Consider the following 144179-nt stretch of genomic DNA (forward strand, 5'->3'; position numbering starts at 1 on the left):
CGCCTTAGGCACGAAGCCTCGGTGTTGGCATATCGCCTTAGGCACGAAGGCTCGGTGTTGGCATATCGCCTTAGGCACGAAGCCTCAATGTTGGCATATCGCCTTAGGCGTGAAGCCTCGTTGAGTAGTAGAAGAAGCCAAGTATTCCCAATTTTTTTCAATTCATCCTTGAACTCGTAATGCCATCTACTCCCATGTTGGTGGTGCCAAACTCATTGTTGTTTCTAGCGATAGTACTTCTTTAAGTATAGTGAGTTCAGTGCGGTCTACCTTTTTGCCCCTGGAGTCTTCACGGTAGGTCCCCGGGCGTATTTGCTTGGAGACTATGTAGAGTCCTTGGTTGGGTGACGACTTCCCGCTTCCGTGGTCGTGATGCACTTGCCCTCCGTAGTATTAAATCTCCCTGGTGGAATAGCCTTTCCTTGACCCTGGCATTATAGTACCTGGCGAAGCGTTCTGTGGTAGGCGCGTTCCTTAGTAGTGCTCTTTCGCGGACCTCATCTATAAAGTCTAGGTTAGCCGATCCGTCGACATAGGTGCGTTCATTAAAGTGCGAACCCTATGGGACATAGCGCAGACTCTCTACCGGCGCCAATGCTTGATGCCATATGCTAGGCGGAATGGGCTCTCTCTCGTGGGCGTCCGTACTATAGTTCGGTATGCCCACGGGACGCTTGGTAGCTCTTCTACCCACTTGCCTTTGGCTCCTTCTAGCCTTTTCTTGACTCCTTCCGATGGCGTTACGTTGGTGACCTCCACGACCATTGGCACGTGGGTATGCTACCGACACGGGCCGATAGTCGATGTTGTAGCTGTGACGAGAATGCTTGGAATTTAGGGTTGTTGAATTGTTTTCCATTGTCCTCGAGACGAGGATCCGTGGCACCCGAACTCGTAGATGACGCTCCGGACGAACTTCTCCATCTCTGTCTTTGTTATCTTGGCCAAGGGTTTAGCTTCAACCCACTTGGTGAAGTAGTCGATCGCGACGACCAAGTACTTTCTGTTTCCCGGTGCTGCGGTGAAGTTGTAAGATGTCTAGTCCCCACATGGCAAAAGGTATGGGGTTGAGGATTGATGTCGGCTTGGTGGCGGGTAGATGGGTCCGGGGCGAACAACGACATTGCTCGCACTTCTTGGCATATTGGATGGCCTCCTCTTGCATTCGTGGCCGTATAGTCCCTGGCGGAGGATTTTGTAGGCTAGGGCTCGTCCCCCATGTGGCTTCCACATATCCCCTCGTGGACTTCGGCTGGGCGTACTCGCCCCCTTGGGTCCTAGGCACCAGGAGTAGTGGTCTTGTTGCCCCGCTTGTACAGATGCCCGTCTAGGACGATGTACTTTACAGCTCTCATCCCGATCTTCCTTGTTTCGGCCTTGTCTTCTGGTAAGACATCGCTCGAGGTAGTTGAATAGAGGGTCCATCCAGCTAGGTCCCTCCGTGATCTCGTTAACTCGCTTTTCCTTATACGTTGGCTCATGCGGGATCTCCACTAAGACTGCGCTTAGCCAAATTTCAGAGTTCCTCATTGGCTAGCCTGGATAGGGCATCGGCGGCGGCGTTCTCCTCCTGGGAACTCGAACCATCTCAAACTTCTCGAAACCCTCGATCAATGCTTGAGCGCGTGCTAGGTATGATGCCATCCTCTCATCTTTTGCCTCATACTCCCCATTCACCCGATTCACCACGAGCCGGGAGTCGCTCCGGGTGGATAGGTGTGTGACTTGGATGGCTTTGGCCACCCGGAGTCCAAATTAGTAATGCCTCGTACTTTGCTTCATTATTGGATGCTTGGAAGGTGAACCGGAGAGCATATTGGATACGAAATCCCTCGAATTGGTTAATATGAGCCAGCGCCGCTTCCTCGCCGCATTGCTCGACCCGCCCACGAACATGTCCCACGATCCGCGATCCTTCTCTTCTTGGGCTCCCCTGTTTGTGACTCGATCTCGATCGGGTACACTCTGCAATGAAATCTACAAGAGCCCGGCCTTTGATGGCTGTCCTTGGTTGGAACACGATGTCATGCTCACTTAACTCCACCGCCCATGCTATCAATCGTCCAGGAGACGTCCGGCTTGTGCAATATCTTCTTCAAGGGTAGGTCTGTGAGGATTGTGATGGTATGGGCTTGGAAGTATGGTCGTAGCTTCCTGGCTGCCATTACCAATGCATAGGCTACCTTCTCGATCCTAGTGTACCTGGTCTCGCATCGATCGGGACATGGGCGACGTAGTAGATCGGCCTCTGGACTTTGTCTTCTTCCTTTAGCAGATCTTGCAGCGACCGCGACAGGGGTGGCGGCGAGGTAGAGCCGCAACTCTTCGTTAGGTTCGGTCGCCCAAGCAGGTGGGCTCTCTAGGTACTCCTTCAATTCTCCGAACGCCTTTTGGCACTCTTCCGTCCATGTGAAGTCCTTAGGGCTTCGGAGGTTCTTCAATGTTTTGAAGAATGGTAAGCACTTATCACCGATCGTGACACGAACCTGGAAAGGGCGGCAACCCTTCCATTCAACCCTCTGCACTTCCACGACCGTTCGAGGAGGTGCCATCTCTTGGATGGCCATGATCTTGGATGGGTTGGCTTCTATTCCACGGGACCGAGACCATGAACCCCAGGAATTTTCCCGACGTTACACCGAAGGCGCACTTTGCGGGGTTTAGCTTCATCCGGTTCCTCCTCGATCTTGTGAATGCTTCCTCTAGGTCGGTCGGTGTTGGTTGGTGTGGATGCTTTTCACGAGCATGTCATCCACATATACTTCCATGTTGCGCCCGATCTGCCCCTCGAACATCTTATTGACCATTCTCGATAGGTGGGCTGCATTCTTTAACCCGAACGGCATGACGTTGTAGCGTAGTTCTCTTTGTCCGTCCAGGAATGCGGTGTAAGACTCATCATCCTCATACATGAGGATCGGTTGTATCCGGAGTAGGCGTCCATGAAACTCAGCATCTCATGGCGGCGGTGGCGTCGATCGATGGGTCGATCCGGGCGTGGGTATTCATCTTTTGGGCATGCCTTGTTTAGGTCGGTGTAGTCGACACACATCCTCCACTTCCCACTTGGCTTTGGTACCATGACCACGTTGGCGAGCCAGTTGGGAACTTCTCCTTTCGATGAACCCCGATCGGCTTAACTTCTCGACCTCCTCCTTGATTGCCGCTTTCGGTCGAGGGTGAAGTTACGCCGCTTCTATTGAACGGGCTTCTGGTTGGGTCGACATGTAGTCGGTGTTCCGCTATGGAACGTGGTATTCTGGCATGTCGGAGGTCGACCATGCGAAAACATCTATGTTCGCTTGGAGGAGGTGTCCAAGCTCTTCTTTCTGTTCCTTGCTTAGCAATGAGCCGACTGAAACGACCTTGGAAGGGTCATCCTGGCCGAGTGGCCATGGGATGAGGTCTTCCACCGCCTTCCCCTTCTCTCTGTCCGTTCATCTCTCCGGTCACCGATCATGCTCTCTAGGCGAGTGCCATTCCACGGGTGTTGCCATTATTCTTTTTCATGAAGGTGGCGTAGCACTCCCTTGCTTTCTTCGATCTCCTCGGACTTCGCCTACCCCTACCCCGTTCTCGTGGGGAACTTCATCTTCAGGTGAAGTGGTGATATGACTCCTCTAAGGGTTGTTAGTGATGGTCGCCCTAAGAGGCCGTTGAAGGACACCACGGACTTGACTACCATGAAATTTACCATGATGGTTACTTGTTGAGGGTGTACCCGAAGGTGACGGGTAGCTCTATGGTACCTCGATGGAGGCGGTGGCACCGAGAATCCATGGAGATAAGTGGGCTCTCGGTTTTAGCCGGTCGTCCCCGAACCCGAACGTCGATAGGCGTCCAAGGAGAGTACGTCAACAGACGCCCCGTGTCTATCGTCCACTGTGTGCAGTGTCGATTGGCTACCTCCACTGCACTACCAAGGCATCTTCATGCGGGAAGTTTAGTCCTTCCAGGTCTTCATCCGAGAAGGAGATCACCGCCTCGGTCTTGGCTATCTTCTTGGGCTTCTCCGCCACTCCCACGAACCTGGCATGAGCTTTAGCTTTTCGGTGGACTCTTGCCCTGGTCCTCCAAGTATGGTGAGGATAGGAGGTCCCTTGGTGCCACTAGGTTCTCGTGGCATCTCTCCGCTCTTCGGCGGTCTCTCTCTCGACTGTTCTTCTTTCTTCTCGTCTCGGCTCCACTCTGTCTCCGTCGCGACCTCTATCTCCTTGGCTCGAGCGGTTGTCACGTCTCCCCTTCACATACTTGTTCAAGCTTCCTGCTTTTACCAGCTTGTTCTATCTCTCTCTTCAATTGATAGCACTCCTCCGTGTCGTGCCCATTCTCTTTGTGGAAGAGACAATATTTGTTAGGGTTTCGCTTCTCGGCGCCGCTAGCATGGGTCGTGGCCAATGGAGTAGGTCACGGTCCCGGATCTCGCATGAGTATCCGGGACCTGGTGGTGTTGATGGAGTGTGAACTCGGGGGTGCTTGCCCTCTTGCTTCTCTCTCGCGGCGGTCTGTCCTCCTAGATGGGCGGTCGCTCTTCTCTTGTCGGCGCTCTGTCCTCGACCTCTTACCCTCGTTGCGGTCATCGAGTGCGACCTCTTGTTATCCTGTGGCTTGGCCTCGATTATTTTTGTTCTAGCTTGTAGTACCTCGGCCATATTTGCAAACTCATTGCACCGCTCGGGAGCTCTTTCATAGTCCTGGTCTCATGACGTGCAGTCCTTGATCAAGTCCAGGTCCCTAATACCTCCCGCTAGGGCTGCATGTCGTGTCGGGTCATCCAAGTCTCGAACCTCTAGGGACTCCTTGGTGAACTCGTAACGTATTCCCGAGAGATTCCCAGGGTTCTCGTACCACGTTTAGTAGATTGACGGTGGTCTTCTTCGCTTGACGCTGCTTTGGAAACCGGTGACGAACTGTTCACATAGCTCGCAAACGAGCATATAGATCTCGGTCGTAGCCTGGAGAACCATGATGTAGCTGCTCCCTTAAGGGACGCAGGGAATGCCCGACAGGATACCACGTCCGACCCCATACAGCGTCATCATGCCATTAAAGTAGTTGATGTGGTCATTAGGTCGTGGTACCACTGTAAAGTTCAAAGGTGGGTAGTCGAAACTGGAAGGTAGTGTGGTGACATGATCTCTGCCGAGAATGGGTGTTGTCCAGGTATGGAATGTGTCTCGCCTTTGTCTCGCTTCTTCAACCCTTCCGACTTCTCATCCGGTCGCGAGTCTTTGATCGAGCTCCTCGTCCGTGTCGCCCCCACGCCTAGCCGGACGTTCGCTGCGACCCCGTTCACGCTCTCTCCTGGATGTCCCCTCCCGCCTTGAGTGTTGGCGGGATGGTGAATGGTCATGCCGTGATGAACCCCTGCCGTGAAGGTGAGGGCTTTCTTCTCTGAGGTCCGGCCGTGGTGACGTGACCTTCTTCCGGTCGTCCCGTCAAACACGGATCTCCGGACCGATCTCTGCGGGCTAGACACCTCGCCTTGGGTGTTGGCGTCCTCCCACGTTCCGACCGTGGCGAGAGGTCTCTTGTTCTCCCGGGGATCTGGAAGGCTCCCCATGCGGAGTGGGGTTGCCGTCGCGCAAGTCTCTCTCGATCTCGCCCCTAGGAGATGATCTCCTAGGGTTTGGCTCTTGTTGAGGTATGGACTCCACCCTTCTTGCTGGTGAAGTCCTCCGACGGTGAGATGTCGCACGCTGCGTCAGGTATTCTCGAAAGAGTCATTGTTCATCGAGGATCTGTCGTTGCGGTCGTTGATCCGACCCACGATGGCTGGAGCATTGGGATCGGTGTCACCTCCACCACCACATCGTTGGCCTCGTCATTGTTGGGCTCGCGATCACGAATCGGTCATTAAGGGGGATCTCCTCCTCTAGAGGGACATGGTCCTGGTCGTTGGCTCTGCGGCGAGAGCACTCGGGGGTGGTGATCCATTCCTTGCTCCGTTGTTGGTGGTGGTAATCTTCCTTCGTGCCATTGAATGAGTATGGAAGCGAGCTAGTAGCGGTAATGGCTAGCGTCGTTCCCACAGCACGGCGCCAATCAGTGCGTCAAGAAATCGTCGAGCGGTCTGCGAGTGCCGTCACCGTAAGTGGACCAAAGGGGTCAATCGAGAGAACCGGTGTGGTCCCGGCCTAGGGCTCTCCGATGCCAAAGTTAGATCTCTGGCGCAAACAGATGAATAGTGATTATTCAAGAATGAGTTTAGATGTCCCCGATGGGGTTGCATACCTTGCCTTTTATAATAGCATATGGAGGTGTATGGCGGTGTGGAGAGTCCCGTTTGATGGCGATTGTGCCGTTGAGTGGATAGAGGCCCTGGGTACGGGCTCTATCCCGATTGGCCATCTTCCCGTGGGAGGGAGTGTCCTGGTGGCATCGAGGATCCTTGGTGGATAGATACCCGCGTGTGGTGATAACGTCCTTGGTGCTTGAATCGTCCTGGATGACGTGACCTCTAAGCGGCGGTCTAGAGTCCTGGTAGTGACATGAGTCTTAGCGATACGATCGGATCGTAGATGGGTGGCCCCCACCTCACGTGCCCACGATATTGTGCTCGGGTGCAAGCCGCGCTGGGTGAGGTGCGCTGGATGTGTGGCTGCGCCTAGGTGAGGCCGCGCCCAAGTGGTGGCCGCGCTCGGTGAGGAGGCCGCGGCTGGGTGAGGCCGCTCCTCGGTGAGGAGGGCGCTCGGGTGAGGAGGCGCGCTCGGGTGAGGCCGCGCTGGGTGAGGCCGTGCACGGGTGAGGCGCGCTCGGGTGAGGAGGCCTCGCCTGGGTGAGGCCGCGCTGGGTGAGAGGCCGCGCTTGGGTGAGGCCGCGCCCGGGAGAGGAGGCCGCGCCTGGGTGAGGAGGCCGTGGGTGAGGCCGCGCCCTGGAGAGGAGAGGAGGCCGCGCCTGGGTGAGGAGGCCGCGCCTGGGTGAGGAGGTCGCGCCCTGATGCGGGGCCGCGCCCGAGTGGTGGCCCCCCGAGTGGTGCTGGGACCCCGGTTCGTTCCCCTTAGCTATGGAGCGGGTCGTCTGTGACACGTGGCGGTCGTTGATTGGCCCGGTGAATATTGGATGTATCAGGGTCAGATTTTATACTTTATCATTAGCATGGTAAGAGAAGGTATCTTAGGCTTCTAATCTCTTAATATCATTTCCATTTGAAGAAGCTATATATAGTAGAAGAGTAACACCTGCATTGAAGTTCAACTTCTTTCCCTCGATGAAATTCTTTATTAGGCTTATTATATAGAGATTCCCTCCCTTGTCAATTCAAAATCCAGCACAATAAAAACAAAGTTTAGAAACAACAAAAGGCAAGCAGTAAACCAACATGATAGGAAGCCGAAAAGCAAAGCACCTCTCAAAATCCAAAGTTTTCTAGGTACCCAAAAGAAAAAAAAAAAAAAAAAAAACACTTTTCTACTGAGATTAGGGGGAAAAAATTGAACTTCTTAATTATCTAATAAAACTGAAATTATTAAACAGACAAACTTCCTTACATTTTCATCCAATTTTCCTCCAAAGGCTAAATAATTAAATGGAAAAAATTTAAGAATCACAAAAACTAGGAAAAAAGGAGCACCAACTAGATATTTTCAAACATTATTAAAAAACAACAACATCAGCAATGAACTAAGATTACTAGGGACAAGCGAAGAAATGAAAAAATGTCGGCTATCAGGACTAGGTTGTGTTTCGTGGAGATTTCCATCGGTTGGAATATGGGTTAGCTTGGAAAGTTTTTTGTCATAATTTAGCCATAAGGAAATCACATTGTTGGCCTAAAGTTTGTGACTCTAATATTAAGGTTGTGTTTGGAATGTATTATTGGAATAGATTGTGGATGTAAAATGTATTATGAAGTGAAAAAATAGAGAAGGGTTAGGTTTCATATGCATCCTAGATCTACAATCTATTCCGATAATATATATCATGAACGTGGCAACACAAACGATCTGAATTAATATCACGAACAAAAAATAAAAAGGTCGATGATCACTAAAAATCTGAACAGGGTTTGATGGTTACCTAGAACACACAAGTGGAGTATTCCTCCAAAAGAATGCAGCACAAGATCCCGATCTCCAATGAATGCTCCACCTCTAATGGCCAAAAGCCAAGCTTGGAGAAGAAGAAGACTCTCTCTTTAATCTCTTCAATTTCACTTTGTTAATTGTGATGTGCAATTAGGGCTTAGGGAATAGTTTCTCTTAAATAGAAAAGCTAAGTTATGGAAATCACAATCTAACACGATCACATCAAGTGGTGTGATCCTAAATGGTGGCCTATAAGTTATCCTTAACTGCACTAAAGGACGACACTACATAAGGAGTAACCTGAAAATGTCAATGGTAAAAAGTTTTAGGGAAAAGAAGGCTGCTTGATCGCACCGCCTATGACCAAACACATGGGTGGTGAAATGACCATCCTGCCCTCCATATTGGATGCTTGGACATGCGCTCCCATTGATCTCCTCACTAGCACAGGGGCCATGCAACCAAGTAGCATTCTCTCTCTCGAAGTTTTATTACACTTTATTCGCCGCACATACAACACTCGTTAATCCATTGTAAATTAAACTAGGAGTGTAAAGATTAGTGATTAAACCGAAACATTTGAAACAATTTTCAATAATAATATTACTATAATAAGGTCGAGGCCCCAAATTTCGACCAGTCACAATCCAATGACTCTGTTCCTTGAGTATTCTCTTTTAGCGAGATGTGGAAACCTTATCGAGCATCACCCTCATTCACGTTTATACCTTATACGTCGAACATTCGATTGATGTGTTGTCAGTCCTGTCGGTAGACATCAATCACTAGAGCATAACAAAAACATAAAATACAGATGCAACAATAAGTGCCTCTTAGGTATGAGAAAAAGAAACTACCAGTAACTCTCATTGCAAAAAAAAAACTGGCACTGAACCATTTGGGAATTTCTATGGATTAATGTTCAACAAATTTAAGTGTTCACATTTATATTTTCGAGCCAATTCCTATCAGGAAAAACACAGAACATCCATTTTTGTCCATAATTGTGAACAATAACAACAATTGCGCATTATTGAAATAATTACAACAAGCACATAATAAATTGTAATAATTAATTTAATCACATTAAATTGGTTCTGATAGACACAATTCAGATGTTAATAAATTCCAACACATCAAATACAACCTAAAGATGAACTTCCACTGGAAACATGACACTGGTGAAATTTTGAATAGAATTCCGCATAGGTGGATCATAAGGGAGATCCATTGACAGTTTTTCAGGAAAATGTTTTTAATAAGAAAAAAATAATAAAATCATCATAAAATAAAATGATTATAGTAATAAGTGGATCGATATCATTTTTTAATGATGAAAAGATGAAATAAAGATTTCATTACCTTGATATGATGCATGCCAAGTGTTATTAAACAGCCACCACACATTATTAGCATGACATTTGTTGAGAGTGGGATCATTTGAATCCAGACACATGGGGGGCAGAAATGATCGATGCGCCCCCATGAATGACAGAGATTCCACCCCCAATGTGCCTAGGCGTGAGCTGTCATTGTTTGTTGTGCGTGGCGTGGCCCCTGTGTTCCACACAAAGAACACTCTAATCCCTCCATTTGTAGCCCCCAATATATAGATAATAAGAAAGTGTTGAAAACTTAAATGACTCTTTTGGGAAAATAATATTGTCTGATCGTGTGGTTCGCAATTTGGCATGGATCCTGCATCTAGACACAAAACTGTACAAAAGTATCACACTATCCCTACGAAAAGGCAAAAATCCAGCCCAAAATGATGCTTATATATGCACTCCCATTGGCCAGTGTCTGTGTAGGCTCTAGGGGCCCAGGCAGCAAGGTAATGCAGTAATCCCATTTAAGTACCCAAGCATGGCTATCTTCCGGTGGTAAATCCAAGCAAATGTAGAGCAAGAGCAGTCAAGGAAAATGGCAGACATTTTTTCTCTGTGATTTTATCAAAGAATCTCCGCCAAACTCGCTCTCTAATCACGCTAATTAATAGTCGTGAGCTTTCGGGTTCCAGCCTCCAGCAAGTCAACTCACAATCTGAATCAGGTTAAAGACTTAAAGTGTCTCCGGGTAAAGCGAAGTTACCAATTTGGGTATCATCTCAATAGATTCTGAACCTAATCCAACTAAGCGGACATGGATGAGGAATCATCCTTAAATCTTTTCGATTACTTCCAAATTACTACTATTTTCACCTAACAACTCTCTCTCTGTCTCTCTGTAACTAATGAAGAGAAAGGAGGAGAGAAGACACACACACCGCCTCCACCATCACACAATTATGGGTTCCTCTCTTCTCATCCTCTTCTTCTCTCTGGTTCTTCTTCACCTACCTTTTGCTTGCAATGCAAATCTCCATAAAACAAATCGTTTCAGATCAGAGCTCCTTTCTCAGTCCTATCCGAAAGTTGCCCCCGTCACTCGTTTCTTCGAAGTAACAAAACCCATTGAACCACCCAAAACAAAACCCTGTTCTTACCTCATCCTTCAACATGATTTCGGCTACACATATGCTAAGCCGCCTGTTCTCGCTGAATACAAGCCCCCATCGGATTGCCCATCTCAGGATTTCTCCAAAATCGTCTTCGAATGGAAAGCAACCTGTGAAGGGAGACAATTCGATCGCATTTTTGGTGTTTGGTTGGGCGGTGTTGAGATCTTCCGCAGTTGCACTGCAGAGCCTAGACCCACCGGGATCGTCTGGACTGTCAAGAAGGACATTACGAGGTACTCTTCATTGCTTAAGAATCCTCAAACAGTTGCTGTTTATCTGGGTAACCTTGTTGATAAAACCTACACTGGAATCTACCATGTCAATGTAACATTCCATTTCTATCCTGCGGAAGTACCCCAAAATCCCAATAAGCGAAATTCTGCGAATTCCGTTTCTGGGTTTAATTCTCCTGCCGATTTGGTGCTACCCATCTCGCGAGATCTTCCTCTGAATGATGGATTGTGGTTTTTGATTGAGAATTCGACGGATGTCCAGAAGAAGAAGTTCATGATTCCTCGAAATGCCTATCGAGCTGTTTTGGAGGTGTATGTTTCGTTCCATTCGAATGATGAATTTTGGTATACTAATCCTCCCAATGACTATATTGAAGCAAACAATCTAACAAATGTGGCTGGAAATGGCCCTTTTAGGGAGGTTGTAGTTACTCTCAATGAAGGGGTTGTTGGTGCTGTCTGGCCTTTCACAGTGATCTATACTGGAGGAATCAATCCTCTCCTTTGGAGGCCCATCACTGGGATAGGCTCTTTCAACCTCCCTTCATATGACATTGAAATTACGCCATTCCTCGGTAAGATTTTGGATGGGGATCACCACAACTTTGGGTTTAGTGTAACAAATGCTCTCGATGTATGGTTTATAGATGCAAATTTGCATCTCTGGTTGGATAGTAAGAGCGAGAGAACTGAGGGCAATCTCATTAAACACAAAAGCCCTCGTCCTCTAGTCTCTCTGGTTTCACAATTTAATGGTCTCAATGGATCTTTTCTTATCAGTGCGAGTAGGTCTATTCTGACATCAGGATGGGTGAAATCCTCCCATGGGAAGATCACAACTTATTCGATTCAAGATTTTAGTTTCAGGAACTCAATGGAGATGAAAGAGAATTTCAATGTGCAGATTGTGAATCAAACAATTGAAGCCAACAGCAGTGTTTATGCGAAGCTCCCTTCTTCTTTAATGTATTCTATGGAATCAATGCAGAGGTTTAATATTTATTTGTATTCAGGCAACGTGGAACAAGGGAATGACAGTTATGCTTCAGTTGCAAACCTCTCATTGGGATTTAATGAAGATAGATTTTCTGGTACCAGATTTAATTTCTCTACCAGTTCGCTCAGAAACTTGCAGACCGGACAGAGTAATATGATTGTGAAGGGAAACTTGGTAGTTAGTGGTTTAGGAACTACTCAGCAAGCATATGCATTTGATAGTAATGAAGATTGCTACCTCAGGAATGTGAGCAGTAAAAACTACACTGTTCTTTATGATGAAAAAAGAGACATTTGCGACAGAAAATCTTCGCCTGGCTTAAGCTTTAAGTTGAGTAGATGGTGGCCTTTTTCTGCTAGGAGGGAATTTCTAACATCTAAATCACATGGTCAAAGGGGGCTGTTAGGTTCAGCTGATGTTCTGCTTGCTCAATAAGTTATGAATTTCTGACTCCATATCTTAAAGGGGTTTTGGGCAGTGACTGCATAATAATAAGTATCTAAGAGTGATAATCAGGAATAATTACTTTCCTTGGATATATGTAGTTTAGTCTCATGTATTTGCTTTAAACTCGCTTGTTTAGTTTTTAATGGCAGTGATGATTATTTGTTTCTTTTAGTCCATCATTGTACCCCAAGTTTTTGAAATTTCTGCTAAACATTACTATGGTACATTGTTCTCTATATTTGCCATGTTCTAATATACTGGACCTAAAACTTCAGTTTACAATGTCGGCTGCTGTTTAACTCAAAAAAGAGATTCAGCTTGAACTTTCCTAATTCTGAAGCTATATATCAACTGAAGGTGTTTTAATTCACAGAACTTAAGGAACAAATTCAGTTATATTCTTCAATATGCTAATGGTCATGGTTCAAGTAAGTGGTATCGGGCAATGGAATTAACCTCCATGGATTCCTATGCCCATTCAGCTTGAATCTGCCGGATTCAGCCTGAACCTAGAAATCAAGTACAAATCGGCTGGAATCGGAATTGGAGGGGCTGAAATCAGTGATCCGATTCGAATTCTGATTCTGATTCCTCAATTGATTGTGATTCCTCAAACCATGCTTTCACTTCAGTATGGCTAACAGCACAACAATTGTGCTGGAAATCACCAGAACTAGCAGAAATGATTAGATTGTAAAATTTGCAAGATTATGATGAGAAATGTGATCCTCCAGGGTAATGAAATAATGGATTATTATTGCTGAAATGATGATAAAATAGAAAATGGATTATAACTATAGGAATAAAAATGGATATGACAAAATGTTTGAGGTGTGTGGGGGTGGTTGTGAGCCACCAAAGTTGCAAAAGAGCACATAGAGCTGCAGAGTGCAGGGCTTTCTACAGAGCCAAGGTGCATCTTTTATAACCTTCAGTTTCCCCCCCCCCCCCTAACCTGCATAAATCACAACAATTTTACAAGCTAAGAAGAAACTATAGGTCCATCACAGCCCAGGCTAGGCTTGAGCTTACCTAGACCGGCCTTCAAATTCTAGGGACCCTTTTGATTGGCCACATGTTTGTATCAAATAAAGAAACAAAGATCCCCTGCTGACATATCAAATTTCAATCCAAACAAAAGTTTGTCAGTGGCAAAATATAGTTTTGAAAATTCAGGATGGACATAGATGGAGATGCATGCTAATACACAGGAAGGTATTTGATTGAATTAACTGAAATTTGATATGTGTCTAATCCAAATCATATACTCCCACTCCAATAGTTACAATTGTCGCATCACCTTCTATATGGCACAATGACACAATGAGGATGAACCACTTTAATAGGTTTATCAGAGTATGCCATGAGAAAAGAGTTTTTACCTTTTTGTATCAGTAGTTGAATCAAAAAAACTTTTACAAAGTTATCCTGTCCCAAGCTTTTTGGGGAAATTTTCACGAGCTATCCTGACCCGTGATGCATCTATAGTTTCAGGGCGAGCATAGCCCATCATTGTTTTAATATATGGTATCAGCACCGGTATTGGTCAATGTTGATATCAATATCGATACCGATATATATATTGGTGGTATCGGTCTGTATCGGCAGATGGCATAGCCCAAGAAATAAAAATTTAAACCTGAAGATCGCCTCAAGGGTTCTTGGACATTGGGAGCCTCATAAACTAGGTGAGTAGAAGAATAGAACATAATTTTCTAATAAGAATTAGATTGCAGTAACCTTTTGTCTTCTATTTTGAAATCTCCGGATTAGAAAGTCAATGGCTTTAAATAACCTCCGCTACTCATTTGAAATGCATCTCTCTCACCGAAGAAATTTCTTATGGAACTAATTTTCTATTTCTTCTTTTTTTTTTTGGTAAAAATTTTCTGTTTCTTCTTGACAACTGAAAAATTGTTTTCTTCGTTCTCGTTTTTTGATAGGAAAATCAGGCATGCGAACAAAAATAATTATCATTCCTTACTTGATTGGCCACTCAAGAGGGCTCATCCACTGGAGTATGGGCTCAAAAATCACTTTCTTTTGGTCTTTGAACCAATTAAAGACCGATTAAGGACTAGAATTGACCAGACCGATTAATAACACGTGCCGGATTTCATTTATAGGACCGATTACTTAATCAGTCGGTTCAGATGTTGGCCTGAAGAGGCTGAGACCAATTAGGATCCAGACTGATTACAACCCTAACATGGGGTCTATGGGGCAATCAATGAGAATTCCTTGGCCCAGCCTGGGCCTTTAGTTCTCAGGCTGATTCCGCCGAACAAACTGAGGGCTACTTGAGGCCTTATTCTTTCCGGGGACAAAGTTTACTTGATAAAAAAACATTTCAGAACAGTGCTAATGCAACTGTTTGATCTGTTAAAACTCTTTCCATCTATGGTTTAGTCTAATATTTAATGATATATTTGAGGAACTAATATAATAGCTTTATAGATGCCATTGCAATAGCATTGCTGCATATTTCACACATTCATGGGAATGGATTGAGCATTCAATGTGCCTTGCTAGCAGTTCCCCTCTTGAGTTCATATGTCCTATCTATTTTGTTCTTTTGAAATTCAGTAAAATACAGTATTAAATGGAAAATGAATATCGGTTTGCTTTATTTTGTAATATGTTGTCTTCAGTAGATAAGCTTAATGTTTTGTTGAAGTAACAGAAGTTTAATTTTTATAACAAATACAGAAATGCTCCAAATAGGTAGGTAAAGCAGATTCTCAGACCAAAGGAGGGAATCGAAGGGCTCAAAAAAAAATGCAAATACAAATAATGGTGACAATGACATTCAAACCTCAAACTGAACCAAGAAACTAATATCATCTTCAACATATAGTGGCAAAACCAATTCATCTTCTACTGGAGAAGTCAGTATGATTTTCCATTCTCCCCACTTTGATCCATGATACACTATCCTATTCACTGCAATGCTGCAAATCTATTCCTCTTCCACTGGAGAGGTCGATATGGTTTTTCTGTCTGTTCCAGTTTGGTCCATGGGAACTTGTGCTTTGCAATCTTTCGTTTCTTCGCAGCTACTCCCAGGTAATCTCCATAGTTCTACAGATGGAAAGAAAAAACAGATTATTGACTCAAACATACCAAGGTTTTGCAGTAAAATGGAACCCAAATGAGTACTTTCTTTTATCCTTTGTAACTAGTCAGAATGACTAGCTACACTACTGAAACTCATTGGTTCCAAGTTCCTATCAGTTGTATAATACCAAAAGTTGGAATTTCAATCATAAATAGAAAAGTTGCGGATGTATGATCACGAAAGGGGTCCTTTTCAGACCTATTGAATCAAAAGCTGCAGTAACACAGTCTGGCTTGAAGATGCTAAGCCTCAAATTTTTGTCCACAGAGTTCATGACCTGTTCATATATCCTAGACTACATGTCAGGTTAAAGTTCATAGCCATGAATTTTCCCACAGACCCCTTTTATGGTCCTGTCTCATAGAACTGGAATTCTGGAACTGACCAAGTGTTTTACACCCCCCCCCCTCCCCCCACAAAAAAAAAAAAGAAGAAGTCCACCAGAATTTGTCTTAGTTAACTGAAGTTCTAAAATCGAGTATTTCTGATAGAATTTCAAACCTGGAGGCAGAGTCCATCATCGACGTCACAAATGGGATAGTCTTCAGGGCAGCAATAGTCAGTTCCAGTACAGCATACGGCATTCTCGTACTCACAGCAACCATAGATGAGGCAGTAACCATAAAACTCATAAATGCAGCAGCAAGTCTCTGTGGCTGGACAATAGGAGTAGTCTCCACACTCACTTGGTGAAGGACCAGGAGAAGGAGGTGTTGGTGAAGGTGGTGGTGGTGGTGGAGGTGGTGGTGGGGATGGTGGCGGTGGCGGTGGTGGAACAGCCGGAGATGGGAAAGGAGATGGTGAAGGTGTAACAGATTCTTTGGTTGGATAAGAAGCCATGGCATTGATTGCACAAACCCCATACTCCAAATCAGTGTTCCTCCTTATGTATATATACCCATCTATTCCCCAACTAGTTCCCCATGAATTCTTCACTATCCAGTACTCCTCATCGCCTTCTGAGGCATAACCCACAATCAAGACTGCGTGGTCAATATCATCTGGATTGCTCGAGCAGTCCCCATCATAGATCCCCTAATCAAATAAAACATTTGCTATGTGTTGGACGTTTTTAGTTCCTAAATCAAATCAAATCAAAATCTATGGTTTGCACTTAAATCCAAATATCCTAAAACTTACCCCTGTGTATAGTTGAAAATCCCAGGCTGAGCCATCAATCCCCACACTCACAGGTTGCTGAACAACAGCGCAAAGTACAGCACTTTCTTCTTCAGCTACATCTTCATATCCATCAATGCTCACTACTTTGATTTCCTCCTATTCAACAGAACATAATAAATCAGGAAGGGAAGAGAAAACCTTAACAGCATACTTGATTCTGTGATCTCTGGCTGGGGAGTAATCTATCAAGTAGATCAGGAATGTTTTCACAATGTTAGACCCACCTTTGTTCAGAAAGTAGAACCAGAACCCAAACCAGATCTACTTAAGTAAAATTTGAAGGAATGAAATTGGCAGAATAGGCTTTTTATAGGAAGTGGCATCTCCAATTGAGGAACTAAATGTAGGCAATGAGCAGTATTAGTTAGTGGCAAAAATATGCTAGGAAAGCAGACCTTAGTGGCGTTGCAGGTTCCATCGGTTCCTGTATAAGGATAGCTCGTCTCTGTATCAATTCCACCATTACTAATAACCCACTCAAAAGCATAGTCCATGTAACCTCCTTCGCACCCCTCATTGGTTGTATCACAATCTATAAGTTCCTGTTCTGAAAGGCTGATGAGTTCAGAGGTAGCTATGGCATTTATACCTTCCATGGCTCCAGTTGAAGAGAATGACCAACAACTCCCTACAAGAATGAATTAATTGGCATTTTGGTTAACAGCAGAGTTACCATACAACTGCAACTAACTATTATGTTTGAAATTGAAATATAAACAGGTTAAATTGAAGTGAAACATTGAACTGAGAGCACTTACCACAATCTCCTTGGTCCTTCACAGCAGTCACCACTCCTTTCTTCCTCCAATCTAAAGACGAAGGCGCTTCACATGACATCAACTTCCCCTTCCTACTCCCCCATTTGGTACCACTCTTCTTATCCATCGGCTTCTTCACCTTAGACAAATACACTTCCTTGAACTCCTCGTTACTTAAATCTGCAAACTTGTTTAATCCCAGAACATGCCCGGACCCAGATTTTCTCTTCTTCGAGTTCTTCTCCATTACATATTTCAGATTCTTCTTGAAGCTCTCGAATCTCCTCTGTAGCTCCTCTGTATGCTTATAAACCTTTCCATGCTTCTCCCTCCATTGCCTGAACACATCGGCAACTCGTTCTTCCGATAACAATAACTCCTCCGAGTCATAACCCACTATGGAAAACTCCCTTGAAAGACAGAGACACAAGCCGGAAATGGATGCCCAGAGACATAATAGAAGGGCTAGTTTGGTTTTCCGGCAACCCATTTTTCTGAACTAGTCTGTGACTCCTTGTCTACTACTACTATACTAATTCAATCTATATAATGCGTAGAGTTAAGAGCCATATCTAAACCCAAACGATGGTCACCAACCATTCAGCCCAAGCAAGGAGACAAAGTCAAAAGAGTTTTTTCTAAATTACAGAATCTTCCTTCTGTTTTTTTGTTAGACTAATGTGACATTTCGATTCCCCTTCTGGAACTATGGAGTGAGGGGTATTATTGTCATTTGGTGATGAAATTTGAAATTTTGTTAAGAGAAAAAGGATGGTTTTGTAATATTAACCTTTTCACTCCAATGGTACCAGAAGGTCCAAAACCTTTATGGTTGTTGCTCGCTACCCTTCGCATTACAAAACGTTTGACTTGTGAGCAAATATCTAACGGTCAAACACAAGAAGCTCATAGTCAAGTGAGTGAAGGAAAAGGTTTGGACGTATGGTTAGTTGGTCGGTAAGGTCAATGAAATAAGAGAAGGTAGGATATGTGATGGACAGCTCTACATCTCTTTTGTTTTGAAAACTTGAATTGTAAAATCTGGATATAAGCTACCTAATCCATCCAACTAATCTCATAAGCAATGCCTAATTTGATGGGTCATTGATTTGATTGATGACTTGGATTTAGCCTCTTTTTTTTAAAAAATAAAAATTTTTGGATAATTAATAAGGGCCCCTTAAACCCGGATTCGGCTTCTCTCCTGCGAACACCCCATCCGGTGAGTGCCCAGTGAGGGATTCATCGACAGGGTTGCTTTGCATGCGTCAGAATGTGTGTCTGGGCTCATCTTGATGCACATCTCGGCATGCACAAAGCAGCTCTGCCGTTGAATGCCTCGCTGGGTACTCATTGGGCAGAGTGCTTGCAAGAGTTCGCTCCCCTAAAATATATGTAATTTTGAGTATCCGACCATCAAATTAAATAGTTGGAGATCAGTAATCATCTTTACTTCATTGATTTTGGAGTAAGAGATTAAGATTGGTCGGCTCAACCAATCATAAAATTATAACACGTGATAATAAATTATGTTTTGAATGCAACTTTGTAATTTATGAAATTCCAAATTAATGGATTTTATCATATTTGATATGTTTGGTTACTTCTAATGAAGAAATAATCACTTTCAAGTACACCCCTGCACAACCCCACCACCTTTGCGAAACTGAGTTCAATTACTCTGCAAGTACATGTTTGGGTTTGTGGAAATCTTCATTTCCAGAGGATCTCCTCAATATTGTATCTTCTCTTTTGCCCTCCGGGCCCTAATATATCGTCCTGCTTGCGGGGTTTTTCATGCCAAAAAATAAAAACCATTTACAAGGTGGGGAAAAAAAGTACTTATAAATTTTTCATGTGCTTATATAGTTATTAAAATCATTTCTAAGTAGTCACAAATCTAGAAGGGATTAAGTAGGTATTTGCAGTAAATCTCCAAGTGAGGGATTGTAAGGCTCTAGAAATTCCATCGATGAAGCAAAAGTAGTTGTAGATTGTGGTCCGAAGGTCTCTTAATTGCCTTTTAATAGCAGTAAAGAGTATATGAAAAAGGAAAAAAATTTGGCTGCTTCACCCATAGCAGGAATGTTCCTGCCACAAGGCTAGCACCCAAGGAAATGGAATAATTCATTTTCCCTTGGGTTCATAAATACCCTCCTAGGTTCTAGTATTTTTTAAAATACCCCTTAAGATCCCATATTTTTGGCTGCCAGCATTGTAGTAGGAACTTTCTTGCTATTAGTGTAGCATTAAAATTTCGTCCATGAAAAAGTGGGACATTGAGGCTTAAATTTTTCCTTTTTATCTATCCCCTCTTTATGAGCGATGGCTGTTTCAATATAACCTGTTTAAGGTCGAAGATATTTCTGATGCAACATGGGCTAGCTAATGGGCTCATCCATATTACCAATATCTTTAAGAGGAAAACAACGCTAGCTGGTTGCGTTGCCCACGTGGCTTCTGGTCTAAAATCTTAACCATAGAAATATCAATTTGGATCTTCTATTGCCTAGCTGCCTAGTAGGACCGTGTTGCCTAGACACGGTGAGGCGTGCAATGACCTCCTCACCCCTGCCCAAATGACTTGTCCGAGTGGGGGTAAGACGGTCATTGCACACCTCACCATGTCTAGGCAACACGATCCTGCGGGGCAGCTCAGCAGTAGAGGATCTGGATCCTAGAAGTATGCGAAAGTACCGCATACCCTCGTGTTGGTCAACGTGCACGTACAGGCTCTAGAGGCCCAGAAAGCAATCCCTATCCCTATCTTTTTTTTTTTAAGGTAGAACACAAATAGTCAAAAATTGCTTCGATTTGCAGTATTTGATCAGGTAGGTAGACATACTTGCCAAGATGAGTCTTTTGTTTCAAGCTTTGTTAGAAACATGGAATCCACAAAATTAAGATGTGAGCAGAGAAGGAACATTATTTTGATAATTAAGATAAGAGAAAGAGTAGTGCAATACACATTATGCCGCAAACTAAAAATTGGATGATGATGTGGCCCATGATATCAGCATGCATGCACTCTGAAACTATATGCCATGCGGCATGAGGCATGCAGCATGCATTAAGCTTAGCTGCGCAACAGGAGTAGTACTAGTACCTACCTACCTACCTACTAGTGTTGTTGGGACACACAAGCCATCTTCTCAGTGATACCAGCCAAGGATCTGAGGTTTAACCTTATGATGGTATCAGCAAACAAACACGTATCTTCTTTACTACTCCCCATTGGAACATCAACCACGTAAGATTCAATCACCAAAGTCTTCCCAATCTCATCATCTACTTGATGAACAGTGATTGTTGAACGGTAATTGATGAGGCGATGATCTCCACCAACCATGCTAAACACCATAACATGCGAATCATCATCCAATTCATCGAGTCTTTCCCTACTTATCTCAGCTGGAAGACCCGAAACCAGTTGGACTTCTCTCACGCTACCGATACCACCATTTCCATCCAAGATCGAACAGCTCCTGATGAATCGTTTGTAGATTTGTGGGTTATCGAAGCGTCGGATAAGAGACCAGACCAGTGAGATGGGTGCATTGATGGTTTGGACTAGACATGAGCCACACTGATTTGGAGAGAGTTGAGGGCGATGGTAGCGATTCATCATCATGAACTCGAACTGGAATTGGAACTGGAACTGCTGGAGCTGGGGTTTCAGTGTGTTGTTGTTCAACTGTTCACAACTCCCAAGTGTGTGTGACTGACTGCGCGTAGTTGTCAGTTCTTCTGGGAGCTTAAATAAGATAAAAATCTTGATGACTTACGTAGCACTTGGGATATTAATTGCTGAGAGTGTGTTGGGATATCTGAATGCAAGTTGGTTCTGTGGGTTTAGATTTAAGAGATACCCCAATACAAGGCGGCTTGAATCGTCGGGACTCGGGAGCGAGAGAGGAAAGTGTTGGGAGTCGGGATTTGTTGTCGCTTACCGTAGTTTAGAGGTTTAGATTTGTATTCCAAAGGTTGAAGGACCGAAAAAGGAAAGAAAGAAGCACCTGAATGTCACGTGAAAGCAGAGGTTTTTTTTACGTTTTTCTCCTCGGATTACGTAAGTGCCCACTGATTCCAACATATTGGATATGATCGTATGGGAGAAAAGCAGTGGGCCAACCCATTCATGAACATGATGAATTAATGTATTTTTTTATAACAATCGAGTGAGGGTTTACTTACTACTCCGATTACGTACTTGCTACGGATTCCAACACAATGGATAGGATCGTATGGAAAAAGCAGTGGGCCAACGTACCCACGGCTTTGGTTGCATTGATGAATGTGTATATATCTATCCATGGACTATATGTGGTCGTAAAATCTGTCCATCGGTGCCTGGGGCTTTGTCCACCTCAGGGTATGCGACCGCTTATTCATATTAGGTTCCTCTCCCCTACCTATAATAACCACCCCCCGCATCTCATACCATCCATGGGGTGTAGGGATCATACCCTATGGAAGGTGTGAGATGGGTTGGGGTGGTTACCCACAAGGGAGGGGATTGGGACTCTGTGCAGAGGATCTCAATTTGGTCGGTCCATGCATGGTTTAAGGAATCAGAATAATTGAATCAACGATCGGAATAGTCAAATTTGAATCGAAATTAATTGGTGGTTTCTGATACCGATTTGTATCAATTTAAAACAACTCATTTTGGATCAGATGGTCCGGGTAATGGGAATTAAATCAGTAGAATCATCCAATTTGAATTGAAATCAGTGGTTTCTGATTCCAATTATATCAATTTAAAACACTTCATTCTGGGTTAGATGTTCAAATTGTTTGATCTGAGTTTCCAATTAACTTTGGTTCTTTTTTTTTTTTTGGGGGGGGGGGGGGGTTGGAGCGGGTTTGTTTCTGTGTCTAGGTGTAGGAGTCATGCGACTAGGTAACATGATCATATCACCCTGGATGGGATTTCTGCCTTTTCATGAGGGTAGGACAGTTCTATGTCTAAATGTAGGAATCATGCGACTAGGTAAAATTCCTTTTCCATAATAATAATAATAATAACTTTAAGGGTAGTTAAATCACTTCCTGAATAATTCTCTGAAGTCATACCAAAGAGAGGCTTTCCTCCATTGAATTGAAATGAAATAAATGGTAGGTCGTGATTTGCTATGAGATCTCTCTAGAAGAAATTTTACAGAGGAGCAAGCCTCGTTGGTGATCTTGGAAAGGACCTTGGACTCGAGGAAATGAGCAAAAGTTTCATCTTACCCTTTCCCTAACCATAGAAACCTAGAGCATGGATAGGCTGGATCAGGATCCCGTATGAGAACCATTCCCGTAGGGCATCTGCCTCATAGATGGAATCCAAGAGAGTGAGTGGATTCCATATGTGCAGCAGATGCCATCCGAGAACCTGAACCATTCTCGAACATGAAAGCACGAACTTAGGAGGAGGAAGTGTTGTTGCAGTCTTTTGGGAATTTGACAGTTAAGGCGTGTGCCATTGAGGGTTGGTTAGGTGAGGTGGTCACCATGACCAATGACCACTGTTGACAAGATTAGGATTCACACAGTCCCAGTCCCAGCCGATATTCCACTTGACCTCAGGAAACTTCTATCTTCACTCCAAACTAAGGTTGAAACTCTTGTGATGATGACAAGCTCCGACATGCCAAGATCAAACAAGCATGAGCTGTTGAGAGCCCTTTGAGCTCGATCTATTGTTGCTCAATACCAAGCATGTTTGGCCATCTTCTTCAATGTATATCGGCTCTGCAGTTGCTGAAGAAGGAGTTGCATGAATTGAAGCAAATGATATATATGGATTGAGAAGTTATGGGAACTAGCTAGGGTAGAAGGAGAATTGCAGTGATCTCAACCAATTCGCTTCCGAATTGGGATCAAAATCGTCTCTCTTAGGTTGGATTTTGATTTCTGAGGGTGATATTTCAATTTTATGAGAATGTTTGGTATGATTTGTGAACCCAATTTATGAAAATAGAAATCCAATTAGTTCAGGATTTCGATTTCATCGATTTCTCTCAGCAAACCAACCCCCACCGTGGTCCTCCCCTTCTTCTTCTTCTTCTTCTTGTTGCATACAGACTATTTGTCCTTACAGAGTGGGCAATCAATCAACATAGGAGAACTTCAAGGAATTCATGTGGTAGCTTGCTTGCTTGCTTCAAAAACCCAACATACCTACTTGCGATAGATGAGGAAACAATTAGCCAGCCTGGCAGAGTCAATGGAGGAGGAGGAGCCCCTGCAGGCCACTAAAGCTACAGCTGTCACCTATTGTTGGGCTCCATCTGGTCTGGGGCCATGTCTGCAAGCAAACGCGGCAGATGGCAGTGGCATCGATTGGAAACCAGTGTTTCAAAAATCTTTCTTGATCATCGGGACTCGCAAGAGATATTAAGGTAGGAATGGGGTTTTAATGTTTTATATTTCCCTTTATTATATATATATATTAAAGGGAATATCATATTTCCTAAAACAAAGATGGATATTACAAAACTACCCATCCTCTCACCTATCTTGTTAAGATATTTTTGCCCCTAACGTGTTTCTTTAATTCTTTATCCCCTCTTTCTCAGCTTGGTGATAGGTGTCAGTTTCCCAGTTAATTGATCTCGTCATTGTCTAACATTGGACCATGGAAGTGTGGTTCAATGATTTTCTCTTTTGTGGTGCAGAAAATGGGATACAACAACCCAAACCCAAACCCAAACCCAAACCCAGATTGATCAACATCTTATCTATCTCAACAAACGACAGCCATTGGATCTCTTTCGGTGGTGCTTCCATGGTTAAAACGTTGGGATTTGGATGTAGTTTGAATGAGGGTAATTAATGTTACACGTGTATGAGAGCCGACCAACTTGCAGAATTTTCGGCCAAACTGTATAATGCATTAATGAAAGAAAGATGAGAAGTTCTTCCTGAAGAGACTTGCAGAATTGATCTATGAACTGTTTGGACAACTTCAGTCCAATACCCTCATCAAAAAAAAAAAAAAATTCAGTTCAATACTTCAAACACCCACACTTCAAGAAATTGGAGAGGATAATTTTCTATGATGGTTTCAAACGGCTGCGAGACAAACCTATAAAGATTTTTTTTTTTTGAACAATTTCTATCACTCCCTTACATTTTATTCTATATTTACTTTTATTTTTTTTTGTTGGCACGAAAAACCCCGAAAGAGGGGCGATATATTAGGGTCCGGAGGACAAAAGGAAAGATACAATATTGAGGAGATCCTTTGAAAATGAAGATTTCCACAAACCCAAATAAGGGTAGCACAACGCCCACTTAGAGATATTGTGGGCACAAACATTGTCATCTCTACCTACAAAAGAGAAAGAGATAGACTCAAAGCGTGAAGAAAGAAGTCTTAAATCCATCATAATGGTGGAGGCTTCAACAGGAGGGGCGAGCAAGGGGTCCAGTAGACACTTCACAAGGGCTTGACAGTCGAAGTGGAGGATAACTCAACGAAGCCCATCATTCGCAGCCGCCTGCAACCCTAGACGGATTGCCCTAGCTTCCCCAATAATAACTGAGCTGGGGAAGTCGTGCTCAGTAGACACCATGTATAGGCGCCCAAGATCAGTGGTGATAACTGCCCCCATACCCATTGCCCTAGGCCTGCTGGATAGGGAGGCATCAGTAAAGATGTGAAAAGCCCCTACTAATGGTCCAGGAGAGGGATGGGGGGTGGAGGGGGTGGCAGAGGAGCCAAGGGGAGCAAGGGCCGAGAGCGATTCAACCACACACTTGTCAACATAAGTCACCCAAGATCGAAAGGCAGGCACAACCTTCTGAAATACCATGGCATTTCGGTGCTTCCATATCTCCCAAAGGATGATTGCATGAGTAGAGAAGCAATCCCTTTGTTCCTTTTTCGATAAGCCAGGACGACGTCCCCAATGGATAACCCAATCTGAAATAGACCAACTAGGATGAGTCGATGGTCGAAGAGATACACAAGATGCAAACCACGCATGAAGGGCATGGGGGCAATGCAAGAGAGTGTGTACAACAGATTCAGATACCTCCCCACAGCCCGGGCAAAGGTCAGAAGCAACAATGTTCCTGTGCTGGAGGTTAGCCAAGACCCCAGTAGCATTCACACACGCTTTCCAAACAAAAGATTGGATTTTGGGGGGGGGGATGCTAGATGACCAGATAATCTTCCAAACAAGCTTTGGAATCGCAACAATCCTGGATCCAGAGGAGGAGGATGGTGGAGAGAGAGAGGTTCCCAAACGATAAGCAGACTTCACTAAGAAGAGTCCCTTGGTGTGAGGGTCCCAACAAATCCTATCCTGACAGTCTTCAAGGCTAATAGGGATCTTCAGTATCGCTTCCACTTCAAGAGGAGAAAACATGGACCTAAGCTTGATAAGATCCCAGGTTTTATTAGGAGCAATCAGCTCAGCAACCCAAATATAAGGACAGAGCGGTGGCTGGGTGGATAAAATCCTAGACCCTGGGAGGGAGGGGATCCAGGGGTCTCTCCATATACTAGTACTCCTTCCATTTCCCACAATCCAGACCAAACCCCGAACTAGAAGATCTCAACCTTTTAGGATGCTTTGCCATGCCCAGGAAGGACGGAACCAAGCTGGGCTTGGAGGAAATCTCCATCTTGGAAGTAAATGCTTCTCAAAAGCCTAGCCCATAAAGAGTCTTGGTTCTGAATCAATTGCCAGCCCAACATTGCCAAAAAAGCCAAATTCTGAGTACGAAGGTCACGAATCCCAAGCCCACCCTCCAACTTTGGCAAACGGAGACAATCCCAGGCCACCCAGTGGATTTTTCTCTCATCCTTCTTCTGCCCCCACAAGAATCTACATCCCTCTTTGTTGATCTCATCTAGAATCCCATCCGACAATTTAAAGTGAGACATATAATAGGTTGGGGTAGCTGTAGCAACGGCTTTCAAGAGGACCTCCCTCCCGGCAGGGGATAGCATTTTACTCTTCCAACCTGCAATCTTGCTAAGGGTCCTATCTTCGAAGTCTATATTTATTTAACGGTGGCATGGAAAATCATTTGGAATGCAAAAATTCCTCTACAGGTAAAAGTTTTTCTTTGAAAGGCCTGTTTAAATGTTATTTGAGTTATGGTGAACCTCAAGCTAAGAAAATCATTGCTTCGAATGTGTGCCCTAGTTGTGGGCTAGCCCTTGAGATGGTGGAGCATTCCCTCTATGAGTGTCCCCTGGTTTTACAGGCTTGATATGTTTCATGTGTCTCTCTAATTATATCCACTATTCACTAGATAAGTGGGCCCCCACTGTGAAATGACCATACTCATGTTTTTGCTGGGCTAGACACTCCAGCTCCCGTCATGGTTGAAGGAGAGCCAAATTGCCATTCACCCCCTTTGAATTCGAAATGAGGTCACGAAGATTGAAGTGACACATACAACTATTGTTGGGAAATATGAAAGCAAAGAAGTGCTAGAGTGTTCTGTGTTTCTTTTCCCATTTGAAAGGTGGTTATTTTTTGTTGACAATAATGTGAGAGAAACACTAGGCCTGATATCTGGGTCTGGCTCCACCGTTACCCCCAATCTGCCCCTTCTGCTCCTAGCATTCTGAGGCCCCCTTGGAGGCTTTTCTCAAATTTTTTTTTTTCTAATGCAACTTTTTTGGGTGAGACCAAGGACCATGGGAGCTTGGATATATAATTATTTTTGCCAATAGGAAGCTGTGTTTTAATTGCCATTGATCACCAGTTCCCCAATTCTGCCATTGTAAGGGAGGCCCTTGCTATTATGATGGCCCTTCAATCTTCCCTTTATGATGGTACGTAGAGTACTTACTACCACCCAATATCCATCTTCTTCAAATATGTTTTGAGGTTTGTCTTTTACTCATGTATATAGATGGGCTAAATGTTACTGCCCATTCTATTTCTAAGTGGGCTATGGGCTATCTTTAATTTCCATTGGACCTCTGCAGCTTGTACATCCCTTTTTGCCTTATAAGACTTAATAAATTTCCCACTTTAGAAAGGGCATTTGCACACACACAAAAAAAAAAAAATCTAAGTGGAATCAAATTGTCTAAAGAAGTTTAACATGAATTGCATCACGACAATTACTAACAATCAATATTCTTATGATCAATAAAACTTTATGGACAAAGTTTCCCTCCATCCATAGAGGAGGTTCACCCACCATTCTAGGGTTTTTGTATGTTCTAAAATACCATCTCGATACCTTTTCCCGCCTCACGGTGAATGGGACCGTGGGTGAAAGAAACTCGGTCCAAATTTTATTTTCCACTATGGTCAACAAGAAGGAACCTAATTATATTTATTGTAATGCACGTGGAATTTAGTCATTATTAGTTTTGGTTGGTTAGTTAGCTAAGTAGAGTTAGTTTATAAGAGTTGGATAGAATAGATACTCTTTCTTGTAATTAAATATACTTATTCATTAAAAAATTAAAGATGTGAAGGTGCATGCATTTTGTTTTACTTCCTAAGGTAGAAGTGTAGAACCCCTACCCTTAGGGTGGGTTTTCCCTTAAAAAGAAAAAACTTTGAGCGGTCCCTAAAATAAAGTATGATTAATTTAGATTTTTTTTTTTTTTTACATCCAATGGTTAAGGATTGGACACATCAACGTCCACATAGTCAAAATGAGGCCTGATAAGTGTGATATAGAGGATTTAAAAGCCTTGTTTTACATGCAATTAATAGTGAGTGGCAATAGCTACATAAGTCAGTCTTTTCATCACATATTCACATGAATCACATGTAATAAAGAAAGGAAGGACTTCGAGAAATTCAAAAGATTTTGAAAATGGCCATAGCTGTCTGCCGCGCCTTTATGGTAAATTCGTAATAAATGGGAATCAGGGATCGAATTATATATTAATTCTCTCTCCATTTCGCTCTTATTTTTAAGGGAAAAAGAATCTGTCAGGCTGCATCGCTGTCGCTATGATGTATATTAACGTTGTCAATTGGTAGGATTTTGATAAGATACACTACACATATACCCCATACTGATATTGTATTGAGTATCGATTCAATATAGGTATTTCAATTTGATACCGTATGATCTGGTATTATTTGGTACGGATACAATATAATATATTTTCATATTGATATTATATCAAATATCGATTTGATACATGCTGATACCATATCAAATTTATTCTATACGATTCTGTATAGATAATTCTATACGAAAATGGTATTGATATATGGTACATAGTACACATTGACACCCTTAGTTACAACTTACAATGATCTAGTTTATAGATATATTTCGGGCGAGAGATCACTGAATGGTCGCGTGGCCCCAACACAATGCAGGACCATTCAGAGAAGAGAAATTTTATTTCATAAGGAGTGGGATGATAAAAAATAATAATTAAAAAATTGAATGTGAGAGGAAGTGAAGAACTCTTTCCCTTTTAATATTTAATGTCAAAAAAATAGCTTCACCAATCCCCACGTGTCTACTCAAAATAGATCGATCAAGCATAAATAATGTAATATCTCTCTCTACGCGTATTTGATTTTTTTTTTTTTTTTTTGGGGAGTGTTTAAAGCTAACATGGAACGTGCTCTCCTCTTGATTTAGGAATATATAGTTACTAACTTTTCATGGGCCATGGTTCATGCTTTATACCCGTTTCAATACCATCTAGTAAATTAGGAGCTGAAAACCATGAAACCATCAAGTCTCACATATGACCAAATAAACCTAGCTATTGGATTTCTTCCACATTTGAAGCATTTTGCTTTCAAAAGCACCGACTATGGCCAGATCCATAGCAAGAGTGCCACCATCCTTTGATTCTCTTTTCACTCTTCACAGGACAGATGATTGATTTTGGGCATGTTAGGCTCAGCTTTTGCTTTTGGGGACCAGCTCAAAAGCAAAAACTAGGCTGCTGTGAGATCGAGTAAGCATGTTGAGTTAGATTCTCATGGTCTCATGGTCTCAATAGGTGACTCTTTTGCTATCCGATTAGATTTTTGGGTGTCTTCCTTTTCAGAGGAACTCATTCCCGTTGTAAAAACTTTTTGGTTATCCCCTTGAGGTTGAATAAAATTCCATCTCATGAACGAGTTTGAACTGAAAAAAAAAAATTTCTCACTCACATATTGCCGAGTAGAGATGTCATCTTCTAATTGAGGTAAGGGTTAAGAAGCCAAAGTCATATACTTCTTACCTTAAGAGAAACAAACAAAGAATCTTGTTGGGGGAGGGGGAGGGGGAGGGGGAGGGGGGACTACCCATGTGCATAGTTATTAAAGGAAGTAAAATTACCATTACAATTTGCCATATGGTGACTTGTGTGGGGCAAGAATTATAATTGAGAGTCTTAATTTCTATTGTCAAAAACAAATAATAAAAAAAAATAAAACAATTGGTGGTAAGTGGAACTAAATTTTTCTACATATTCAAATAGAATAGAAAAAATGGAAAAGGTTAGGCACACCGTCGTGTATTGTATACTAACACTCATTGTGTCTATCTTTTTCTACATATTCCTAAAGTTTTCCAATATATGACTATTTCTAACAGTTTATACTAGGGATAGGCACACTGCCTGTGTGTAGTAAACTAGTGGATGGCATCAATGGAGGTGTGGGATGGGTATCATCAAAAGGGGCAGGAGGTCATTTCAAGAGTGCAGCTCAGGTTCTCGAGAACCATTCTTGTACGGCCTGAGCCGCATAGATGAAATCCATGAGGGGTGGTGTGCTTGAAAACTGTAGGAACTCGATAACTTTATGCACCAGTTAGCCCATTCCACCAAATAGCTTAAGTTTTTGATTTATATAGTCCAACAGGGCAGAAGAGTCATTAGGTCCACTACATTAATACATCAGTGTTTGATAAACGAAAAGAAGGACCACACATGCCACATATAATTTCACCCAAAAGTAAGGCAATACATGAAGAGAGTGTTGGGAATATTCTAATGGAAAACTCTGAAAAGTGTTGGGATCGAATAGTTCATTGGAAAACTCTAGAAAAAACTGTGAGAAATTGGATAACTTTTGGAAGCGGGTTCTCTTGCATAAAGAGCGTATCAATGAGGAGAGACAAAACAATTTTGTACATAAGGGGCAATGAGACCATTTCATGCAAGGAAGAGAGATATAGAGATAGAGAGTGCTAGTGTACCCTCGAGGGTGGTTGATTCAAAAACATTTTCCCTAACTTCTTACACCAGTTGGGCCTTTCCACCTTAGGTGAAAGTTTTCCTTCAACCATACAGAAGGAAGAATTCTGTCACCATAGGTGAATTTAGCGGTGTCAATTCTAGGCCCACACTGGTTAGCCCGACCAAGAAAACTAAAATGACCTAGACTGTTTGTTAAATGTGTCGGGCTCAAGCCCGGACCAAATATAATTCGGTCTCTCCCTGTGCAAGGGTGCTAACCAACGAGTGGTTGACCTGTACCGTTTGCTTAAGAGCGCGATTAAGCCCGATTGTTGCTGACTTGCTATTCTTGCTGATAAATTTGATGAATTTTAGGTGTAAGAAGCAGACACATGTATCAACAATGTTAGAGATGGAATCAATCTAAACCTGTATCATCAACGAGGCCTTTTGCATTAGTCAAGTGATCAATTCGTACACCATTAAGCTCTATACCTAGACTATTATCTTGGTAATATAGGTCTTTGAAAATTAAACCCGTTTAAGGTCTGTTTATAACCCGTTTAAAGATAAATAGCTCAGTAACCCATTTAAGGCCCATTTAGCCTGATTACTGGTAGTCCTATTAAAGATTGATATTCGAATGACCTTCGATATATAAATGGGACCAAGCCTATCCTATGAGGGCCAATTCCTTAAAGAAAGTCAGTCACGGGATCCTAAAGAAGAGGTGGGGGGGAGACGATTTAGCCCAACCATAACGGACCCGGATCGACTAATTGACACCCTAAGTGAAGTAATTTCATGATTGAACTCTTAAGTTATCATTAAACTCCTATCTTATATTGACGAAGTCGAAACTATCATCTCTCGGATCCTCTTTGACCATGGGTGAAGGAAAATTCAATCTTCCCACCTAAAAACTTCAGTTTTTGGACGGGAAAGTTCAATAGAATCAACCGTAACCATTTAAACTGGATGGCAACATTGTGATATGGAGTTCCAATTTCCAAACTGAGATTGGAATCTCAAAGCTTATTGCCATACCTCGCATATATATGTATTATCAATGCCCTCACTCCTAGTTTCTCACTATAAATCATTGCCCCAAGAGCCTTCATGAGGGAGAAACGATACAGAATATTGTAGGATATTTTTTGTTTCCGACAATTGGAATATTTTTCTTTTGTTTTTTTTTGCCCTTTTCAGTACTCTTTCCATTAACTGATCTTAATTAAGTTCTTGAGTCTTGAGTCTTGACTGGCCATACTTAGCCTGCCCCGTAATAAATATGGATTACTAAAGCTGCTGATCCTATCCTATCTGCACCACCGGCAACCCTGGTGTGACATCGGAACCACAAAAGTCCTGACCTTTAGTAAATTCCAAACTGATACATGTCTATCATGTCTGTGGCTCCCCTCGCACCCAAACATCTTGACTTCAAATCCACTACAAAGTTTCAAAAATTTTGGACCATTATAGAACCAAGCAAAGCTGGCCTCTCTTTGGTGTTTCAACGGTTCAAGTTTGGTTCTAAGTTCTAACACCATCATTGAAGCCCTGAGGACTCAAAGGTGCTCTTGAGAGTCTGAGACCTGAGAGCGTACGTTTGTGTTCCGGTCCCCCGGAACGGAAGGATACACTGATATACAGAGAAAGAAAAAAAAAAAAAAAAAAAAACAAAGAAGTGAAGTTTCACGCGGGATGAGGTACTGTGGACATTAATGAGCCACCTGTTAATAGTTGGCTGTCAGAGACTGGACGAACGCCCCAATGGGACAGGGGTTTCAATCGAAAACGAGCGCGGACCACGTGACTTTACTGATAGAGTTCACCACCAATCTTTATCCTCTACAAACCGGTCCCTTTCCATTTCTTTTAAATTTTCAGACAAACAAAAATGGTGACCTTCTCTTTACAAACCCCACCTTCCCAATTTACATTTACTTTCCCATTTTAATTTGATTTTTTTTTCCTTTTTCTTTTTTCTAGGGTAATATAGTAATTCATTATTATTTTCGAGCAAATTCTTCATTATTTTATATTATTCTTTTTTGATAACCCATTAATTGATTTTCTCTTTCGATAACCCATTTATTGATTATTTTTATTTTGGTAATCTGTTAATTAATTGAATATTAATAAATATAGGGCAAGAGATCTCTCCTTGGTCGCATGATCTCTACATTAGTATTTGGGCCAATGGAAGAGCGTGCCTCGGTATCCACCCAAGATACAAGGGTGTCATTTCGTGATGCCTTATGAGAGGGCACAAGGTGCCGCACAACCAAGCACCTTTGTGTCTATCCCTCTTTTTATCGTATAAAATAATCTTGTTACCTTCAACTACATGATATCATTTTATCACACCTCATTGGTGTGGCGGTCATTTCGTGCCGCCTTGTGTCGGATCGTTCAGGTGCAGGGGCCACACATTGCACGCGACTAAGTAGCATTCTCTTTCGTATTATTTATATACCAAAAAAAGGGAGACTGTTCTTTGTGGTGCAGCACACGAGGCCACTTGAAGCGGGGCAGCCACTGAGAGCACGTATGCTGGCAACTTGGGGGCAGAGTTTTCGTCTTTCATAGGGGTGGGGCGGTCATTTCCCTTCCACTATATCTGGGCGTGGCCTACGCCCTCCATAGAGAACATTCCTTCCCCCAAAGAAAAATGGAAATTTACGTCTATCACCCTTAGAAATTCAAAATTACTTTTGTACCCTTGAATATTAACTCTGTTAGTTTTGGAAAGAAATGACAATTTTGCCCTTCTTCTTCTTCTTCTTCTTCCTCCTCCTCCCACTCTGTCCCCATCCTGATCCCTTCTTCCCTTTGGACAACAGTCCCCAGGCTCCATCACCGCACCAGCCCCGACACCTCGTTTGTAGATCTCTTGCAGCCCCGTCTGCAAGACACACCACAGTCAGCTCTGCAACACCCCAGCCCTAGCCTTTGAGCACCAAGCCACACCCTACATCGCACCCAAACCTTGTTCACATCATCCCAGCCACAAACCATTGATGAAATCACCCAACCCAACCGCTGTCCAGCTTGTACTACCGCAACCATCCGCTACTTCCGGCAATAGCCGGGGACTCGCTGGAGATCTCAAATTTCAGCAACTCAAGGGCTCAAACCAAGCCAAAATTTGAGTCGAAGGACCTCTTCAACTACCTTTATAAAAGCTCCAAACAAATTAGCCAAAACCAGATATCGGATGTAGAGTAATTGAAGAAATCGATATTATCCCAAGAAGTGAATTCCTGCTGGCACTGGATATTTAGAAAGACAAACATTGATAAGTAATTACTTTCTCTCAGTTGTAATTCCACAAAGATAGCAGTTATCTACAGAGAAATATTACAAGAAAATTAAAGTGAAAAATCACAGAAAGAACAGAAAGCATAAATAAGAATACCATAAGGACGAGCCCAATTGACAGCAAAGGCGAAGAGCGTGATTTTTGATTCAATGAGTTCACAAATGGAATACTGCCACTGTCTGCAATGCATTTGGCAGGATTTCCTGGCCTTCGGGACATGGTTGCTGGTCTAAGTAGTGATCAACTCACATGACTTTAACTTAATCGAAAAGTGAAGAAACTTGGGGGAGGGGGGGGGGGGAGGAAAACGTGGAATCAGATACGAAGAAATTGGGGTTGAAATTTCTCCCTTTTTCTCGAAGAGAACTAGGGTTTCAATAGGAGCTCAAATGAGTTACAGGTGAAGGTCGATCTGAGTATTGTATTGATCCTAAACCTGGCTGAAGAATAATTGTAATTTTAAAAGGTTTTAACAGGAGCTCAAATGAGTTACAGGTCAAGGTCGATCTGAATATTGTAAACCTGGCTAAAGAATAATTGCAAATAAATGGAAGAGGGTTTACACTTCATAGCTGTCCAGCTAATTCTGAGAATAGCAGGGGGCTGTACCCACGAGAGGAAGGAGTAAGAGAGGACAGAGAAATTAATGGGTTGGGCTGGGGTAATTATGTAAAAAATCATTTGTTAAAAGTATTATGGGCATTTAGTTATTATTTGGGCAATGACATTATCACTTAACTATTATCATCTTAGGGTAAGAGGTACGTTTATAAGAATTTTTCAAAATATAAAATAAGTTTATAAAATAGATGAAATTTCAAAGGTGGTAAATATAATTGTTTGATTCCCTAGGGATGGTAGATGTTAAAAAAAGGTACTAGGATCCTCTACAGTATCGGCGGGATGAGGGTGCACATCCGACAGCATAGCAAAGGCCAGTTGGCACACATGACACACATGACCTCTGTTGTGCCGTTGGATGTGCACCGCCATCCCACCGGTACTATCGAGGATTTTAATACTAAAAAAACACAGTTTTTTGGTAGGTCACATACGAATACACGACTGTATAGGAAACAACCATTAACCATGAGGTTAAGATAATTAGGTAGCCGATTTACGTCACAGCATATGCGCTGATTGTCATGAGTTGGCCTCTGGGCTTAATTGCTCAACTCAACGCATCTAAATCATGGCTATGTGGTATTCTGGTTAGATCAGTACCGGATTGTCAGTGATGTTACTGTAAAATCACATCTAAAACCCTAACTGTACACCGGACCAATCACTGAATGAGGAGCGCCATTGCATTCGGTTCTATACACGGCATTGACCAATGGTGTTTTAGTAAATATGAACATATATGAAAAGTCTAAAATGCCATTATTAGTATACGTGTAATTGTGTAACGTAAATCATCATTTTAAATTTCATAGTCAACACTGTGGCTTGGGCCAGTGGTCCAGTCATGTGATTGGTCGGTCTAGATTCTAGATGGGCGGATCATAATGAATCGGACCGTACAGAGATCTAATACGGGATTACGGAGTAGGGACGAGGGACGACAGCCTAGAAAAAGGAAAAACCTTTCTTTAAATACAAAATATTTAGATGGAAAGTCAGATTATTAAAACATTAAATATGGTGGCTGATATAAATATAGAGTTTTTCCGGGCTCCACATTTCTCTTCTTCTCTCCATTTACCGATTTTCTTCAAAAATTTCGGTTCTGCGAACCGTCTCCCATCACTCTCTGTTCTTGAACGCTTATTTTTTGGTTTATATGTTTTCTTTTTCATATCAGAGTTTCGATTTGGGCGTGCAGTTTGAATCACAGACAATTTAATTTTGTTGCGATTTGGAAAAACTCAAATGCTCGGATCTGCTGGTGAGTTCCCCCTCCCCCCTTTCTTCACATCACTAATTGTTTTTTTTTCTTCTACTTTTGCGTGATTAAATTGATCTTCTTTGCATCAATTTCATTTTTCTTTCATATTAAACTATTCAATTAGTGAATTCTGTCTTTCAGTGGATAAAATGGGAAGTAGTTGTGATTTTTTTTATTTTTTTATTTGAGGCGCTTCATATCCGATGCTGAATTTGGGAGTTTGGCTCGAATGGAGATTAGATTTCTTCGTTTTCTTGGTGTACACTTAATTCTTTTATCTTTTTATTATTTTTGTTATAACTTTATATTTGAATGTTTATTTATGGTACGGTGACTGTGGAGTGGTTCTTATATGATGTTCTATTGAAAAGAAAGTTTCGAGCTTTCTACACTTCTAGGGTATTGAGAGAATCTGGAAGGATGAAATTTGATTCGAAGTATGCTCACTGGCTCCACTGGGCCGGCCGGTGTGGTGCCTTTACTGAACTTGAGAGGGTTAAAGATGTTCGAATTTGATTGCAAACTGACCTTTTCCTCAGTGTTTCTTCTATAGGCATTGAATGGACAATAGCCTAATATTGGAACTGTATGGCCATAGTGATTGGCAATGTAGCTACTGGAGTAGTGGTTTAGCTATTGTAGGAGCATGAAACAAAGAGTGTGTTTGACTTTCTTTTCTAAACGTGGCTCTTGTTCTGGTTTGCAACAATATTGACTTTGTGTAGTCATGCAGAGTGATACTCCAGATAGCATAGTTCAAATTTGACTAAATGTTTTGGTTTTGACACTTGTTGAAATGAGATGGCATGTGAATTGAGGGCTTTTCAATGTTTCGATTTTTACACTGTAACAGATCATATTTCAGTGTCATTTTGGTGGTATATTTCAGCCATTTAATTTTGGTGCTATATTGCGGTGCTATTTCGGCCAGGGTCGAAGTCCCATGCTTGGTCGAAACTGAAATCTTGAACCCTTGCCAGATAGTCAGGCTGGGATTTTTCTCTGTTTTCCTCTTTAAAATGAAATCAAAATTTGGAGGGAACTAGTAAATCAAATTTATAAAGCTTATGAACTTTGACTTAGGTTGTAGTTGGGTAGGGGTCTCTCTCTATATTTTTTCCCTATTTTTTTCCCAGTGGGAATGAATAGTCAAGTAGAGGTCTGACTAACTAAGTAACCGAACATATCCTGTTGAGGGTTTTAGTTGATTGAAAATTCGAGCATTACATTTCTGTGAAGAAGAAAACTAAATAAAGAATTTATTTTATTTTTCTAGCTTTAAAATAGCTGCATTTTTTTGTGTGGATAATTAACAAATTTATTGTTTAGAACAGTTACATTTATTTGTACACCAATTGTAACCTTGCCAGACAGTCCCCCAAAACCAGTTGTTTAGCCAAAAGGTCTGCCATATTTTTGCTATATCTGGCTTCCAATGGAATGAGCAGTTTGTTTTAGAAGCCAGGGACTTAATGTGTCAAAGAATATAATAAGTTAATCTTTTTTATGCTAGGATTCATATTTTATACTGTCATTGTTGTTATTCTTGTTGTTATTACTATTGTTATTATTATTATTATTATTTTTACTATTTTTTGGGAGTGTGATGGTAATCTTAATTGTTTGGGAAGGTTGTGGAGTGTATTTCTCTGAGAGAAAAATTACTTACTGATACAAAAGGTGATGAATGTTTCCAATGTTTTATGCGGTCATTTTTATCGATGCTTAGATAAACTGCTATCGTTTACTTTCACTTAAATTGGGACTGAAGTTTGGATTGAAATTTAAGTCTAAAACTTTGCCTTAGCTAACCAGACACCAACAAGGTTAAGGTATCATTGTAAATAGAAGACTTGAATTAGGATAAGTAAATCAGATAAGAATAATTCTGGGGCTGGAGAGTGATATATCGAGTTCTGGTATTCGCAAAGTCTATACGCCAACAAGTTGAGATCCCTCCAGTGCTCCACAAGAATTCAGTTTGTAATGTTTTCAATTCTACCTACCAAGGCTTGGCAAGGGTTAAGTTTGGAAGGATAACGACTTTTATCTGAGGAAGAAGCACACAAGTACAACCATAGCCAGAAGACCAAATATAGTGAACATGATGGAAAATACAACACTATTTATACAAAATGCTCAGACAAGCTCTTCCTAATCTGTAGGACATAAGGCAAAGATAAGGCCTCCCAAAGGGTTGATGAAGTTGGTTCCGAAATCACATGGCAACTCCATCTGGTTGCAAATGCCTTACCCCTTGCTCATGTTTACCTCAACTTCTAAATACAGTAGCCCAAAAATCTTTGTTGTTGGATTCAAGGTTTCAGTTTCGAGCTTGGTTGAAACCAGGCTCGAAACCGAAATATTTCGCCAAACCGCAAAAGTTCGGTCGAAACCTTCAGGTTTCGGTTTCTAGTATCGATTGATGGTTTCAAGGCCCAAATGGCCAAATTAGTTCCAGAAATTTCTAGGAAACCCTATTTTAGGCTCTTTAAACATAGTGGAACCCTTAGATTGTAAACAAACATACCCAAATTGTTACTTTGGCTTTGGACTCTAGGTTGGTAGTGTATGTTGTACGCTGTATACACAAAATTTAGTACTAGAACACACACACAATTCAATTAAAACAGCTAAAATATGCTTTAGGAATGAAACACCATATGATATTCTGGCATTTTATTGTTTAGTTTTTCATATGCAATTTGGCATTGACCTATTTATTCTCATACCAATCTTTGCACCCATGAATGACTGACTTGCAGTTTGCATGTGAGGCTACATTTTGATGTGGGATGGCCAAAGCTGTAAGCTCAATATTACCTAGCTTTTTAGTGGTTCTTTGTTAGTTCTTGTTCATTCCTATAGCTTTTTTGATAATTTTTTAAAAAACCCCGATGGACTTGTGCCTCACCATAAATCTCCATCAATGGGTTGTTCATGTCACTACTCTCCTACTTGCTTCCCCCTGCTTGCTGGTGAAAGCCCTGCAAATAAAAATTGTTGCTTTTCCATGCATTCGTGCAGTATTACTGGATAAATGGATGTGTATTTCTTTACTTGTTTTACCCATGCTTTCCTTTTTCTGCATATTTTGCTTGAAACGTATAAAATCCTGTGAATTTCATTTATTTATGTTACTAAAAATCCTGAATTCTTAAATGTTGAAAAGCTCTACGTACATGTGTGTCACACTCCTCCTGTCATTTTTTTGATGGATCACCCCTCATATGTTGTTTTGAGGAAATTGCATGTTTTTGTGAGGTAACAGTCGTTGAATGTTTTGGTCCCAGCCATTGTCTATTGGGCAGATTTTATTCTACTTCCTAGGAACTTGATCTATGCATCTTTTGTTATAGGTTGACATTATGTTTCTGGAACTGGCGCCTGTTTCAAGGAAAAAGTTTCTCGAGTTCTTTGGGTGAGCTGCTCTCTATATGTTCATCTGCCACTAGTGTCATTTACAGTCAATTTACGCCCTGCTTGGGATTCATGAACATTATGGTCATCAAATTTTCAAATCTTGCCCTCGCTTTTTTACTGTCTTTTTCTAAGAGGCTGAGGTCACCCCAGTAAACAGGCACTAAGCTGCAGAGAGAACAAGCAGGGCCGAAGAGAGAGTTTTCTTTGCATTGGAGCCCTAATAATTCTGTTCCTGAGCAATGAGTTTTCTTTTCTAATTCCTTTTGTCTCTTAATTTCTCCTTGATTTTTAACATAATATTTGAACTTTTTAGGTGTATCAGAGCCAGTGTTGGACATTGACACTCAAATTTATTTGTACTCCAATATTTGCTTACAGGTTAAATCTATTTTCCTTTTGCAGGTCATATGACCTCCAGTTCAGGGAAGTCATAGTACAAAAAGCTTGTAGACCTATCTTCTGTCATCCAAGATTTTATTCCCAATTCTGAATTGCCTCTATGGGCTGAGAGGTGGCGAAATGGTTTTACTTGGCAAATCCTCAAGAAGATGGAGGACACACGAGAAGATGCAGGGCCAGTTGAACATGGGCCTTCAGGCGCTACTTGGTGGCCCTCAGGTTTTATTGAAAATTTCCAGTCTGTTTCACTGGGATCTCATGGAGATGCTTCACATAGTAAAGACTTGAAGAGAATTCTTCACGAAGATGAATTGTCATCTCAGACAGCTTCACAAATCCTCTGGACCACTGGAACACTTTCTGGATCAATTCCTAATGGTTTCTATTCTGTCATTCCGGTGAGCAGTAGGTTATAATTTGTGGTTGGTTATGAAATTCTGACAACCCATTGAGTGGTTGGTGGTTCTTTCTTCTAATGTAAAAGTCTTGTCGCTGGGAAATTACAATTTTTATTCCAAAAGATGTGGATATGTATATCTCTATGATATTTCCAAATAAGCATTAACCAATTGATCAACAGTTCCTTCTGTCAAAATTTGTTCTGACCTGGCTTAGAAAATTTTGGTGAAATGTGTTGGAAAATTAGAAAAAGTTTTCAGGGAACAGTACATTTTTTAGGGGTAGATGAGATTACAGTATTACATCTTTTGAGTCTTCATCAAAATAGAAACATTCTGGTCGAAATATCAGGGAATGTTTTGATCTTTAGAGCATGCTATCTTTGCTTGAAGCTAGATGTTGTGGACATAAATGATATGACTGTTCTTTTTCTTTTCTTTCTTTTGATTGACGACAGGATATTTTCATTACAGTCAGCTCAAAACACTAACCTTTTCCCGCTAATTGGGATTGACTAATCAAATCCTGTTTCTCATTACAGTTTTTTAAAGCTGGAGTATTAAACTCACAAGTACTCATTTCCTTCCTCACCACTTCGACCAATGGCATATTTGGCTTCCCTTATCCTCAAATCTCCTTCATTTTGCACCATATGTCCATTTCAAACCTTTCTTAGTGGTGCTTTTACTAGGCTCCATAGTGCATAACTGCATATCCAGGCCATCTCAATCATCCTCATCCCGTCACCTGTTGATGCAACTCCTATATTGTCCTGAACATATTTTTTCCTAACACTATCCTACCCAGTCTTGCCAGTCACAGCATCCCCATCTTAGCTACATTTATTTAATGTTTATGCTCTCTTTTGTATGTTCAATAGATAGCCATTCTACATTATGGTCCTATTTCTGTTCTGTAGGATAATCCTTTGGATTTTCATCCTCTCAAGTGCGGTGCACCGCCCACTGCACCTTTAAAGTGCACCGGATGGGGGAGTATGCTGAATTGCAGTTTCCCGTTTGGTGACACAAGTAGCATTTTTGTAATGTATGCCTGTTTATATGCTAGAACATAACATAATCAAAGACATGTCTTCACTGCAGCAGCTTAGTCTAATCTTCAGGTTGACTTTTATTAAGAACTTTGTAATAAGATACAGGTTTGTTGTACTCGAATATCCATGATCATTGAGTTGAAGAAAGTTTAAGCCCTTCTCGTTTGTGAGCTGGAAACTGTTGTTGAATTTTCTATGCAGGAAAGTGAAAATATAGTTGTTGTCAGCATTTGTTTGTACACATTTGTATTTTATGGTTCCATGTTTAATGTTTGTTCTTGCTTGCAAGTACGGGTATCTCATTTTCCATCCTGGAGTTTCCTTTAGATTGGGATTTTGAATCTGTGATGTTTTCCAATGTCTTGCAACTGTAATAAAATAATGTTTATTTTGATGTGCAGGACAAGAAGCTTAAGGAGCATTTTCATAATATACCTTCTCCAGATGAACTTTATGCTATGGGTATGGAGGGTCTTAGAGCTGATATTATACTTGTAGACACAGAGAAGGATAAGAAACTTTCCATGCTAAAGCAACTGATTGTGGCTTTGGTGAGAGGATTAAATTCAAATCCAGCTGCAATGATAAAAAAGATTGCTGGATTGGTAAGTAATTTGGTTTGGATTAGTCATAATCTATACATTCATGTTTCCCTCATTCTGTGACTGTTACCTGTGTGTGTTTATAAGGCTATGTATCCTATTTCTCTTTCTCTCCTGAACATGGATCTTAAGAGCTCTAAATCAAGCTTTTTTGACAAACATGTTGCTAACTTTTCTGTCACTTTTGGTGCAAACAAACCTACACTGTGACGTATACAAGTTTGATTAGACATTGGCATGCTCTAGTGCATTTTCTTTTCTATAACTATTACTAGTTGTATCACAAAATTGTACAATGAAAGTTTTGATAGTGTTTGTTCCATTCCTGATGTCAACCACATGTAGGTTTCTGATTTTTATAAACGACCAAATCCGGAACTAAGTCCAGCTAAAGCTGCACTGGAGGAAATGTCTCATGTGTCAGAAAATCAAGGTGTCCAGCTGTTGGGGCAAATAAAGCATGGTTCATGCCGACCTCGAGCAATCCTGTTCAAAGTCCTTGCGGATACTGTAGGACTTGAGAGTAGGCTTATGGTGGTAAGCTTTCTCTTTGTTTGTTGTAGTACATTAGCCTAATCAATTTATTGACTTACTGTCCCTGTCTCTTGGATCTTTCCCTACATTCAGTTTTTACTTTGCATTAAGTGACACCTTTTTAGTTATTTTCCACTCGTGATCACCATAGTCCATAGCTAATCTGTATAGTTTCATTCTCAATGTTCTACTTACCTTCTCAGGGTCTACCAAATGATGGAGCTGTTGAAAGTGCAGACTCATATAAGCATATGTCTGTGATAGTTTTTTTGAATTCTGTGGAACTGCTAGTTGATCTCATGCGGTTCCCAGGTCAGCTAATTCCATGTTCAACCAAGGCAATTTGGATGTCTCACAGTTCTGCAGCAGGGGAGAGTGACTCAGCAGAAAACGACTCATGTGACTCACCACTTGAACCAAACAGTCCTCTTTATGGTTTTTCAGATAAAGTGGATGCAGAAGGGTAAGCATAATTTTAGTTTTTTTTATTCTTCCAATGTATTAATCAGTCTTTTGAATTTTTTTTTTCTTCCATTTTCCCCTTTTTCTCTCTATTTAGAAGAGCATATTGCTATGTAACTTTAGTCACACTATGAGGGATGATGACATAGTGAAAATTGAGGAGAGAGAGATACTGGCAAGTGACTATTTCAGATATCTGGGGTCTATCATACACAAAGAAGGTGACATAGATGATGATGTTTCACAAAGAATTAAAGTGGGATGGATGAAGTTTCCTTTAAAGCATAAAGGAAAATTTTACAAGACTGTTGTAGACCTACTATGATTTATAGGGCGGAATGTTGGGTAGTTAAGAAGTATTATATAGCGAAGCTATGTATTGCAGAGATGAGGATGTTAAGATGGATGTGTGGCAAAGCTATGAAGGATAAAGTGAGGAACGAATGTATTAGAGCTGATGTGGGAGTTGCCCCGATCAGCGACAAGCTCCGAGAATGTCATCTGAGGTGGTTTGGCCATGTGCAACGGAGGCCTGGGGATGCCTCATTAAGGAGTGATCTGATTTTGATTGAAGGAGCTAAAAGAGCTAGGGGCAGGCCTAAAATGACCATAGGTGAGGTTGTGAAGAATGACATGCATAGTCTGGGTCTTGTGCCAAGTATGACCTCAGATAGAGCCTATTGGAGGGCAAGAATCCACTTTGTCGACACCATGTAGCTGAGATTTTCCTTATTTCCTAGGCCGGCCTCTTTCCTCTTACTTTCATTTTTCATTTTACTTTTATCACTTTTCTTATCTCATTTCATCATTTTTATTCTTCATCCCGCTTACTTTCCTTTCCCTACTTTGTTTTGAAAGGATCCATGTAGCCTATCCCATTTGGTTGGGATAAGGCTGAGTTGTTGTTGTTGTTGTTGTTAGAAGAACATATTGCTTGTTCGGTAGGTTGGTGAATACGTAAGCATGGTTGTGTTTTTATCGCTCTTCTTCCTCCCTGCTTTTCTCTTTCTTCTAATTTCTTTTCCAGTATAAACAACTTGACTATTGCTGATAAAAATGAATGACAGATCTAGTCACCTAAATGGGGGCTTGGCTTTCGATAGTATCTTTGGTAGTCTTCTTCCATATTGGGATAAATTGAAAGTTATGAGTTCAAGTTATTTCTATTGCTGTGATCTCCTTTAGGGTTTGCTACTGTTAGAAGTTAGTGGAATTGTGGAAGTTCACATAGTCGCAACTGCTACCCTTCCAAACCCCCCTCCCTTTTCTCTCTTTTCTTAATACCTATCTGGGAGGATTTTACTAGGGGTAGTCCTACCATTTTTTTACTGAACTATCTACTAAGAAACTATACTATGTTTATTTGCATTCGGTCTGTTCCATTTCAATGCTGGCAACCTACTGTGAATATTAAATGTTCTGCCAATGAACCATTATTTTTTTCTGTTCTGCTCATATATTTTGAAGCTTTGCTTTCATTTGTGCCATAAGAATTCTAGATCTTTTGTACTTTGGGTAAGAGATTGAAGTATTGAACTAATGGAATTGAATGCACGTCGTTCTTCATGTTGTGATGTCATCTTAAGTTGTTTTCTTGTTTTTGGTGGAACCTTTTTTGATGTAATATAGTGTGAGGAGGGGTGGGAGGTTGGCCATGTGCAATGGAACCAACTATGATGTATGGGGTGGAATGTTGGGTAGTTAAGAAGTGCCATATAGCGAAGCTATATGTTCTAGAGATGAGGATTCTAGGATGGATGTGCAGCAAAACTAGGAAGGATGAAGTGAAGAATGAATGCATTAGAGCTGATGTGGGAGCTGCCCCTATCAGCGACAAGCTTCGAGAATGTCGTCTGAGGTGGTTTGGGCATGTGCAACGGAGGCCTAGGGACGCCCCAGTAAGGAGGAGTGACCTGATCCCAATTGAAAGAGCTAAAAGAGCTAGGGGAAGGCCCAAAATGACGATAAGTGAGGTTGTGAAGAATGACATGCATAGCCTGGGGCTTGTGCCAAGTATGACCTCAAATAGAGCCTATTGGAGGGCAAGGATCCACGTTGTCGACACCATGTAACCGAGATTTTCCTTATTTCTTGGGCGATCCTCTTTCCTCTTACTTTCATTTTTCATTTTCTATTCCTCACTTTTCTTATCTCATTTCTTCATTTTTATTCTTCATTTCTCTTACTTCCCTTTCCCTTTGTGAGGACCTCAGTTTTCCATACTTTGTCTTGAAAGGATCCATGTAGCCGACCCCATTTAGTTGGGTTAAGGCTGAGTTGTTGTTGTTGTTGTTGTTGTTGTAGGGGTGGGGGGTTGGAGGTAGGGGACTGGGCTTATTCTTTGAACTATTATCAGTAGGAGGCACAGACATGTTCATATACTTAAATCGTTATCTATATCAGTGCTAAAACATTGCAATCAAGGTTCTAAATTTCAATTTCGAGGCCGGGTCGAAACCGAGATTTCCCAGGTTTTGACCGAAACTTCGTCGAAACCTGGTATTTTCGGGGCAAAACTCGACAAGTCATGGACCAGATCAAAACTGGTTGAAACTACCGAAATGTGTGAAATATGGTTGAAACTTGGTATGAGTCAGTATAGACTCAAGGTTTTGTCTCAGTTTCTGTTGAAACCGAGATATCTCAGTCGAAAGTGCAATTTTCGACCGAGATTGCTCTCTTTGGTATCATTTTTCATTTTCATTTTGGCCTATTTAAAAAAAATCATCACTAAAAACCATTTTGATCAAAAACTGAAAACTATTTGGTAACTACTAAAAATTATAGATTGTAGAATGAAAAAAAAGTTTGGTAACTACCTTTGTGTAAATAATTTTTATTACATTTTTGAACAAATGGGTGAAGAAATTCTCTCATCACGTATCTTCTTTCACATATCAACTCTAAACAGTAAAAATGAAGAGAATTCTGGAGAATAAAACCTAACATGGAGGGAAGAAGTGAGAACCGATTGGAATTTAGGAACTTTCCCAATTTTTTTGTGCGTTTGATTACTGGAGAGGGGAATACTCTGGATGGAGAGAGAGAGAGGCGTCTTCAATCTGAGCTCCTCCATATTAGTGAGAGGTTCAAGGATTCAGGGGAGATGTTTGTAGGGGTTCAGGGGTGAGTTTTTTCACCGTGATTCACACCGCATGTTGTTGCAACTCTGGAATCACAAACACCATCGAGACTGCAAATATGGAATCGACTTCTTCCTCCCCCTTCTGAAACGATCTCATGGCTTGAGAGCTCTTGGCTGTTTCTTCCCTTTTCTTTCTTCTTTTTCTTCTCTATCTGTAAATGTGCTTTCCGTGTTACCCTGAATACTCTGTTTGCGCAAGTTTGTGTTATTTTTTGTTGGCTCTTTTACCTTCTATTGAATGTCCTCGGTTATTAATGCATCGGTTTTTTTATTGGGTTTCTTTCTGGTTTTAGGTTGCAGAATGCATCTCCTGTTAACTTCTTAGAACTCCCTGTGCCCAAAAAGAACGAATTGGGATCTGACTGTCGGCCGAGAGAGACGTTGCCACTTTTCCTTCCATCTCTGTCTGTGTTTCAAAAAATGAACGGAACCAGAGTTCTCGTTGCAGGAAGGAGAAGAAGAAGGGACTTGCCTTTCTATTTTAACGACCAAATGTCTATTTTACCCCTCATTTTTTGGATCTTATGAGCACGTGCTCATTAAAGAGCAAAAAAATGAAGGAAAAAATGTTTTGGCCATAATCCATAATAGACTCTTGAGTCTATTATCATTTTGGGGGTGTTTTCATTTATTTTAAATAAAAAAAGTTTCAAAATTGATACCAAACACATGAAAAAATGAAGAATTGTCAGAAAATGAAAAATGATACCAAAGAGAGCCTAAGAGCTATGAGTGCAATTAAAAAAAGCTAATAAAATTTCCTTCTTTCCTGAGGTGTCCTGTTATCTAGAGCCTGAAGCTCTTAGGGCTTTGTATAGCCCCGCTCTCTCTTTCCCAAATAAGTTTATGTTACCTATCATAAAAAATTGGAATAGTTAAACTACTCTCCCTATGCAAATTACAGGAATAAAGTAATCCGATAAAATCCCTCACCCCTTCAGTTGTTCGGATTAAGCTTGGTTAAGGTTGACTAGAACTTTTCTAGTCTGCCCTGATAGAGAATGTCTTCTTATATTAGTTTATATCATAAACTACTCCTTGTTGAGGCTTCCCAGTTTGTAGAGCTCCTTCAGTTTATATGCAAATTACTATTATTTTTTTTTTGCTTGTAATTTTGTTTCTGCTCACTTTTTGAGATCCATTTCTTCTGCTAATATGGTTCTTCTTCTGGATCTTCCAGTGCGGAGCATGATGAAAGCCTTCAACCCTTATACCAGCGGAGGCTAGAAGCTTCCTTGAATGTGGCAGGTCCTTCATTGCGTAATATAATGTTGCGACCAACAACTTCTATTGAGGGAAAGCTAAGGTACTTGTCACTCTTTAATCTTGATGAGTTATACTTCGGACCAGAAATGCATTCCAAATGTGTTTTAAAGGCTGCGTACATTATGACCCTCCCCAGACCCTGTAGTGGCGGAAGCCTCGTGCACTGGGTACGCTGGATTGTGGGAAGAGAGATGGATTCCATTTCCTTAATATTTCAGTTTGATCTCAGGGGAGCTGTGGATGTCTCACCCGTCCTTCTGGTGAAGGGGCAATGTTTTGGCATCCACCTCGCATGAGGAGGTGTGCTTGGTCACCCCTCAAGGCATGGCATGGTGCAATTAGCCGGGTAAACCATGGAATCATGGATAGATCATGGGCAGGCTTTAGTGTGCTGGAGTTGCATTGGTTTCTCCTTTTAGGCCTGGGCGTCCACTGGGGCACTGTTGGGCAGTGGTGAAGGCCTGTGGTGTGATAGTGCCTAACTCAGGGATTCGGTTGATGTATTCTATTACATGTCCAGCGTCCGTGATGGCATGGGCTGGAGATGGGGAGTTTGCAAGCCATATCAAGGTTTGCTGGATTCGGGTTTGCTTGTGAGTGGTGTTGATGACCTAAGAATTTTGATGGAATGTGACTCCTAAGTCACTAGTCATGTATAAGCCTAGTTCCATCTTGGGTGTTGGAGAACCACATCAGCCATTTCCTTGAGTGTTTTTGGTCCTTGACATTCAGCCCTATTTTCCCTTTTGAGTTAATTTCTATATGCTTTTTACCTGTTCTATAGGAGGGGAACCAATGTACAGAGCAAGTGATAGACCAGTAAAAGTGTTATTTATTTGTTTATTTTTATTTATATTCTACAACAAGAAGATTTTCATGACATCATATTTCCTCCAGGGTCATTGGATCAACATTTCTTATGGTCCATTATTTTATGATGTACATTGAGCCTGTAGTCCTATACGTCAACTTTAATTTGTAGCTTTTTGTTTGTGGGGGGGGGGGGGGGAGGTGGTGTTCATCCCATTTAGTTACAAATCAGTAACATCACTTGGCTTTGTGCTGAAAAAATACATAAACTTTAACCAAAATTTTTTCCACAGGTCATCCACTTTTATTATCTTTCAAAAGTTGTCATTTGATAGAACCCTTTTTAGTTCTAATATTTGTTTTCTAATTCATGTAAAAATTATTATTTTTATACAATAACCATAACTAAAATGCTTAAATTTCTTCATAAACCCCCCTCCAATCTTGCATGCGCTTGTGTTTATTTTTGTAATGGTTTGCCGAGTAAGCGTACTTGCACAATGCATTTGACTATTAGACAGGATTTATATTTTTCATTCTTCAATATCATCAACCGGATGATAAGCTAAGAAATTATCTGTATTTTATGAATATATCAATAGTTCACATTGCTTTTTGTATTCAAGTTAGCATTATTAGACTTATTGTCAGAACCCATGGGTGTAGTATCCCTGTGTTTTTTGTATTCAAATTAGTGCTTGAATCTTTATTCAATTATGAAAAGTTGAAACCGGAGGTGTTATAATGTGTTTTCTTTCAGTTTATCACATAGCGAACCCAACATTGCAAATGCATTTTGGCGACGCAGTCGGAAGAAAGTCATTGCTGAGCAACGAACAGCTAGTTCAAGGTTTTATTCTTCAAACAGCTGCTTTCTTTGGATTGTTAGCAATGAAAATCTTGTCATGCTTGAATTGTATCAAAACCACCTTCGTTTTTTTTCCCCACTTCGGGCTTTGCTATAGCTTATGCCAATATTGTGTTGCGTATGTGTTGTTCCTGCAGCTGCAGGCTTAAGATTGTTTTCTCTGGTAGTTTATGAGGTTTATATTTTATTATTAGAAGTTTGTATGAGCAAGAAGGTTTGGTAGTTTAAGAAGTGGGAACATTAATTTTTGTTGGTGATACTGAGTATTGTCTAGCAATAGGGATGATAGATGGTGAAAAATCTGGATTTGTATCCATTTATTCAAATTTTTAATGTATAATTGGATATCGGATATGAATTCAGATACTTCTTGGTAACAACATAATGATTAATAATTGCATACCTTAGAGGGTGGACCTTGGTGCAACGGTAAGGTTGCTCCATTGTGACCAACTTGGTCACGGGTTCTAGTCTCTGGAAACAGCCTCTCCGTGAAACGGGGGTAAGGCTGCGTACATTATGACTCTCCCCAGACCCTGCAGTGGCGGGAGCCTCGTGCACTGGGTACGCCCTTTTTTTATACAATTTCGGATATTGATAGAATTACTCATCTTCTAATTAAGGTTATTGATAATTATTTTATAGTTTTACTTAATACATTTAATATATTCTGTGTTTATTTGCATTTCTTGAAGATAGAGACTATTGTATATTAATTTATATGATTTTCATTAGTATTTTGTGGGTGTGTAAAAAATTCATTACCAAAAGGAGAAAGAGATACAGTGGTTCCCCAAGAAGAAGAGGAGAAAAAGAAACAGAAAAAAGAAGAAAATACAGCAATACAAAGCCCCACCCACACTAGAATGAGTGGGGAAGGCCTCAAGAGGTGATTATGCCTATTTCTAAGGGAGTCTGCACATCGAGGGGGGGGGGCACAGATAGCTTGCTTTTGTATTCATATAATATAAAAAACTAATCTGATATTATCATAATGGAATCTGGATATCCAAATCTTTGGATTTAATATTGGTGCTTAGATGAAATATCTGTCGGATATCGAGTCAAATTTGAATGGCAGGATATGCTAAATGGATTCTAATCTGGATACTGATGTGTTCAGCATTCACTCCATGTACATTCCTTAAGGGTGATCCTTAATGTAATCTAATTGTAATTGGGAATTCACTTCCCTATCCTCCCCCACACCAAAGTTTTTACACTAGTCGCAACACCATTATACATATCTTTAACTATGCTACATATAGTGGAATATAGTGGAATACTGAAATAAGATTTGCTATCTTGCACCTTTGTTACGCATAATATCTCCAATTGGTGCTCAGCGAGACTGGGCTGTTGTCTTCTAGGTAGAAGATTAGCCTTGACTCTACTTAAATGAACTGAAGAGATTACGCCAACTACCATATAAGATGGCTTTAACTGAAGATACTCCACTTTTAAGGTCCTCTTTCTATTATTCAAAACAAAACAGAAAAATCTAACAAATGCCCCTTTAGATTGACTCGATAGGGAAGAAAATTCAAAAAATGTCCTTTCAAAGTGTAAAATTCTCCTGTAAGTCAAAAGCAATAAGAATGACCCAAATACTGGAATCTAGATCAAGATATTCTTTTGAAAGAAAACCACAATGATTCCAAACTTATCTTCAATAGTCTTGTATCCACACTGCCCAAACTTCTCAATGGGGTACCTGCCTAAATGCCCTTTTGTAAGCTGAACGATATAATGTAGAAGGATCTGTAATAGGCTCTGATGGCTCTGGTGTTTTTTTTTTGGATGAATAAAAAATTTCAATACCAAAGGAAAGAGAGTGGAGGGGGGGGGGGAACAAAAAAATAACAAGCAAACTACAAGACCCTTCCTTTACAAAGGGGGAGGCAAGGGCCTGAAAGAGGGAAGGGGAAGAACCCCAAGAAACCACAACAGACAAAACTAGGAAGATGGCACACCGATAAGAGGCCTTAACAAGCAAAAAGCCGAACTACAACACGACTAACAGGCCCATCTTCAAGAAGGAGCACGAGCTAGGAAATGAGCGATCTTGGAACAATGTAACTCAGCAGATAAAACCCATCAAATAGGTTCAATACAGTAGTATATCACAAAACAGCCATTATTCCAACAACTGGCAGCATTATAGAGCAATAGAGCATCACAGTTTGGAGTTGCACAGAAAGAGAGCTAGACATCACCAGTGGAGCCTATATAGGCTTGAAATTAGTCTCTAGGGTAACTCCACTGGGCCTGATTTCATCTCCAACTGGCCTCGGATGGAGAAGAGACAAGAAGAACTTCCCAGAACTGGCAAAGGTACTGTAGCAGCAGCACAAAATGTGAGTTGCAGACCTTGGTGATGCAGATTCATCACCAAATAGGGCTTGTTTCATTGGGAATAAGTCTAAGGTTGGGTTACATACATGTTGGGCCTTTGATCCCATGGGTTTCTAATGTAATAGGCCACTTTTATGGGCCTAAAATATGGGTATATAGGTTGCATACGGGATTAGCCCAATACTTAGTTTATTTTTATGTTTTCTAATTGAACTGGTTCAAATTGGTTGCATCCAATTGGTTCAATTTAAGTGATCATGTGACTTGGTTAAGTGGTCATGTGATGTAAGTTGGGTTGGATTAGGACTTTATAAGTCCAGCCATGTTTTGAGTCTATTTCTTTTAGTATTTTAGTTTTCTAGTTAGTTTAAGTTGCCTAATAGGTTAAGGATAGGGTTAAGCCATTCATTTTTAGTAGCTAAGTCTATTTGTGAGTCTTCTATATAAGTTTGTAAGGGAGGCCAACATTAGATACGAATTTGATTAATAAAAATTAGCTTTATGCTTGCTGCCTTTGCTCTATCGTGAGTGTGCCTTGTGAGTAATATCAAGGTTGCCTTGTGAGTAATATCAAGGTTGAAGGGATTGGTGGATCTCCAATCGACTCCTTGCATTGTGAAGATCGGGAGGGCTGCTACTTATCTCCTTGCATTGTGAAGATCGGGAGACCCCATTGTTCATCTTCAAAGTTGTTGCCATTGAAGACCTGTAACAAGTAAGAAATTCTGCAACTATTCTTCTTCTTTCTAGAAGGTTACATACAAGGTGATTTTCGTGAGAAGTCTGCGCAGCAAAATCTAACCATTAGAATTTGCTAAAAATTTGATCAAGTCTTCCTCAAACCCTAAGAGAGACTCGATTCAAATTTCAGCACCATCCACCCAGCCGATTGTCTGAAATTACAGTTTTACCCCTCTCTCCTACTTTTACTAGGAAACCTCCATAACTCCAAATCTGTCCATCAGTTTCAAACCAAATTTGCAGCATACATCCCTTACATCATTGTTGACACTCGATCCAAGTTTCAGCCCCAAACTCCCACTCTAACCCCTTCATCTCCTTGCTCCATTAAAACCCAAACCCAAAACCCTAAAATTCAATTCTGCCCAAAATTACAGAATTTCAAAACTCATCCAAATCCTAACCTTTTTATACCATATTAACCCCCTAGACCTGCCCATTAATACCCTATAAACCCCTTTCCCAATATCCAACCCAAACCCTAGGAATTGACCTAAATCCTAGTGCTGTCCATTCGAACCAGCAACCCCTTTTGTTATTTGATCCTGTTGTTTGGCTCCTAGTAGGTCTCCTACCTATTTAGGACTACATTAAGTGGTATCAGAGCCATGGCTGAACATGACACCCCTGCTGTGGACCCTATACAGCCACCCCCACCCGATTCCCTTGCTGCAATTATGACTATGTTACAGAAAATTTCAACAGAACAGCAAGCTCTTGGTGATCGAATGTTGGTAATGGAACAAAGGCAAGCTGTGCCTCTTGTAAGCAACCCTCTATATGTAGAGGAGGACAGATTCCAAGTTCATTCTGAAGTACATGGAACTCTGGGAAGGGATGAATATCGTAGAGATCATCCCAGACGTCACAGGGACCACAGAGATCATTCTAGACACGACAGAGATTACAGGGACCGACGTAGACCTGACAGAGATGATCAAAGTGAAGATAGGAACAGAGGATATAGAGACTACAGGAGACGCCATAGACCTCCAGAGGCGTATGAGTTGAGAGACTATGATGGCAGACCAGATCCACAGGTATTTTGTGATTGGTTAACTGCTTTAGATGATTATTTTAATTGGTATGATTTGCCTGAGCATAGAAAAATGAGATTAGCACATACCAAGCTAGTGGGATCAGCACATAATTGGTGGAGAACCCAGATGGATTATCCTGACTACCGTGGTAGAGAACCTGTTACATGGGCAGAGATGAAAGAAGATCTGAGTAAGAAATATTTCCCACGAACATTCAGAGCTCTACAACAAGGTAACTTAAATTCCCATCGACAACATCACCACCAAAAGGCCTTCAAATCTGAAGACAACTTGAAGCCTCCATCAATGAGATTCCGTTTGCAAGTTGAAGAGTGTGGGAAATCTAACTTCACCAGTATTAAAACAGCGGCTGAATACAAAATTCCATTACCAAAGGAAAGTCGAGAGAGCACAAGTTAAAGATAAAGCTGAAATGGCAGTGAATTGTGATGAAAAGAAAGAGACGGCCCCTATAGCTTCAAAGATGGAAAGTCGACATGTAGAAGACCCTACTGAAGTGGTCAATGTCGAAGAAACCAAAGTAGAAAAAGATAAAACAGCAGAAGATGAAGAGGTGGTTGAGAGCACTCCACAAGAAATTATTGGCATTCAAGATGCTGTTTTTGAAGAGGTGGAGCTTGTGTCTCAAGTATTAGATGCGAAGGTTGCTAACACTGAAGATTCTATGGACAGGACATTCACAGTTGCTGCTGATTCAGAAAACGAACACATAGAGTTTGTTATGCCACCATGGTTCTTCGAAGTGAAAGCTCCACGCCTTGGAGATTTTATCCCCAATATTCCTGCTTCACTGGAGTTCTGTTTGGGGATGGTCAAAGCTGCTGATCACATGTTGATTCCCCCTCATCACTACAAAATTGGAGGACGAATTTTTTCAAGTTAGGGAGAGTTGATGCAGATTCATCACCAAATAGGGCTTGTTTCATTGGGAATAAGTCTAGGGTTGGGTTACATACATGTTGGGCCTTTGATCCCATGGGTTTCTAATGTAATAGGCCACTTTTATGGGCCTAAAATATGGGTATATAGGTTGCATACGGGATTAGCCCAATACTTAGTTTATTTTTATGTTTTCTAATTGAACCGGTTCAAATTGGTTGCATCCAATTGGTTCAATTTAAGTGATCATGTGACTTGGTTAAGTGGTCATGTGATGTAAGTTGGGTTGGATTAGGACTTTATAAGTCCAGCCATGTTTTGAGTCTATTTCTTTTAGTATTTTAGTTTTCTAGTTAGTTTAAGTTGCCTAATAGGTTAGGGATAGGGTTAAGCCATTCATTTTTAGTGTCTAAGTCTATTTGTGAGTCTTCTATATAAGTTTGTAAGGGCGGCCAGCATTAGATACGAATTTGATTAATAAAAATTAGCTTTATGCTTGCTGCCTTTGCTCTATCGTGAGTGTGCCTTGTGAGTAATATCAAGGTTGAAGGGATTGGTGGATCTCCAATCGACTCCTTGCATTGTGAAGATCGGGAGACCCCATTGTTCATCTTCAAAGTTGTTGCCATTGAAGACCTGTAACAAGTAAGAAATTTTGCAACTATTCTTCTTCTTTCTAGAAGGTCACATACAAGGTGATTTTCCTGAGAATTTTGCCCAGCCAAATCTAACCATTAGAATCTGCTAAAAATTTGATCAAGTCTTCCTCAAACCCTAAGAGAGACTCGATTCAAATTTCAGCACCATCCACCCAGCCAATTGTCTGAAATTACAGTTTTACCCCTCTCTCCTACTTCTACTAGGAAACCTCCATAACTCCAAATCTGTCCATCAGTTTCAAACCAAACTTTCAGCATACATCCCTTACATCATTGTTGACACTCGATCCAAGTTTCAGCCCCAAACTCCCACTCTAACCCCTTCATCTCCTTGCTCCATTAAAACCCAAACCCAAAACCCTAAAATTCAATTCTGCCCAAAATTACAGAATTTCAAAACTCATCCAAATCCTAACCTTTTTATACCATATTAACCCCCTAGACCTGCCCATTAATACCCTATAAACCCCTTTCCCAATATCCAACCCAAACCCTAGGAATTGACCTAAATCCTAGTGCTGTCCATTCGAACCAGCAGCCCCTTTTGTTATTTGATCCTGTTGTTTGGTTCCTAGTAGGTCTCCTACCTATCTAAGACTACATTACTTGGGCTTTCCTCCTTTGCGATCAACCATTTGGGGGCTTGAAAGGGGACCCTAGGACGACTCCAATGGGCCAGGTCCAAGCTTTAACAGAGCCAAAATGAGGGAGAACAAGTGCTGTTTCAAAAAAAGGGCTTCGGAAAGTGGGGTACTGTTCATGGAACAGTAATTTCGCGGGTTACTGTTCACGGAACAGTAATCTGGGCTGTCCTTCTTTGATTTGAGCTTCAAACAGCCAAGCCTTTATGTGAAGTCCTATGTTGATGCTTCCATAGCCTTCATCAAGAAATATGGCATGATTTCTTCAAAGTTTTCACATAGTTGCCCCTTCCTTGGAACCCCTTTGTAACCTAGGGTTCCAAAGAGAGGGAAAGGAGGCAGAGAACTTGAAAGACGACTCTCAAACCAGAACCGGAGGGCACTTTGATACCAAATTGGAATCTAGAGGTTGCAAGAGAACAAGAGGGAAAGAGAGGAGATGAGAGTAGAAAATCGAAGGAGAAGAAGAGTAGAAAGAAAGAAGTGGAGGTAGAACTTGTGGGAGAGTATTCTCATCTCGTCCCCTATATTGATTCACTTAACTTAGAAAGAGAAATACATCGTTGACCCATGCTGATATAAGATAGCCAAGGGAGGTAAAAGATAAAAGGTAAAAACACATTACATCAAATTACAATATAATGGGCATGTGCCTAAACTACCCTTATTGACTCTAACAGGTTAGCCCACCTAAACACAACTATAGGGCACGGTCATAGATAACCTTGCTTAGAGGCAATATCTTCTCATTTTTGGTTAAGGAATAGCCTAGAAGGGGCCGCTCCTTGGGATAGAGAGGGGAACTTGTGTCGCACCGGCGGTAGTAACGAAGGGGGGATGAGTTGACAAAGCCAGCGGAGGATGGGAGCGTGTGATTTGCAGATCCGACGTGGGCAGAGAAGATGAGGTGATAGGGTCAGAATGGGTAAAATCCCCACCCATTGTAGAACCCAAACTAGCAGTGGAGTGGGCCGTGGAATGAGCTAGCCCCCCAATAAGGGTTGCGGAGTAGGGGTTTTTCTAAATCAAAGACCCAAAATCAGATGGGTCCACAGAGGAAGGAGAGGGATGGGTTTGCGAATAAGGGGGGGATATTTGTGGGACCCATAGCTAGAGGAGGATAAGACAAAAGGGGGGGGGGAGGGTTGACGTGGGAGGGAGACTGCTAATATTTAACACAATAAGGGGACTCCCCCTATCGTGTTGCATATCTTAACAGAGACCACAGACAGACACAAGGGTTTCTCTTAGAAGAAAGTCAAGAGCTGGAGAAGGGGTAGGAGCTTTAGTTGTCAAGGCGGCAAGGCGACCTAAGACGGTGGAGGGGTGCTTACTGCCTAAGCACTTAGGCGACCTGGCACCCAAGTATTATTTTTTATTTCCCTTCTTTTCTAACATTATTTAATATGTTACAATATATACCTTATATAAAAAAAAATCAACATTAAGATACATCAAGTCATTAAAAATCAACATTAGTTATCAAGGCGTTGCTAGGCGGGCGCCTTGCCGCCTTGTTGGTGTCGCCTTGATTTTAGACCCTCTCCAACACCTTGGTCGCCTTGCCGCCTTGTTGGTGTAGCCATGATTTTAGACCCTCTCCAACAACATGGTTGTCTTGCCGAATTGATAACTATGAAGTTGCATCAAGTCATAAAAAATTAATATTAAGCCACATCAAGTCATCAAAAATCAACATAGAACTAGAAGACAACGGAACTGAAGAAGCAAGATATTGCCTATTGGAACCCTTTTTGTTTTTTTGGTGTATGCTATTGGAACTTTGAAAATCAAAACATATAGTTGGTTTATACTGTTCTTGGATTGGTCATTGTCATGGTATACCTAGTCTCACATTTGGTTTATACTTGACGAGATTCTTGGGAGAGAATAATGACTTGGGTCTTATGTGGCACAGGCCAACTTTATTTATAATGGAAAATAGAAAGATCTAGAACAGGTACATTAACAAATGTATCCCTAGGACAATTCTACCCTTGTACCTGTATTACAAAAGTATTGTTCTTAGAAAATATTATCTTATCTATAGGTAATTAAATTGCTCTTGATTTAGAGAAATGTTCTTGTTTTCTAAGAAGTTTGACTGGTCAAATGGTTTTATTTTTACATGAGATTTTTTGTATTAGGTAGAGCAAAAATCAGCTTTCCAACAAATCCAAGATTGCTTAAATCTGATTTATATTGAAGGAGTTATGTTGCGGTCAAACCTTATGTGGTGTGCGCGAATGCTGTCAAAATCGCTCTAAATGAAAAAATATATTTTTTTATATCAGAACAAATGAATATTTTATCGCACTTCTGGTTTTAGCAATGTTTTACCATATTAAGATTTATAGAATTTTTAGATTTGAGAAAAACCCCAGCACTAGAAAGTTGAAAATTTTACCTACTGCCAAACATTCAGTTTTTGTTCTTGAACTGGGGGGATGGACTTCTTATCCTTTTGGAATTCGATTTTTTTATTGGATTCAAATTGGGGGAGGGATATTTGCTTATTTATGAATAATATCTTAAGTAAATGAAATAAAAAATAAAAATACATTTACTTTTTGCATAAATAAGGACATGGGATAACCTTGGTGTGGTGCACATCCAACTCGGTATTGAAGAAACTCAGTCCTTGAGTTTTAGTAAGTCTAGGGATAACCTTGGTGTGGACTTAGGATAACCTTGGTGTGGTGCACGTCCATTTTAGCCCATACAAATACTTTGGCAGCTCACAATAGCTAGGTATGTATTCCTCAAGACGTAGCTCTCTCCTTAAAGAACTTGGGCAGAATTATAAACTCGATGTGTTCTACTCTTGGCTCAGTTTCGACTGTGAAGGGTGTTTCCATAGAATCTTCTGGAATTGTAGCGTCAAGCTCCATCTCAATTTCCGTAATAGTACTGAGTTCCTTTCCTTCTTCATTGTCGCTTTCTTCCATAGTATCAATGGTAGTGTCAAGACATACAAGATTGACACTTTGAATGTCCTCGCGACAATAGTCAGCATTATCATCAAAGTGTGCGTGGCTTGGTCATCTTCCTTTCATCGTCCTCCTCAAATGTGTTAGTAGCCATTGCATTCAACTGTTGTTGCAAAGGGCAGAATTTTGCTACAAGTCCATACTCATGACAATGGAAACATTGGGTCTTTCTACCACCGGTCATGGTGAGCTTACCCTTGTTATCAGCATGAAGGGGTGTAATAGGGGGGAAATGGTCGATCTGGGGGCCTATCAGTTATAGGGTTTCTCCTACTCTCCCCGGCTTGAGAACCAAACCGCCTCATTGAAGACAACAATTCCTCTGTACATAGTGCTTTCTGGAAGCAGTTCTGCAAATCAAATATGTAAGCAACTCCAAATCTGTCTTGAATGTCCGGCCTCAATCCCAATTTGAAGTGGCCAAGCGGGATGTCAGTTGGTCATCATTCTCCTCGACAACTGTACGGGATACAAGGGCATCAAGCTGATCCATGTATTCAGCTACTGGGATGGTACCTTGTCGAAGGGAGTTCAGCTTGTCATGTAATTGTGCCTTAAAAGTTTGGGGTACGTATTTGTCTTTCAAGGTCTCTTTCAAGGCCTCTTTCATCTCTTCCCACGTTAGTGATGGTAGCATCAAGTCTTTGCATTATCCTTTCATGGTTCCTCCACCATTCACAAGCGTGACCGATTAACATAACACAAGCAAATTGTAACTTCTGGGTCTCTGTCAAGCTAAATCAGTCAATATAACAACACAACTAGTCATAGAATACTTGAGCATCGTTCGGCCATTTTATTCTTTCAGCGCCAACTTCACATTGTGGTAGTCATCCATGATACATCGGTTGGGAGTGCCCGCCTCAAAGTAGGCACACACGTGATCCTCAAAAGTAGGCTGTGGCTGTGGAGGAGGTGGCTGTACTACTATTCTTCGAGGTTCTCGATGTGCCATTGTGAAGTTATTAGCTGTAGAGTACGCCTGTGCATCATCTCGAGGTCTAGGACTAGCAATATTAGGCTCCATACGCTATTGCTCCATGATAGTGACACATTGAGTAAGTTGTGTCATCATCTCTATGAGGTGATTGAACTTGTCATCATCACTAAGGGGCTGGGGGGCAGTGGATCACTGCTGGACATAGCTCTGTACTAATTGATGAGGTCTGGTAGGCTGAAACAAATCAACACTAACAAACCTACAGAAACAAAATCGTAGGAATCTAAAAGATGCGCATGATAAGAACTATAGCTGCTGGAATATTGCTAGAACAGGAAATTAAAGAGAAAACACGAGAGAAGAGGAAGAAAAGAAGAAGAAGATATGACCAATAGGTATCACCACCTATGGCCTGCGGTTGGGCTTCACCACAAGGACTGTGACTGATTCACCACAATGCACACACTCACATAGAGCTAGTTTCCCAAAACATCAAATCTTGGGGCTAGCTGCCCCTTTCTCTTTCTTTATAATAACCAATAACCATAATACAAAATTAGTAACCCTTCTATTTTGTAGGGTTACTTGGCTGACAAGATATTTAGGAACTTCTAGAAAGAAGATCCCTTGCTACTACAAAAATTAGAAACTTACTAAAATAAAAAGAGACTCTTAGTTGCAACTACTTTTAATGATTTAGAGCCATTACAAGAATAGAAACAAAAACAAAATAATATTAGGAAAGATAGTAGTAACTCCACATGTGGCAGCAACATGGGCCCACATAATCATCCAAAATAGAAACTCCAAAGACTACTGGTCGATGGCTACACATGGCTCTTTATGGGCTTATGTTATGACCAGCGTATGGGCCCAAGTATGAGCCTGACTATAACTAAGTCATGGCCTGATGTGGGCTGGTTATGATTTAAGTTATTGGGCCTATATATGGGCCTGACTGGGCTGGCCTCTTTGGTTATTTCTCCTCGTAATGCTGGCCTTGTACTGCATCAGGGCCTTTGGTCCAATGGTTTTTCTTTGTAATGGAGGGGCCTAAATTTTGTGTAGGAAGTAGGAATATGGGATTTACTTTATTAGGTTAGTTTAAGTTTTTTTTTTAATTAAACTCTTTTACCTAGTGTATCGGGTTTCCCTTTAGGTTTCTTATTGGCTATGTATGTTGGGTTAGACAAGTCTTTTACTTAGCTAGGGAGTCTTTTCTTTTAATATACTGATTGTAGGCTATTGCCAACCAACGACTTTTATCAATGAAGAATTGGCCGTTGCCTTTTTACTGCTAGGAAAGGAGATGCTGTGAGACTCAGTGAAGAGTGAGAAACTCTTGGGATTAGGGGGATTCTGATCTAGGCGTGTTGGTGGGAAGTCAAAGGTCATATCCCCTTCTCTATATACTGTTTTCTTCTCTCAAGTAAGTACAAATTTATCTACTGTTGTTGTGCTTGCTGAAGTTTGATTTAGTTTGATAATGGAAGGGGTATTCACCAACTATTACTGCTGTTCATTTTCTGCTGCTGTTGGGATTTAAGTCGTAACAAGGGATTCCCTAATAGAGGCTGGTGGCAGTATTATTGTTGGAGCCTTTTGTCTGAAAGCGAGATTGACATCAAAATGGAAGCTATCCTTTGGAATCTGCCCAATTTTGAGGCATTGAAGATCATTCCATAAGTGACCTTCGACCAGGGATTTAGCCAGATCAGACCTGCTGATCTGCTGGTATAAGAAATCTCCCAAATTTGCGTACGAGGTTCAAATTTATATTATTCCAACTGTTGACTCAAATCTTGCCGTTATAACGGTGCTGTATTTTCTGGGGTTTGCTTATTCTAACAGTTTATGATCATTGACCAAAATCTAATTACCATCGGATAAGGTCGACTATGATCCTATTGGCCTAAATTCTGTTTTCGAATTTTCTTGAGATCCTGTTAAAAAGGTTGTGTAATCTGAACCTAGGGTTCATCCTATCTATCCTCACCTGGACCCTTCCTTTCCAAGATTGGATTCTCTTACATATTTTCTCGTTAAGAGGCATACCATTACCATCCACATACTTGAGACTGTGGACACAAGGGGCAAATCCAAGTATTTTATAGGCAAACCCTATCTAAAACCCCAAGATGTTGCTCCTGTCTTCCTTTGTCCTTTGACTCTCACCAATGTAGAACACCTTGCTCTTTGAGACATTTGCTTGTCGCCTGTTACATAAATGTAAGACTGTCCGATTGTTCACTATGCCTAGCTAAAAGCCAAGATGCAGCACATCCTCAACTGCAGCTGAAAAAACCATTTCACCACAAAAAAGAACTAGATTTTCATCGGCAAAACACAGATGTGCAATCATTGAATTAGTAAATTGATGATGTAAACTCAGCAAGCCCCCATCAAATTTTGAATTCTACAGACAATAGATATGTTCGTACCATAGTTATCAAGGTGTCGCCTTTGCGTCCAGGTGCCTTCAAGGTGTCAAGGTGATGCCTCACCTTACTGGATATAGGTAAGGTGACTGCCTTGGCTGCCTAGGCGTCGCCTTGATTGCCTTGGTCCACCTAGGTGGGGCCTTATTATGTTTTGGTTTTTTTGTTATATAATATGGACTCTTTTCCTAACCTTTTTATTTGTCAGTGAACAAGATTATAATGCTTGCGATACATGGAATCATTGAATCTTAAAGCTTGGTATACTGTTTTATTGGGTTATAAAAAAAGGGCATACCCAGTGCACGAGGCTCCCGCCATTGCAGGGTCTGGGGAGAGTCATTATGTACGTAGCCTTACCCCCAATTCATGGAGAGGCTGTTTCCTGACTCAAACCTGCGACTACTTGATCACAATGGAACAACCTTACTGTTGTGCCAAGGTCTAGGTTCGAGTCTTAAAGCTTGCTATAATGTTGTATCGAGTTATACCGTTAGAGTTTATTGCTAATTCTTTGCTAGAATTTATTCCTATGTGACATCAAATAGCATTGAACTGTCTTACTGAAATGTCTTCTTTGTTCAATTTATATTTAACTGCTGGTTTTGTCTGCTAGTTTGTTGTGAACAATAGGTCAGTCTTACAATGGATGTTGATTTATATATAACTGCTGGTTTATTTAATTGGGTATTAATTTACTTTTGATGTTTATGATGTGTCTATACTAGATATATGGGATAGGGGGGAAACACTAGACATAGTTGTCACGGCATCTAGGCGACCCAAGGCATTGGAGGGGGGCTAGACACAAGGCGACCAACGCGCCTGGATGCCTTGAAAACAATGGCACTAGGGTGTCTTGTTGCCTAGGTGCCCGCCCACTGCCTTGGGTCGCCTTGGTGCCAACTATGGTTTGTACTTTTCATGACTTAGAAGTTACAGACAACTAATTCTTGATAGTGATGCAGAAAGAAATAAGCTTGAGGGTTAATCCTCTTCTTCTTCTTCATCCTCTCTCTGAATACTTGCTTGAGGGTCTATCTATGGTGAAAAAAGAATTATCAATTCAAGTTGAAAACGCTATTAATGGTGATATAAAGACAGTATATTTGCCCGTTTGTGTAGTTTAAATTATTGCTGGTGTATTTGTGTAGTCTGTGAGTTCTTAGTGTGTTTTCTGTTTTTTTTTTTGGTTCTTCCTTCTTTTACAGTCCAGAGCATCCTTTATTTCGGGCACGTGGACGGTCCATGCTAAGTGGTGATAGACAATCATTCAGAGAATATTCAGAAGATATGGCTTCATCAAGGTTCCTATATATAATAATCCTGTTCATTTGAGCTATGAAAAACTGTAATGCTAATGTGATTGGGTCTTGTTTCTTTTTTTTTTTTTTTTTGGGGGGGGGGTGGCATATTAATGGGACGACTGTTACTTTCATGATTAATCGCTAAATGTCTGTATTTTATCTATTTTTTGTGATTTTATATTTCATGCAGTAATGCCTTCGTCGTGGCATGCATTGGTTGCTAATTTGCTTATTTGCTTTACATTTGCAAGTCCTTGACTGTTTCTACGTGATAGTTCAATCCTATGTAATTTTAAATGAAGAGCACTGCGACCTACCCCTTTCTTTACCATATTTTTTCCATTACTTTTCCCTGTGATACATACCTTGAATTACTTTCTTCTTGCACTCCATCCTTCTAAATTTTTTTAAATTTAAAACGAGTGATGATTTATACTTTGTGTTAACAGCGTAATTGATACAAATGTCAAAGTTTGATTTGTCAAGACACTTAAAGTTGGAAAAGGGCGTTTATCTCTTAAGTCTTAATTATCCTAAGTTTTATTCACAATTTAGGGGAATGGCTAACTACTAACACTTCTAGTGCATAGAATAATGAGAATGTGGGCTGAAGCGGATCTTGGACTAGCCTGCTATATAGAGAAGGAGAAATGTTGCTGAAGAACAGTTCTTTCTATCTACACAACATGACCATTGAATGTTCTGGTAGGGAGGACGAGGTGATGCCAGTTTAAAGGAGTTGAAAGAACAAGGGAGAGGTCCAAATGACCTGTGGGAAGTGGTGAGAGATATATGGATGGCTTTGGACTAACTACAAATATGACTATAAATAGAGTAGAATGCTGAAAGAGGATTTGTATGGCCAACCCCATTTATTTGGGGTAAGGAATAATTGAGTTGAGTTTCAGTGGATCATAATTGAAATTATGGCTGAAACGATACGAGTTAGGTCATAATTGGTAGGTTATCTTCCTTTAGGGAATGTTTGAGGCATTGCATGGGCTATTTACGTCACCTAAGTTTGGTGCTATTTTGGAAGGTCAAAACTTGTCGATTTGGTGTGATTTCGGTGCCATTTGAAATCTTATCAGTTAGATTTCCAATGGACCATGATGTTACATTTCTGAGTTGAGTAAAAGTTATCACCGATTTGCTAAGATTCTATCGGGTTGGGAGGTTTTAATATTGGTAGTGTGAATAGGTTGGTTTAGTTCCTTTTCTATTTAGAGTTTATGTATTTATTTATTTATTTATTGTTTTGAGAGCACTCATGGTAATGGGTGTTGCTGAAACTTGTTGTAGTTGGAGTTAAAATATTTTCTTAGGTTGAGAAGTTAAAAATTAGTTTAAGTAGAAATTTCTTTGTGTAAGAGATTAGTCATTCTCTGATCTTATGATGTTGCTAACTCTTTTATTTTGGAATAGGATGGATGCTATACAAATATAACTACATTTTGCATATTTTCTCTATTGTCTATTGGACTAGTGTTGAGAAGTAATTTTGTTTTCTTGTATGGATCCAATCTACATTCGTTCATTTAATTCTAGATTTTGTAGGAGAGTGTGTTGACATACAAAATGTGAATTAATTACAGGTCGGAGGGGGCATCAACGTCTGAGACTCGTAGAATAAGGAGGAGAAGTATGAGCATTACTCCAGAGATTGGTGATGATATCGTAAGGTAGGAGTTGGCTATGCCATGAGTTCTGTTTACAAACATGATATAGGACTTCAATTGTATAAATATTCCTTCTTGTGCCACTTACAACAAAATTAGTATCTTCCTTATATTTCTTTTTTCCCCTTTAAGTAAAAACTTACTATTTTTGTGCATTACCACATTGGTTTAGAGCTTCTTTTATTTGATAGCTTATAGCCTCATATCTTGTTGTCAAAGTTGTAGAGGACAAAAGTCCTAAGTTAATAGTGCTTCTAGCAGTGGTGGTTTTGTGCTCAAGTTTTTCAAGAAGTTTCTGTTTAAAAGTAATGAAACCATTTAATAAAGAAAAGAGCCATTTGATGGTAGAAGGGATTCAGCTAGTATCAAAGACCTTAAATTATTTGAGGGGTTTGGCTTCTCCAAATCCTTGCATTTCATATAGGGGTGATTGAGGGAGACTTTATAAATGTAATTGATTAGGCTAGTAAACTTTTAAGAGGTTGTTATAGCTTTGCAGGTTAGTTTATGTGCTAAGAGCTCAAGAGTTACTTCGATAGCAATAGCAATAGTGGAGCTTGAAAGGGGCCCTACCACTCCAATTTTGATTTGGTTTGTGGATCCTTTCTTGGGATAGTATATATTGTATGCTGAGAAATGTTGGGCACACCAGCAGGTGTTGTTGTCATCGTTGTCAAAACACTGATTCAGCAGTGTTAGTGCGAGGGCTATGTGGAGTATACAGTGCAGTGGGCAGCAGCAGACAATGTCAGAGCAGTGGCAACAGATGGTGTCAGTGAGATGGCTTGAGGATTGGTCGGCAGGTCTGGAAGACTGCAAGCAATGGAGATGTTGCAACCTTGAATGGATGAGCAGCTGTATGAGGGAGTCTGCAGATTGGTTGGACTGTCGTTTTGGCAATGAGTAGAACCTTCATGAGAGTTTTGAGTTATCTTTGGTGGAGAATCAGTTGAAGCTCAAAACTAAAAGACTCTAACCCTATGAGTTAGCTTCCCAATGCCTCCAGAATCGGGTCAATCCGAATTTAGACGAGGCAGCCCTGATCTCGATCGTAGTTGTCGCGCATGGTACCTAGAATCCTTTTTTTTTTCCTTCTCAAAACGCCACTTTATGAGAATTTCGAGCTAACCTTTCAAATTTGTTGAAGCTCAAAATATAAAAAATGTAGATATTTGAGTCTTCTTTCCTATGGATTTGGAATCGGACCAATCCGATATCAGGAGAGAGATATGGAAAATTTTCCATTGGTGCGCAAAGTAGTAGAAGGTTATTCCCATAGTTGTGCCCTGAATTCCTAATTTGCATATGACATGACTTTAAGGGCATTTCGAGGTGACTTAGTGGCAGATTCTGGAGTAGCTCAAACGTGAAAAATGTAGAGCTTTGACCCCTCTTTCAGATGGCGCAAGTTTCTAGTCTCAATTCATTTCGACACACACGGCCCAATAGTTGTGCTACCAACCGCTGTTGTAGCATCCTCATAGTTGTAGCTATGTAAATCGGGGGTTATAGCTCCCTGGCTCCCTGCAATAGTAGCTGCTAAAGAGTGATAATCATTCGTTGAGTCCAGAGTGGGCATTGCTTCGTGGACGTAGAGACATTGCTGAACCACGTTACATTTGGTGTGATGTATTTGTGTGGATGCATGGATATATTAGAGTGCCTTGTCTGTAGGATGGGTGTGCACATTGGGTAGACCTTGCCATAGGGTTGTGTGTGTGCCTATGGTTGAGAAGCAAGGTGTGTCACACGATTTTGTGTGTGAATAAGTGTAAGTGCCTGTGTGGTGAGAAAAGAAGAAGGGAAGATGAGGGGAAGAGAAGAGAGGAAAAAAAGAGAGAAGGAAATGTGCAACCGAATGTGGGAGTGTAAAGATTCCTCTCCCCTATTTGATTTACTAACATGAAGAAGAATTACAAACACCTCCCTAGGGAGATAAAAGGTAAAAAAGGAAAATTACAACATAAGACAACAAGATACTAAACTACTGAGCAAACTACCTTTATTACATAAGACTCTAACAGAAGAAACGATTGTAAATCAAGATATCTGACTGATGGTCCCAAGTGACACTGAGAGGGGAAGGGTGAATCAGTGTCTCCTAATAATTTTAATCCTTGCATTGTTTGATATGATGACGACAGAAGAAACAACCACCACAATTAGTTTGCACAAGCACCAACTACCTGAGGTACCCCCAATTTTACAAATCTACAACTTGTATGCACCATAGTTATCAAGGCGTCGCCATGGCGTCTAGGCTCCTTGGACGCCTTGGGCGCCATGGCGGGTGCCTTGCCGCTATGGCGGTGTCGCCTTGATTTTTTATTCTCTAAAACGCCATGGTCGCCTTCCCGCCTTGATAACTATGGTATGCACCATACCTTACAACCATTGTGTGGCCAGCAGGTAGTCCACACCCACTCTGCTGAACAATATACTTCAATATCCACAATAGCAATCACACAGTGCACAATATGTATGTAGTTCGGCAATGTGCCTGCGTCCACTAGGTAATACCCCAACCAGGGTTTCATATTACCAAAACTCTTTACAATGTAGATCGCTATTACGACCAAGGAGCCCCTACCCCTATTACAAACCTTTGTCCCAACAAATATCTCAAGAGCCTCAACCCTAACTCTATCAAGCCCCAACTTGATAGCCCTTACAATTGTGATAATGATTAAAATCAAATCCCCTTCCCTTACATACAAGATTATAGGTCTGTTCAACAATGGGCTAAACCTAGAATCATAACATAGGGATTTGCACAATGAGTTACCTTAACCTCAGTAACTCCACCCGGAAGAACTGCGGATGGTGTTCTTCTCTTCAATCTCACCTTCTAGCAAGCATAGATGGTGACGTTCTCCTTCTCTCAAGATTTCTTAGAGAGACATTGATACAAAATGGATCAAGCTTCAACTTCAAATAACCTCTTTCTTTTCTTTTTCTTCTTCTTTTAGGGTGTTCTCTCTATTTTTCGTGCTTGAAGTTATGAGCAATGAAGTCTTAAAAACATTAAATAGATAAGTCACGACTTCAATTATGTACATGGTTTTTGTCCATCCAGTCAACCGCCACGATCATCCAGTCGACCAGTTGCAGCTTCTGTTACGGGCCTGAACATCCGAAGGCACACTAGTCGATCCCACTTCGTCCGAATGGATGTTCTAGTTGACTGCTTGTGCATCTGGTCGAATCTGGTTGTCTCAAGAATTTAACTCTGCATACAGAATATTGATCCAGTCGACAAGTTGAAGCTTCTGTTACGATCCTGACCATCTGGAGGCACACTGGTCAATCCCAATTCGTCCGGATGGATGTTCCAGTTGACTGCTTGGACATCTGGTTAAATCCGGTTGTTCTCGAGAAGTTAACTCTGCACACAAAATGTTGAACCAGTCGGCCGCTACTTGCATCCGGTAGACAGGATCGTCTCTAAACCTTCTTTCTGAACCTCTATCCTCTCAACATTCCACATATTCGTTCGGACTCTGTTTGACCCTCTTCAAAATGCGTTTGATAGAAGACTTGAAGGAACACATTTCATATGAATACACCTTCAACTGAAGATTAATGCATGAACCCCGAAGCTGATGTTTGCAAACAATGACAACACATCAACATGTCCAATAATCTTTCTTCTTGGACTCCACACGCCCAACATTCTCCCTCTTTGGAATTATTGGCAATTTATCAACACATCAACATCACCATCACCAACAATGACATGACTCCCCTTGAATCTGACAATCTCTCCCTCTGAAGATAGAATGGCTCTTCACCCCTGTGGTTACTATAGATGATGTGGCTTTTCTCCTCCTTTGGCAACAATCACCGAGGGTCTCAAACACGTAGCACATGACTGTGATTATGTAGGAAAGACAATGTGGTCCCCCTATGCACATGCCATCTACTGCTCTAGTGTAGTGACTACTACAAGTTCGCTTTTGAGCAGCTCAAAAGTTTCTCTCGGAATTGTCTTGGTTAAAATATCAGCCACATTGTCGGAAGTAGGAACGAAATCCAACTGGAGTGCATGATCGGATTTTTGGAAATATTTATGGCGCTCATACTATCACACAATATGGAGTCGGTTCATCACACTGAATGCCAAAATCTGTTACCTGGCGTTTCATGCACAACTAGCCACTACTGCAATATATTCTGCCTCGTAGACTATAACACCGACTCTTGTTTCTTGTGGTGCCAAGCTACAAGACTATTGCTCAAGTATAAAAGCTCCACGACTGGTACTCTTTCTATCATCAACGCTACCAGCCCAATCAGCATCTGTGAATGTTGTTAGAGTGAACTGTCCTATCTTAAGATACCATAAGCCACTCCGTGCCAGTAAGATATCGAAAGATCCTCTTTACTGCTTCAGCATGAGTCTTTTTAGGACTAGCTTGAAACCGTGCAACCAAATATACTGCTTGTTGGATATCTGGTAATGTAGTCCTAGATAGACAAAGGGTCTACTAGGAGCCAAGTTACCAGGACCTGTTGGCTGATTGGACATATTTGATGATTTAGGTCAAATTCTAGGGTTAGGGTTAGGGTAATGGGGTTGGATTTTATTTGGTAAAGCTAGGCAGGTTTTTAGGAGTCTAATGATATAGGTCTTATGGGGTTTGGATGGATAGAAGTAGGTTAGATGGATTTGGGTAGCAACTAGGATTAGGGTTTTGAAAGGGGGAAGATGAGGGAATCTCGGGTTATGATAAAAGGAAATCAGGTAGTTGAATGGGCTTAATATTTAGGTTGAGTGTGGGTAGGGTGTAAGGGAATATATGCTGAAAGTTACAACTAAATCAGATGGTTAAATCTGGAGTTATGGAGGTTTCCTAGTAGAGATAGGAGAGAGGGGTAAAAGTGTGATTTTAGATCATTGGCTGGGTGGATGGTTCTGAAATTTGGATTGAGTCTCTCTTAGGGTTAGAGGAAGATTCGATCAAAATTTTAGCAAGTTCTAACGGCATAGTTGTCAAGGCGTCGCCAAGGCGTCCAAGTGCCTTGGCTGACTTGGGCGCCTTGAACGCCTTGATCGCCTAATTGGTGTCGCCTTGCTTTTTGACCCTCTCCAAAGCCTTGGATTGCCTAACCGCCGTGACAACTATGTCTAACGGTTAGATTTGACTGGGTAGAATTCTTGTGAAAATCACCTTGCATGTGACCTTCTAGAATGGAAGAAGAATAGTTGCAGGTTTTAGGGTTCTGTTAACAGCCTTGGGAATTAATGCTTAGATGATCTGATCGATCACCCCAGCCTCTTATTTATAACAAAATCAAATTACAACAAGATATGAATTCCCCCCAATCCTATTCCTACTAGGAATTCCCACTATAACTAGGAATCCCAAATAGAAATCGTATAGGGGGGAAAACAGGAATAAAACAATTAGAACATAAACAAAATAAAATAAGTAATAAAAGCCAACTAGGACTAGGTTACCCCTAGTGGGTAACGTAGCCAATCTCAACACTCCCCCTCAAGTTGGAGCAAAGATGTCGATCATGCCCAACTTGACTAGATTGGGATGAAACAGCTTCCCAGACAATCCGTTAGTGAAGATATCTGCAAGTTGATCAGTAGACGTCACAAAGGGAATGCAAATCAGCCCTGCCTCTAACTTCTCTTTTGATGAAATGCCTATCCACCTCAACATGCTTGGTATGATCATGCTGTACTGGGTTGTGTACTATGCTGATTGCAGCCTTGTTGTCACAGTACAACATCATAGGAGGAAGACAAATAGGAACACCAAGATCTTGTAGCAGCCCTTTCAGCCAGAGTAACTCACAAATACCCTGTGCCATAGCTCAAAACTCAGCTTCGGCACTAGAACGAGCAACAACATTTTGCTTCATACTACGCCACGTGACAAGATTTCCACCTTCAAAGGAGCAATACCCAGAAATAGACTTGCGATCTAAAGAACCAGCCCAATCAGCATCAGTGTATGCTTCTATCCGTAGATGACCATGCGTAGACAAAAGAATTCCTTTTCCAGGAGCTGACTTCAAATAGTGCAAGATACGAAGAACAACGTCCATATGAGAAGAGTAGGGATCATGCATAAACTGGCTCACAGTACTCACGGCGACAGCAATGTCAGATCGAGTGTGTGAAAGATAAATCTGCTTCCCTACAAGTCTTTGGTACCGGCCTTTATCAACAGGCTCACCCTCTTTCTCCTTGAGTCGAACAGTAGGGTCCATAGGAGTATCTGAAGGATGACAGCCTAGCAACCTGGTCTCAGCCAATAAGTCTAAGACATACTTCCTTTGGGAGAGAAAAATGCCTTTAGAAGATCTGGCTACTTCAATCCCAAGAAAGTATCGTAGTTTCCCTAGATCCTTAATCTTAAATTCTTGTCCAAGGAAGGTCTTCAACCGTCTGATCTCATTACCATCATTGCCAGTAACCACTATATCATCAACGTAGACTATAAGAACAGTGAGTTTTTCACCAACCCTCTTTATAAAGAGTGTGTGATCAGCATTACTCTGCTTATAGCCCACAGAAATCATGGCCTTGTGGAACCGCCCAAACCATGCTCGAGGTGACTGCTTCAGCCCATAAAGTGCACGCTTCAGTCTACATACTTTTCCTCGGTTTCTGTCACAAGAGAACCCTGGTGAAATGTCCATATACACCTCCTCATCCAGTTTTCCATTTAGGAAGGCATTTTTTACATCTAGCTGCTGCAAATCCCATCCAAGGTTGACTGTACAAGATAATAACACACGAACAGTATTTAACCTGGCAACCGGTGCAAAAGTTTCCTGGTAATCAATGCCGTATGTCTGAGTAAACCCCTTGGCCACGAGTCGTGCCTTATACCTATCCACAGTGCCATCCACCTTCTGTTTCACCACAAACACCCGTTTACATCCAACGGTTTTCTTCCCAGGTGGAAGAACCACAAGCTCCCATGTGTTATTTTTTTTCAAGGCTTCCATTTCTTCCATCATAGCTGCCTTCCACTTTCCCTCTGATAAAGCTTCCTGCCAATTGTTAGGAATACGAACAGAAGAAAGAGAGGAAGCAAAGGCACGGAAGGATGGGGAAAGGGAATCATAAGAAACGACATGAGATATGGGATGCTGAGTGCAAGTTCTGACACCTTTGCGAAGAGCAATAGGTAAATCAGGAACATTACCAGGTGGAGAGGCAGGTTCTGGATCCGGGTTTGGCAATTGGATGGGTACTGGAGCAACAGTTGATTGAACCTGCTTATGTTTCCTTGCATAGGTCTTCATATTACTGGCATCAATCCTCCTTTGAAATTCACTAATAGTCCTCTGGATAGGAGTCTGGACCGGGGCAGCTTGCTCCCCCTGAATAGAAATGGTCTCCCCCTGTATAGGAACCTCTCCCCCTGACTCAGGGGAAGTACTAGGGGTAGGCCGAACTGGTTCAAACTCATGGTAAATAGACTGAAGTGGAGGTGGAGAGTCAATAGTCAGCACATCTTCACTAACACTCTCCCCCTGAAGAGGTGGGGACACATAATAGGGAACATTTTCATGGAAGACAACATCCATGCTGACAAAAGTCCGGCGGGATGGAGGGTAGTAACATTTGTATCCCTTTTGGGTAGTAGAGTATCCCAAGAAAATGCAGCGGAGGCTACGTGGGTCAAGTTTACCAAGGGACCTTGTATTCCTGGCATAACAAACGCAGCCAAACACCTTAGGTGCGACTATAAAGGAAAAAGAGCTAAGTAATAGCTCAATAGGGGCTTTTGAAAGAAGAACCCGATTGGGCAACCTATTAATTAAATAGGCCGCAGTAAGGACAGCATCCCCCCAATAAAGGGAAGGGACAGCATCCCCCCAATAAAGGGAAGGGACATTGCGAGCAAACATAAGAGTCTTAGCCACCTCCAAGAGGTGGCGGTTTTTTCTCTCAGCCACACCATTTTGGGCTGGAGTGTCGACACAGTTGGTCTGATGGAGGATTCCATGTGCAGCAAGGTATTTTTGGAACTGACCTTCCATATACTCTTTCCCATTGTCACTCCTCAAAATTTGAAGAGGGGCATTAAATTGGGTCTTAATCATTTGATGAAAGTGTTGAAAACATAAAAATACTTCACTTTTTGTGTGCATAAGGTATACCCAAGTGAACCTAGAATAGCAGTCAATGAAAGTGACATACCACCGATGGCTAGTCAGGGAAGCTTTCCTACTAGGCCCCCACACATCAGTATGAACGATATGAAATAAGGAAGAGGATCTTTTATTAGAAATAGGATAAGTTGAACGTGTCTGTTTAGCCAAGACACAAGGCTCACAAAAAAAGTCTTCCTTATTACAGTCTTTAACTAATGCTGGAAATAAATTTGATAAAGTACCTAAGGGGGGATGGCCTAGTCTAGAGTGTCATTTATGTAAGTCAGAGGAGAAAGATGCCGAAGGTAAAGTCTGAGTATGTTTAGGATCGCCATCAAGTAGGTACAATCCACCATGCACTTTACCCGATCCAATCGTCTTTCCCGAGTCCAGTTCCTGAAAGATACAGTGAGTGGGAAAAAATGTCACTTTACAATCCAGGGATTTAGTGATACTGCTAATGGAAAGAAGGTTAGTTGTAAATTTGGGAATATGCAACACAGATGACAGTGTAAGGGAAGGAGAACAACCAATGGATCCTTTTCCTGAGATGGAGGAGAGGGACCCATCAGCAATTTTGACTTTGTCCTTACCAGAGGCAGGAGAATATGTATTAAAAAGGCTAGAAGAACCTGTCATGTGATCAGTAGCTCCGGAGTCTATGATCCATGGAGTGGATACTACTGATGCACAATGACCAGCAAAAGAAATACCTGTACGGGCAAAGAAGGAACCTGAATTGGCAGCAGACGTAGTAGAGGCAGTTGATGTGTTCAACATACGACGCAGAGCCTGAAGTTCTTCCTAGGAGAAACCAATGTCAACAGTGGGAGTTGGAGCTACACTTTCAGTATGATTGGCTCTGTTTTTAGACTTAGCACGACCACGTTTGGCCTCAAAATCAGCTGGTTCCCGTGTAATTTCCAGCATTGAGCCTTAGTGTGATATGGTTTGTGACAATGCTCACACTTAACAGGCTCTTTGGTAGTAGTAGTAGAAGCAGCAACACTGTCAGAAGACGCAACGGGAGTGGGGCCAGCAGTCTGTATGGCTGATCGCTCAACTTTAGGAGTAATCATCATGGCAGCCCTTCGTGTTTCTTCACTGTGAACATAAGAAAAGGTTTCCTCTAGAGTGGGGAAAAGAACCCGTCCAAGAACTTGCACCCGAATAGGGTCATAGTCATCATTGAGGCCAGCCAGGAAATCATAGACACGGAATTGGTCTACATAGGTGTGGTAGGCAGTAATATCAGCAGTAGTAGTAGGCTGAAACCGAGCATAGTGATCCAATTGCTGCCATAAACACTTGAGGGCAGCATAGTATTTGGTGACAGACATCTCCTTCTGAGTAGTGGTTTGGAGTGTCTTCTTGATTTCATATACCTGAGCACCATTACCTGAACGACCATAAGTGCCCTTGATAGCTGTCCATATTTGTGTAGCCGTGTCAAGGAGAAGATACTGACTAGAGAGGTCAGTGGCCATAGAGTTCAGAACAAAGGACATTACCATTGCATCATTGGCAGCCCATTTAGTACGAGCAGCACCTTCTTCAATAGGCTGTTTGGTGGTGCCAGTAAGATGGCCAGTGAGTCCCCTACCAGCCACTGTCAGGGATAATGATTTGGCCCAAATTAAGTAGTTGGTACCATCAAGCTTAATGGCAACAACATAGGGAAGAAAATCAGACCTTGTTTGATCTCCTCCAGAAGTAGCAATAGTCATCTCTGAGTCACCCATGATTCAGCCAGGCAGAAAAATCAGATCTGCCCTGTGGTAACAAAAACAAAAGCTGGAATACAGCAACCAACTGCCCTTAAACCAAAACCGAGAAGCAGGGTTTAAGAAAAAAACCCTAAGAAAGGTAATCGATCTGGTTTTAGGGGTCTTCAAGTGCTGAGAAAAAAATCTGTAGATATAAGGTCTTCAAAGGCTGAGAAAAAAGCTGCAGATATAAGGTCTTCAAAGGCTGAGAAAAATCTGCAGATATATGGTCTTCAAAGGCTGAGAAAAAATCTGCAGCGATGGTACTGATTGTTGATGAAGTAGCTTCTCCAGAAAAAAACCAAAAATTGACAAAGTTAGGGTTTGTTGTGAAAAACCCTGAAGGTAGATCGATTGAGGAGGTGCTTTAATCTGGAGAAGAAAACCTATGATAGCAGCTGCCCAATTGAAACTGCAGGAATGGATCCCAATAATCAAACCAGTGTCAAATTGATAGAGGAGACTGATCTGCAGGTGGGGAGAACTCCAAACAAAATCGCAGAGGAAGGTGCAGCAGCTATCGATCCAAAAAGCTTCTTAAAGCATCAAGGGATGAGGTGATTAATTAGGGCAGTATCTAAACAACAGATCACCTCATTAGATCTGCCCTAATTCAGAAGAAGAAACCAAAAAAAAAGAAGAAGATCGAGTGGAAGAAGGGGAGGGAAGATGGGATCGAATGAAAGAAAAAAAACAGAGAAAACTGAGAAGGAGAGAACCAAAAATCGAGAAAGCTATTCTTAGATCAGATTCTGCTCTGATACCATGTTAACAGCCTTGGGAATTAATGCTTAGATGACCTGATCGATCACCCCAGCCTCTTATTTATAACAAAATCAAATTACAGCAAGATATGAATTCCCCCCAATCCTATTCCTACTAGGAATTCCCACTATAACTAGGAATCCCAAATAGAAATCGTATAGGGGGGAAAACAGGAATAAAACAATTAGAACATAAACAAAATAAAATAAGTAATAAAAGCCAACTAGGACTAGGTTCCCCCTAGTGGGTAACGTAGCCAATCTCAACAGGTTCTAATGGATCTATGGTTTTAATGGTGGATGAGGAAGGTAATAAGGATTGAGTATTGGCAATGGGGATCGATGGGGCTGGGTTTTAGAGGATTAGGAGAAGAAAGTTGGATGATTAATAATGTTGAATACTTACTTGGAGTTGCATATCTTCAATGGCAGTAGCTTAAAGGCAATAACTAGGTCCTCCCGATCTACAAGATGCAAGGAGTCAATTGGAGATCCAGCAATCCCTTATAACAAATCCTCCCGGTCTACAAGACGCAAGGAGTCAACTGGAGATCTACCAGTCCCTTTACCTTGATATGACTCACAAGGCAACACTCAACAGAGCAGAACAACAACTATGGCAGCAAGAAAAAGTTATTCATTAATCAAATTCGTATTCAATGTTTGCCCCCCTTACAACCTTATATAAAAGATTCATAAATGGACTCCTACACTAAAAAGGAAAGGCTTAAACCAATCCTTAACCTATTAGGTAACTTAAACTGACTAGGAAACTGAAATAGACTCAAAATAGAGTCCTAATCCAGCCCAGCTAAACAACTAAAAGAAAGACTAATAAAATCACTTAAATTGAACCACTGGTTCAAACTAGCTTTGGACCGGTTCAATTTAAAACATTAAAACATGGAAATAAACTAAATATAGGGCTAATCCCATATGCAATTCATGTACCCATATTTTAGGCCCACAAAAGTGACCTATTACATAGAAAACCCATGGGATCAAAGGCCCAACATGTATATAATCAAACCCTAGAGTCCTAGACTTATTCTTAATAAAAGAAACCCAGTTTGGTGATAAATCTGCATCATCTGGTCTTGTAGCTGTCAGGTATAACAGACTCCCAATCAGTAAAGTGTCTGATCAATTGCAGGTGATTCATCATCTTTACTAAGTTTGCAACCCACTGTCATAGGTGTACTTACCAGTTTGCTGTCTTCCATCCTGAACCTGTTTAGCATTTCCTTGACTTACTTCACTTGAGAGATGAAGATGCTATTATCCATCTGATTCACTTGCAAACCAAGAAAATATATTAACTCACTTAACATTGACATTTAAACTCACTTTTCATCCTGCATGCAAACTGCTTGCATAACTCAATACGGTGCCCGCCTAAAATGATGTCATCTACATAGACCATAACTATAAGCTGATTGTCATTCTCTGCCATCACATATATGTTGCTGTCCACCATTCCTTTTCTGAAGCCCAGTTTTTGCAGATATGCATCTAGCCTTGAATACCATGCCCTTAGTGTTTGCTTTAACCCATATAAAGCCTTTTTCGATTTGCATACCATATGAGGATCGCCACTCAACTGAAAACAATCAGGTGTTCTATGTAGACCTCTTCCTCAAGTTTAATGTTCAGGAATGCTGATTGACGTCCATCTGGTAAACCTTGAACCCTCTATAAACTGCCAATGCCAGAAACATACGAATAGACTCAGGTCTAGCTACTGGTGGAAAGGTTCGATCCATAACCTTGCTGTGATCCCAGTGTTTGTGAAGAGCAAAAGATTAAGGGTCTCCTAGATTGTTCTGACCTTCAAGAGATATATATTATTACTATTTATGGATTCTGATCATGTACATGGTACAATTAAGAGAACAAACACCCTTGCTAAATGGAAGTAAAAGATATCAGCATGCTAATGTATGACTAATTGCTTCACAACCAGGATTATTTTAGCACTTCTATTTAACTGGGTATTTTACATCCTCTAGCATTTAAGAAGTGACTGTACTTTTCATTGAGCATTAGCTATCAAGCTCATATTGTTTTAAATGAACACATGTTTAGGGCTGTGCGAGCAATGAATGAGACACTGAAGCAAAATCGACTTTTAAGGGAACAGGCTGACGATGGGTCAGTAACAAATGACAAAAGCAATTGTTCAGATCCTCAACAAAATGTATGTTTTCTATTTCCTGTCCTTGAATGATTGCAGTTCTTGTGCTAATTTATCATTTAGAATTACTCTCTTCTTGTTGCCACCATAAAGGGCTAACTTGTATAATTTTTTTTTTTTTGATATTTTAATACCAACTGATGGTATTCTTTCCTCACCTTGTAGTTACTATATATCTTTGGTACTTTTACTACGGACAAAGTTGTATTTTGCAAGTGTCTTTTCCTTAACTTACGGTACTTCTTGAAGTTGCTGGAAGTGCATTGTGAAGGATCATTGACTCATTGTATCCAAATGGTGATGTGAAAAAGATTGTGTGTTACTATTCTAACCTTGTAGGACTTGGATTTAAATCATATATGGATGTGACCGCTATCATTGCCACCACCATCATACCTCCCTCTCAAACCATCACTCCCGCTCTCAGCATCATGTCTGCCTGAACTGCTGCCACTGCTTTCCATCATGTCCACAGAACTATCACCATGCTTTTGGTTTTGCTGCCAGTCTCCACCATGCTCCGACCACTACACCCAATGGTAGCCCCATTACCTCAAATCTATCACCACCATTCCTCTCATAAGCCACAACTACCCCACCACAATTTCAACCATGGCAACTTCTGAATCACATCCACCACCCTATTGCTTGAAAACTGCCAATAATGCAACTGCTTCCCCCTGTTCTGCCACTGCCATGGCTGCCCCAATCAGCACTGGCACCATATAATAAGAATTCAGTGTTGGTCAGCCTTTATGTGTACATTCGTGACCTTTTTATAATCATTACAAAAACCAGGTTAATGACCTATGCAAATAGAATCTTAATTTCCCTGACTGGTATAGCAGACAAACTACAATTCTAATTACCCCAAATCTTCCCCCCCCCCCCCCCCTCCCAAATAGGCAGGAAAAGAGAGATTTATTATGATTTAAGAGGGAAGAATGTAGAACAGTGAGATAGACAACCCACAGGCATAAGATACATTCATGATTATTCTAAATTCTGGAAAAAAGAGGCAGAACTGGACAAATGTATCTTTCTGATGACTATTCGGGAATAGACTCTCAACATTTGTAGCTCTTCAGAAAGGCTTCTTTTCCTTGCAAATCCTTGGTAGCCATAGCCATGTCATCGTATATGACACAATAACAGCCATTGCTTTGGGCAACTTCTGGATTAGTCCATAAAGATTCAGTTTTTTCTCCCCTTACACAATCCCTAAGGGGCTGTATGGCAACGTTTCTGTTTAAAATTAGTATTTCTGAGTCTGAAATGCTTTTTTCTGTTTCTGTTATTTTGGAATGCTTTTGAGCCCATAATTGTTGTATGGCAAACCATGGAAAAAAAAAAAAAAACATGTATGTGATCCACTTTAACAGAAATGACAAAAAGTCCATTTTACATACATTTCTATTAAAATATTAATTGGCCATTTTACATAATTCATTTGGTCCAGCTCTCGCTCCTCCTCTATCTGGTCATCCTCTTCTCAATGAGAAACATATCTATCACCCCCCGTCACCACCATCATCATCATCATCGCCGCCATCATCTCCACGAGCAGACAGTCGGGGTGTCTATGAGTGTATGCGACCACTGGAATGGGACCAGACGGGGTCCTCCTCATCATACCTACCATGTGCGAGTTCGAACGGTCAGGGTGTCTGTGAGTGTATGCGACCCACTGAAGCCATAAACTCATCCACATCAGCACCCATTTGACTAGCTATATGGGGGTCAAGCCTACCCCCAGCCTGATCCATCCCCGGGCTTGACCCCTAGCCTGATAAATCTTTGCCTCACCTCTCTCACCCACTCAACCAAGGGATCCTCCTCTGGCTCCATCTTGAAAATGTCGCCGAACTCGATCGGGTCCCTGTCATTGTCTATACTCATGCGTACGTGCTGCATCTTTAGCCTCACATTGTACTATTTTAGTGCACATACATCAAAAAAATATGTTAAAAATAAAAAATATATAAATTCTGCTTGTGATGCTATTAATATGTTAATAGATATTACCACTTACTTTAAAAGTATTGAAAACCAATCAATAAACTAGACTCCGATATTAAAACTATTGGATCTATTATAGATTTAGATTTAAAAGAGCAAACCAAAGCTCAAATGCAGACTTTGTCAGATCAACTATTTGTCTTTGTCGATGGGTATGTTTCACCACATACTTCTCATTGTTCTAATCTGTTTTACGGAAACTCCACAAATGTTTTCGATGATGACACGTCAAATTATTCATTTGATGAGTCAGATTTTAATCCGTTAAAAGAAATAATGGATTATTGCAAATCACGTTTTATAGATGAAAAAGACCCTGCTGAACGAAACAAGCTTTTATCTATGATGCAAGAACTCTACTCTGAACATGAAACCCTGTTCAGCTTGCATGATTATCAAATTTTCTCAGACGAATCCGACACTGAAACCATTCAGGCTGAAACGGATGAGTCCGAAGCTAGTTCATCATCAACCTCTGCCAGACATTTGAAAACCATCGATTCTGCCTCTTGTAGTGGATGAGCAAAAACGTACTCCAGTTTTGCTCATATCCAAAGGTGAAACTTAACTTTTCAGAACCAAAATAATCATTGCTGGCTATTTAATTGATGAATGGTTAATGAGCTATCACATGAACTGATGGAAGGTGATTTACCCTTCTGAAACTTGGTTCCATGCTTTCACTGAATTCAACTGTGACAAGTGACTCACTTCCACTCGAGCATATTAATAGCTTATATCATTAGTGGCAATGTCTTCAGCATTCCTGAAATTTTTTTGCATCCAATTAGAGTCCCCTTTGTCTACCAGGAACTAACATTGTCGCCCAGTGTGCCTGAGGGTTGACCAGTTGATACACCCAAATAATTCTATGAGCAGAAATAAGTATCTAAGGATATTATTTAGGAATTACACTCACACTCTAATTGTACTGAAATGTTACACATGGATAGGTATTTTGGTGGACCTTAAAAGAAAGACTAAAATTGGAACATTATATATGTTGCCATATGCTCAGGGATTTAGGTATCGGTACCGGCTGATACTTATCGGTATCATATTGGTTTTGGAATTGGCCCATACTCATTTCAATACTGCGATCTAAAACCTTGCATATGCTAGTTATTGCCTGCCTGTGTTGCCCATATAAAATTTTAGGGATGGACTAAAAATTTGCAGTCAGTGTCATAATGTACGCAGCCTTACCCCCGCTTCACGGAGAGGCTGTTTCCCGACTCGAACCCATGTCCACTAGGTCACATTTTTTGGTGGTCTCTAATTAGTAAAATCCCATTAATTGATTCAATTGAATATTTATGTCTCAGGGAGTATGCTGAAATTAAAACTCAATCAAGTTTCAAGTCAAGTCCGTTCTGCCATTAATCCAGCTATGCTTCTTTGAATATCGTGTCCTACTTGGTGTTTCCTTGATCTTGTCTATTATTTTCCAATTACAGGCAATTCTTTATTTGCAACAAACATTTTGGTGGCTTGACATCATGATGATGACACTTGGTAAATGTTTGAGCCTCTTGGCTAAAAGTCTTTGTGTGCCTTAGGTTATGGTTTTATTTGTGCAGTAACTATCTGTTATGACTTATAATTGTTAGGATCTCTTATCTTTTTCTTTTTGGCTTTTGAACTGATGGAACTAGTGTTGTGTTTTGAGAATGGTCATACTTCCAGGTCATGTTTGTTATAATTTATGCTTGATTTATATGTTTTCTTAGATGAAAGTATGAGTACTAGTAAAATTTCAGTGTGGTTCTATTTTTTTGATGCTCGGTTGTTCTGATGTGCTTCTATTCTTATACATGCATTCATTTATAAATACTTTTAATTATTGCTTCTAAAAGTACACTACATGCTTTCCATTAATATATTTGATTTTGTTTTTCCTTCTTGCCTGCTTTTGTGATGGTTAATCAGTTCATACACTACAGGTGCCAATTTTCCAATTGGATCGTCACGATGAAATTCTTGGTGAAGGGTCTGCTGCATATCTTCCCAGAAGGCAAATAAATTCTCAGAAGGCAACATCATTACCTTCATCTCCCATTCAGTTTAGGGGACAGGGTTCTGAGAGAAGTGGGCCTTCGAACTTTGGAGAAACTGCTGAACTGGTCTCAACATGGAACAAAGTGTTGGAATCTTCCAAGTTCCTGAAAAGACCTTTATTACCTTTTGAGGAATGGAACATTGATTTCTCTGAACTGACTGTTGGAACTCGTGTTGGGATTGGTAAGCATTACTCTTTTAAATTTATTCTGTACACACATCGAGTATTGTAGTTACTCAAAAACACGAAGGTGCAACACCTGCTTCAGCAATTGCAGTTTCCAGATTTACAACAGTTACAATTTCCCTTCATCTTCATATTCAAAATTCTGTGCTAAGTTGCTTGTTATATATGTACCCATTTTCTACTTCAGAGAAGATCCTCACAACTTCATTATTACTTTAATCTTTTAATTGTTAATCCTTGTCTTTGTGCTATGATGGCAATTCTTATGTGTACACCTCACTGAGGTTAGGTGTAGGCATGGAAAAAATATCTACATGAATCAATGTTCCGCTAGATGCTTTTATTTTATTTTGTAAGTAATGCTTGTTATTTTTGTAGATTTAAATGGATTCTACATATTTTTAATACATTAAAAAAAGTATTGATTTGAAGTTTAAAAAAATGAAAAAGAATCTGGTGATAGCACATATTGGTTACAACATCTATCTGTATATCAATCAAATGCAAAGGGAGCTCAATCATGTGTGAATCCGAGGTAGATTCTATATTCAGCCCTGGAGGATAAAGAGGGCTTATGTCGCTACATTCCTCAATGCAGTTGTATGGCCTGTCATTGCTTTGAGAGGATGTAATAGTCCACAGGAAACACTTCAGTAGTGGCAATCAAATTAAAGGCATCGAAGCACTTAGTTCAACCAATAAGAGTCATATCATGATTTTGTTAAATGGGAGAGAGATCTCTTGATGGGCCATGCGTATAGGATCTGTCAACAGGGTTTGTTCTTTGCCACTTTATAGCTGTGCTGGAATAAAATTTTTTAGGGCTTATTGTTCATGTCTGCTGGTAGTCATGTGGGAAGTTTTAGCCGAAATGCATTTGTCACATGGAGAAATAAAGCTTTGAATAAAGGTAAGAAAATAATAATTTTAAAAAATTGGTAAGACCATTGAAAATACAAGGAAAAGTTTCAATACTTGGTGGTTTATATGCTTGTGATGGGCCTTGAAAACCGAATCATGGCCAATGTAGACTTTAACCATCTATCCAATGTAAAATAGTTAAATCGGCTGTTATAGAGTGTTTAATTTTTAAATTATAATAACATTAGGATCCTGCTTGTTTCATAGTTGTGGGAGTTCTGGCTGTAGTAGAAGTTAAATAGAGAATGCAAAGTGTCCAGTTGGGAGGCTTAGTTTAAACTGAGAAGCCTACGTGAAATAGGTTGATAGTTCGAGCTATTTGCTTTTCTTTCTTTTTTTTTTTTTCCTTTTTTGGGGGGAGGGGTATCATCATGATGTTTTTCTCTTGTTTTATTTGATTGGAGATACTTAGCTCCAATTGTTATTGTTGGTTGTTGTACGCCTAGTTGGTGTCGCCTTGAACTTTGGCCCTCTCCACCGCCTTGGGTCGCCTAACCGCCGTGACGACTATGTTATTTGCTTCTCTTCTTTGGACTAGGAGCTAATCAATCTAGATCTCATTCCTCTTCTTCAAACAAACTGTGAGTTGGTAGATAGTTTAGATATACATGGATTCCTGTAGGAATATGTCAATATCGCAAATCAATGAAGGAGATGTATGTTTTGCAGTAATATGAAGTGGGAGAAAGAATACGGTTGCATTAATGAAAGGGGGTCAGAAAGAAGTCAAAGAATGCTTTACTCTAGTGACGGGGAACATGCAAGGCTCCACTAAGAGTTGTGACATTTGTTGTTTCCCTTATAAGGATCTGAACTTGAACAACTAACAGCAGAGATGGTGGCACTATAGATGCTATCTATCATAGTTGTCATGGCGTCGCCATATTGACGCCATGGCGTCATATCACTGGAGAAGTGGGCATATCGACCACCAATATGGATGATGTAAGAATATCGACTGATATGGCCTCCTTGTCGTCGCCATGGCGCCGCCATGGACGCCATACCGCGACATATGGCCATATCGGGTGACATGGTTGTTTCAAATTATGAAACTTAATTTTTTAATAATAATTTTTTTTAACTATTTTTTATTTTAATGTTTTTTCCTTAACATAAAAAAATTAAAAAAACATCAAACAGAAAACACTAATACACTATTGACTAATACACAATCACATATTCACATTACCAATTTTATTTTTTTTATTTAGATGGGTTGTTTATTAGCTTTATTCACTCAATATAAATTACGTTCTTGTAATTGTTTTTTTGTTTTGTTACTTTTGTAGTCACTTTCATATGAATCATATCTCAACTCTCATGATTTTTTAACTTTATTATCAACAAGACTATTGCTATCAATTATTTGATAATCCATGATTTCATATACACTAATGGATATTACACTGTCATGAATTAAACCATAGTTGATTAATAGTACACTTTCATGTTAATTTTTTATGTTATAGGGTATATATTATAGCATACTAAATGACATTAAAAATAGAGAAAATAAAAAATAAAACATGGTCGATATGATCGCCATGGCAATGCCATGGCGGGCGACATGTCGATATATCGATATGACACCCCTCCACCGACTTGGATCGCCGTGCCGACGTGACAACTATGCTATCTATACATAGACAGGGAAGGAAATGATTCGTATATTCTTCAACTGAATAGTAGCTGAGGATATGTGGAAAGAGAAACATAATAAGTTTTGAAGATCAGTTAGATTTTTTCCCAGAATCTGCACTGATATTGTATATACAGGAATAGATGCTCCTCTTGCTACGAAAGAGTTAAGGATTGTTAATGGTGCTACATTTGTATCCAATTAATTTTCTATTTTGGGAAACTAACAATGTGTGTAGGAAAATGAAATAAAATTTTTTTGTTCATGCTTATACCCAAAATAGGAAAATGAATGGTCAGATATTACTCTAGGCATGACAACACACATCCAGGTTTTAAAAGTGATACCTACTACCTACCACAAGCCTTGGAAACCCTAGCTAGAGAATTCCAGGTTTTGTACAATAATACATATTTTTTCAATCTAGTCATTAAATTTACCTAATGAAAGTAAAATAAAAATATTATATGCTCAGGATGAGGGAAATTACACGGGGATGAAGTGTTTTCTTTTCCCCCTCACATATGGACATATGGTCAATAGATACTACAGTTTTATAATTTTAATATCAGTTGCCATTCTAATGAAAATTAGAAAAGTGTTCCCTTGGATAAAGAGTAATTGTTAGCACACGTTAAATAAGTCCAATGGAACGTACTTGTATTTTTCCTCATCACACTTTTTTTTTTGTGATTTATCTAATTTTCTATAATTTTGAATTAGCAATGCTCAATTCTCAAGAGAAGTTTAATCTACCAGTAGTAGTGCATAGATCTGTTCATACCAACAACAACAACTCAGCCTTATCCCAACAACAGATCTGCTCATACCATTTAGCATTAATTTATATGACTTTTTAATGGGATATCTAGACGTAAGGTTTCAGAAATGTTCAATTTTGTTTGACGTGTGGCGCTGAAAATCGCCAAGTTGTGTTGAATCCCCATATTTACTTTAAAATTGGTATAGAAATCAAGTTTGTAGGAGGTAGGCATTGGTAAAGAAATCAAGTTTGTAGGAGGTTGGACTAAGTGCTACCTGTTATGGATTTGTAGCTTTTTATAATAGTTTTTTATAATAGTTGACCCTTTACTATTTTGGTTAGTATATGGTTTGCACAACTACTACCAGGATTTGTTTCCATTTTGTATCACCATCAATCGATAAATCAGGTATAAATGGGTGATACAGAAACCTGAGGTCCAGATTTCCATGTCACACATGAGAGAGTATAAATGTGTGATACAAAAACCTGAGGTCCAGATTTACATGTCAGGTCTTGAATCGACTCAGAGTCTAGGTTTCATGTGTTAAAGTTATTTTGGTAATATTTGCCTCGAAGAATTGTTGGAACCTTAGAAGCTTACGATCAAAATAGACTTAAGCCAAAAGGTTTCCCTGGTTGGACTGAAGTCCTGTAATATATGGAAAATGCAGCATTTTTTTCCCATTTAAGCCCAAATGACTTTATTGTAACGCTTTCATTTAGTTAGTGGCACTTTGGGAGCAATCTTCTAAACAACATGTAACACTTAAATTTCATTTCAGGCATGGTGGTCCATTTCTATTGAGATTGAAAACCTTGTGTTATAATTCAAAATTGAACAATGCTAAAGCAGGTTATAGTTTAGATTTGGCCCTGGTATGACTTGACACATAACAAAATATTCTGAACATCCCAAACCATGTTTTAATTGAGTATGGTTTATTTCTTGTCCGTATTTCGGGAGGCAACACTCTGGTTTCTTCATTTCCTGATTTAGACTGTAGGGAACATTTTCGATGCCCTACTGCTCAAGTTATGACCTAAACTGGCTTATATAGTGATTATGACAATTTCAGCCAGGGTACTGTCAATATTTTTTTAAAAAGTATTTTTAGGCTTTGTTTTTTGGGTATGTATATGGAAGTTTATGTTTGCATACCCACCTTTAAACATATTTTTTGAGGACATGTCTGTGTTCTCAAATTGCTGTGTTTAAAGTGCAAGGGAAAAAACGGCACCCTGCCAGATGCCTTTATGAGGGCTTATTACCCTGTTGGAATTAAATGTTTGAAGGGAAAAGTGTCTCTAAGCCTAAGGCGTTTCCTATGCCCTCTCACATAAGAATCTTTTATTATTTATCTCTCCTAAAAAAATGAATATAGAACTACATTGTGAGAGGGTGTAGGGAATGCTGTAGGCTCAGAGGACCCTTCCCCATGCTTGAATTACTTATGGAGTAGTTTCTGTAACTGCTTCAAACTTTCAGGTCACATGGGAGAAATGGTAAACTACAATTGCTCGAGTAAATATTAGTTTTATAGTTGCAAACCATTCATATCCATTTATTTGGATTCAGGTTTCTTTGGAGAAGTTTTTCGTGGTATCTGGAATGGGACAGATGTTGCCATCAAGATTTTTCTTGAGCAAGATTTGACAGCTGAAAATATGGAGGACTTCTGCAATGAAATATCTATCCTAAGGTATTATTATCTCATTGATCCATAAGGAGTCTTGGCTTATTTCATTCCAGTGTTTCTTCTCTGACTCAATGCTTTCTTTTTGTCTCCTTTTTCAGCCGCCTGCGACACCCAAATGGTACTTTACCATACTTAACAGTTTCTGAACTTTAATGTGTCTCATATTCCATAGATGGTTGCGTCTGAGGGTTAATGTGTTGTATTCTTGGGTTTTATTGGCATCACGTTAGATTCTTGTGACATTTTTTTTTTTTGTTTATACTTATCTGACAAAATCTCCTACACATGCACTATTTTTGTAGATGCATATGTGTTCATGCATTGTATTATCCCATTCTCACGAAACTATTGATGTTATCTCTTAACAGTTATTTTATTTCTTGGGGCATGCACAAAGCCTCCTCACTTGTCAATGGTAACCGAATACATGGAGTATGGGTCCTTGTATTATTTGATTCATATGAGTGGGCAGAAAAAGAAACTCAGCTGGCGAAGGAGACTGAAGATGCTGCGTGATATTTGCCGGTTAGTTCAACCTTGTTCTGCTCTGTATTAATGCTTCATAACAATGCTCCTCAAATCTGGGATTCTTTTGTTCAGTTTTAGTAATTAGTATTTCGATTGTGACAATGGTTGACCGACCTTAGCTGTTATCGCAGCACTTATATGGAATAGTGCATCTTCACTTCTATAGCATCCACCTAGAACATTTACTTCGAGTATCATGCCGATTAGTTCAACCCCATTCTGTCCTGTATTAATGCTTTATAACAATGCTCTTCAAATCTGGAATTCTTTTGTTCAGTTTTAGTAATTAGTATTCTGATTGTGATTACGGTTGACCGACCTTAGCTGTTAGCTCAGCACTTAAATGCAATAGTGCATCTTTACTTCCATGGCATCACACCTAGAACATTTACTTCAAGATGTTAAATAAGGACTATCATTACAATTTCCACTCTTTCCACAGGAACAAATTAATTATGCATTATAGGGTTGGTTTTGGTGGGCAGTCTTATTAATCCACTGAAGTATTGAAGAAGAAGTGCAGTGATAAACTCACTTAGGGGCTTTATATATTACAAATAATTTATGTTAGACAACCTAGAATGTCCTAAATTTGTTTAGTAGAGGTATTTCTTGGATTTAAGTGTCATTGTCTTGTTTTATCTTTCTGAATTACATCACTCTGTAAAGATTAACAGTTTTTTAAGGATGCATCCAACTCATGCTATGCTGTTTCTTAGTCTTCTCTTTTTATTTTTCATTTATTTTGATCCTTTTGATTTCATTTTCATCTTAAACATTCTATAGTACGTCACCCAAAGATTAGGTTTGACAACAAACATAGCTTTGAATGGAATTGAATGGCGAAACAGGATCTATGTAGCTGACTCCATTTAGTTGGAATAAAGCTTCGTTGAGTTGTGGTTTTATGTTCTGAAGGGAAAAGACTTGGTACCTGTTTCATGCTTCCCTTCCAGCAGAAGGGAGTTTGCAGTTGCAGAATCAAATTATGTCTACCTGCAATGTTTTTTTTACTGATTTCTGTGTGATTTCAGAGATACAATAGTTCATCTCTTTCTTGTGGACGGTGTTATACTTCCAGCAAATCTACCATGCTGAACATTGTTAGGACACAGCTCCATTTTTGCTTGCCGCCAATCGCCATTGCTATTTGCAACACTCTCATTACAGCTGTTGCCTGTAATAATTAATAATTATAGAGACTCGGAACTCATTGGTTAATTATTTTTGCTTAGATTCTTTTCTCATAATTGGGTGTAATGTTAATTCTAGATAAACTTCTATATTAACTCCCACCACCTCAAGAGGGGGGGGGGGAGGGAGAGAGAGAGAGAGGTTGGGGGAGTGGGTATGAAAGTAAATTTTGTGCACTTCAATAAAATGCAGAAGTGGAAAGCTGAAAGTGTGCATGCACACATGCTTATGAAGAGTATTGGTCCAGTTCCACAGAGCTTGGCTCATTTGCTTTTATCTCTGCTGAACTTGCCTAGGGTCGAGTTTCTGTTGGTGCATCCCCATTTTCTCGTACAAGTGAAAGCCATTAATACTTAGTGAGATGTCATAATCTTCATTGTGGTAGTATAGGGGACCTCTCCTTTCTTCAGTAACTCCAAGATGGAAAGCATAAGGAGATTACCTTTGGGATACAGGAATGCACCGAACAATGGTTTCTTGGTGATACTCCAGAATATGCTTATATTACTCACTTGATGGTGATACTGCTCAAGGCAGATTATGCATCTCCTTCATAACAGATGCCCTTATGCTTTCACCAAAACTGAGGTGAACTTTATCTAGGTACTTGGCTTTAAGGAATTTAGCAACCATGAGCTCAATTATGATAATCTAGTCTGCTTCACTCATATGCGTGAAATTCTTTTTATGTCACATAATTGGAAACTAATAATCTCTCTTTGTAAGTATCATAAAGGACATCTATCCAAAAAGAAATATTTATGCTATTGGATGCTTCAGTGTATACTTGAGTTTTATGCATAATAACACAACTGCTGACTAATTTTCTGATGGTAATTAAGGGGATTGATGTGCATACACCGGATGAAAATAGTTCATCGCGATCTGAAAAGTGCAAATTGTCTCGTGAATAAGCATTGGCAAGTCAAGGTCTGTGACTTTGGGCTCTCTCGAATAATGACAGAAAATCCCATGAGAGATTCGTCGTCTGCTGGGACTCCGGAATGGATGGCTCCTGAACTCATACGCAGTGAACCATTCACAGAGAAATGTGATATTTTCAGCCTTGGTGTGATAATGTGGGAACTATGCACTCTAAATAGACCATGGGAGGGTGTACCACCAATGCAGGTGGCATACGGATTCTCTTCTAGTCAATATTCCATGTGATCTTAAGTTGAAAGGGATCTTGATTTTCATGTTCTCCATTGTTCAGGTGGTTTATGCAGTTGCTAATGAGGGATCACGGCTAGAGATTCCAGAAGGTCCACTGGGCAAGCTTATTGCAGGTTTGTCAGCTTTAAAGTTTTTAGTTCCTCTCCATTTTCTCTTCCCTGCTAATTCTTGGATGCTTAATTTTTTTTAATCCTGGTTTGCAGATTGTTGGGCAGAGCCGGATGAACGACCAAGCTGTGAGGATATCCTCTCTCGCTTGCTTGACTGCGAGTACTCTCTTTGCTAATTTGATTTGTGTTTGTATAGAAAGCACAATAGAGGTGTTTTACTTGGCAGCATAAGTTGTAAATTGGCTTTTTATATTTTATTCAAATAACATTTCATTTTTGGTTTCCTGTAGCACTATGCTCCAGTCTCTGAAGAGTTGGTGCCATGGAAAATAAAATATCAAAGCTTCAAAACCTATGTAAAGTTTATAATCAAAAAAGACCTTTGACCATAACTCTTGACGATTAGACAGAAAGACTAGTAGTCGTAGTAGCTACTCTCCAGGGATGAACTCAGTTTTGAAAAAGAAGATGATTGGTGATCAACAGAAGAACTGTTTTGAGTTTCATGAGCTGGGCTGCTCTTCATCATTATGAAGAATCTGATATATAATGCCCATGCAATCCACAATGAATAGATTGAAAAATCACATCAAATAGTAACCATAACCATTGACAGTTGAACAAAACTATTAGCTCGAAATTAACTCAATTTTTTAATTTCAGACTAAAATATTTCTGGGGTTTCTTGGAGGCTTTGCTCGCTAATAAAGGTCTAGTTTGAAAGCGCTAGCTAAACAAGCAGCAGTAGAGTTTCCGGATGCCAAAGCTCGGAGGAGTTTCCCTTGGAGAGGAGCAGTTGTTCAGGGCGGCTAGATGCTGCTAAATGGATGGTCTCGCACTCTCACAGGAGCTCAGCTCACTTATTGCTCGTGTAATATACACTACCGGTGGTGTTTCTATCTCACCCCAGTTTGGTAGACTTGGTGAAATGACCTCTACCTCTTCTACGCCCATCATGTTCAGTTCATGGAGTAGGAAAAGGTCCAGAGCGAAACGAAGGTAAGCCACTGCCAGTCAAGAACTAGAAGAAACTCAGGAGTGGCAGCAAATTGGCCCTTTATGACTAAGCTTAGCTAGTAAGGTTACAAAGTAGCAGGCTTTGTAAGAAGCATCAGTGGGTATTAAAACTCAGTCAGGTACCCAACGTCTACTCAAAGCAGCTTCAAAGCGACTGCACGAATCCACACGCATTTCTGTACTGGTATCGTTTTCTGGAGCTGGGTAATAATCCTCTCTGAGTTGAACGTCCCTGAGGTTTGGCATATTAACAAGAAACATCATGAAGTGCTCATGGGCTGTGCCATGGATGAAGAGCTTCCTCAAGGTGGCACACTGCGCAAGCAATCCAACCGCAGGAAGAGAGAGTCCCCTCTGGTTAACATCCCTGTCTTGTGGGGGCCAGTAATCAAGCTCATTGAGGTTCAAGCTCCCAATCTCATTCAGGTAAAACCGGTCCCACAGGCTCAAGTCCATTTGTCCACTCGGAGCAGTCAGTGCGTACCCTATTACGTCCCTACAATCAAGCTGCATCTTTATCAGCTCAGGATAGCGCCCAAGGGAGCTAAGCCCGAATTCTGACGCTGTGGGTTTGGACTTCATTCGACAATCACCTTCAACCCTGATCTTTATCTCCTCCAGAACTGGACAACTCTCTAGCCCGGCGGTGGACAAGGGTTCAAGCAGCTCACCAACTTCAATCCAGAGGGAGAGGTACCGCAGCCTCTCCCAAGACTTGCACCAGAACCCACTGCCATTGGTCAGGAAACCGTAGCAGTGTGCATCTGTGGAGTATCTGCATTTCTTCTTCTTGCTCGTCTCTTCAAGATTGGAAATGTGGCTGGAACTGGAACTTGAGCTGACACATTCTTCTGCAAGCGGGAGGAAACTCACGAAACTTGCAGCGAGATTTGACGTACAGGGTTCCTCATCGCCCAGCTTATTCAGGTCAAAATCGTGTTCCTGGGGGGCCAGTTCAAAGGAGGTCCCCAACCCGGAGCACTGTTGGTGGCTGTCCCACAGACAATCAATGTGCAGTCGCTCTATTCGATCCCGGATAGGCTCCAGGGCTCGCAGCGAACTCGCCGCATCAAGGTGCTTGCAGCAAGTAATCTTCACATCCACTAGGGTCTGGCGTAACATGCCAACAAATCTCTTCATCCCCGTTTCCGTGATGTTCTTGCATCCTTGAAGCTCAAATTTGGCCAGCCTCGGACAGCCCCGGGAGATGGCGATCAAGCTGGCGTCGGTAAGGTCGGCGGAGTTCTTGATGGACAAGGCTTCCAGACCACCTCCGCAAAGCGCAATTCCGTCGAGCTGGGTCCCAATGGCTTTGCAGATCCCGTGGAATTGGCCCACCTTCAGGGATCTAAGCCCGGGGCATTTGGAACCCAGCAACTCCAAAGCCGGCCCGGCGTCTCTGACATTGAAGCAGACATCGAGGTTGAGTTCCTGTATCAAGGGAAGGCAAGAGACCAAGTCCTCAAGCGCAGGACGGCTGATCCTCGCATCCTCTTGGGCGAATCCATCATCGTCCGGATTGGCTCTGGCATTGGCAAGAGTGGAATGGTCGGCAAGGTGGAGGACATTCAGGAGGGGGCAATGGGTAGCTAGACCGAGCAGCGCCTCGTCTCCGACGAAGTCAATGTACCTGGGGTGGAAGATGCAGGGGGCTAAGAAATGGGTGAGATTGGGGCAGGCATTGGAGATGGTGAGAAGCTCCTGAGACTTGAATCCCTCGGTCAAGGATAGGCTGAGAAGATTGAGCCTGGTGAGGGAACTGGCGGCAGATGGGTAAGCTTGGAGGGCAGCAGGGATATCTTCGGTCCAGCAGTAGAAGTGGGAAAGATCAAGGGAAGAAAGAGAAGAGCAAGCGTCGAACAAAGGCAAAAAGTCAGTGCCGGGAGGGGAGTGGCAGCGTTGATGCCATCGCACGAGCTTGACGTGGCGGAGATTAGGCCAGCGAGGGGCGAGGAGGAGAAGTGTTTTATGGGTGCGGACGTAGACGGTGAGAGACGCAACGGAGGGAAAGGAGAGGGAAAGCTTTTGGGCAAGGAGGTCAAAACTAGGGGAGAAATCGGAGAGTGAATGGCCCCAGGGAGAGATCAGGGAAAGGTCGAGGTTGGTGACGGCCTTGAAGCAGTCTGGGATCAAGAAAGGGTTGCGAACGTTGCCTCGGAGGGTGAGGGAGGTGCGAGTCTGACGCTCCAGCATCATCCATCTGTGGGAGACTAAAGACATGGAGTTGCGGGTTCTGGTGTCTTCAACCAGAACGAACACGTTCGACAGAATCACATCGGGGAGGTCATGGATTCCTGCCATTCCTTCCCTGATTTCTCCAGATCCCGAGCTCCCCAGACGGCTTGCTTTCTCTCTCTCAATTACTGTCTACCTGTTTGGGGGTTTCCCACAAAATCCTCGACGAGATAAGATCATAAGATGAGATTTGGTTAGGTTTAGTTTCAGCAGTGAATTGAGTAATGATTCTGACGACTGATATGAAAGAGAGAGAGAGAGAGAGAGAGAGAGAAACAAAGACAGAGATGAATGAGCGAAACCGTGGAAAGTCGGAAAGAAGAAATGAATCCCGTGGCGTCCTCCACTGTAAATAGAGGGTGGTTAGGGACATTGTGGGGCTAAAACCGATGGTCGTCGTCACGTGAAGGGAGAAGGGGCATGGGGACATGTAAGGGGGGTTTTCTTGGCTTTGCCCAATGAGGCAATGACCCCAATACCCATGTGATCGTGATCGTGATCCGTGTGATCCCTCCCACCTTTAACTCCCCTCATGGGCTCATCCCTTTCTCCTTTATCCCTTTTAATTTTCTGCCCTTTCTCATTTCTATTTTTTTTTTTTTCAAAAATAATTTTTAAGTCTCTTTCTCCAAGGAAAAATCTGATCTGAAAATTTTAAAAGAAAATAAACTGGGTAAGAGAGAAAGGGAAGTAGGGACAAAAGGTGGTTCCAAGTTTCAACAATAGTTTTAAAACAGGGAATGGGGATCTGTATTTGGTTTAACTCTAAATGGACCGGGATTCATTGTTCAGATTCGGTCTGAAGTCTGAACCCTAGAAAACTTCATTGAATCACCACCGGCTTCAGAACAGCACGAATCAGAATCTTCGACCTACCATGGGGAATTGGGAATAGACTAAGGTTAGTCCAATCCAACGTAACCTTCGTAGGTGATCGATCATGTAGGTCTTTTTATATATATATATATATATATATATATATATATATATATATATATACATATAGTGAGTGATATTGGTGATGTTGTCCAGTACCGTAATAAGGCGGGCACCTTGAGTTGCAAGAGTTTAGTTCATCACCAAAGAAGCACCATTCTTTGACAAACCTAACTCTCTCTCTCTCTCTCAACTCTAAACTGCGGGACCAGCCAACGCCCACATGTTTGGCTGTCGGTGTAGACGTGTAGTTAGGAGAGGAGTAGACAAACAAACAATTGGCCATTTTCTGTTGTGAGAAGTGTGATTCTGGCCCAATTAGTCATTTCATCGCATTTACTTAAACTTATGATTTCTTTCTCTTCCCCCATGAAACAATACCCTGTTGTTCTTGTTGGTGGAAACCTGAGATCGCAGTATTGAAACTGGATCATATATTCTTGTATTCGAAATTATTATCATATAAAGATCATAAATTTATCAAAATATATATATATATATATAGAGAGAGAGATTATCTTAAAACCTCAGGTGTAGTTTCTTCTCTTGATAATAGTCTTTTGGGAAAAAAAACCCAATAGTATGACAAAGCATTTGGAATGTAATGCATTTTTGGTTAATTTCGTTGGACGAACCAACTGGTTCACTTCTCTATTTTGAATTTGGAGGTCCCTTCTTTTCCCCCGTTCTTCAAGTTTTTCCATATAAAGTTGATTTCCCTTTAGTTAGAATGATGAATATTCTAATATTATATACAAAAGGGGAATGAATTCGAGCTATCCAATCCAATATATCCTACCAGATAGAAAATGATTTTCTTTTTTTTTTGGAGTGGGGCAGGAGAGGATTTGGAGCTTTGGAGCATATATACATAGAGGGACTCATCATCATCCAACCACCAAAAACAACTTCTCCAAAAAAAAAAAAATTTGTCTTCGCAAAGGTGATGGATGATCCTGGCTGTCCAATCTCCCGGCTCGACATCATTTGGATGTATTTGTTAAAAATAAAGTGAGACCACTAGTTGGGCCGAATTTCAATCCAAAACCTTAAGGTATTAAATGGAAATGGTATTTAAGACAACAACAATAACAATAAACTTAGGAATAATTATCACCTCTAATTTGCGGGTACCTTCAATTTCTTTAATAGGAGGGAGTGGATCCCACCTTGGGCAATGTTTTCGGGCAGGGGGTATGGTGGTCATTTCTGTCCTATGTGAAGAATTGGAGGAATTGAAGGGGATAACGACTCAGTCTTGTCCCAACTTAATAGGGTTGGCTACATGGATCCAAACATAACAAAATATGAAAAACAAAATTCAAACCAAAGAAAAGATGGGAAAAAAAAAGACAAATGAAAAATAAAAAATAAATAGAAAAATAAAAGATGAAAGATAATAAGAAGAAAGAGACATAACCCAAGCACGTCCAGAGAAACTCAACTAAATGGGATCTGTTTCTACCCCAAAAAAAAAAAAAAAAAAAAAAAAAACTAGATGGGATCTCCTATTAAATGGAAATGGTATTTAAGATATCCAAGGTTAAACAATAAAAAAAATGTATACAACATCTCACATAATTGATGCAAAATTAAACATATATGATTCTGATACCATATTCCAGGTCAATTTTACATTCTTGGTTGATAAAAATAATTATTTTTATTGTTTAAGAATGTGAAATCAACCTATAATGTATACCAAACGCAGCCTAAATAAAATGAGATAATTCATAGAAAAAAAAAATTTAAACACACATTCAAAATCCCAAATAATCTAGATTGGAATGATTATAAACGCATATAACTCTCAGCATCTCAAAAACATTGGTTATGATTATTATCTATATAAAGCTATAAAGAATTGGGGAGTAAGGTCTGCACATATACAATAATACCTTTGTGGCTTTGTAGTAGTAGGAAAGGAAAATGCAAACTATGAATATGAATCCTCCATTCCTCCTCACGTTTCTTGACTTTGGAATCATTTTTTTTTTTTTTTTTTTTTTTTTTGTTTTTTTTTTTCTAGTGTAATGATTAGTCTCTAATTTCCTTATCCTCACGTTTCTGCCACCTTTTTTCCACCTTATTATTAATATATAAAATTCTCTTATTTATTCTTTTACTAATATTCATGGAATCACTCATTACTTTTTAGAATAAAAATTGGGTTTCTTAATTAAAAGAAGAATACTTCTTTATCCTTTCGGTAGACAACCAAGTTCCTCCTCCGACACGTGGCATCGTCTGTATAGCCCTTTCGTTGTATTGGGTGGCTCTGTGTGGTCCTTATCAGTGGGATTCGCCACAGATTAAATTAAAGTCTGCCACTTGTATGTATTTGTATTTTATATTGTTAGTTGGTTTGGTGAGCCAACTTAAAATTTAAAAAAAAAAAACAAAAAGAAAAAAAATCCCGTAGAGCAAAGTAACACGTGAACAAAGGTTGTTTGGGCCCACTTGAAAATGTACGGCTGATTTGGGTATCTAATCGTATGGGAACTCAAGCCCATAATAAAGTGATAAGCCCATCCACCGGCCCAACAAGAATAGTATGGGGGCCAATTGGTCACATTTCCATAACAGGGATGGATCATTCATCATTGGATAGATTGGATGGAATGATTAATGATAGATATGGAGATGTGCGGGGGGTAGAGAGAGTGAACATTGGTGGTGCTTGACGAGTATCTGACATGAAAAACAAGTGAAAATCTGTCTTTCTCTGATGTTGGAACCCTAACCACTTGATGGGTCCCACACCATTCGGTCTTTTTAGGCCAAATAGAATGGACCATTATCAAAGACATTACCCATTTCACCCATCCACACAAACCATTTTAGATAACTTCTTTTCTAGTAATATATATTATCCAATTAGGATATGTTCAAAATCAGAATTTACAAAAAAAAAAAAAAAAAAGGATATATTCTTATTACCCAAACAAGAAAAGAACTAGGATATATTCAATCCTATCCAATCCCATTCCATTACAAAAGCTATCTTAATTAAATTTAATTGGGAGTTGGGATCATTAAAATCCAATCAATTTAAAACCCTAGTTTTGAATTTTTTATTTTTTCATTTTAGGTTAAGTTGGAGTATGAGATTCTTCTCTCTCTATAGAGAGAGACAGAGAGAGAGAGAGAGAGAGAGAGAGTAAGTATGAGAGGAAGTTTCCCCCATTGCCAAGAATGGTAGGGTAGGGAAGGGAACCCCTCTTATATTAGAGATTAGATATGTAGATTCTTTTAAAAATTCATAGAGTGGGGACCACATAAGAACATAAAAATGTGAAGATTACTAAAATCATGGTAGGATGTGGCGCCAAGTGTCAATGGAAAGAGACCTCTCAAGAAGAAGAAGAAGGATAATTGATAGAAGAAGGAGTCTTCTCGTAGAACTTTCTTTCTTAAATTCTCATATGGAAATAAATTTTCATTATATTATCCATCAAAAACCCTTACCTTATCTGTGTGAAAGATTCTATTTAGATTAGGATTTCCTGTTTGTCCACCACGCACCACCAATGGATGGCGATTGGCACTGATTGATTTTGATTTTCGAATGTTAAGAAATATAAAATTAAATTCATGGTTTTTTTTTTTTTTTTCTAATAATAATAATAAAGGGCAAGAGATCACTCCATGGTCGTGTACCCTTTGCACGAGCATGTGGACCAATGAGAGCACACGTAGGAGCATCAACATGGATGGAATTTTTTTTAGTTTAGAAGAGGTTGGACACTAATTTTGCCTACTCATGTGTCTAGACGCAAGAGCCACTTGATCAAACATCATTCTGTTTCCCTAATAATAATAAGAAGGGGAAAAGAAAGATGGCAGAGTCTAGATCACAAAGCCTACATGAGACATAGGAAAGACAAAATTATAATCCCACCAACCCTTATGAAATGAAAAATGTCACTCCTATTGGATGCCCTTGTGTATATTCTAATTGGACCGGTAATGACTTAAAGTCATGCAACTTGGTAGTGATCCCCCTCAATAATAATAATAATAATAATATCATTTTCAAAACTCACCAGTTGTCATTGGACAAACGAATTTTCAAAACCAATCGAGAATCGTGCTACTTGGATTCTTTGTAGAGGATGAATATTTTATCCCTCTATTGCCTTCGGGCAACACGTGGCCCAACAAAACAAAGAAATTGGCTTACCTTCACACCTTACAATTTTTATCAAACATTAGATCTAATAAAATCCCCATTTTGTTTAGACAGCTTTTTTATGAATCTCGTTATCACTCCACCAATGGGATAACGAAACATTCAAATTGCTATGATTCACAATGTATGGAGAGAGGAGAATGGGAATCGGAATCGGAATCGAAATTGGAATTAAACTCGGAATTGGAGATTTGATTTAATCAGATTAGGGTCTTCCGATTCAAACTTAATTTCTTTGGATCAAATCGATTTGAATCTCAATCGATTCTTAACTAATTCTAGCTGAATCTGAATCAGAATTTGTGGAAACAATCCACACTTGAATGATGGAGAGAAGGGAGATGAGCAGGGGTGCAAATGAATAGTCAAAATCCGTTTTCGTATCCGTGTCTATATCCATTTAGTACTATCCGAATCCGTCCGAAAGCTAAACGGATGAGGATACAGATAGACTATAGCTATCCGAAAAGTTTTATTTACATGTAAACGGATAAAATATCTTATCCATATATGTATCCGTATCCGTTTAGCACTATCCAAATCCATCCGAAAGTTGATCGAATGCAAATGTGGATATGACACTATTCGAGCCGAATCCGATCTGTTTACATCCCTAGAGATGAGACCTGAAAGAGTTGGGTGCCGAATCAAACACTTTTTCAAGATCTCCTGGAGAGTGTGGGCTTAGTGCACCACAACATCACCAATTGCGCTAGACAATTGTTGTTGAATCAGAAACTTTCCCTCTTACGATCTCGATATGGATTTTTATTTTTTATCATCCCTTGTTTCAATAATCACTAATACAGTAGAATAGGTATTGGTTGCATCAGTATGATCAATCCGATCCTGATTCCAATCTAAATATAATCCCAATTTAGACTAATTCATATCGATATTGAATCAATATCGACCATGATCGATCCCAATAGTGATCTCGAGATTTTGAACCATGACTATGTATGAACCGTAAGATGGTGGATGAACCGTCTTCGTGAAGAAAAACCCTTTCCTCTGTGGGTATTGATTTTGTGGGTATGTGAGTGACACGAAAAACACATAATTATCATGAAACCGACTTGATGACTAAATGGGGGGGGGGGGTGGGTATGGGTACATACATGGGTACAGTAAAGTACTTGATTAACTTCACTGACTCCCTTCCCTCTCTCAAGTCATCAGTAAATAATTGTACTCTGTACTCTTCTGTTTCTCTGTTTCCTTTCTTCCTTGCAAACTCTCGGGATTTGCTTTGCTTCTCTTCTCTGTCTCTCTCAGTCTTCTCTGAGAGTCACATTCAATTCTATTTATGGAGCAATCAGATCAGCATCTTCTCGGGCTCCCAAATCAGGGAGTGTTTCTGGTAATTCATTCTCTAACAATTTACCCAAATAAGGATGCTAAAGGACAGTCTATTCACGATTCTACTTAGTGATGTTCAGATACGGTCACAGGGTTCCTCTTTCTCTTTATTTTCCTTTTTTTTTTCTTCTTTTCCAAAGAGGCATTGAAGGAAGGATGGATGGGTTCATGCATCATCACCATCATCATAATTATGATGACGATGATGGTTACCAAAGAGAGAGTATTGATTGGATGGGACCCACTTGATGGGTGATGGGCCCTTCTCTATTTCCTTCTAAATACAAAAAGCACACACAATTTGGAATTGAGATGCTCTCCCCAATCTAATCCATGACTTGAGTGGGTGGCCACATCTTAGGCTCCTATCCTAACCTTAGGGTGAAAAGAAGTCTCTCTCCCTCTCTCTCTGTCTCTCTCATAAGTGTTGGAGAGTGGAGACTTTTAGTTCTTCTGCCCAATCCTTTGAGGCTTTGTTTTGGGCTTTCTTTAGTGGACCTTGGGCTGGACTTGGGCTTTAGAAAGACCCAAGATCTTTTTTCGCCTTTTATTTTTTATCACTTTGTGTGAAACATCACCAGTCTCCAATTTCTCATCTATTAGAAGCCTGATTGGACAAACATTTTCATTTGAATTTTATTTATGGAGAAAAATCCTCTGTGAGGAAGTGTACCACCCACGTCCAGACACAAAATGACCACTCCATCCCCATGAGGTGAAAATTCCACCTCCATGATGCCAATGCTCATGTTCTCATTGGCTCCTGAGTGCGCAAGGGCCACTCTCCCTCAGAGAACACCGACCCTTTATTTATTTATGGGTAAAGATTGGGCACACTAGTGTTGTGCCCAGCCTGAGTCTCTCTCTCTCTCTCTCAACCCCTATTGAAATGATTCCATACCCTATCCTTCCCACCTTCTCCATTGGGGATAGTTGCTAACTCCAAAAAAGCTAGCGGCATAGCCAACCCTCACCCTTTATTTAGTTATTTGGGTTCTACACATGGTATCATGTTGGCATTATTGTTTTTAGGGAATTAGTTTTTTTGTCCAGGAGTGTGACCTACACCAGCACTCCCTTGTGTCTATCTCTCTCCTCCTTGAAACAAGGGGACAAAGGTGTTTTTTCATATGAGGAGGCGAGAGATATACTCATGAGAGTGCTAGCGTAGGTCACACTCCCGAACAGAGAACTTTATCCCTTCCATTACTCTTTATCTTTTGCACCTTCAGGGGAATTGAATAACTCATTCTTCAATTTCTTTTCTCTCTTTCATTTTTGGCACCTAAAGGTCCACTCCCACCCCCCTCCACAATTGCTTTTAGGTGAACGCTTTGTACTCAAAGTCTTAAATGCTTTCAGCGTGATCAGATAATCATGATAATATTTATTGTCAATAAAAGCAGTTGAGATTGAAAAGCATTATTCACATAAATTTTATGTGTTGAAAAATTTTTGTATCAAGAGGCATATATTTTCAAAAGGACATTTGATATTGATTTTGAATACCTTGGCCATATTAATCACAAATTCTTTCCATGCTATTCTCTAATATTGTATTTATATCTTTACTCTATCCTTATTATATACCTAACATACAGATTTTGTTTATGAAGGCGTTTGATGAAATATTTGAGAATTCAAAAATCAAGAATGCATTTTTGCCAAATATATATTCAAACAACATTTTCATTCTTATTTAAGAATGCATTATGGTTTGTGAGAATTGGAATACATACCAAACATAGCCATAGTAAATATCCACGTCGATACTGAATTTTGGAAAACCGTATGTCTAAAGGCATTTTTTTGCATATACAAAATTTTCATTATGTTTTCAAAATTTATCCACCAACATGTACTGAACTGTATTTTTCTATCCCTAAGTACTATGATTGAAAGGGTGCATGGGTTTAGTCTCACATCGGGTGTGTGCGTGTGATTTGTGTTGTGTATATTAGCCATTCCACGATCCTAAAAGTCGATTAACCTTTGAGGATTGGTGTGTGATTTGTGTGATTAGACTTTCATTTTAAAATATAAAAAAAAAAAAAAAAGAATGCTCAAGGACAAAACTAATAGTTGATGACCGACAAATCAAGATAATCAATCTAATAATACAATTAGATGATTTAATAATACAAAGTATTTTAACTGAAGATAAAAGCAAAAAAATGGGAAGTCATGTTATATATTATTCAAGAATATCATGCATAATTATAAACAAAAGAATATTTAGTTTAATGGCAAGATGTTGGCTATCCCTCTCTTGCCTTCAGGCAACACGTGGTCCAACAAAACAAAGAAATTGGCTTACCTTCACACCTTACAATTTTTCTCAAACATTAGATCTAATAAAATCCCCATTTTATTTAGACAGCTTTTTTATGAATCTCGTTATCACTCCACCAATGGGATAACGAAACATTCAAATTGCTATGATTCACAATGTATGGAGAGAGGAGAATGGGAATCGGAATCGGAATCGAAATTGGAATTAAACTCGGAATTGGAGATTTGATTTAAACAGATTAGGGTCTTCCGATTCAAACTTAATTTCTTTGGATCAAATCGATTTGAATCTCAATCGATTCTTAACTAATTCTAGCTGAATCCGAATCAGAATTTGTGGAAAAAATCCACACTTGAATGATGGAGGGAAGGGAGATGAGGAGAAGTGTAAATGAATAGTCAAAATCCGTTTTCGTAGCCGTGTCTATATCCATTTAGCACTATCCGAATCCGTTCAAAAGCTAAGCGGTTGCGGATACAAATAGGCTATAGCTATCCGAAAAATTTTATTTACATGTAAACGGATAAAATATCTGATTCATATTTGTATCCGTATCCGTTTAGCACTATCCGAATCCATCCGAAAGCTAATCGAATACGAATGTGGATATGACACTATCCGTTTACATCCCTAGAGATGAGACTTGAAAGAGTTGGGTGTTGAATCAAACACTTTTTCAAGATCTCCTGAAGAGTGTGGGCTTAGTGCACCACAACATCACCAATTGCGCTAGACAATTGTTGTTGAATCAAAAAACTTTTACCTCTTACGATCTTGATATGGATTTTTATTTTTTATCATCCCTTGTTTCGATAATCACTAATACAGTAGAGTAGGTAGTGGTTGTATCAGTATGATCAATCCGATCCTGATTCCAATCTAGATATAATCCCAATTTAGATTAATTCATATCGATATTGAATCAATATCGACCATGACCGATCTCAAGAGTGATCTCGAGATTTTGAACCATGACTATGTATGAACCGTAAGATGGTGGATGAACCGTCTTCGTGAAGAAAAACCCTTTCCTTTGGGGGTATTGATTTTGTGGGTATGTGAGTGACACGAAAAACACATAATTATCATGAAACCGACTTGGTGACTACATGGGTGGGTGGGTGGGTGGGTGGGTATGGGTACATACATGGGTACAGTAAAGTACTTGATTAACTTCACTGACTCCCTTCCCTCTCTCAAGTCATCAGTAAATAATTGTACTCTGTACTCTTCTGTTTCTCTGTTTCTCTGTTTCTCTGTTTCCTTTCTTCCTTGCAAACTCTCGGGATTTGCTTTGCTTCTCTGTCTCTCTCAGTCTTCTCTGAGAGTCACATTCAATTCTATTTATGGAGCAATCAGATCAGCATCTTCTCGGGCTCCCAAATCAGGGAGTGTTTCTGGTAATTCATTCTCTAACAATTTACCCAAATAAGGATGCTAAAGGACAGTCTATTCACGATTCTACTTAGTGATGTTCAGATACGGTCACAGGGTTCCTCTTTCTCTTTATTTTCCTTTTTTTTTTTCTTCTTTTCCAAAGAGGCATTGAAGGAAGGATGGATGGGTTCATGCATCATCACCATCATCATGATTATGATGACGATGATAGTTACCAAAGAGCGAGTATTGATTGGATGGGACCCACTTGATGGGTGATGGGCCCTTCTCTATTTCCTTCTAAATACAAAAAGCACACACCATTTGGAATTGAGATGCTCTCCCCAATCTAATCCATGACTTGAGTGGGTGGCCACATCTTAGGCTCCTATCCTAACCTTAGGGTGAAAAGAAGTCTCTCTCCCTCTCTCTCTGTCTCTCTCATAAGTGTTGGAGAGTGGAGACTTTTAGTTCTTCTGCCCAATCCTTTGAGGCTTTGTTTTGGGCTTTCTTTAGTGGACCTTGGGCTGGATTTGGGCTTTAGAAAGACCCAAGATCCTTTTTCGCCTTTTATTTTTATCACTTTGTGTGAAACATCACCAGTCTCCAATTTCTCATCTATTAGAAGCCTGATTGGACAAACATTTTCATTTGAATTTTATTTATGGAGAAAAATCCTCTGTGAGGAAGTGTACCACCCACGTCCAGACACAAAATGACCACTTCGTCCCCATGAGGTGAAAATTCCACCTCCATGATGCCAATGCTCATGTTCTCATTGGCTCCCGAGTGCACAAGGGCCACTCTCCCTCAGAGAACACCGACCCTTTATTTATTTATGGGTAAAGATTGGGCACACTAGTGTTGTGCCCAGCTTGAGTCTCTCTCTCTCTCTCTCTCTCTCTCTCTCTCTCTCTCAACCCCTATTGAAATGATTCCATACCCTATCCTTCCCACCTTCTCCATTGGGGATAGTTGCTAACTCCAAAAAAGCTAGCGGCATAGCCAACCCTCACCCTTTATTTAGTTATTTGGGTTCTACACATGGTATCATGTTGGCATTATTGTTTTTAGGGAATTAGTTTTTTTGTCCAGGAGTGTGACCTACACCAGCACTCCCTTGTGTCTATCTCTCTCCTCCTTGAAACAAGGGGACAAAGGTATCTTTTCATATGAGGAGGAAAGAGATATACTCATGAGAGGGCTAGCGTAGATCACAGTCCCGAACAGAGAACTTTCTCCCTTCCATTACTCTTCATCTTTGCACCTTCAAGGGAATTGAATAACTCATTCTTCAATTTCTTTTCTCTTTTTCATTTTTGGCCACCTAAAGGTCCACTCCCACCCCCCTTCACAATTGCTTTTAGGTGAACGCTTTGTACTCAAAGTCTTAAATGCTTTCAGCGTGATCAGATAATCATGATAATATTTATTGTCAATAAAAGCAGTTGAGATTGAAAAGCATTATTCACATAGATTTTATGTGTTGAAAAATTTTTGTATCAAGAGGCATATATTTTCAAAAGGACATTTGATATTGATTTTGAATACCTTGGCCATATTAATCACAAATTCTTTTCATGCTATTCTCTAATATTGTATTTATATCTCTACTCCATCCTTATTATATGCCTAACATACAGATTTTGTTTATGAAGGCGTTTGATGAAATATTTGAGAATTCAAAAATCAAGAATGTATTTTTGCCAAATATATATTCAAACAACATTTTCATTCTTATTTAAGAATGCATTATGGTTTGTGAGAATTGGAATACATACCAAACATAGCCATAGTAAATATCCACGTCGATACTGAATTTTGGAAAACCGTATGTCTAAAGGCATTTTTTTGCATATACAAAATTTTCATTATGTTTTCAAAATTTATCTACCAACATGTACTTAACTGTATTTTTCTATCCCTAACTACTATGATTGAAAGGGTGTGTGGGTTTAGTCCCACATTGGGTGTGTGCGTGTGATTTGTGTTGTGTATAGTAGCCATTCCATGATCCTAAAAGTCGATTAACCTTTGAGGATTGGTGTGTGATTTGTGTGATTAGACTTTCATTTAAAAAATAAAAAAAAAAAAAAAAAAAAAAAAAGAATGCTCAAGGACAAAACTAATAGTTGATGACCGACAAATCAAGATAATCAATCTAATAATACAATTAGATGATTTAATAATACAAAGTATTTTAACTGAAGATAAAAGCAAAAAAATGGGAAGTCATGTTATATATTATTCAAGAATATCATGCATAATTATAAACAACAGAATATTTAGTTTAATGGCAAGATGTTGGCTATCCTTTTTGTGCCCTTAAATGATGCAAGATCCCATGGTGTCCAATCACTAACCCACAATGTTCAACATTTGGGTCAGATTGGCTCACCCCAAAAAAAAATGTGGGCCAGATTAGAGTTGTCAATCAGACTAGTGAAGCTTCGATCCTATTAGCATCCTTTGGCATCCTGGCCAGACCCGGTCGGGTCCACAGGTCCATCCTTGATTCTTAGCCATTCGTCCATCCTGGTGCTCTGAAAATATTGGAATGTTAGGGGTGTGAGATAAACTTGTGGAGAAGATTCTCGTTAACCATTATCTTATAAATAATTTTATAGACAAAGTTGCATAGACTGATCGATCACTAATCACCAACGAAAGATAGACAATCCACTTTAAGGATCAAAGTAATGAAAGTTTGATTCATAGTACGATTGAAAAAATCATTGATGAAAAAGGATGTTTTTTTTTCAAAACAAGGAATCAGGATCCGGATTAGTCTCAGTTGATTCCAAAGCGGATTGAAGATTCAATCCTATTAGCATCTTTTGGCATCTTGCCCTGGCCCGACCCGACTGGGTCCACGGGTTCCGTCCTTCATTCCTAGCCATTCGCTGATCCTAATACTCCGAAGATATTGGAATGTTAGGAATGAGAGATAAGCTTGTGGGAAATAGTCTCATTAATAATTATCTTAGAGATAATTTTATAGACAAAATTGCATAGACTGATCGATCGATAATTACCAACGGCTGATGGACAATCCACTTTAGGAATCAAAGTAATGAAAGTATATTTCATGGTACGACTGAAAAAACCATTGATGAAAAAGGATTTTTTTTTCAAAACATGAAATCGAGATCTGGGTTGGTCTCGGTTGATTCCAAAGCGGATTGGATTGGAATTGGCCTGGATAGATTTGGATTAACCCTATAATCGATTTATTAATGCCCTTAACCTGATTGGCCTCGGCCAATTCCGATTCTGATCCCAATTTTCAAAAACCTGCCTCACTCCCACATCTTTACTTGCTTGGTATTCACAGCTGAGTAACCAAAAAGAAAAAATTAGGGTTTCTGTGGGCTCTCCTTAATTCTAGATGTAGTATAGTGAATAGGTGGTCCCTAATTCGACAACCCTACATAACCTTGCTCTTAACTTCTTAGTAGGACTAGTGAACTACCAACCTGACTCAAGAGGTTGGCTCTTTACTAGGTTTTCAGTCACCATTAATGGATTTCTGAGTTTTGACAAAAATGCAAGTTGATGGGTTCAAAATTTAGTGGTTAAATAATTTGTAAGGGACACTTTAACTAGTGGATTTATTTGATTTCTTAGTTAATAACAGGTGTTTCCTACGCCCTCTCACAGGGCACCATGAGATGACGTCTCTACCCCTGGGTAGATACCTAGACGTGTTCTCCCCATTGACCCAGAAACTTGTGTAGAGACCATACGACCAAGTAGAGATCTCTTGCCCTAATAACAATTAGGTACACCATGCACCAGTGTAACAGTTCACCAGTTTGGAGAGTTGGCATCCATGCTGCCTTGATATGGAGAAGATTCAGATTTTAGACTCTTAGGCTGCAAGCAACAATGTGGTATTATGTAACCTTCCACAATGGTGAAACTATGGTTCTAACTTCTAAGTATTGGTATCGTTGGAGTTTGATATCTATCTGATACTGATAAGGATTGGATGTATCATCCAAAAGTGGATTAGTTTTGAAATTATGAATGATATCGGCATGATATGGTTCGATTCGAGTTGATTTATAACAATATCATATCTATATCCACCGAAACTGATATCATTTTTTTGCTAAAGGTTAGCAAAATTGTATTAAAATGAAATAATAGTGGTACAAAGAATGGCTGACAGGGTCCTTAAAGAGTAAACAATGATCCAAAGGATCCTGGCAATCTTACAAAGAAAGCATTACTAAAATCTGTAGTTTGGTCGCCCTGAAACTGATGTCATTTACCAATACCAATATCTATAACTTTGGGTGCAACACTCTCCCACTCTTAAAATGTTTCAAAAAGTGGAAATAATGCCTTGTTAAAGAGGATAACTTAACATTTTATTGTTTTTTGATAACAATTGTTAGGGTGAGGAATATATACAATGCCAATTTATATTAGCATTTTACATGACAAGCCAATAGAAAATAGTAAAATAATATATTTAATAATAAAAGAGAAGAAAATCATTATTTAATGATGAGAAGAAGTAGATTGTGTGAGGGAAATACACATGAAAGTGTATACTTCTTTTTCCCTATTTGTTAAAACCTTGAATAGAGTTCTCAGTAAGGCAAAGATTCATGTAGCAAACCCCATTTAATTGGGATAAAGCTTATAGATTACCTAGTATAAATTGTCAAAATCATTTTTGGAAAACTAGGTTATCTGAATTGAGCGCCCCCCCCCCCCCCCCTCTCCCAAAAGGGAAAAAAAAAGTACTAATCAAGAATCTTAAAGAATTTTTTAGAATTAAAAAGGTGAGTCTAATTCAAAAAGGTCACAAGACTCGGTACGAGTTATTGGGTGCCTAGTAATCATTACGTTACCGAGTTAGCTTCCATGAAGTATCTGACCATAGATCAAGGTTGGTGAGGAACATGCTTTTTAGCTGATCCCAAACTAAGTTTTTGAAGAATCAAAATCGTATTGCTTATTCCTATCAAATTGGAATTGGTTGGGATTCTTATAAAATTTCACTTCAAAAAATCAAACTTATTATAAAGTTCAGGCCGATTCCAGATTATTTTGTAAATTCCTAATTGGCCGATTCCTTGAACAACGGCCTAGACCGCTTCCATACTTATACACTTTGGGTAGGAAGGGGATCCTCTGTAGCGCGCATCCAGCGACACACAACACCCAAGCATATATCCAACTGTTGCTAACCATCGGATGCGCGTTGGACGAAGTAGCCATGGTTTTAAAAGTAGGAGTCAGTGATGGAATCGGTCCTGTCAATTCCAATTCAAATCATAATGAAATCGCCCAGAATCAATCCTAATAACCCTAGAATCGCCCAAAACAACAAAAATTGGGGGATCTTGACATGAATTCTCCAATTCAAAAAGATAGACATCGGGATCAATCCCGGCTGATTTTTTATCCGATTCATCGATCTTTTGAAACCGGTGTGGTGGAGAGGATCAGGGTCCCTTTGGTTATACGTTGGCCGTTGGGGTTAGTACTTAGTACCGTGGTGGCAAGGGATCAGGATCATCTCCAGGAAGGCATGCGCCCAGGGTTCTGTTAGGGGGCATCCAGCGACTGAGCTGTGTCACACACATCTCAACGTATGCCTAGGGATGTATGCGATACAACTCAATGGCTGACAGCATCCTGGGCGTGCTAAACTCCCTAGAGAAGAGTTAAATTTGATGGCAAGACATCAGAGCTCCAATCGATTAGACTGATAAGAGTTGATGGGCTGTAGAATAACAGTAGCAAATTTGTTCTGTACTTGCACGCATGCTATTCTGTTGATAGACTCAGTAATATTATCATTATGTGGGAGATTGGGATTTTGCTTTCCATCCTCTCATACTTCTATTTTTGGTGTCCGAGTGAATGGATTAGGCATCAAAATTAGGGTGCATTTTAAAGATCAGGATCCTCTATAGTACCGTCGGATGCCACATGACCTCTGCTGTGCCACAGGATATGCACCGCACACCCGGCGATACTTACATCTCAAGGCCAATTCAATTTGTAATGACTAGAATAGCCTGCCAAGTACACCCACCTCTTGCTGCACTCCACTCTTCCTGCCTTCCTTCCTTCCTTCCTTCCTTCCTTCTTTGGTGAATGTGACTGGTTGGTTGGCGTTTTGCACCTAAAAATAAAAAAGTAATCGAGTGGGACCCCCTTTGATGGGGTTCATATGTTTATATTGGTATCAAAAGTCAAAAACATAGCCGTACAATTATCTTAACCTAATCCAATATTTTATTGATTGATTGATTGATTAGATGGGAACGTGGTTGAGTTGAAAGTAGGCCCCACTCACCCCACTACACTCCTTTGTCCTTTTATGTTGTTGAATAGAAGAATTATCTCTCTTTGTATGGGGGGTTTTGCCCTAAAATATAGGGTTTATGATCGAATGGGTTTCCTTTTGAAAGACTATGGACTGGTAATTGGGCTTCAGTTTATGACCCATTATATTCTAATGCATATTGAGATTGGTAATTGTAATTGGAGCATTGGAAGACCCAACTAATAATCGTCCCATGAGTTCTTAAACAACCTAACAAATAAATGGACAGGTTCGGGTTGGGCTGAGTTTTGATACCTAAAATAGACTCATGATGGAGCCCATGGGTAGATTGATTGTGCTTACATTCAATGAAGATTACATCCAACATTGATGGAGAAAACTTGGCCTGTTCACCAAACCTGAAACTACTTGAATAGATTGGAGACTAGCACATTTCAGATGAGAGAGTACTTATGTTGGAACTAATAATGGACCATTACAGCTGAGACTGCTAGTAAGTATATGAATTGGAGGCTCCAAGGAAGTTTCGATCACTTTCAGCTATATATATAATCCAAAAATCTTCAAATATTGCAGGGATAGAGATGCAGTGAATAGTTGCTTCTGAAGTAAACTATGGGGGTCTAGAGAGAACTACAAGAACTGGAAGATTGATTTTCTGGATTCCCTTCTCAGTGAGTCTGCGAATAGCGTAATTGGAATTGACCTCCTTTAAAAAATAAATCACAAAACTAGTATTTTCCAGAGTACATTCTTCATTGATGAAGAATTATCTCTAGGGAACAACAATTCTTAGACATTTCAAGAGTTTGCAAACTAAATTCCTCAATGAAGTAGTAGCGTCAATAGCCAGATCAGACGATGATCATTTGCTCCCCCTCCTCCCCTCCCCAACCAATCACCGGTTAAAATTAGTTGCTTGCCTTCTATTTATTGTATCTTTTAGTATCATAGTTCAGAGGGCGGGCCTTGGTGAAACCGTAAGGTTGCTCCATTATGACCAAGTGGTCACGGGTTCTGGAAACAGCCTCTCTCTGAAAACAGAGGTAAGGCTGCATATATTATGACCCTCCTTAGACCCCGCAGTGGCGGGAGCCTCGTGCACTCTGGGTACACCCTTTTTAGTATCATAGTTCAGTCACTGTCTGAAAATTATTCAGGATGAGTGCTGCTCTATATTATAGCAGACTTCACCACGTTGATTGGCAGCCGATGGCTCATGACTAAAAGGAGAAATAATTTGGAACTGCAACCTGCAGGTTAGGAATGCACATAAAGCCCCAGACAACCCACCCATTTGCAACCTGCACTTGTACTGACCCAAAAGAGTGGAACAGAGGTGGTCCTGCTCCATAAATGTTCTCCATAACACATAAAATAAAGTACAGATTCCCCTTCATTTGCTTAGACATACATGTGCCATTGACCTAATTCTAAAATCATTCTCCTATTAATGGTTTAAGGTGCCCAAAATATGGGTAGTTTAAAGCAAAACTGCTTCATAAGGCTAGACTTCATCAGAACTGTTTGATGAGGGAAGAATTTTCCCAACACCTTTAATAGTGAAGCTACCTTAATTGCTTCATAGATCACTCCCCCAATGCTTCAATAATGCCCGTCCTCATCATGTTTCATGCAACCTGTCAAACTATATACAAAATACATTCATGTAGTTACTAATCTTCAGGTTGGTACACTGGAAACTTTCACATTTTCACCACTTTCTTTACACCACAAAACGGACTAATTTGAGGCTCTTCTTTCTTCTTTAGATGAGGCGACCCTTCACTCTACTCTATCAACGAAGGAATTTATTCCAATAAGAAACTCTTATTCATCTCAACCCTATAAAACACCTCCTACCATTATGTCTCTCTTTTTTATTTTTAACAAAATACAAAAGTACAAATAATTATCAACCAATTATCTGCAGTCTTCCCCAAGTTACTTTTTAAGGTTTTGGGGTTTTCTGTAATTCAGAACCCACTTTGCCCTGGAACAGAGAAGTTCAGGGCAAAGTGGCACTTAAGGCTGGATAGTGAAATAAGAAATGATTGGGGTAGAATAGAAGGTATATGTTTAATAGAAAGCTTTTTAACATGGTGCATGGCTGTATGCAGACACACAAAAAGAGAAAAAGGGTTGGGGGGTGGCTCAGAAAGAAATAGGATTCGTTATGAGTTTTATAACTTCAAACAAAAGTAAATAATTAGATTTCCGAGATAAAGGAAAGCTGAAAATTTGTGGTTGCTTAGTATCTGGAGATTTAAGTCTATCAGCAGTTTCTTGATCTATTTGGTCCACCTGTCCACCTGCAAAAGGTGAGTTTTGATAATTCAGCCGTAAGAAACTGCTACCTGTGACATATGAGTTTTCACCTTATGTTTTGGCGATGAAACCAACATGAGGATGATGGCTTTTGGGATTACTAACATGCGTGTTAAGTGTGAAAGGTCAATACAATCCCAAGATGCTCAAAGGAAGTAAAGAGTTCAATTATACACCATAGAGCATTCATTTTATCAAGAGCAAGCAAATTCAAGTTTATAGAACAAGTTGGAAGCTTGAAGAATCAAATTGAAGACTTCATCAAGTCATGGAACTATCAAGTATTGAAGATATCAAGACTTGGAAGCAAGATCTTGAAGACGAGCTTCAATAGTCATAGGATTTGCTTTTTTACTTCGATTTTCCAATGTAATCCTATGCGTAACTCTCTCAAGCCCAAAAAGCCCTAAACTAAGTCACCTAAGCTTTAATGGAGTCAAACCTTAGAATAGAAGGTTGACCATAGTGACTCAGGCCTTTTAGACAGAGGTGCACAGACGTCTGTGACCTTGAAACAGAGTCCTGGCTGAATGGAGTGAAAAATTGCAGGTCTCAGTCCCTTGTTTGACAGACGTCCGAGAGATGTCATGGACGTCAGCCAGACAAAGGTATCCGTGGTGAGTTACCTTCTTCAGCCATTTTTATACCCGTTAGAGTACAACGGCTATATCTTTCACCATTTGAGCCTGACGGACGTCCGAGGGTACGGATAGCATTTGTGAAGAGTATTTCCAAAATCATGATCGTTTATTTTTGGACTCTTCTTGGCTATAAATAGGAACTCTTAAAATCTCATTAATGAAGACTAATATACTACAAGCCAGTGCTTACCCTAAGAATTTTTTTTGGCTTGGGCATGAGAGAGAGAGCTCTTTATCTTGTATGTTTTCCTAGTTTAGAAGCTTTGTATTGTTTTCCCTCTTTTCTAAGAGTTGTAGTAGTCCTTGTGTGTCCTACACAAGAAGATCACTAAAGTGAGAGAGAGACAGAGAGCTCTTTATCTTGTATGTTTTCCTAGTTTAGAAGCTTTGTATTGTTTTCCTCTTTTCTAAGAGTTGTAGTAGTCCTTGTGTGTAAGGTGTGTCCTACACAAGAAGAATCACTAAGGTGATTGGGAAGGTAGGTAGTGAGCCATTGGGAAAACTACCTGTAAGGATTTTTTAGTTGCACCTATGAGGCTATGAAAGCAACCATTGGTTAGCGGAAAAACCATGGAGTGTGACTATCTCTTTGGGAGTGAACGTAAGCAAGTGTGTCAAACCACTATAAATCCGTTTTGTCTCTTTGTGTGGCTATTTTCCTCTTATTTTATCCCTTACATTCTTGCTTGGGGTTGTGAGTTTGTACTTTAGAAATTTTATTTTACATACCCAATTCACCCCTCGTCTTGGGTTGCCTTTCAATCCCACACTACCAAGGTGAAACAGCTTATACTTTTCTGGGCCCAAAATGGGGAAAGACTTCTGCAGTATCTGAATCTCGGATATCAGGATCAATTGGAAAAGGTGGGTTTTATGCCTTTATTTGTTCAGTGTATGTTCTATAAATGAATGAGAGAGAGAGAGTCTTGACATTGTTCCTATCATTATCTTGTATCATTCTTCTTTCTAATACATTTATTTGAGAGAATCTTGATATTGTTCCTAACATTATCTTGTGTCTTTCTTCTTCATAATACATTTGTTTTGTTACTTATAAAAACAAAACACTTTCTACCTTCAATAGGTAGATAGAAAAGCCTCCTTGCCTGTTTTGTGATTTCTTCCATGTATTTCCAGAATACAGACAAAATGGATAAAAGTTCTAATTCCTTGCTGACCATAAATTGAGACACTACATATGCAGAGACACGAGTCCAGATAAAATTCATCATTCTATGTAAAGAAGACACAAAACAACCATTCTACTGAAAAATTAACATTTATTCCATCAAAACAACTTCCTATCAGCAAATATACCAGCTAGGAAATGTTAGCATAACTCAGTCCATATGGAGAAGTTTTCCAAAAGCAACTTCTTAAGCATTACCAAACAACAGAAAATCTTAAGTAGAAGTACAATAGAAATAAAATGCATTACTTCCATAAATAGAATTTGTAAGCCATAATCTTGCCATAAAACTTTCAGCTTGTCAATACCATTAATAATATACAGGAAATAAATACAGAAACCAGATATGATTCATAGTGGCAATTTACTTGCATGCAATATGTGAATTAAAATTGTTTGTTTTTTTTAGAAAACATACTCTGGATATCATCAATATACCAAATAGTCCCCTCACTTAACTTACTAGAATTGGCTAATATATTCTGAAACTAAGATGAAAATCAAAGGACTGAAAATGCTTCCATGTATTGTTGTCACCCTTTTAGTTCAACTATGGACAAACCTGGTCATGCACTTTGATGATGAAGAACCACATCAAAGTTGGCCTTGATGGGCATTATTAATGCACTATTTATTTCCAGGTAGAAACCACATAATACGGAAAATTTGTAGGTAAAATCAACATAAAAAGTAAAATTTTACTTGAAAAATTCTGTTATACATGGCTTTTACCTGGAAACTAACTGAGGCAAAGGGGTTGATTGATCTTGAGAAAAATGCAGACTAGACCTTAATTTTCAAAATACCTGGACTTGATTGGAAAATCCAAAAACCTTGGAAATATTTTGATCTTCCATCAAAATTTCAAAACGAACATAATGCCAAAGGCTCAAAACTTCCAAAATGGTTGTTGATCCACTTGGTTATACTTTTGAAAACAAATAAAACATATTTTTTTATTGGATGGCAAAAACAGAAATTTACTTGTAACCGGGTTCAACCAGTTGATTTCATATTGTTTTAGATTTCTTGGAATCTGTTTTCCAATAAAGAGAAGTACTCTAGAAACTAGGTTTTGAACTTGTAGGCTTTGGCCATTGGATACACAGTTCCCCGAATGCCCAAGACATAGAAAGAATTCACAACATCTTGATACAATATGTAGTGCAGTTAGATTGACGAATTTGAATAGTTATTCCTGTAGATGCAAACCATTGTCTAGTTTAGTACTCAGACAAATCATGTACTTTATTGTTTATTTGCCAAGTTGGACTGTAGACATACAACTCAGGTCTTGTCATGGATTTCAAATAAAATACAGCCCAAGAAGTTCTTCGTTAGATGTGCTGGCCCTGCGATTTCATTCAACTAATTACATACAAAAATGGGATTCAATTTTGTTAGTAGCTAGTATTAGTTGCATTCTTTTGAATTTCTTTTCTGAAGTGTCATTAAATCTGCTACACTGACTTCAAGCATCTAGATGCACAAAAACATATATTCAGACCCGTCCAATGGAACATGAGTTTCATTTAGTCCTTACACCATGATCCACAAGTGATTTCTCTTTGGAATGCCATGCTTTCAGTATTTTAGTTGAGGGGTTTGTATTTCATATCTTGAGCTTGTTTTTAATACGGACTTATCAGTAGTTTTATCACTTTTAATTTCAGCCACACATATAGTTTAGCATGATCTTTTTATTTTACTTATCTTTCTATTAACATTTATTAGTACTCTCTCACAGCCTTATTTTGTTTCAATACAATCTTTGCGCGATCTTTTCCTAAAAAAATTAACTTATTAGTCATTACCCATTATATTTTTTTAAAGTTCAGCCTATGTTTTTCATTTTGTTGCTTCTAGCAATTAAATTAGACTTTGTTCTTGCTTTCTTCAGCTACACTGTTTGGCTAAATCTGTATTCTGTTCAATAATTTTTTTCCTCTTCCCATTTAGTAGTTTTTCCTATCAGAACATACGACTGCTGAATCCTTCACTCACTCAATCAAAAGCTTCCTAGATGATAAACAATTCACCAAACAAGAAAAAGAGTTGATTATGATGAGTACAACAGTCACAACATATTTCATTTGGTGCACTAGAAATGAGGCACTGCACTAGTGCACTCAGGAAAGATTAGTCCAATCCCAACAAAGTGCTCCATCTCATACTCACTTGGATTTCAGACCACTAAAATTAGAAGTCAACAACCAAGGAGTCGAAGCATTTCATGCAAAATTGGACTCAGGGTACAAGGCATAGTTGTCACGGCGTCACGGCGATCCAAGTCGGTGGAGGGGTGTCACGTCGATATATCGACACCATGTTTTATTTTTTATTTTCTCTATTTTTAATGTTTTAATAGATGTATACTCAAGCCATGTTTTATTTTTTCTCTATTGTTTCTCAAGTTTTAAGAAGAAAATTCAGAAATCGAAGAAGAAATCGAAGACAGGAAGAAGAAATCAAAGAGGGAAAGAGGGAAAGAAGGAAAGAGAGGCAGGAAGAAGAAATCAAAGAGGGACGCCATGGCGTAGGTCGCCATGCAACCTTCTCCAGCGCCAGGATGCCATGGCGACGCCATGACAACTATGGTACAAGGTGGATGCATTAGATAGCACTGACCTATAACCAGATCAGCACACTAACAAAATGTTTCGAAGGCTTTAAAAATTAACTGCATGAAGACCACCAGCAACGACGGTGCATGGGAGGAGCAGAATAGAGCTGTTATTATAACTGATGGAAGCTTCATAATCCAAAAGCTGAGAACGGCTGGAGTGCCTTTTTATTTTATAATCAACCCTCTTTGGTTGTCTTGAATTTTGTAAACAGGTAGAGCCACTGAAGCAGAAGCAGAAGGAATACTACAAGGACTGAGAAAAGAAAAAGATCTGGAATCAGGAAACTAACAGTGTAGACAGATTCACAAAGTGTGGCATATTGGATGAGCAGCAAACAACATGGACTGGCCATGGCAACTGATACCCATCTTAATTTATCTTAAACATTTTTGTACCTATTTTAAATCCTTCAAAATTTGGTAGACGGAGAATCTGTTTATCTTGCCAAATGCTCTAGCAAAAAAAGCAAGTGTAAATAGGATTAGAGGTACCTTTGATGCTGATGCTGTAATTGACCTATTTTAAGCTTATTTTAATTTATTTTCGTTTTTTATAAAAAAAAATGCATAAATATACTGGTTTAGAATAATGTTTTTCCACTAGTGGTTTGCATGCCTCATATTTTCCCTGCTCATAACCTGACCCAAGTGGTCTTTTGTTTAGGCCAGCACATTTTGAGTTAAAACTTTGAACCCCTACATCCTGTTCTCGTTGACAACTCTCAAGATTAGACTTTCTATGTAAAGTCTATGTTGTTACAGATATGTGCTTTCATCCGTTATGGAATTGGGTTTTTGCCTTTCCCAACAATATATTTGAGCAGATGAATGTTAGCCATAGCAGCTAATTGACAGTTTTTGACTTGAAGGAAGAACAATGACTGTCCCATATTATCGAGAGAATATTGTTCTTCATTTGAAAGTGTTAATAGTTGGAGGAAAAGCATTGCATTTGAAGGAGCTGTTCAAATTTTCACAAAAACTGCCCTCCCTATGTGCCAAACCACTTTTAGCATGGTTTATGTTGAAAGTAGTCATGGCACTGCACTCAAAGAAGAAAGTGCAAACTGTTGCAAAAGAATTACAAAATCACTCATGGCTAATTAATTAATCAGTAAAAACAGAAAAGTAGTTTAGTGTATAATGACTATAGAATGTTGAAATAAACGAGAAACTTATAAAGTTGGTAACATCAGGACGCAGTTGCAGACCACATGTAGAATAAGAGTTAAGACTATAAAATTGTTCAAGATCCACAGTTCATAAAAGTACATAATCTTCACATACAATTACAGAATAGTTTTGTCCCATTGGAAAGCCAACACAATGATAAGGCCTTCCCCATTTCAAACTCAAACTAGATATAGCAAACCATGTTCCTAATAATGGACAAATGCATTATAAAAGGGGCATCATTACAACAAAGATTGAGTTGTTTTGATAAAGGATTTTTATTCCCTGACTAATGGAAAAAAGCTGGGAAAATGGTTATGGAATAATGATGAAAACAGAACAAAATTAGGTCACTCGAAAATAGTGTAGACAGAATGCCAAATTTATGAAATTCAGTATTATCACATCAAGACTAAAACTGAATTTTATTACAGTTGGGTGCATTGGGAAGCAATTTGTTTGTCAATCATTCATTCAGTCCCTCATTCACCAGTATTATAAGGAACCAAAAAGAAAGCCTAAATACTCTGCCAAGCAACGAAAAATTACAACATACCATAAGAATCCCCATTATCTTTCACAGCTATCCTAGACATCTTTTCCGCCTTCAAATACTAGTCGATAAAGATGATGAGTGGTTCTGCCACAGCTGCTTCTGCTTCTCAATCTAACATGAATCCCCCCACCCAAAATGCTCATTTGAACTCATTTCAAGGTGCTCTGGGGTCATTCCCATGTTGCCAAACATAAACAAGCTCGTCCCAACCAGTACTCGCAAAAAGGCCTTCCACAAGCACACTCATATCGACCCCAACCGCAAACTCCGTATGATGATCGTATCTCCCAACAAGAGCATCTTCCACCCGATAATCCCACAAACAAACAGTCATATCATACGAGCAAGACGCAATCATACTATCCCTGTGAGGTGAGAACTTCACTTTTTTCACAGCATAAGTGTGCCCATTGAGCACCGCGATTGGAATCCGGAAATTCCTCACATCCCAAACCTTAATCGACTTATCAACTGAAGAAGTGGCAATAAGGCAATCATCGTACTTGTTCCAATCGCAAGACAGAATCTCCAATTCATGAGCAGGGATGATCATGGTGGAACCCGGCTCGCGAACATCCCAGATACGGACGGTACAGTCGCCGGAAGCGGATGCAAAGACGTCGGCATGGCGAGGATTCCAAACAGAGGAATAAACGCAATAGGCGTGCTCTTTGAAGGTACGGACGCTAGCGGGTCGATCGACGGTCCAGAGCTTGACGGTGTCGTCCCAGGAAGAGGTCAAGAAGGAGTCTCTGCGAACTGGATTCCAATCGACGGAGTGAACCTCGCGAGAGTGTTCGTGGAGGGAGCGAATTGGATTGGAAGTGGGTGGTAAGGCGAGGTCCCAGAGCTTGACGGAGCCATCGGCGATGGCAGTTACGAGGAGGTTGTCATTGTCCTCGGACCAGGTGCAGTCGTAGACACCGTCGGCGGTATCGAAGGCGCAAAGCTCGGTGATGGGGGCTCCGGGGGCCGGGGGGAGATCGAGGACATGAACGCGGCCGTTGCCCAGGATGCCGAAATTCTGTGCGGTGGCAACTGCGAGGCGGTTCTCGTAGAACGGGCTGAACTTTACGGCGTAGCCATTGAATGGGGTCTTGAAGACTGGCATAGCTTCTCTTTTATTCTCTTCTCTTATTGCTTTGCTTGCTTTCTTGGCTGTTGGGTCAATTGGGTTGCCGTTCGCACAGCTGTGGTCTGCCTGCCTCCGCCTATTTGGGTGGTTGCCTCCGTTTTATCTCACTTTGGACTTTTGGAGATGGGTAGAGAGATTCCCAATAACAAACACCAACCAAATGAAGTAGAAGCAACAGAAACTGGGCCGTGCTGCAGCTGACGTCGATTACTGGTAGTCTGGTAAACTGTATACACTAGCTAGCAAGCTTGAGGGTCTCTGAGTTTTCTATTCTTGTAATAATGATCCAAATTCCTACATGCCATCTATGCCATCTAGCAATGGATCTCTACTCTCCTCAAGGCTCAGCGGTAGGGATGTAATTGAATAGCCGAAATCCATTTCCGTATCCATGTTCATATCTATTTAGCACTATTTGAATTCATCTGAAAGCTAAACGGATACGGATACAGGTATACTATAGCTATCCAAAAAGCTATATTTACATGTAAATGGATAAAATATTCGATCTGTATCCGTGTTCGTATCCGTTTTGTACTATCCGAATCCGTCCGAAAGCTAATCGAATGTGGATGAGGATATAGCACTATCCGAGCCGAATCCGATCCGTTTACATCCCTACTCAGCGGATAAGAGTCAATGTGACATAATTGCCACGTGGCAATTAAGTGGCATCCAACAACAAATATTTAATTTTTTTTTTGATAGAAAAGAATAAATATGGGGAAAGTTTTCATACATAGCTGTGTAACCAGTGTATGTATGTGAGAAAGTGGGAGTTAAGTCGTGTAAAAGTATCAACAAAAAAAAATAGTGTAAAAATAGTACAATAGTTTGAGGAATCGGAATCGAAATAAAAAATCTTGATTCAATTCATTCTGATTGATAGGATCGCAATCGGAGATCGGTAGATCTTGATTCCAATTTTAATCCATTTGAATCAATTGATTTTTCACTTAGATTTATTTGGGTGCAAGCCCATTGATGGAAATATATCACTCAAATCAGGTTTTTTATTCTTTTCAATTTCTAAAAGTGTGTAGTGCGGTAGTGTTAGGTGGAGATGTCGACATTAGGTAGTTTAGACATCCAATGATCTGAGCTCATTGATTTTCTATTTTTTCTTTTTACTCGAACTCGACACTGTTGGATGCGGCGACAACATCCTAAAAAAACATAAAGTAAGAGTTTTTTTTTTTTTTGGGATACGTACGAACTTTACAAAAATAAATAAACCTACCAAAGGAATAATCCAAGGAGATAGTAATGAGTCTCGCTACTAATGCCGCATATATATACTTAGTGTAATCTACCTAGGGTGCATGGAAAAATCCTTGTAGAATTTAGAAAGATATGAAAGGACCTTTCTTGCAGAAACATTTTTGTTTCCGCAGCATCAAATTTTGGTTCTTTGTCGATATGGTTCATAGGTATATGTGCAAAGGGCCAGCGTGGTTCAGGACTGGTACCAACACGAGATTGATCCTCATTAACAAGATGTTTGCCACTTTGTCAGGGCTGTATGGGTCATCCATGGCTCTAACTTGTAACTGATCATCTGTAAGTACCTGACTTCCTATGTAATTGGTACTTATTGAATTGCTATTTCCCTTGGACTAACCTCAAAACCAGCTGCCCCACGCATGGTTTGAGGAATTGGTATTGGATCAGTTGATTCGTATTGGTATCGGTGGAGATCGATATTAATTTTTGGTTGATCCTGTATTGGTGGATCGATATAGACTAAGATAAAGACGTAAAAAAAAAAAAGTTTTGCATAAGAAATAAAGGTATATCTATTCGATCCGGCATGGTTTATGCCATGATCAATACAAGTGTTCTTGGATTTCTTCTTTGGGCTCACAATACAAGTGTTTACTAGCTTCTCTCTCTCTCTCTCTTAAAAATGTGTGCTCTAGTAGCACTATATTTTGTTATTGGTGAAGCCTGATTTCAGTCTAGAAAGTGTTGTGGTGATTCTTCGGCCGGCCGTTTAGCCTTCAAAACACACTAGAATGGCCAAAAAGTGCATACAACCCCTGTAGATCTCGTCGAGAGGTTCTATTTGATATGTATTTCGATCTATTTCGGTTCAGGTCTGAACCGGATGAGAGGGTTTTGTATTTTGCTTCACAGATTAGTGGATTCGTACTATCGCTCAGTTGTGGACATAGCCTTGCTTCTTGGGGGTGAACCACGTAAATCTTGTCTTGTGCGTGTGTGTTTCTCTTTCTCCTTGCATTTTCTCCTGCAAAAATCACCAATCTAGGCATTGTTTTCTTAACATAATTATGCCCTCTAAATTCCATTATTGTGTGTTTTAATACCATGGTTTGCAGACAAATTTTACTTTTTTGGGAGCACAATGCTGACATATTTGAAGGGATATAAAAATCGAGTGCATACCTAGAGTACTGGAAGCCAACAAGCTGTTATATTTTAGAGGTCATTTTGTATTTACTCGATTGAACCATAATGGGACAAATACCATCTTTAGGAGAGTATCAAGTGGCATGTCTCAGTCTACATTTACCAAATTCAACGAAACAATCTCCTATCTATTCAAGAGGAACACTTAAAGACAGATTAACTTATTCTCTCATACAATCTGATTGTCATTTCTTACAAGAGTTTAGTTTAGAAACATTAATAGTATAGTTTCTCATCAGTGGAATATAGGCAGCGGCTTATATAGAAAAATAGGGACAAGGAACGGAAGGAAATAAAGGTCAATCCGTCCTACATTTTTAGTCACTGAGATGATGGAAACAGTTATATGACCCATAAAAACAAAAGATAAGATGATGGAAACAGTTCTTCTCGATAAAATCCTAATTGGGTCATAAAAGGAAATAGTCCTCCTCTTCATAAAAGTCCAAGTACATCATATCACAGGCCTGGGCTGGACTGGGCTTTTAACATGTAGACCTGCAGCCTGCGGTTGGCCTGGCCCTGGATCAGTCCATTCCCAACCCAACCAAGATAAGGATTTTAAGAGCATCTTTTCTTCCTCCACCCACCCACACCCTCCCCCCACCAAACAAAGCATGCACAAAACAAGATTTATAGGACAAAGTTTTCCTCCACCATAGAGGACGGTTCAAGCACCCACCATCCTAGGGTTCACAAATCCCTTATATGTTTTTAGTATATTTCAAAATACCCCTACCGATACTCATTCTCGCCCTCTCACACCCCTCGGTGAATGGTAACCCATTCACCATGGATGGAGGGAAACTCGATCCAGATTTATATATCCATTTCTGTTCTTCTGTAGGTATAATGAAATTCTTTTCCTTCTTTCAAGTCATTTAAGATAGATTCCCCAAAAAAAGGTTAGTCAAGTAGACAAACCTATCTCATCTATATACTACATTGATTTAGGCTACATTTGGAATGCATTCTAGGTCAATAATACATTCCAAAAAATCATATTACACACAGCCTTAGTTTCAAAAAGTTCACTATATGATTCCAAATGCCATAGTATCGCTGTATAGTTCATTCTGTTCAACCACGAGTTGTGTTCTTTAGGACTTGAGGTGTTTGGGACCCACAAAATGTTGAGGTGACAAATATACGTTAAATAAATATTAAATAAACTATAAGTCCAAATGTTCAAGATCATAGGTGGAGACTAAATGTCACATTTGGTATGATTTTTTGGAATGTGTTATCGACCTAAAATGCATTCCAAGAATGCACACCAAACACAGCCTTATTTTACTCATCTGCATTGCTTAGAGCAATGTCATTTCAGAGAATCAAGAGTCAATCTTGCAATGTCACTTCTCTGATGAAATCAAGAATATAAATTTCTTCAATGAAATTATTCTTTTGATATTTAGATATCTAAGAATAAGCTACACTTTATCATATATTTTGTTTCAGGATAAAGAGGAATGATTAGATCAAACAACCTATCGTACACCGAGTCCAGTCATTGACAAATAATTTTGAGGCAGTCAGAGTAATTAGATTTCGGCAGACGTGATACCTATACCTAAATCCGAGGCAGATTTTGGCGCAACAGTATGGTTGTTTCATTGTGATTGAGTGGTTGTAGATTAAAGTAAGAAACAGCCTCTTTGTGAAGCAGGAGTAAGGTTACGTACATTATGGTCTTCCCTAACCCCGCAATGGCGGGTGCCTCATGCACTGGGTACACCCTATTGAGTCAGATGATATGTATCGATATCAGCAGTGACCTATACTGATACAAGAAGCTTTTAAAATTATTCTCATTTCCTACACTGGGTCCTTGGTGGGTCACAGAGCACACACTGTGTCTCAGGCATATAGCAAATACATCATTTTGGTACATTACAGAGATACCCTTTATTTGATTTTTACCATAAAAAGAGAGATAAATCTCTTTCAAAAACCTTAGCCTCCAGCTTGCTATCAGATGCATGGACCCTACTACCCTTGTACATATCACATGAAGCCACTAACAACTCCACCCAAAACCAGATAATTGGTTATGAGTCACAGCTTCAAACAGTAAGCATAGAGATCAGACTGCTTAACCACCAAGTTCATGGATTCCTCTTCTCTGTGTAAGTGATTTAATCAAATTTTGCTTTTTAACTTCTCTCTCTCTCTCTCTCTCTCTCAGAGATCAGATGTGTCTAAATGAAGATCATGAACCTTTTACCTCTTAGGTCTCTATCCAACAACCGTTCTGTGTCAAATTGTCATGATCTTCCTTTTGAATTTTATGATAAAAACTTGTAGACAGCTTCTTTGATTAATGAGTGAAAGGACAACAAATCACAATAACAATGTTTTCTCTTTGAATCAGCTGTAGCCACTTCACTAAGCTTTTATCTGTTACTTCCACTAAGGTATAAAGTAAAAGTCATTACAACTTCACTTTTCATTGAAAACAAAACTCCCACATCTATCTTGGGGATTTTGAAAGATCATAACTCCCTCAAAAGAAGATCTTTCTATTCCATCTTTCTACTGTTCCCTCAATATCCCATAAAACTCCAAAAGAAATCATCTGTCCTACCCATTAAACAACAGTACACTACTCCTCCTCTTCTCTCTCTCTCTCTCTCATCTCTTTAAAAGGACCCCACACTAATAGCATTCTCACCAAACTCTTACCTCTCCCATCCATTCATATGAAAACAAGTGTCACATGGTGAGCCTAACATGTATTACTGTCGTCAAGTGCCATATGTGTTCTTATATCTCCTCTATCTCATTTTGATTACTTGGTAGTCCCTGTCACCTACTAAACTGTGTCGCCCACAAAGCTCCCTTTCACATTATTATGGAATTAAGTGAAGGGTAGGGGTTGGGGCCCTTATTTGATGGATCCAAAAGAAAAGTACAGGGTGAGGTGCAATTATTCAATTCATGAATTTCATCCTAAGCAACATAGAATTTTTTTCCCCCAGGAAAGCAGGGGAGATGAGAATTGTATAATAATAGCAACATTTTTTTTTTTACCAGAGCTTCTTTGGTAGGAAAAGAGAGGAGTTCATTTCCCTTTCCTTCTCAATTAATATATCCTTTGCCCTTCTTCTCATATTTTCCTCTACTGTACTACCTTAATTTCCTTCTCACTCTCTTCTTTGAGACTTGAGAGACTTAAAAGAAGAGAGTGAGAAAAGAAGCATGAAGAATAGCATCAGATGCTGCATCTCTTGCATTCTTCCATGTGGAGCTCTTGATGTTATCAGAGTGATACATTCAAATGGACATGTTGAAGAATTCAGCCACACAATTCGAGCCAGTGAGGTAATGAAGGCAAATCCAAAGCATGTGTTGAGGAAACAATCCTCTCCATCTGAGACTGACAATGGTGTTGTTCCAAAGATTGTGATTGTACCACCAGATGCAGAGCTTCAACGTGGGAAGATTTACTTCCTCATGCCTGTATCTTCGCTACCGGAGAAGAACCCATCGGGATCGACAGCAAGACGGAGGAGGAGAAGAGAACAGGACAGCAATGGAAGTTCCATTTCAATGACAAAACTACTTATTTCTGAGCAGTACTTGAGTGAGATCCTTTCTGAAAAGATATCCACACAAAGGGATCGAAGGCGAGGGCGTGTTGGTGTCTGGAGACCCCATTTGGAGAGCATATCGGAGACTCCATCTGATCTTTAAGAATTAGTACTTTTTGAATCTCTTTGTATATAAACATCAGATATCATATTGGTTCTGTTTTAAGTTTTCTTGCTCTGTTTTTTGTGAAGATTCTGAGCAGTTCTGTTAGGATCTCTGGTACTCGGGCTGTTGGGTACTGGCAATTTTCTAAGTTCAGGTGGTTGTGAGCACTGTCAATGTGTACTAGTTACAGTAGAAATTCATGGAGAGTACTATTTCCGACTGGTCTCATAGGGAGACAGAGAGAGCTGTAGACAGCTTTGAAGGTTTTCTTTATCTTATCTCTGTGAGAAAAATACTATTATTATCAACAAAAGAAGAGAGGGAAGAAACTGTTATCAGTAAGAGTAAGAGAGACAACTTCTACTGTCCAGTACTCATCACTGTTTTAGTGCATAAATGAATAAATTTTGGATGATTGTGATCATAATACAACTATTTAACCTCTAAATTCATCAAATTGTAATTAATTACTAAGTTTCAATGAGGAAATGATTAGGTAGCTACTGATTTAGCTTTAACCCTGTTCATGTAAGCCTCAGTATAAGGTTAGATTGCGAAGAAGCGGTAGCTCAATCATTTCTCTTGCGACTTATCCTTTATCTTGTATATTGTTTGGGTTCTGCTCGAAAGCAATTGATTCCACGTCGGATGTAAATAGTACGATGTGAAGGCTTATAGGTATTTTGGCACCTTCTCCTTAACGACTAGCTTGAATTAAAGGTGAGTTCTATCCGAATCCCAACATATATACCATCGCGTGGTTCACAATGATTAACGGCCCCAATTGATGATAAGGTTGCAGGGGTTAACTATATTAGTATGGGTGTGTAGGTAGGTACATTGAGTTGTTTTAAGTCAAAGATGCATCTTATAATTCAAGAAAGAATAAGAACCCAGGTGAATCACCTGATAGGAACAGGTGATTTGATGAGAAACATCAGAATTGAGTTCTCTAGCTCACTCACTTTGCTTTCCAACAAAGAACAAAGCACTTGTGCATGCACTACAACAAGTGGGTAACTGAGTATACCCCATCAAAAGAAAAAAACAAGTGGGAATGTCTTTTAGTGGATTTGGGTATCCTAGAAAAAGTATAGACAGACAATTTAGATGAAAACCCATTTGAATGGCTAAAAAGCTGTACTGGTGGAATTTTACTTTTTTCTTTGGCTCCAACTATTTCAGTCCATTTCTGAGGATAAAAGAGTTGAATATCATTAGAATTGTTCAGCCCATTTTCCTCTTCAAAATCAATTCAATCTGGGTTAGCCTTGGCTCCATTTCGAGCTATTCACATATGATGTGGGATTATTATTTTCGCTTCTTACTTGAAATCTTAACAGGCAGTTTGTTTGCATCACAACTGAGGTTGGAGGTAGTTTGATAATTTGATGAGAGAGAGAGAGAGAAAGAAATTAAAGTTGGGATCGAGGTGGCCAAGAAAGTATTGAAAAGGGAAAAGATTTTGGTGAAGCTTTTGTGGTGTAGAAGTTGTTAAGAAAAGGGAAGCAATAATTCAAAGATTCAACGGCGCCTCTCACTTTCCATCGATAATAAGCGTCACTGTCTCCAACTTTTGCTTTGATTTTCATTTTATAAATGTTTGCTCCTCCACCCATGTGCTTTTTTAAACCTCCCATGAAATCCCAATAAGAGAAAAAAGAGAGAGAAACAAGGATAGCCCTGCAAAGAGAAAGGATGATAGATTTTGGGACTTTTTATATGAGAAGAGATATATCTTTCTCTGTTTCTTTGGATAAAAGCAAAGTTTCACACGTTCATTTGAAACAAAGACTGTGTGTGTGAGAGAAAGAGCAATACAGATCTTCTACGGCGCCTTGCTCGTAGCGGCCTGTGCGGCCCAAATAGAATACCATGCACAATGTCCACCTTACCCCTACCCGACCGCTACGGACAGGGCGTGGTAGAAGATCACGATCCGAGAAAGAGAGAGAGAGAGGGTATTAAGGCAATTAGCTTTTTCCCCCATACATAGACTAACTATAAAAAAAGTAATAAATATATAATTTGTAGATCATCACAGTGGATGCTTTAGAGCTAATGGGGACCCCGTCCCACTCTTTCTCTCAGAGACATTCATGGTTCTCTTAGTAAATAAATATTTGTTTCCATGATTCATGGTCTCATACTCTCATTATATGCTACCAATTGGAGGACAAAAAGTTTAATATTCCTGCATGGCACCAGATGGGGTATCATTCACCAATTTATAAAACAAATTATTAACTCAAAGGAACCTCCTCTGTTTTATTTATGTAATCACTTTTGATGATAATGTGAGATTACAGGTTTTCTTGTGGGGAACAGGATATTCATCCTTGAACAATGGAGATCTCAATCTCATATGGGTCAAGATTGTAGTTGTCATCAATTTCTATTGTTTATATTTATTTATTAGGATAATGGAACTTTGAGTGTTGATTAGATTTGGTTGATTTGGATAGTAATGTTGTCTTAAGACTAAATGAAGACCTTGATGGGACCCTAAACTATTTCCCAACAATTCCACTACATGAGAGAGAGAGAGAGAGAGAGAGAGAGAGAGAGAGAGAGAGAGGGGGGGGGGGGTTAGTGTGTAATTGTGTAAATAAGATCTACTTCATTTCAAACCTCCATTTTTAAATTTCCCTTTGATGGTAAATGAACAATAGTTGAGTGTACTAACAGCTGCATAGTGCAGTTGGTGAGCTGTGGTGCCCTTCATTGATGCCCATGCTCACTAGGAATTCTCAAGTTCAAGTCTCCTGGTTGGTATCTTTCCCTCCCTACTCCTCCCCTAAAATAAAATTAAAAAAAAAAAAAAAAAAAAAAAAAACAACAGTTGAGGATGTTTTATGGGCAAGAATAAGAGATACAATGGGGGAACAAAAAGAATAATAGAATACACAAAATAATTTTTCATTTCAATAACAGGAGGACAATCTGTATCAATAGTTATGAACTTTTTTTTTCTTTTTTGGTAAACTAGTTATGAACTTGTATGATGGCAACATGGGCATCAATTACATTCTACCATTAAAAAAGGAAAAGAAAAGCAATGCAATATATCAACATGGTTAACCTTATTCTCATAAAGATAAAAATATATATATGTAGCTTTAAATTTGCCACTTTTCTTTGGATTCAGTTCTTCTTCTTTATCCTCATCACGGAAATCTCGCCCTTTGACCTGCTATAATAAGAATAGAAGTTAATAATAATATAAATGTTCAATCACAGGTCACATCACCACTGTTGAAGGAATTTTTCTTTTTCCACATGTGATGGAAAATTTAATTCATTTTTTTTCAAATAAATTAAAAAATATGTTAATAGCAAATTTGAATAGATCTAATTAGAGGGCAAAGATCCATGTAGCCGACCCTATTTCGTTGAGATAAGGCTGAGTAACTGCTGAAGTAAATTTGAATCAGGTGATTATTTTGGTTTTTATGCTTTTTGACATTACCAAATTTTACTCTAAACATTTGGAAAATAAGATGAATTATGACACCTTTTTGTTATGAGTGAACATTATATTGGGCTGGAAGTTGAATTTTTTTTTTATTTTAAATAACACTACATGCAATAACTTATGGCTCAACACTTCGTGCTAAAATGACACTTAATCGTGCATTGCCTTTTACAAATAGTAAATACATTGCAGAAAAAAGAACTAGTACTTGGTCGCATGGCTCCTACGTCTAAACATAGGAGCATATGAAAGTATCGCCCTATCCACTCATGAAATAAAAAAAGTCACATCTATGCTAATGCCCTTGAGTGCATTCTCATTGGCCCCGCAGTGGTGTAGGCTCTACAAGACCAAACAACAATCTCTTGCCCATACATTGCTTACATTTTCTTATTTTGAATATTTTTTATAGGAACCCCTATAATGGATTGCCATTTTGAGTCCTACATTGAAATTTTGAGGATATCGATTAAATTCAAAACTAAGAACCCATAGTGTTCTTGGTCAAATTAATCATCAATGTTTTTATAATTCCAAGAAGGGGTGTTGATTTATTTGACAATGTTTAATCTTTATAATTCTACAAACTTCTCACACCCTCAAATGATAGTGTTTTTAGGGATATGGAACAATACATCCATCCAAGGTTCTAAGACTCGGGTTTCGACTACGTTTCGACCAATCAGAAATCAAGTTCGTCTATGTTTCGACCGAGAGGTTTTGACCATATCTCGGTCGAAACCTGGGACTTTCTCCAAGCTAACTCGAACATTGGTTTCAAGGCCCAAAAGTTTTTTTTTTTGTTGCTTTAATTCTTGTTTTACTGCCTATTTTTTACATAATAAATCCAATCCATGCATTAGTTTCACATAGAGAACACTAAAAATAATACTTGTGATTTTGATCCAAGTTTGATACAGTATATTGTTCTTGGACATGGTATCGAATAAGGTTTGATCGGAACATAACTCCTTCAATATAAATCAGATTTAAGCAATCTTGGATTTGGTTGAAAGCTTTCCAATAAAGTTTTCAAACAAATTCAAGATTACTTAAATCTGATTTATATTGAAGAAGTTATGTATCGGTCAAAGTTAATTTGGTATGCGCTAATGTTGTCAAAATTGCTCTTAATGAAAATATTTTTTGGGCATCAAAACAAATGAATATTTTATCGCACTTTTGGTTTTTAGCAATGGTTTACCATATTTAGATTTATGGATTTTTAGATTTGAGAAAACCCCTAGCATTATACAGTTAAAAATTACACTTACCATAGAAAATCCAGTTTTTGTTCTTGAACTAGGGGATTGACTTTTTGTCCTTTTGGAATATGATTTTTTAACTATTTTTATTGAATTCAAATAGGGGGTATTTACTTATTTATGAATAATATCTTAAGTAAATGAAATACAAATAAAAAAAAACATTTATTTGTTTGTCCTAGTTTCGAGTCAAGTTTTTCCAAGTTTCGATGGACATAAGTGTCGAAATTACCGAAATATGATCGAAATTGGTCGAAATCATCGAGTTTCGATCGAAACCATGGATTTTATAAATTCCCCCTTCAACTCAGTGGGCATAAATAAGTGTCTGTCCAAGAGTATATCCTAGTTTCTGGCATAAATACTTGTTTGTCCTAGTTTCGAGCCAAGTTTCCCCAAGTTTCGATGGACATAAGTGTCGAAACTACCGAAATATGGTCGAAACTGATCGAAACCATGGATTTTATAAATTTCCCCTTTAACTCGTTTCGAAAACCTGAGAAATCGAGTTAACTCGGTGGTTTCGACAGGTTTCGATCGAATTCTTCTTCCATGCATCCATCTCCTAGGGACTGAGGGGATCTTTTTTAAACTTATGCAATATCTTTTGCTGGATGCATTCTTTGTTTGAGAACATGGCACCCTAGTGTGGGGGTCAATGCGAATGCACATAAAAGCATCAAATAGGGATGGAATTTCTTCCGTTCATGAGGGGTGGGTGGTCATTTTACTGCTATGTTTGGGTACAAAAGTCATGCTTCTAGACAATGTCCTTTTGCCCATCTTTTGTATATTACTGTTTATATGAAAGAATACTGTCTACATGGTCACTTTAGAAAGGCATATCTCTACATAGGACTCTTTGGACAACTGTTATCCACCATATGCCATACGATTGAGACGTACCATTAAAATTGACATGTGGGTAATCTGAGGGCTTCCTTATTATTTGATGGTGGGAATGGTTACAATATGTGCATATTGAGATTGCCTTCAATCATATTCATGGAGAGAACCCTTTGCCTAGATCTACGAGATAAGAAAAATAATTACAAACAAGTTTATTTACAAGACAAAATAAATATAAAACAAAGTAATTACTTTTCTTATCTTACGGATCTAGACAAATTTCTTTTAAAAAAAAAAATACTTATTTTTTAAATATTTCAATTTTTTTTTTTTTTTTTTTTTTTTTTGTGGAAAGAAAAAAATTCATTTATGCACACCCAACGCCAAGCAAATGCAAATAGGATTCAAAATATAAATAGAGAGCATGATAAACACAAGGTATGAATATACAATATCCAAAACCAAGAAGTGAAAATATTTCAATTTTCATGTAGAGTTTTTGATGAGTTGACAAAAATGTGAAGATAGAAACAAAATTTAAAACTCAGTCATGTCAACACATAATCATCTAAGATTCTTTTGGTACCAAGATAGAGTTTTTATTTGTTTGATGTGATTTTACTTTATGCAAAAAACTCATAGCAACTTTGAAAGGATAGTGCTTTTAGGGTCTAGGTGACATTAAATCCATCTCCTTAGTAATGAGGGCATATTTTTCTAAATTTAGTTTATGCAGCGTTTACTAAATGGGCACTTTAGAGAGGTATCTCTAGTCTCTTCATGACATCCTACTTTTATCTGTGGCAAGTGGTAGGTTCACGGGTGCCGAAATTATGAACATGTGCTAACATCATTCTTTCTTCATTTGGTACATTTCAACAATTCTACGTGAAAATAGTGTATGGCTTGTGACACAATCCACAAGTCAATTCTATTGTCAGTCAAAAAATATTCAACTGATTGAATTTAGCTAAGAGATTTGACAAATGCAGTGATCCGCGTGTTCTTATATCTCTCGTATATTTAGAATAGGATTTTCTTTTCGTTACTATGCCTTTTGAAGTATAATGCTTCACTATTTATCATTTGTCAGTACATGGGTTAGTCCATGTGATAGAAGACCCACATACACCTCAGTTGCCAATTTTTATTCAAAGTAAGTTAGGAAAGTTACTCAAACTCTGATACAAAATTTTAATAAAATTACTAAAATGCCATCAAATGGAGATGAATCTAAAATACAAAATGACATCTTTTGTAATTTTAGTTACTTCTTCTATTCATTTAAGTTGAAATTGTACCAATGAGATATTTGCTTTGTCCTTTATCACATGGACTAATCCATGTATTTTCATATGACAAACTGTGAAATGTTATACTTCACTAATAGTGATATCTAGAAAAGGCCGAATAGAATAACTTGGTAAGCCCATGACAATTTTTTTTTAATCCTAGACGAGGAGGGCCCATGGGACACTGTGGGTTCCCAAGGGGGCAGCCTAACGTGGAGATCAAAAGCGCCGGGGTTGGGGGGCGGAGTTGAGGAAGGGGCGTAGAGGTTACCATGCACTGCTTGTGCGGTGGGAGTTTCAAAACCAAGACCACAAGCCCAGAGCCTACCTGCAACAATGTAGACGAAAACCACCAGAGCAACTCTGGTGTTCGCCAACCCATGTAGTTTAATTGTTGAATATACAAGAATTAAAATTTTAACATAGTGAACCAAATGATTGAGACAACCCTATGAAATGGGATAGATAACCCTAAAAGATCCAATGTTAGAGAACACAATGCCTTATTCAAAATTTGGAAAGGAAAAACAGTTGGCTTGCACCTTAGTTGAGATCTGCTTTGAGCCTCTTAAATGGACTTTGTGGGGATTTGTCATTTTGTGAGAGAGAGAGAAAGAGAGAACCACCCCCTTTGAAGTGTTGTGATCATGGTTTCGAACTTTCAATAATCAGGAATCAGATGGATGACTTGATTAATTCGGATCAGATTCAGATGAAATTGATCTCAATTCCTACTGATACTAATCTTCAGTGCTTGAATCAGAATTGGATTGGCCCATTCAATTCAAATCTGCTGATTCCTAGTCATTTTCTTCCTATTCAAACTATTTGTTAGTGCTTGAATCAGAATTGGATTGGCGATCCCATTCAAATCTGCTGATTCCTGGTCATTTTCTTCTTATTCCATCTTTATCAGATCGATTTCTGAATTGATTCCATTTTCAACCCGTAATGGTTGAGAGTCAATTAGGTTGTACAGATTTCGATTTGATTCAGATTGGAATCAGTTTTGATCAAATCGTTCTCGGATTTCGATCCCTTAAAACCCTGATTGTGATCATTGCAACTACCATCCCATCCGTGGATGCCAAAAATATAGGCTTTCGGAAAAGAAGGAAAATGTCTGTCAAAAGTTGAAGTTAATAGGAGAAGAGTACAAAAACTTTTGGAATTGAGTAACACACTAAGTCTATGAATTAATAATTGATCAAGTTGTAAAATATCTTTCCTTTGCCAATGAAATAAGGGTCCGTCGGGAGAGCCATTGAACATGGGGAGGCCAACGAGAGTGCGAACTGACATCATGGGGGCAGGATTTTTGCTTTTTATGAGGATGAGAGTCGTGAGATGGTCATTTCACCCCCTCTCTCTCTCTCTGTGTCTAGAGTAAATGGTGCCTTCTTGACTCATCTATAGAGAACTTTTCTCCATGAAATAAATTTTGACATACCAATAACCGTAGGGATGTCGTTCACAATCCATGTTGGGGCATCTCAAATAGTCATGCTTTTTTAACCACATGAAAGAGTAGATATGACCATTGGATGGGATGAAGAAAATAATTATGAGTTCATAGTGGTGGGATTTTCTTCAACTACAGTGAAGAGAAACTTTATTTACGGTTTCTTATTGCAGCTTGACGGTAAATTATGGGAAGAGTCATGTCTAGTGGGAAAATTATCTCCGGCAATTCTCTGCCTGGTCCATTTCCCTAAGTCCCTCTAATAAGGGGTAGACCCAACTGGGCAGTGTGTGCGGACAGTAGGTAGGGTGGTAATTTTCGCCTCCCCCCCCCCCCCCATATGAGAAGAATTTGAGGAAATAGACCGACAGAAAATTGTAGGGGATAAAGATTCATGCATGGTGCATGACCATGTCTGTAACCGTTGGTTGGATGATGGGGGTGAGATGCTATGTACTATACACGATCCAACGATTCAAAATATGACCGTGTACGAAACATTTTGCTACAAAATATTATCGACACTCGAAAAACCAGGTATTAGACTAACCTAGTTTGTAGGATGGGCTTTCTTATAATGCCAATATAATCAGAAATTTAGCCTGTTGGGCTTTAATATATCCTTGGGGGCTGTGGAGTAAATTTTTGCTTTACCGTATTGAATCTAGGCCTAGGGCCAAAGGGGTAAAAAAGAAAAGAGGTTTTGGCTGCTTTGCTTGGTGTAATCAGTTAGTCACACGTACCGAGCCTGGGACCATGATGGTTTTAGCCTTTGGTTCCACGCTCTGTGAGATAGGGATATTTTGGATAGTTGGAATATCAAACTTATAAATGGTGTTTTATGTGTCACGTAAGATGATGACAGTTTATTTTCATCATGCATTTTTACACCAAGAATTACCCAAAGAAAGGGGTAGCAAAACTCTGAGTAAGCATGTTTTTTCGATCTAACTTGTTAGAGTTTAAGTCTCTTTTATTTCCACTACATCACATACTTTAGGCCTGATTTGGTATGATTTATATTTTGAAAATTGTTTCGATTTGATTTTTGCACCTTATTTCAGTAAAATAGAAATCAAATGGAATAGAAATTCTGAAATAAGTGAGGAGTTGTTTCAATTTTGAAAGTAGAAGTATGGATTGAAAACGATAATATTTATCTATGGCTCACATGGGAACCAACGAGGGTGCTATTTCTTATTTTGGTACATATTTCTTGTGTTATGACTGTATTAGATGTTATCATCATTTGTAAGGATTTTTCTATGGTCTTAGTAGAAACCAAGTTTGATATTAAGACTAATAACAGTAGTCTAACACATAGGTAGTAAGTTCGGATACGACAATAGTACGGGAATGGATACATACAACAATTAAGCGGCCCATATGATAATAGTATGTTTTCAAAATCTGACGCAATTAACATGTACGATAATGATATGGTACGTGTTTTAATACAACTGCTCTGTAAAAGTATGGGAGCAAAGATACGGGTTTATCTTAGTAAAAATCAAGGAGCAAACTAATTTTTTTGCAACTAAATTCTAATCTCTCATGTCTTAATGAACACTTACACCAATATGGCTTTCCAACTTGAAATCATTTTTCTCATTTTTTTGGATCTCTTCATCTAATATTAATTAAGTTTAACTATGTCTATCAAGACAAATGTTGATAGGTAATCCATCAACACAATCTAACAGAGCAAATAATAACATGTATCAACCAAAAAAATAATAATAATGAGTAAACAACCATTTAACAAATCAAGATATCATCATTGAAATTATCTCATCAAACACTTCACATAAATAAATAAAAAAAAAAAAAAAAACCCTAGTTTGTGAAGAATTGTAGATCTATATAAATCTTATCAATAGAGAGAGAGAGTCTTCGAGGTTGATCAGAGAATCAGAGTGCTTTACTAGAATGAGAGTCTTTTGGAGTTTCAGGTTTTGGTTGTTGATCAGAGAACCAGAGTGCTTAGCTAGAACGAGAGTCTTTGGGTTTCAGGTTTTGGTGTTTTCTCACCGACTTTGGGCTTTTAGGTTATAGTTTTTAATCTTCTTTAATTAAAACTCATAAATATTTATTAATATGCGATTAATATGGCAATTAATACAGTGTTTTTTTAGAGTTGCGTAAAACATTATACCACCTGATAGAATATGGTAAGAGTCGGATTTTTTATTCATACGATCAGAAACGACAATTAATACTTAAACTTCCTAACTCTAGTCTAGCACAAACAATTATTTGAAGATGTTAAATGATTTTTTATTTTTCTACCAAAAAATGATTTTTTATTTAATTATTTTTTAAAAATAAGTCTATCTTTTATTAGATAAAAATATAAATAAAAATAGGACAAGGGAACGCTAATTGATCCAATATGGTAGCCAATGAAAATGCACACAAAGGTATTGGTTTGGACTTAGATACTGTTGCATGTGAAAACCTCCGTCGTCCGGTTCGCCCACGGATGAGCCTGCAAAAATCGAGTGAGCGCAAGAGAGCCGGTGTGACTCCGACCAAGGACTCTCTGATGCTCAACTCAGGTCTCCAGTGCAACAGCGTAACAGCTTAGTAAAAAGTGAGATGAGCATTTGAGCTCCATACCTGGGTATTTATAGGATGAGATGAGACGGTTGGAAGAATCCTTGTATGGTAAGAGTCTTCTGTTGATAGGGCTCTTCCACGCGGAGCGGAGTGGAGAATTATTTTCGGAGTCGGTCTCTTAATGAGGTAAGAGTCCTTATGGGAGTGTGATTCAATTCCACGTTGGATTGCGACCCGATTCGTAACCCATGATTGTCGGGACACGCTGACGTAGCTCCGTGATCTCCGGTGCGCCGTTATTGAGGTTTTTGTAGAGGGCTCGGCCTCGAACAGCTGTGGCCTCAGTGTTCGGCCTTGGCCTCGGCGTATGGGGCATGGGAATTTCCTCCGGTCATGCGGGAGCTCGGCTGAGTCATGGCGTTCTGCCTATGGTCAACCTTTGTAGGCTCGGCTCAGGGCTTGGTAGGCCTGAGCCTCGGACATGGAACTTGGCCCTGTTGGGGAGATCGTTTTCTTGCTCTATGCATCATGTAACGCCGCACACCGGGTGCTTGGCCCGATTCTCGGCGGGCTAAGTGCTCGGTCTTGGTGTTCGACCAGATAGAAAATGAAGTGCTGCCTCTCTCCGGGTGAACGGTTTGGCTCGATCTAGTACGGCTCGGGTCAGACCTATCTCGACACATCCACGTGACAACTTCCGATTGGTTGGGGATTCTATGACTCATCAGATACACTCTTCAATTTCATTGGGATTGAACGACCTTTTCGAATACAAAGACATTGGTAAACCACGCTAACCACACGATTCTTTTTTCAATGTAGTTGTCATCCTATCACCGTGAAACACGTGTGAAATCATTGCATCGAACTTGCACATAGTTTGTCATATGGGGATGCACATCATCATTATCACAGCTAAAATATCCAAATTTTTTAACATAAAAAGTCTTCTTCCATTGAGGACCAAGACCAACGTGACCCAGGCCGCGAGGCAAGGCAAGCAAAGCAAACATGGGATCTCTACCCTTTTCCATATCAACACGCAAGAGAAGAAAGAAAGACGATCCACACTTTTAGCAATTTCCATCCATCATCTCTTAAGTTTCAACTGTCGAGTTTTTTGCCTTATATCGGCCGGGCCCAATTGACGTTCGTTCGGTCCTTGCCGTCACCCGTTTTGGTTGGTAAAATTACTGTACTACCCCTTTTTTTTTTTCGTTTTTAACTAAGATCCTTAGTCCTGTAAATCTGTAATATTAGATTAAGCGATAATTACGAGGCAGCAACAAACAAAAACAAGAAAAAAGCACAAAAAAAAGGCTTATCGCTCCTTCCAGTCCTCGTCACCATCCACCCTTACCCCTCCTTTCTTTCTGACGGTCAGAATCAGATAAACATCACTCATTCGGAAATTTCCCACGGGACCCTAATTTTTCTATTCCCCTAATTACCCTCCAATACGACGACGACGACGACCGCACAAATATATATAATTTTTTTCCGTAAAAGTCCAAGGCTGTTTATGTCCTTTCAGAACCTCCCTAAGTTAGACTTCCAGTCCCTGACTGTCCTGTACAATAGACAGAGACAAACCGGAAGATTCTTCACTCTCTCTCTCTCTCACTCTCGCCCCGTCTTCTCTTTCTCACCGGGTCTAACGAACGAACGAGAAACGCAAAGGCAAGGAAACAATGACTCAACTACAACAACAACTACTACTTACTACTACGACACCAACAACGACATAAGTGTAGCCGAGCCGACCCGATCGGAGCCGACCAGTGTGACGCAAGCACCCGCGCGAACGTCGGCGCACGCGCTCCTCCCCCCCGGCGACCTGACCGTACCTTATTCTTCATAGACATGCGGCTCACGCGCCTGTCGACAGCCGGCGCATTCCTGCCGCTCTTCCTACTCTTTGTTACATTCCCCCACTTCCTCTCTGTTTCTTCTACCACCGACGCCCCCCCATTGCCCTTTTCCCTTTCTCTTCTCCTTCTTCACACACACCATCCCCTTTGACGCTCAAATAGGCGGCGATGGACGGATCCGATACCCCAACCTCGCCGCCGCCACCACGACCTTCTCACAACCCCTTACCCTTCCGTGAGGATTGCTGGAGCGAGGACGCCACTTTCACCCTCATTGAGGCCTGGGGCGATCGTTACCTCGAACTCAACCGTGGCAACCTCCGTCAGAAACACTGGCAGGAGGTCGCCGATGCTGTTAACACTCGTCACGGTGCCAACAAGAAGGCCCGACGCACCGACGTCCAGTGCAAGAACCGGATCGACACCTTGAAGAAGAAGTATAAGATCGAGAAGGGTCGGATTCTTGCCTCTGACGGAACCCTAACCAGTAAATGGCCTTTCTATTACCGCCTTGATGCTCTGATTGGATCTACGGTTCCTGCCAAGAAATCTTCGCCTCCTCTGGCCCTTCCTTTGCCCTATCGAAAAACCCCTCCTTCGCTCCCTCACGCTTCGCCGGTCCCGCTTCCGGTTAGATCCGGTAAGGAGAAGCGCCCTTCTCCGGCCGTTGATGATTCGTTCTTCCGTAGGAATATCTCTGCGGCTGCCGCGGCGGCTGCTGCTGCTGATGATGACGATGACGACGTGGATTCGGGATCGTCGAGATCGAGCACGGAGAGCCGGCGTCGGGATGGCGAGATGAATGGGTTTCGTCAACTGGCGCAGGCGATTACGAGGTTTGGGGAGATTTATGAGAGGGTCGAAGGAACCAAGCAACGGCAGATGATTGAATTGGAGAAGCAGAGGATGCAGTTTGCCAAAGATTTGGAGTTTCAGAGGATGCAGCTTTTTATGGATACCCAGGTTCAGCTTGAGAAGATTAAACGTGCTAAGAGAGCTTCTGGTTCTGGTGAGAAGGATTTTTCTCTTTCACACACACACACGCACCCTATCTCTCTCTCGTCCTTTGATCTGCTCTTTCTGTCTTTCTTTAAGTTACAATTATCAGTATTGCTGATTTTGGGAGGATAGTTCATAGTAGGCATACATTTTTTGAACGAAACTGCTGTAATTGTCATTTGTTAACATATGTGACTTCATGTATGTTATTTTTATGGTTAGTTTGCAATTCGTCAACCGCTTTTAGATTTCCTCCTCCGGCCACAGTTTTGAAACCCATAAGGCTCGAATAGATGCTGGCAATGGACTGCGTTTGGCTTGGTATTAACCTGGATCTCTTTGGTAGTACTTGGGGGTTCCATTGGTTGCAAACAGTTCTGTGTAATCTCTGGAAGTTATTATTTAGCTTCTCTATTGAAATTTTGATGGTTCTGAGATTTCTTCACTAGATTCTGCGTAGTGTTTGTGTTTCTGTGTTGTACAGTTCATTTATAATTGAACCATCCTTTTTTTAGATGGGGAAGGGTGGTTTTTTTTTTTTTTTTGGGGGGGGGGGGGGGAATCCTTGAAAGTGTAAGTCTGATTCGACCTTGTGTATGGAACAGAGTACTCTTACATATGTCAAAATTATATATTTAACTCAGGATCTTCTCTGATGCCTCTGGTTGCAATTAATTTCGTTTAATTTTTCATGTCCTTAAGACAAGGGTTGTCTATGGGATACATCAACCAATCATCCCGTGCAGAAGGCCTTGGGGTTGTTTATCTATATTTAACTTTTTGGTGTATAGGTTCAGCCATTGAGTAGAGTGGATTGTTTAGATCTTTGATTGTCTATAATTGCAAAATGAGTTGGGTCCTCTGATCCTAGGCTCCTAGTTCTAGTTAATTCTAGGATATTCTGCTTGGCTGCGTCTCTCTTTGTATTTGACCAACTCTATTTAACCATGGATTGAATTTCTGCAAAGAATGGATATATACAAAAGAAAAGATTGGGAGATACTAAAATAAGACTTTTGGGTAGTTCATTTTCATCAGGAGTACAGGAATTTAACTGCAAGTAATGCTTTACATGCTTAGTATCTGATGAAATATCACAGAGATAATTAGAAATAGAATTTGTAGTGACTTTTGTTGTATTTGACATTTTTTGGGTTGTTATTAAGGTGTGTAAAGAGAGTGCAAGTTCAAAAAGTCAACATAATGTTTGACTTATTTAGGTGTTGTGGTATCTTCTCTGTTAGGGAGATGATCTTTGTAGTTGACATCAGTTTGGTTAGTGGAACGTATAGATTGATCATCTAAAAGGCTTGACATACAAATAATGGTCTGATAAGGTCTTTCGATTGGTAGCTGCTATTATATGAGTGCAATAAACTCTGAGCATTGGAGGTAAGCTTCATATCTTTTCCTGAATACTAGAAATTAGAGATGAAACATGATTTGTGAGGATCCAATTTCTTCTCCCTTTTTTTTCATCCCTAACCTAGTGTAAGGGATTTTAGAATTTGTTTTTGTCGGTTAAAAGTGTTAAAGGGGTCCTTTGTTATCGTGGCTGGTTTGTTCAATTTAAAAGATGGAGTTAGGCATTATTCATGAAATCATTTGCATTTATTCATGTGGTTAATGATGGGGCTTAGTTTTGAATTGGCTTTGTAGCTTAATTTATAGTTACTGTTTCTTGTTTAAGTCTTAGATTGTGCTTTTTTCCCCCTTTTGGGGGGGGGGGGGGGTGTTCCCTATTACGATCATGAGTTCATATGTTACCAATACTTGAAGTTGTGCAATTTGTGTAGGCCCACTTGAATAGGTAAAATTGGCATATTGAGCCACAAATTCCTTTTGCACCATCATCATTTGATGGGTCATGTAACTGGATGAACTAGCTTGAGCGTTGAATTACTCCACTGGGGGTTTTATGCTAGTTGCTTTTCAAAACTATATGCTATCACCCAAGGTGCTGAGATCATCCTTATAACGCCTTTTTATTTATAATGGTCTCCCTTCAAATAAAGGTGGTAGAGTGGCAAGTTTAGATGAAACCTGAAGGATGACTGGCACTTCTTGAAATCTAGAGTCATGAAAAGAATGGAGAAGAATCCATCCCCTTTCATGTCAGCCACCTTTAATATCTAGAAAGAATATCATGCTGAATTATATGTTCTTTCTTTAGAGCAAGGGCCTGTGCTTTATAGGAGATTCATGCATAGCTCACTGGATTAGGGCTGCACTCATTGTTTAATTAAAGTCGAAAATTTGACCTTCTGTTAGGGGTTGTGCTGCATCAATTAGCTCTGACCCTGATCCTAGAAAAATGTCCTGCGGCTCCTGCCTAACCTTGTTAAGATATGTTTCTGATTGACAGGCCACACAGCATTGAGAAATACTGTAGTTCTAGTGACATGGTTTTTACTCGCCATATTCAACTACTTTATAATTGAAAATAGATGGAAGGATTGGATTTTCCGACATTCTACTCTTGCTCATTGAGAGCCTGAAAGGAGAACCAGAATGGTTTAGATGGGGATTTGGTATCTCCATCTTTAGTTCCTCAATAATGGAAAATAGATGAAGATTGCAGCTTCCAACTTTGGTATTCTACTCTTCTGACTCATTGAGGGCCTAAAATGGGGATTTAGAATGGTCTCAGTGGAGATATTTGCCATATCATTCTTTTAAGTTTTCACATTCTGGGACTATCTAAAAAGTAAAAAGTTGTCTGACAGATAGACCAATTTAGTGTGCTTTAAATGGATTACATCTCCGTCTCCAGATTGTTTACTCAGGTGATTTTGTACAAGGGCAGAACGTTTTCTTTGTAAAAGTCTGGAAGATCATTTTGTAAAAATAAAGGGCGTACCCAATGCCCGAGGCTCCCGCCACTGCGGGGTCTGGGAAGGGTCATAATTTACGCAGCCTTTCCCATGCTTTCACAGAGAGGCTGTTTCCATGCTCGAACCCGTGACCAGTGGTCACAAGCTAGAAGATCATTTTGTGATTTTGTAATATATATATGTGTGTGTGACCACTCCAAGAAGCAGCCATTTGAACAAAATCAATCAAGGCTTTCAATTTGAGGCCAGAGAAACAGAGTATAAAGAAATAAATATCTATATATAGATACATGTATATGTGTGTGTGTGTGGGACCACTCCAAGAAGCAGCCGTCTGAACAAAATCAACCAAGGTTGTCAATTTGAGGCCAGTGAAGCAGAGTATAGAGTCCTTAGCTTTACCACCTTTGTTCTATTGAAGAGCCTCTATACTCTTTCCCCTGCTTCATTGGCTGGAGTAGATTCAGTCTTTAGTTTTCCTCTCCTGTTTAATCAAAGAGCTTGTATACTCTTTCCATATGCTTCACATAATGACAAATGGAAAGAAATGCATAGCAACAACATATCAGATACCTTTTGATAAGAGGTGGCTGCTTTAAAAATTAACATAGTTGTTTATTTAGTATGTATTTATTTGTTTGATTTCTCTTGTTTTTGTGTATCATAGTTATATTGACAATTCTATGTCACATTCAGGTCAAGTTAGTGTTTTATGTTCTGTTTGGCTTCTATTTTATTTAAAAAAATATTTCTGTGGACAGGTCCTGGATTTGACTTCCCAAAGTAAGAATTAGTTTCTAAGTAGATGTAGTTGGTTCCATTGAAGCTGTTTATTATCTTTCCTGTAGTTTCTCTCTCTCTCTCTTTCCCCCCCCCCCCTTTTTTTTCTCCCCCTTTCAGTGGAGAACGAACTATGGTTTTGCAAAAGAAGGATATCTTGGATGGACCTAGTGAACTGTATATGATCGGCATTCTCTCCATACTACTAATGAAAGATGCAAACGATTTTTATGAGGAATTTTTTTTGGCTAACTGGACAGTTGGAAGTCAAAATGGTCAAGGGATGCATTCTACCTAAAGAAGAATATCTCTAATGGATCGTGAAGTCTATTCTGACCTCTCTGGCAAACAACTGCTTTCCTTCACATGATTTTGTACCTCCCTATTTTGATATTTTTTACAGGTGGAATTGGAAATTTGTCAAGATATATGTTCACATCCAATTAAAAATCAGGGGATTTGGATAATGGTTTATTGGGGATGATTTCACTTTATATAGTGTAGCGGTTTTGGTTTGTGGCTCCCTTTTGTTTGCTGATGAAGAGATGATTGCTCTGCTTTGTCTAATGTTTACACCAGGATTCTATGGATGGACGATGTCCCTCCTTTCTTTTTCGGGGCTAATAACTTCACACGGAATAATGGCAGCTGATTGGTACTTGAAAATGTAAAATACAGATCTTCCATTGATAAGATTGCCATTGTACTTATTTTCATATCCTATCTCTTGGAAACTATCTTGTTCCGTGTATGTTGGTGAAGATACAGATTTGGATTTGGCTTGAACTTTTTCCATCAGCATATGTTTTATTTGCATACATTATGAACTATTAGTAAAGCATATTTCCTGTTAGCTAAATTTGTCAACCGACTCTTTAAATTTTCCTGAATGCTTAGCTCAAAAGACAGGAGTATTTTTTTCCTGTTTCTGTATTTGATGTGAACTTGATGTGTAGTTGAGGCAGGATTAAGAAATGTAGTCATTGATTGAATGCTTGGGGTCCATAATAGTTAAAAAAATCAGTGCAAAGTAAATGATTGCTTCGTATCTGTACTTCCGCAAGGGGGTAACTGTACTTCTGCAATAGTTTGCTCATCTAATCCTTTTTTCTTTTCCTGTGTTTTTCAGATAGTTACCTATAGCCAGCCATTCGAGAGCTTTTCATATTGAGTTTGGTCTTTGGAAACATACATTGTAGTCCATGAAATTTCGGCCACTTCTGCTTTGCAAACTTTTCCATCAAATGTTGGTACAAGTAACAAATGGAGAATTTTGTCTCTCTGATGCCAAGAGTCGGAGGTGGCTTGGCTGGCACTGGAGCTTCGAGTAGAAATGTATAGTTACAGTAAATATATGTCATCTGGTGAATTCTATTTATTTGTTTTTGGGACAAAGCTAGAATATTCTGAGCAGATAAAATTATTAACATTGATCATCATCTCTCTCCTTTTGTGGATTGCATGAAGAACTATTGGCTTGTAGGTTAGTATTGAAGAAGGATAAGGTGGTGTTGAACCATATACCAAGCAGGCAGCTTGGTGGCAGCCTGCTTTATATGGTGAAAGCTGGAAATAACTATAAATTTCATTTCTCGGTGAAAATGGTGGAGGCATTCATAAGCTGTTGATGGAGAACATGTTGGAACATAGTATCCTGCTACTGTGGAGAGCTTCCTCTATGTCAGCCAAGTCAGTACACACAAGATAATCCTTGAAAGCCTACAAAGGAAATAGGCAAATAGCCTGATGGTAGAGACTGTTTCTTTTCCAATGGGGGCTTTGAACTCATCAACCATCCAAAGGAAGGGTTTTTTCAATCCGAATGATACAATTTTATTGAAGTGCTATGGTAATGCTGTTAGAGAGAACCACTTGAATTTTTCGCTAGACTTGCA

At 39.8% G+C, this 144179-nt stretch overlaps 8 protein-coding genes and 1 long non-coding RNA gene across 13 annotated transcripts; 4 read left to right on the plus strand and 5 right to left on the minus strand.

Annotated features, from left to right (window-relative positions):
* Positions 1 to 10271: 10271 nt before the first annotated feature.
* On the plus strand, positions 10272 to 12483 carry LOC122652553 (peptide-N4-(N-acetyl-beta-glucosaminyl)asparagine amidase A). Its single transcript, XM_043846330.1, has one exon. The coding sequence runs from the start codon at positions 10315 to 10317 to the stop codon at positions 12190 to 12192; it is 1878 nt and encodes a 625-aa protein (XP_043702265.1). The 5' UTR covers positions 10272 to 10314; the 3' UTR covers positions 12193 to 12483.
* Positions 12484 to 15124: 2641 nt separating this feature from the next.
* LOC122651294 (low-temperature-induced cysteine proteinase-like) lies at positions 15125 to 17781 on the minus strand. The gene is made up of 5 exons (XM_043844629.1): positions 17263 to 17781; positions 16900 to 17132; positions 16463 to 16600; positions 15824 to 16357; positions 15125 to 15285 (listed from the first exon to the last, which is right to left on the minus strand). Exons 1-5 carry the CDS (start codon positions 17750 to 17752, stop codon positions 15145 to 15147), a joined length of 1536 nt encoding a protein of 511 aa, XP_043700564.1. The 5' UTR covers positions 17753 to 17781; the 3' UTR covers positions 15125 to 15144.
* Positions 17782 to 20383: 2602 nt separating this feature from the next.
* LOC122651016 (abscisic acid receptor PYL11-like) lies at positions 20384 to 20890 on the minus strand. The gene has a single exon (XM_043844359.1). The coding sequence runs from the start codon at positions 20888 to 20890 to the stop codon at positions 20384 to 20386; it is 507 nt and encodes a 168-aa protein (XP_043700294.1).
* A 14579-nt stretch (positions 20891 to 35469) lies between these two features.
* Positions 35470 to 89678, plus strand: LOC122651922 (serine/threonine-protein kinase EDR1-like). 5 transcript variants are annotated; one of them, XM_043845492.1, is made up of 18 exons: positions 35474 to 35595; positions 38955 to 39016; positions 39421 to 39815; positions 41272 to 41475; positions 41818 to 42009; positions 42210 to 42469; positions 46794 to 46919; positions 48450 to 48539; positions 62473 to 62568; positions 64164 to 64250; positions 76990 to 77101; positions 81061 to 81358; positions 86268 to 86391; positions 86487 to 86506; positions 86757 to 86913; positions 88953 to 89241; positions 89327 to 89399; positions 89490 to 89678. In XM_043845492.1, exons 3-18 carry the CDS (start codon positions 39567 to 39569, stop codon positions 89570 to 89572), a joined length of 2460 nt encoding a protein of 819 aa, XP_043701427.1. In that variant the 5' UTR covers positions 35474 to 35595; positions 38955 to 39016; positions 39421 to 39566; the 3' UTR covers positions 89573 to 89678. The 5 variants fall into 5 exon arrangements, with proteins under 5 accessions (XP_043701428.1, XP_043701429.1, XP_043701427.1 ...); XM_043845493.1 differs by lacking the exon at positions 38955 to 39016 and having other exon boundaries at positions 35470 to 35595; XM_043845494.1 differs by lacking the exon at positions 64164 to 64250 and having other exon boundaries at positions 35473 to 35595.
* An 817-nt stretch (positions 89679 to 90495) lies between these two features.
* LOC122652717 (F-box/LRR-repeat MAX2 homolog A) lies at positions 90496 to 92870 on the minus strand. The gene has a single exon (XM_043846541.1). It carries the CDS (start codon positions 92712 to 92714, stop codon positions 90525 to 90527), a length of 2190 nt encoding a protein of 729 aa, XP_043702476.1. The 5' UTR covers positions 92715 to 92870; the 3' UTR covers positions 90496 to 90524.
* Positions 92871 to 111803: 18933 nt separating this feature from the next.
* LOC122651888 lies at positions 111804 to 112054 on the minus strand. The gene is made up of 2 exons (XR_006331530.1): positions 111958 to 112054; positions 111804 to 111925 (listed from the first exon to the last, which is right to left on the minus strand). It is a non-coding gene; the product is annotated as an uncharacterized LOC122651888 (long non-coding RNA).
* A 5727-nt stretch (positions 112055 to 117781) lies between these two features.
* Positions 117782 to 118924, minus strand: LOC122651886 (peroxisome biogenesis protein 7-like). The gene has a single exon (XM_043845446.1). It carries the CDS (start codon positions 118743 to 118745, stop codon positions 117789 to 117791), a length of 957 nt encoding a protein of 318 aa, XP_043701381.1. The 5' UTR covers positions 118746 to 118924; the 3' UTR covers positions 117782 to 117788.
* A 5397-nt stretch (positions 118925 to 124321) lies between these two features.
* On the plus strand, positions 124322 to 124963 carry LOC122651887. Its single transcript, XM_043845447.1, has one exon. The coding sequence runs from the start codon at positions 124401 to 124403 to the stop codon at positions 124893 to 124895; it is 495 nt and encodes a 164-aa protein (XP_043701382.1). The 5' UTR covers positions 124322 to 124400; the 3' UTR covers positions 124896 to 124963.
* Positions 124964 to 137782: 12819 nt separating this feature from the next.
* On the plus strand, positions 137783 to 143723 carry LOC122652670 (trihelix transcription factor ASIL2). The gene is made up of 2 exons (XM_043846476.1): positions 137783 to 138680; positions 143414 to 143723. Exons 1-2 carry the CDS (start codon positions 137840 to 137842, stop codon positions 143425 to 143427), a joined length of 855 nt encoding a protein of 284 aa, XP_043702411.1. The 5' UTR covers positions 137783 to 137839; the 3' UTR covers positions 143428 to 143723.
* Positions 143724 to 144179: the final 456 nt, after the last annotated feature.

The sequence above is a fragment of the Telopea speciosissima genome, chromosome 2 (assembly GCF_018873765.1).
Source record: "Telopea speciosissima isolate NSW1024214 ecotype Mountain lineage chromosome 2, Tspe_v1, whole genome shotgun sequence".
NCBI lineage: Eukaryota > Viridiplantae > Streptophyta > Magnoliopsida > Proteales > Proteaceae > Telopea > Telopea speciosissima.

Excerpts from the sequence above, each read along its gene's own strand:
- LOC122652553 (XM_043846330.1), top strand. The coding sequence starts at position 10,315 with ATGGGTTCCTCTCTTCTCATCCTCTTCTTCTCTCTGGTTCTTCTTCAC.
- LOC122651294 (XM_043844629.1), bottom strand. The coding sequence starts at position 17,752 with ATGGGTTGCCGGAAAACCAAACTAGCCCTTCTATTATGTCTCTGGGCA. Across the intron at positions 16,358-16,462 it reads ATTTTCAACTATACACAGGG|GGGATCTATGATGGGGACTG; the intron begins GTAAGTTTTAGG and ends TTATTTGATTAG. Across the intron at positions 15,286-15,823 it reads ATGATGGACTCTGCCTCCAG|AACTATGGAGATTACCTGGG; the intron begins GTTTGAAATTCT and ends TTCCATCTGTAG.
- LOC122651016 (XM_043844359.1), bottom strand. The coding sequence starts at position 20,890 with ATGATGAATCGCTACCATCGCCCTCAACTCTCTCCAAATCAGTGTGGC.
- LOC122651922 (XM_043845493.1), top strand. The coding sequence starts at position 39,567 with ATGGAGGACACACGAGAAGATGCAGGGCCAGTTGAACATGGGCCTTCA. Across the intron at positions 42,470-46,793 it reads GATAAAGTGGATGCAGAAGG|TGCGGAGCATGATGAAAGCC; the intron begins GTAAGCATAATT and ends TGGATCTTCCAG. Across the intron at positions 81,359-86,267 it reads TGGAACTCGTGTTGGGATTG|GTTTCTTTGGAGAAGTTTTT; the intron begins GTAAGCATTACT and ends ATTTGGATTCAG.
- LOC122652717 (XM_043846541.1), bottom strand. The coding sequence starts at position 92,714 with ATGGCAGGAATCCATGACCTCCCCGATGTGATTCTGTCGAACGTGTTC.
- LOC122651886 (XM_043845446.1), bottom strand. The coding sequence starts at position 118,745 with ATGCCAGTCTTCAAGACCCCATTCAATGGCTACGCCGTAAAGTTCAGC.
- LOC122651887 (XM_043845447.1), top strand. The coding sequence starts at position 124,401 with ATGAAGAATAGCATCAGATGCTGCATCTCTTGCATTCTTCCATGTGGA.
- LOC122652670 (XM_043846476.1), top strand. The coding sequence starts at position 137,840 with ATGGACGGATCCGATACCCCAACCTCGCCGCCGCCACCACGACCTTCT.